Genomic DNA, 123746 nt, shown 5'->3' on the forward strand with positions numbered 1-123746 from the left:
AATAACTTTAAATGTAAATGGATTAAATGCTCCAATCAAAAGACATAGGGTAACAGATTGGAAAAGAAAACAAGACCCATATATCTGTTGTCTACAAGAAACCACCTCAGAAAAAAAGATGCACACAGACTGAAGGGATGGAAAAAGGTTTTCCAGGTGAATGGAAATGAAAAAAAAAAAAAAAAAAAAACCGGGGTAGCAATACTTATATCTGAAAAATTAGATCTCAGAGTGAAGGACATAACAAGAAATAGTGAAGGCCACTTCATAATACTAAAGGGAGCAATCCAATAAGAAGAAATAACCCTGGTAAATATATTAATATATGCACCCAATACGAGAGCACCCAAATACATAACAAAACTGCTGGAGGACATTAATGGAGAGATTAATAGCAGTACAATCATAGTAGGAGATTTTAATACCCCACTGTCACCTTTTGACAAATCATCTAAACAAAAAATCAGCAAAGAAATATCAATCTTAAATGACTCCCTAGACCAGATGGAATTAATCAACATCTTCAGAACATTCCACCCCAAAGCCACAGAATATACAATACATTCTTCTCAAGCGCACATGGGACATTCTCAAAGATAGACCACATTTTGGGACATAGGCAAAGTCTCTTCAAATTCAAGAAGATAGAAATCATATCAAGCATCTTCTCAGGTCACAGTGGCATAAAACAGGAAATTAACTACAATAAAAATAATCTAAAGAAATCAAATACATGGAGACTATACAGGATGCTATTAAACAAGGGCTGGGTTACCAGAAAAATCAAAGAAGAAATTAAAAACATCCTGGAAACAAATTACAATGAAAACACAACAATCAAAAATCTATGGGACAGAGCAAAAGCAGTTTTGAGAGGGAAGTTCATACCCCTACAAGCCTATTGCAAAAAAAACAAGAAAAAAAGGTAACAAATGATCTAACTCTACAACTCAAAGAGTAAAAAAAAAAAAAAAGAGCAACAAAAAAGCCCAGTGCAAGCAGAAGGCAGAAGGAAGGAAATAACAAAAATCAGAGTGGAGATAAAGGACATAGAGACCAAAGAAACAATACATAAGATCAACAAAACCAAGAGTTGGTTCTTTGAAAGGATAAACAAAATAGATGAACCTCTATCCAGGCTAACCAAGAAACAAAGAGAGAGGACCCAAATAAACAAAATCAAAAACAAAAGAGGCGAAATAACAGAACCCACCAAAATACAAAGGATTGTTACAAAATACTACTAACAACTCTATTCCAACAAACTGAACAACCTGGAGGAAATGGACATATTCCTAGAAAAATACAACCTTCCAAAACTCAATCTGGAAGAATCTAAATATTTCAATAGAACAGTGACTTGGGAAGAAATTGAAACAGTCATCAAAAAGCTTCCAGCAAACAAAAGCCCAGGGACAGATGACTTCACAGAGAGTTTTAACAAACATTCAAGGAAGAACTAAAATCTATCCTCCTCAGATTATTTCAAAAAATTTAAGAGGAAGGAACACTTCCAAACTTCTTCTATGAAGCCAGCATCACCCTGATACCAAAACCAGATAAAGACAACTCAGTGAAAGAGATGTACAGGCCAATATCCCTTATGAACATAGATGCCAAAATCCTCAAAAAATTCTAGCAAATCGGCTCCAGCAGAACATCACAAAGATCATACACCACGACCAAGTAGGATTTATTCCAGGAATGCAAGGATGGTACAATATCTTCAAATCAATAAATGTGATACATCACATAAATAAATTGAAAGATAAAAATCATATACCGTATTTTCTGGTGTATAAGACGACTTTTGAAAAGAAAAAAAAAAAGTCAACCGAAAATCTGGGGCAAAAGACCAAAATTGCACAAAAATTACCTGCAGATCTTGACGGCAAAGTAAGTCTTTTTTTTTTGAAGTGGGAGGTAGTCTTATACAGTGAATATAGGCCTACACCTATGTTTTAACTGTAAAATTAGGGGGTCGTCTTAAAATACGGTAGTCATATCGATTGATGCAGAAAAGGCCTTTTATAAAATCCAACACCCTTTCCTGATAAAAACTCTCAACAAGGTGAGAGTACAAGGATCATACCTCAACATAATAAAAGCTATATATGATAAACCCACAGCCAACATCATACTCAATGGGCAAAAACTAAAACCATTCCCTCTAAGAACAGGAACAAGACAGGGATGCCCACTATGGCCACTCCTCTTTGACATAATACTGGAAGTACTATCCATTGCAGTTAGACAAGAAGAGGAAATAAAAGGCATCCACATCTTATTTGCTATTGTACATTAAAAAAAAAAACCACAAAAGACTCCATTAAAAAACTAATTGACTTAATAAATGAATTTGGCAATGTAGCTGGATAAAAAATTAATGCCAAGAAATCTATGGCATTTCTATACACCAATTGTGAACTTACAGAAACAGAGAATAAAAAAGCAATTCCATTTACCATCGCACAAAAAAAATTAAGATACCTAGGTATAAACTTAACTAAGGAAATAAAGGACCTATAAATGGAAAACTACAGGACACTGAAAAAAGAGAGGAAGATGTAAACAGATGGAAGAACATACCATGTTCATGGATTGGTAGAATCAACATCATCAAAATGTCCATACTTCCTAAAGCAATCTATAGGTTCAATGCACTCCCCATTAAAATACCAACAGCATATTTCACTGACCTAGAAAAAATTCTTCAAAAGTTCATTTGGAACAATAAAAGACCCTGAATAGCCACAGCAATCCTGAGAAAGAAGAGTAAAGTAGGAGGGAATCTCAATACCAGACTTCAAGCTGTATTACAAAGCCACTGTTCTCAAAACAGCCTGGTACTTGCACAAGAATAGACACTTAGATCAATGGAATAGAATCAAGAACCCATATATCAACCCAAATCACTATGCCCAATTAATATTTGATAAAGGAGGCACGAATATACAATGGAGTCAAGACAGTCTCTTCAATAAATGGTGTTGGGAAAATTGGACAGATACATGCAAAAGAGTGAAACTAGATCACCAACTTACACCATACACAAAAATAAACTCAAAATAGATACAGGACTTAAACATAAGATGGGAAACCATAAAAATACTAGAGGCATCCAGTTGAATAGCCAACATCAACAAATCAACAAACGACAAGTGTTGGCGATGTTGCCGAGAAAAAGGAACCCTCGTGCACTGCTGGTAGGAATGCAGACTGGTGCAACCACTGTGGAGAACAGTATGGAGTTTCCTCAAAAAACTGAAAATGGAACTCCCATTTCATCCAGTAATCCCACTCCTAGTAATATATCCCAAGAAACTAGAAACACCAATCAGAAAGGATATATGCACCCCTATGTTCATAGCAGCACAATCTATAATAGCTAGAATTTAGAAACAGCCTAGGTGCCCATCAACAGATGATTGAATCCAAAAACTATGGTACATCTACACAATAGAATACTATGCTGCCATAAAAAAGAAGGAATTCTCATCATTTGCAGCAACCTGGATAAAATTGGAGAACATCATGCTTATTGAAATAAGCCAGTCAATGAAAGAGAAATACCACATGACCTCACTCATTTATGGATAATAAAGAACATTATAAACTGATGAACCAAAAGGTAGATATAAAGACAGTAAAGCAACAAACAGACTGTCATATTACAGCGGGGAGGATAGAGAGATTTGAGGGAGATAAGAGATCAACTGAAGGACTTGTATTGTATACATGCATATAACTACAACCAATGGACACAAAACTCTGGGGAGGGAGGGTATGTATGGGAGGGGGGGCAATGTTAAAATATGTACACAGATAATAATTTAATAAAAAAAATAAAAGCAACAAAATATAATACTTAAATGGACCTCACTTTAAGGAAACAAAGAATTATTATAGTTATGCCAAAAATATAATAGTATACCTTGTGCAAATCACTATTGACTTTAACTTAAAGTTAGGAACAAGATCCTAAATCTTATTCATTTTTCTCAGTTCAGACATTTGCTTATAGACAAAACTAGAGGGCCTATGCACAAAATTTGTGCAAGAGTGTTGGCCCCTGCTGCTGCAGCAGCTGCCTCTGTCTCACCCCTGCTGCTGTGGCTTTGTCCAGAAGATTATCTGGAAGAATGTCTTGTCTAATTAGCATATTACTCTTTTATTATCTCTATTATCTCATTTTGACCAAAGCTCTAACAGACCAGAAGTAAGTCCTGGGTTGTCATGGCATTATTTCCTCTGCAGGCCCAATGTCCCAGCACTGATTGCTGAGTGGGCTATGAATCAGGGCCAGAGATAGACCTGAAGAGAGAATCAAAGACTGATCCATTGCCTCTGTGGCAGTTTTTGACCAGCACTTGCCTTTCTCTTTCTCTTCCAATCTAACCAGCAGCCATACCTCCATTTCTCTCCAGGACTCCACTGGAGCTGCTAATCAGGCCCGCCTTTCTGATCAGACCCCATTGATAGGCCCAGAGACACTGACTGGCATAGAAACTGACCAACCAGAACCAAATCTGGGGCTTAGATGTGTTTCTGTCCAGGGAGAGTGGTCCATCCCAAGGCTGGCTCCAGTGGATCCCGAGGCCAGCTCCAGCAATGGCTTTTCAAATCTACAGAAAATGGTCATCAGTTACAGCCTGGACCCTTGCTGCCAGAAGATCCTGCAAGATGGAGGGCTGCAGGTGGTAAAGAAGCAGAACCTGAGCAAAGAGGAACTGATAGCCAAGCTGAAAGATTACAAAGGCCTTATCCTTTGCTCAGCCACCAAGATGACTGTGGGTGTCATCAGCGCAGCAGAAAAGCTCCAGGTGGTGGGCAGGGCTGGCACCAGCATGGACAATGTGGATCTGGAGGCTGCCACAAGGAAGGGCATCCTGGTCATTAACATTCTCAGTGGGAACAATATTAGTGCTGCAGAGCTCACCAGTGTGATGATCATGTGTCTGGCCAGATAGATTCCCCAGGAGATGGCTTTAATGAAGGATGACAAATGGGACCAAAAGAAGTTCATGGGAACTGAGTTGAATGGAAAGATCCTGGGAATTCTTGGCCTAGGGAAGATCTAGAGAGGTGGCCATCTGGATGCAGTCTTTCAGGATGAAGACTGTAAGGTATGTCCATCATCTCAAGAGAGGTCTTGGCCTTCTTCAGTATTCAGAAGCTGCCTCTCTAGGATATCTGGTCCCTCTGTGACTTCATCACTGTGCACACCCCTCTCCTGCCCTCCACGACAGGCCTGCTGAATGATAGCACTTTTGCCCTGTGCAAGAAGGGAGTGCACATGCTGAACTGCACCCACAGAGGGATCATGGATGAGGGCATCCTGCTCTGGGCCCTTCAGTCCGGGCAGTGCGCAGGCGCAGCGCTGGTCTTGTTCACACAGGAGCCTCCTTGGGACAGAGCCCTTGGTAGACCATGAGAACATAATCAGCTATTCCAACATGAGCACCAGCACCAAGGAGATCGCTGTCCAGTTTGTGGACATGGTGAAGAGGAGAGCCCTCGCTGGGGAATCATGAATGCCCAAGACCTTACCAGCACCTTCTCTCTGCACACCAAACCTTGGATCAGGCTGGCAAAAGCTCTGGGAACTCTGATGAGAGTGTGGGCAGGGTCCCCCAAAGGGACCATCCAAGTGGTGATGCAGGGCTTATCCCTGAAGAATGTCAGGAACTGTCTGAGCTCCACAGTCATTGTTGGTCTCCTCAAAGACTTTTCTAATCATGATGATGTGAATTTAGTGAATGCCAAACTGATGTTGAAGGAGGCTGGCCTCAATTTAACCACCTCCCATAACCCCACTGTGCCAGAAAAAGAAGGTTGCAGAGAAGGCTTCCTGAGCATGGCCTTGGCTGATGCCCCCTACCAAGCTGTGGGCTTTGTTCAGGACACCACACCTGTGCCACAGGCACTCAACAGTGCTGCCTTCAGAGCAGAAGTGCCTCTCTGCAGGGGTCTACCCCCGCTCCTGTTCTGGACTCAGCCTTCCAACCATGCCATGTTGCCTACCATGATTTGGCTCCTGGCAGAGGCAGACATGCAGCTGCAATCCTACCAGATCTCAGTGGTGTCTGATGAGACCTGGCATGTCATGGGCATCTCATCCCTGCTGCCCAGCCTGGATACCTGGAAGCAGTATGTGACTGAAGGTATTCAGTTTCATTACTGACCTTGGGGCTCACCAGGACCAGCCTTGAGGCATTGTATTCAACATTGACAGGTTACATTCTTGGGTCAGACACCACTTATGTGGTCTGAGACCTATAATAACCACTTAATAAACAGCTCACATTCCCCCTTCTCCAAAAAACAAAACAAAACAAAAAAACAATAAAAAACAAACAAACAAAAAAAATCTGGGTCAACTGTGAGGAGCCTATGGCTGCCTAGGAGGAGGAGCTTTTGACACTGACTGGCATAGAAACCAACCTATCAGAACCAAATTGGCCAGCAGAGGAGGGCAGTTGGGGCAGGATCAGGCCTACAGGTTCATTGTACAGCTCAGAGCATGAAAGTCCAGATAGACAAGCAGAGATGCTCCTGGATTCAACCCCATTTCCATTCTATGCTGCTACAATTACTTTTTTTTTTTAACTGGCAATTCACAATCTAAATTTACCTGCAACCCTACCTTTTAATTTGCAAAACATCCAACCTGTCAGATACAACAGAAGGAGTAACCCCAAATGGAGAAATGATCCATCCACTACTGTGATTACCCTAGCTGCACAAAAGTTTATACAAACTCTTCTCATTTAAAAGCTCACTTGAGGACTCATACTAGTGAGAAGCTGTACAATGGACCTGAGAGGTTCGCATGCTCTAATGAGCTGATGTGCCACTACCAGAAGAATACCAGGACCAAAACATTCCAGTTCGGGGTGTGCAACCGCAGCTTCTCCCACTCCAGACCGCCTGACCTTGCACCTGAAGAGGTGCCAGAACTGAGCTGCTGAAAGGACCTGCGTGTTCATGCAATCACACTGATGGTCTGTAGTTCACTTGGAAAAATTTTAATTACAAACTAAAATATATATATATATATATGAGAGAGAGAGAGCACTCAAAAAAGTGGAAATGTATAGTATATTTTGTATATTTGAGAAAACAGAGAGTAAATTGTATTAATGCCAAAGTATTTGGTCCTTTTAGGAATCTGGAATGCTTGCTATAATGTATATGACTTAGCAGATTTCATCTCATGGCAGGCAGCACATCTCAGTGTGGGTAGGAGGATGGGGATGTAATGCGTGTTTGCAGCATTTTTGCTTAAGCACCATCATTTAATGTGGCAGTGTTTAGTAAACAAGTCAGTGGGAAGGCACAGAAAGAAGGCTGGATTGAATGTCAAGATTTTACTTGACATCAAGTTGTTTTCAATAATAGAATAATTCCTTAAAGGTATGCAGTGTACCTGGCAATTCACAAATATCCATTGAACAAATAAGTGTTTGTTTTTTGTTGTTTGTTTGTTTTTATGAGTTGCCTATATTTGATATTCAAAATTTTGTAAATATGCAAGTCAGCTTTATAATTTTATTACAAATTTTCTAAGATTCTTTAGGGGAGAAATCATAAGGAATTTGAAAATTACCATGAATACATTTACAGTTAGAATTTTGTTGTAAGATACCTTTAAAAATCTTATCAAATTCATTACTTTAATAGAAAAGATAATTATCATTCAAGTGAACTTAAAAAGAAAATTTAATGCACTGATTAAACTGGGATTGTTTATTTTAAATATGAAAGAGTTTTATATGATTTTGAACTCAAGACCTTAAATATAGTTAAAATATATGAAAGTTAAACCTCTTAAACTAAACAGGCCAAAACCGGTTTGGCTCAGTGGATAGAGTGTCAGCCTGTGGACTGAAAGGTCCCGGGTTCGATTCCAGTCAAGGGCATGTACTTGGTTGCAGGACATCCCCAGTAGGGAGTGTGCAAGAGGCAGCTGATTGATGATTCTCTCTCATCGATGTTTCTGACTCTCTATCCCTCTCTCTTCCTCTCTATAAAAAATCAATAAAAAATATTAAAAAATAAAAATAAATAAATAAACTAAACAGTATCATTTTACAGGAGAAAGACTTATGTAGTTTTCACATGGCAATGTTGAATTTATGATACAGTTTTCAGGTATGAAAATATTGAATTATTTGTTCATGCAGTACTGTTGGTTAAATGCCAACTTAAGTGGATTTTGCATGTAATATACAGTGACACAGCAATTTTACCTAAATTACAGTGCAGTTTAGTTAATCTGTTGTTCATATTGACTCAGTGTCTACCTTTAATTACAAATGACATGTTGAAAACTTAAGGCAAGTGCTACATATATGCAATATAAAATAGTAATGTGATGCTGATGCTATTAAAAAAAAGGCAGAATAAATGAGCAAAATGCCAAAAAGTGGTCTTAACTGAAATGAAATTTTAATTTTGTTTTTAAAATATTGTTTATCTTTATTTGTTTTGTGATAATAGAGTAAATTTTTAGAAAAATTTCATAACTTCATAAATTTAATTTTGTTTGTTAGAAAAGTTGCTCTTAAAATATGTAAATAGATGACAAGTGGTGTAAATATTTTGTAAGAGGCTTCAAAATGTTTATACATGGAACATACCTACATAAAAAGCTAACATCTGAAAATAAAATAATGGTATAAATAGAGATTTTCAAAATGATAAAATAGTTCTTGGTGGAGAACATTGGGGTCTCTGAAGATTTTTATTGTCTTCTTAATCTTCACTCTCAATATAGCTCCAATTTCTTCTTTAGATAGATGATGATGATAGATGATAAATAGATAGATAGGTAGATAGATAGATGGATAGATATAGATATCGTATTTCCTTCTCCTTCTCTCTTCTCTCTCTTCGGATATGCAGATAATATTCTATACCCTGCCGAAGCTGGTTTGGCTCAGTGGATAGAGTGTCAGCCTGCGGACTGAAAGGTCCCAGGTTCGATTCCGGTCAAGGGCATGTACTTTGGTTGCGGGCACATCCTCCTGGGTGCAGGAGGCAGCTGGTTGATGTCTCTCTCTCATCGATGTTTCTAGCTCTCAATCTCTCTCCCTTCTTCTCTGTAAAAAATCAATAAAATATATTTAAAAATATTCTATGCACTTAGAATATCTAAATAAAGAGTTGTTGATATGTTATAGTCTGTAATGTTTTTGCAAATAATTTATGTCACTTTTTCTAGTAATATAGTTTAGAATAAGTCAGAACCTCTCAGAATATTCCCTCTTCTTTTAGACACTTTAAAGGAAAATATCATTAGGAGCCATAAAAAAAAGTTTACATTATGCATAATAAATCAGGCAAATGCCAGAAGACAGAGCACTGTAAAGACAGATTACTTCAAAGAATTTCATTAAACTTAGTGTCTTACCTAAAGAAAATGTATAAGGCTGAAAATTTAAAAAGAACTTTCATATATAAACTAAACTTTTGCTTCTGCAGTGGGCTTTACAAATATTGATTATGGGATACCATTATCCCTTGGATCTGTACAGAGGACTCTAATTAGGAGACTTTTCCATATTATCTTGGAAAATTGGAACCACTATTGATATATTTGCTCCAGAACTAGTTTGTCTTAGTTCCTCAGATTCTTTTTCTCTGTATCCAGGATTATTTTCATTTTTTTCAATTAAAAAAAATCAATATCTTGTTAAATAGGCAGAAAAAGAGGAATAAGAAATTCATCTCTTTCTAACAGCTAAGAAGCATGATCTGGTTTACTATCCTTCATTATTTAAGAAAGAATATCTTAATAATTATTTTTCTGTTTAAAGAAATAGAAGAAAGGAAATTAGACATGTATGTGTGAAACAAAATTTGCTCATTTGAAAGATGAATTACTGGTCCTAATTAGTTTTGCTTTACAAAGAGAGAATGACTTACATTATTATTGCATTCTTAAGGGATTGTAACCTAGTTTTTAAAAATAAAAATATCGCATCCCTTTATTTTGATACTCCTCTGGAGTACATGTTCCCCAAGTGTGGAGGTGGTATGCTCTATAATGCTTATAGTAAAAAGTTATTACATGCTTATTGAATGAATGAATGAAGCACTGTAGCAAAAGAATCCTATTAATAAAAGCCTAATATGCTAAGTGTCCAGTCGTCCAGTTGGCCATTCAACCAATAAAAGCATAATATGCTAATGATATGCTAACGCTGCTTAACTGCTTCCTATGATGAGCACTGACCACCAGGGGGCAGACGCTCCAATCGATAGGCTAGCTTGCTGCTGGGGTCTGGCTGATCAAAACTAAGTGAGATGGGCCAGGCACACCTTGGAGTCCTCCCACAGTCACTCCCTGGCCCTAATCATACACCAGAGGGGGCCCTTGGCCTGGCCTGTGCCCTCTTGAAATCTGGGACTCCTTCGGGAGATGATAGAGAGGTGGTTTTGGCAAATGGCAGAATGACCAGTCACTATGCTGAGCACAGACACTCAATGCAGGAGCTGCCCCCTGGTGATCAGTGTGCTCCCACAGGGGAAGTGCTGCCCTCCTGCCTCCACAGCAGCACTAAGGATGTTCGACTGCCAGCTTCAGTTGGACATCCCTGGAAGGCTCCCAGACTCCCCACTGCAAGAGGGCTCAGGCCAGGCTGAGGGAACCCCCTGCCCCCGAGTGCACAAATTTGATGCACTGGGCTTCTAATAGGTTTGAATAAAATAGTTTTAAAAAATGCATTCTGATAGGCAGTTTGCACAGTGTGATAAATGATTGCAAGAGCTGCACATTTCCAGGGAAGAAACTTCCACATCTACATTAAGGGATTGGATATTTAATATCTAATAATGTAGTTATAACCAAAGGTTATATGCATGCATATAAGCCTAACCAATGGGTATAGACACCAGGGAGGTGAGGGCATGAGTGGGGATGTAGGTGGGGGAAAATGGGAAGATAATGACACACATGTAATACTTTAATCAATAAACAACAAATAAAAACAATATTATCTCCCTAGATTTGTTTTATTTTCTTCATTAATTTCTTTATACATATCTGTGTTGTTTCATAACAAATTTAATTCAAGAAACTATAAATTCAGAGGTAATATTTATGCATACTGCATGTCTGTGGTTCACATTTTAAGAGGTCAGGCCATTAGATTCACTGAATGAAAGGAGTTATTTTATCACTAAACTAGAGGCCCGGTGCATGAAATTCATGCATGAAGGTCCCTCAGCCCAACCTGCACCCTATACAATCCAGGAGCTCTCAGAGGATGTCCTACTGATGGCTTAGGCCCACTCCCCATGGTTCTCTGCTCTCTGTGGGCCTGGAGGTTTTGCTGCAGTCCTGGAGATGAATCCCTCATGCCCTTCTCTCCACTCTCTGCCTGCCTCTATCATGCACCATGCAAAGGAAGCCCCAATGCCCTGCAGTGTGCTCTGTCTGCCAGGCTTAGGGGCTTTGCTGACATCAGCACACTAAGGAAGGCCCCATACCCTGTTGTCTGGGCTCTGTCTGCTGGGCGTGGGAGTGTTCCCACTGCCTCTCCTCTAAGGAAGCTCCCAAGCACCTGGGTTCTGTTTGGGGGGCCTGGAGCTTCCCTGCTGCCACTGTGCTAAAGAAACTCCCAATCCTTGCTCTCTGGGCTCTGACTGCTGAGCCTGGCAGTGCTCCCATCACCACCATGCTAAGGAGGTCTCCAAACCCTGCTGTCCTGACTCTGTTTGCTGGGCTGGGGCTTCCCCCACCATCACCCTCCAAACAAAGCCACCATGTCCTGCTGTTTAAGCTCTGACTGCCGAGCCTGGGGGTGCTCCCATTGCCTCCTGGCTAAGGAAGCCTCTATGCCCTGATATCCAGGCTCTATCTGCCATGTCTGGGGGTTGATCAAGCTTTACTGCTTGGTCCCCCACAACCTCGGTGGGACTGACAGGCCCAGACACTGCAGCAGTGGTAGAGCTGGGAGGCTGGATCTGCCCCCTCTGGACGCAGATCCAGCCTCACTGCTCCTGTGGACAGGCCGGACACTCCAGCAGCAAGCCTGAGGGGGCTTGACCCTGCCATTTTGTGGCTATGGGGGCTGGCATTTTTGTTGCGGAGTGATGGTTAATTTGCATATTACTTTAATATTCTATAGGATTATAGTTCATTTGTGAACCACTTCTTACCTATAGAATTACTTTTAAACCAGATATTTATAAAAATTGCTGTTAGTTATTCTGATGTGATATAGCATGATAGGAAGATAGGAAAACAAACACATATTACTCAGATGTTTACATTACTCAGATGATAACAAAATGTTTACATTACTCAGATGATAACAAAAGATACCTGGATGCTTCCTTCTCATAAATTGATATCTGGATATCGCTTGTTGATTTCTCACTCGACCAACCAAGCCTATTTTGAAAGGGAAATGTGGAAAAGAGAATGCTTATCCATTACTGTTGCTTGTAAATTAGCACAAACCCTTTGAAATTTATTTGATAATATCTGGTAAAGATAAAGAACTTCATACCTATAAGCTGGCATTTTTCTTTCCAGACATATACTTTCAAAGGACAGTTACACATGTGCATAAGACCAATATCTTACAAACAGAAACAATCCAAACGTCCATTAAAAGGGCAAGGATCAAAAATTGTATTTATTATATCCATAAAATGTAATAACATGCAGTTGCTAAAAATAAACATAATTTCATGCATTATCATAAATTTTAAAAAATTAATTTCAAGTGAATAAAATGTTCTTTTTAGGACTTTACCAAAATAATATTTATATAACTCAAGAAAAATAAATAATTCTCTCCCATTCCATGTATATTTGATTACATATGGACATATGTATATTTACTAGAGGCCCAGTGCACAAAATTCATGCACTCTGTGAGGATCCCTCAGCAGGGCCTGTGCCCTCTTGCTGTCTGGGAGCCCTCGGGGGATGTCTGGTAGTTGGACATCCTTAGCACTGCTGCAGAGGTGGGAAAGGCTCCCAACACCACCACTGGGCTCACCAGCCATGAACCCAGCTTCTGGCTGAGTGGAGCTTTCCCTGTGGGAGCGCACTTCATTGAGCATCTGCCACCTCGTGGTCAGTGTGCATCATAGTGACTGGTCATTCTGCAGTTCAGTTGATTTGCATATTAGCCTTTTATTATATAGGATATATGTATGTATATATATATATGATTTTTAGAAACACACAATTTTATAGTAAAACCATGGGCAGACTAACCATAAAACTATATAAATAGTCCTAAAACTAGTTCATCAGTCTTTGGTCCTTAGTCCTGTCCCTGACTTGTAAGCTAACATTTTACTCCATTTCACCATCCTTGCCCCAGAGGATGCAAACTGGAACACATTGCTGTTCTTGTTTTGTTTTATACAGGCATCACTCTATATTTATTTCAGACAATGTCTTCTTTATTTCTTGTTGATCCCTTATCATTTCTTATTGGTTCCTTATTAATTCTAGTTGATCCCTTTTCATATCCTCATAGGACTTATCAACCTTTTCTAGGAAATTCTTGAAAAACCTTATACACATAGATTTTAACTCTATATCCATTTGCTTTTTGTCCTCCATTTCTTTTGTTTGTGATCTATTTTCTTGGCATTTTTGCAGCTTCCAAGAGTTGGTAACCTTAAAAGTCTGTGTTCTGCTTGAATGGGGCGGGGTTTCAGGGTGGAGCCTACAGCCTTGGTTTCCATCAGCCCCTCCCTATGCAGCTCCTGTGTCTCAGTAATCCCCAGGGTCCTCCAGTACTCCTTGCAAGCACTCTGAGAAAAAGGTGCCCTCTATTTTTGCCTGCTACCAAACAGCTACCAAACTGGGGTTCAGTTCAGTTGGAAGTGGAGTTGGAGGTGGTGTTCAGAGCAGTCTGGAGCTTTTGTCTCCTTCCCACCAGGGCAATCCCACTGCACAGCCATCCGTTCCTTATCTGTGAGCAATGTGCGCGCCTCCCGCAACTCTGCCTTTTGCCGTTCCCCTGGGATCCACCTCACAGCCCCGGCTCCCTCTGTTTGAGCCTGGGTCCCTTGGGTCTGGCCTAGAACTGGGGTTCAGCACAGTCAGAGCTTTTATCTCCTTCCCACTAGGGAATGCCAGCCAGACACTCAGCCGCCCCTCCTCTCCGGCTCCATCCTCTCCGCGCATGCTGTCTTCGTACCTTAGGCTTTTACAGCTCTGCTCTTCCTTCTGTTTTTCTCCTTGCTTCTTGTTGTAGAATTTCCAGTCAGTCGACTATCCTGTAGTTCTTGGTAATGTCCATTTTATATTTTAGTTGTATTTTATTGAAATTGTTGTGTGCCAGGTGTTTACCTGTGCAGCCATCTTGGATTCTCTCAGGATATTGCTCACTCTATATTAAAATAAACCGGCAGTCTCTTCCTTTGTACTAAAAAAGACTAAATTTGTGAACCTTTCTGTCATGAAAATTTAATTCAAATATCTACAATAGCTGTTAAATAATTAAGTAATAGGGAAATTCTATTTTATGATGTAATATTGAATGAATAGACCTTCAAAAATAGTGATGGCATGCCCTGCAAAAAGGCCATGGGCAGGAATCAATGGTGGTGAGATTATGATGTGATTTTTTTTCTATTTCCTCTTGGCAAAAATGGAAAGACAGTATGAAAATACAGAGGCCCCTCTTTCAAGAGGGACAAGGACAGACAAAGCAGAACAACCTGAGGAATGAACATGCCAAGCAGCAGAGCAGAGGCTCAGGAGAAAGAGGCTCAGGAGAAAGACTTTCCTGAAACCTCTGTGTGCCTATATTCACTTGTAAGTCGTTTTTCTAGTACTGCATTCCAACTATGTTACCTTCAAGCCTTGGATTATGTATGTTAAACATATTTGCATATTTCCTGGAATCAAGGGAGCGGAACAGAAACCTGCAACCTGATGGCAGAGTGAAACTGATACTGACGCTGCTTGAAAAAGCCAGGTGCTTCATAGTGGAAGATGAGGATGCAGTGACCATTTTGAGTGCTAAATGGTGGTCCTGGATATTCTTTGGAGGTGGGAGATGTTTGGAGAGGAGGACTGAGTGTACTGTGAAGGTGAAGGGCAGCAGCAACAGCAGGAGGAAAAGAGGTGGGGCCAGCTCCTGGAGAAACATCACATAACTGCAGGAGCACACAATTACAGGACACATGAACATCTGAGAGATCCATTAAGGAAGGTTTGTGAGTATGACCTAGAGAAAGGCTGACAAACAGAAAAGAGCAGAGGAAAGAAGAAATAAAACCTCAGGTTGGTATCTGCTGGGTCTTTGGCAGAACTTAGGGAGAAAGCATGAAAAAAGAAATGGACAGTGTCTAACCTTTCCAAGTTAGATGGCCTGGGAAGTCTCTGTTGCAGGTTAAATATTCAAAGATTCCTTCAGTCAGTCATATGGTCAATACAAATACATAGATGGTTGGCTTTGTACAAGTCAAAATATATGTTTAATTCACTTAGACTTTTATTTTTTAATTTCAAATTGATGCTCTAGAAAAAGTATAAATTAACTTATCAATTATGACCATAATTTAAAATGCCAGGTTTGATAGTGTTGACAACAATTTAGGGTTTGTTTTTTTTATAATAAAGTGTTTTCAAATGCCCATAACAAACATTAAGAAATTTAGCAAACATATAATTTAATTTAAAAATACTGATCATGTTTATATAATTTTCCTACAACTCAAACAATAGCAAATTTTTAATCCTGAACATTTCAAAATAACAATAGTAAAAAGAAATTTCTCTTTGACAAATAAGAAGAAACTAAACTTTTGGATATCTATAACCTGTGAGGCTGACTTTATAATTTTTCATCATTTTTTATGCTGTCTCAGGCTGCTTTACTATTTTTAGAAGTAGAGATGGTTGCTGATAATGCAGTATGTCATGCAATTTCAACTTTTGCAAATTGTGCCATCCAGGGCAATTGACTTGGTGAGCAAAATTTCCATGTTGACCTGGTCAGCTGCATTTAGAAATGTGAGCTGCCTGGTTTCAGTGCTTTTCCCTTCTCTGTACGCAGTACAGTTAAATATCACCTATATGTTCCAATGAACTGCAAAGTTATCAAAGGTTTATATTTCCAAATGTCTCTGATTTATCAAATTCAATTACAAAATGAAAGTAAATATTTATTTATGTACACAAGTAGAAGGGAATACATGCTCTTTTTATTTGTTTTTTGGGAAAGAGTGAGTAGAAATCTCAAGAGAAAAACGAGAAAGTTCATGTTCAGACATTTTCAAAATATAAAATATTGTACGTAGAACTATCAGAAAGTTATACATGATAGAATATTTTATCATGACTCTAGCACAGGAGATTTATAGAAACAAGAAAAATAAAATATGTCTAATGTATAGTGAAAACAAAAGTATATACTTTAAGGAACACAAAAACACTACACTTTTGAAATGAGTGTTATATATTTTCTTTTCTGGTTTTCATTATTTTTAAATTGTTCCTTCAGACACCAAGTAATATGATGGTTTCTGAGTAGTGTTTACCTTTGGTGGTGGCTTCATCTTTCCTTGTTGTTCAAAGTGACGAAATACAGCTCTCTAGAGGCTGAATGAGGCATTTCTTTCCTCTGTTATTTGTAAGTTGACATGGAGCAGACAGACACCTTCTAAAGTTTTATTCATGCCATGTTTCCTCTCTTTGCTGCAACAAGAAAAGCTTTTTCTTTTCACCTGGCCGTCTTTGAAGACGTGACTCAGAAATCTTCATGGCCTCTAAAGGTAAGAGCAATATAGCCGGCTAATAAATTTTCCTTCATATTATGACTCAAAATCTAGAGATTGATACTTTAATTTTTTAAAGTTTTAACTCCAAGGAGCATATTGGATTAAATAAATAAAAAACACACTCTCTCTGATAGAATGTGAAGGTTAAGCTCTAAACAATGTGTTTGATACCATGAATATAAACAGTGAGTTAATAAGAAAAGCTTCATAGTAAAATTTAGAATGGAAATATTTAATGCCAAACACAAGAACAGGTTGATCTTCCAAGTTTAAAAGGATTTGAAGATAACTTTTCACACATAAGTTAAAAAGTGTTAAAGTACAGTTCAGTGTTTAAAATTTTTTCCATTTGTTGCTGAAAATAGATTATACAGTCATTTATTATAATGAACTCAATATATGTTATCAGTAAATTTTAAAAATCTAATGGACTAGAATTAAATATTTCTGAATTACAAATAAAAAATTATTTTCAAAATGTATTTGATAGTAAATTATATATATACAAAAATAACTAACTTAAACAAGCAGGTTAATTAGGTTCTGGATGAGGGAGCTGGTAAGTTTTTCCTCAAATCCCTGAAATTGTATGAATATCATTAGTGTTATTTAATTTTTTTTACTTTAAAGAACTTCTTAAAAAGACGAGATATCATTGTTTTTTGAGGTAATGAATTGCAACCTTACTAAAAACACTTGTGAAATTATATAAAAATGAAATTGCAATGTGCTTTCATTCCATCATCAGAACAAGCCATTAAACTCTAAGCTATAATAAAATGTTTTATCATGAAGAGCTATGATTAATAATTGGTGGAAACCTAACCTAGTTACAAGTAGGTTAAAACATCCTAAATTAAATTAATGATACATTTATAGAAATGTGCATGCTTCTTTCATCAGAATACACATCAGATGCTATTTAATATGGAACAAACAATGTAACTTTTTATTATAATGTATGCTAGTCCCTGAGTATCATTGAAAAAGCTCAAACAAATTATAAAATATAGGCTTGAGACATAAAGATCATTCATTTTAATATGTACACTTCATTTTTACACTGAACACAAACAAAAATATCTTGGCATGTCTTTTCTTTCACTTAAGATTAACACTAACAGTTCAAAACACTTCATCACTTTATAAAATAAGAATCACAAAACTATAGCCTGAAAGCTAAAGAGTTGCAGAGTAGTTGAAATATTTATGAGCTAGTTATACATTTTTAAAATAGTAGATAGAAATTCAAAGCCAGATGGAAATTCAAAGGAGTTTCTTCTTTATCAGATTGTCTGAGTCTTTGAAGAAACTTGTGACTAGAAAGCAACACTATGATCAGAATATGATTAACCTACCTGATTAACCTACCAAGAAAGCAATGAAGTTCATTAATGATAAGTGCTCAAACTAGAGGTAAAACTTCTGGTGGAAAACTAAAATTCCTGCAACCAACTCAAAATAACCTATGGAGTGGGAAAAATACCTGTTAGAACCCCTAAACTGCTTAAAGAGAATAAAAATGAAGCATTCTTTTGATCTAGAAATCATGTTTGAGGTTGCAAGTTGAATTATCATCATTATTTACTTAAACAATTTTGTGGAAAATTTTCTTCAGATATGTTTAAAGACATTATTTGTAATGTTATGAATGTTCTCTGGCTCATGAACTATATTGGCAATTATAATTTTCCCAGGGAATACAGGCTTATTGGACATTTCACACATTTTGTAGGCAGTTCAATTGGAACCACTAAATCAAAACATAGTCTGAATACTAGATGTTATTAGAACTGAAGAAGTATTTGTGTATTCTGAAGCCCCCTGTTATGGTAAGTAAACACAATTTAAAAACAGGATGGTATGAAACTTCAAGTTTGAGAAAAATGTATTTTCAAGGATGTTCAAACCTGATAAAAGATCTTTCTAAAGGGTGCTCCAATGTGAACTGCAATCCCAGAAGATGAAGTAAGTGATCTCAGAATAGGGACCCCAATAGTCTTCAGCTACTGGAGCTACTAATGAATAAAGACTTGGACGTGATCTGCTGTGGGCCCATGTGCATTAATTCCTCTGGACCTGCTGTGAGGTCTAAGAAACTATACAGATCCAGGTCAGGAATGTAGAGCCACTTGACAGACACTCACTAACCTACTACATTTTGTTACAGCAGACATAGATTACATGATAAAATTAGAGTAATTTTCTAACCCTTTTTAATAGTAACATTGACAGAGATAATCTAACAATCTTCTACTAGCTATTATTAGAAATTGATTCCTACATGTGTATCTTTTAATTAAAGGATAACATTAGAACAGTAAAGTACATAATGAGCATCCGACTTAAGCTGTATGGTTTTTAAATAAGATGCACTTGTGTAACTACCACCAAGATCAGATATAAAACATTTCTAGTTAGTACCTCATAAAGTTCCATTTCCAGTCACTAATGATGTACCTTAACTCCCAAAAAGCTCTATTCTTAATTTTATCATCATAAACTATTTGTCCCTAGATCACAATTTTGTCTGTGTTTCTCTAAAAGTCAATATGTCTGCTCATATCTGAGAGAAATTCAGTATGGAGTCCTTGTGGGAAGCAAACCGCTATGTTATGGGTATGGAGCTCTATTTTAGTAGGGCAAAAAAAAAAAAAAAAAGTTTGTTTCCACATGGTCTTAACCCTGATGCTTGTCCAAATTCTAAATGCCACAGAGCAGTACAAACAGCTGTCTTTATCTATTTTTGCTACCTTAAGGTTAAATAAATAAATAAATAAATAAAGGAATAATTTGCTATTGTTCCTCTTTAACAGCATACCTACACAGAGACTTAATAACCTCCTGTCACTAGAAACAATTTATGTCAATGTTCAAAGGACCATTTTGTTGATACCTAATTACCAGTCTTTTGTGATTTTTTAAAATATCCCTATGTGGCCAAAACCGGTTTGGCTCAGTGGTAGAGCATTGGTCTGCAGACTGAAAGGTCCCAAGTTCGATTCCGGTCAAGGGCATGTACATTGGTTGCGGGCACATCCCCAGTTGGGGTGTGCAGAAGGCAGCTGGTCCATGATTCTCTCTCATCAACGTTTCTAACTCTCTATCTCTCTCCCTTCCTCTCTGTAAAAAATCAATAAAATATATATATTTTTAAAAATATATCCCTATGTGCTCACCTGGGATAAAGTTGAATTCTCTTATAAATGAGGAACTTAGTAATTCCAAATTTATTTTTTAGAGATTTTAAGATTCAGAAAACACCCCTTCTACATACACAGATACAACTTAATATGAATTTGAATGTCACTGAAGAGAAATCATTCTAATTTATTGTGAATTATATAGATGACACACTAACTTCAGTACATGTATAAAGATACTTGCTCAAATCTGTGTGAAATTGGAACAAATTTCTTTCTTATACTAAACCAGAACCATTTTCTTTGTCCTTTCTATTTATATGTCTTTAGAATAGTCTGAAATATTTGTCTTTATAATGGCCCCTCTAGTATGTGAAAAGTCATAATCTTTTTTTTTTTGTGATACATGTATGTAATTCTTTTTTAAAACAATTTTTTATTGATTAAGGTATTACATATGTTTCCTTATCTCCTCATTAGCCCCCTTCCCCTGCATTCATGCCCTTACCCCCTTGTTGTCTGTGTCCGTTGGTTAGGCTTCTTTGCATGCTTACCAGTTCTTTGGTTGATCTTACCCCCTTACCACCACTCTCCCCTACCTTCCCTCTGAGATTTGATGGTCTGATTGATATTTCTCTGTCACTGGATCTGTTTTTGTTCATCAGTTTATGTCGTTCATTATATTCGATAAATGAGTGAGATCATTTGATATTTATCTTTCTCTGACTGGCTTATTTCACTTAGAATAATGCTCTCTAGGTCCATCCATGCTGTTGCAAATGGTAAGAACTCCTTTTTTTTTCACAGAGTAGTATTTCATTGTGTAGAAGTACCACAATTTTTCAATCCACTCATCTGATGGTGGGCAGTTAAGCTGTTTCCAAATCTTAGCTATGGTGAATTGTGCTGATATGAACATAGGGGTGCATATATCCTTTCTAATCGGTGTCTCTTGTTTCTTGAGATATATTCCTAGGAGTGGGATCACTGGGTCAAATTAGAGTTCAATTTTTAGTTTTTGAGGAAACTCCATAATATTCACAGTGGCTGCACCAATCTGCATTCCCACCAGCAGTGCACAAGGGTTCCTTATTCTCCGCATCCTCACCAGCACTTGTCCTTTATTGACTTGTTGAAGATAACAATTCTGACAGGTGTGAGATGGTACCACATTGTTGTATTGATTTGCGTCTCTCTGATGATTAGTACTTTGAGGATGTTTTCATGTCTCTTGGACCTCAAATGTCCTCTTTTGAAAAGTATCTATTTAAGTCTGTTGCCCATTTTTTGAGTGGGTTATTTACTTTCCTTTTGTTAAGTTCTATGAGTTACTGTAAATGTTAGAGATTAAAACTTTATCATTGATAACATTGGCAAACATGGGCTTTCATGTTGTTTTGTTGATGATATATTTTGTTGTGGAAAAGCTTTTTATTTTGATGTAGTCCATTTGTTTATTTTCTCTTTAGTGTCCATTGCCCTAGAAGCAGTATAGGTGAAGAAATTGCTTCGGCATGTCTGAGATTTTGCTGTCTAGTATTTTTATGGTTTCCCATCTTATGTTTAAGTCCTGTATCCATTTTGAGTTTATTTTTGAGTATGGTATAAGTTGGTGGTCTAGTTTCATTTTTTCCAATCTATCTGTCCAATTTTTCCAACACCACTTTTAAAGAGACTGTCTTGACTCCATTGTATGTTCATGCCTCCTTTGTTGAATATGAATTGAGCATAGTGTTTAGGTAGATATCTGGGTTCTCTATTCTATTTCATTTATCTATATGTCTGTTCTTGTGCCAGTGCCAGGCTGTTTTGAGAATAATGGCTTTGTAATACAGCTTGAAATCTGGTATTGAGATCCCACTTGCTTTGTTCTTCTTTCTCACGATTGCTGCAGCTATTTGGGGTCTTTTCATTTTTTATTCCAGATGAATTTTTGGAAAATTTATTCTAGATCTGTGAAATATGCCATTGGTATTTTAATGGTCCTTTTTTCATATCCTCAAGGGTCTTACTAAATTTATTGGCCTTTTCTACAAATTTTTGAAAAACCTTATAACCATGGTTTTGAACTCTATATCCAGTCATTTGCTTTATTCCATTTCTTTCATTTGTGACCTGTTTCTTTGTCTCTGCATTTTGGCTGCTTTCTTGAGTTGATAGAGTGTCTTTGTGTACTAGGTGTCCTATAGGGCCCAGTGGTTTAGCCTTCCCAGTTACCTGAGGTAGACACCCTTGGGGCACCCCTGTGTAGGCTGTGTGCACAGTCTTATTGTAGTCAGGCCTTGATTGTTGTTGGTATCATTGGGAGGAATTGACCTCCAGGCCAATTTGCTGTGAGGATCAGCTGTGTCTACACTGGGAGAACTTCTGTGCTTGACACACCTTTATGAGACAAGACTTGCAAAAGCCAATGCTCAGCTTGGATAGGGTAGAGTCTCATGGTGGAGAAGACAGCTTGGTTTCCTGTCAGCCCTGCCCTAATAGGCCCCTGTGTCTCAGTGTCCCATAGTAATAGCAGCAAGCACCTCTGAGAGAAAACCACCCTCGAATTCACCCACTGCCAGACTGTCCAGTTTCTCCCTGAATGAGTCTGGGTCCCCAGAGTTTCACCTGGAACTGGAGTTCAGTGCAGTCAGGAGCTTTTTTCTCTCTCTTTCTTGAGAAAGCCAGCCTGGTACACAGTTGCCGGCCCTCCCCACACATGTGCCTCAGTACCTCTGCCTTCAGCAGTTCCTCTGAGTCTCAGTGTGCTTTTCTCTTTCCTGACAGTTCAGTTTCACCACACATGAGTCTGGGTCTCCAGAGTCTCGCCCAGAACTGGAGTTCAGCGCAGTCGGAAGCTTTTGTATCTTTCCAGCTTGAGAAAGCCAGCCACGTACTCAGTTGCCAGTCCTATTCGCACACACACCTCAGTACCTCTGCCTCCTGCAGCTCCTCTGAGTCTCATGTGCTTTTCTCTTTCCTACTAGTTGTAGAATTTCCACTCAGCCAGCCTTCCTGTGGTGATGTCCATTTTGTCTTTTAGTTGTAGTTTTAAATTTGTTGTGTGCAGCAGCAGTTTAGGCATTTACCTATGCCACCATCTTGCTTTCTCACCTTGTCTTGCTATAAATTCATTATTGGTGTATAGAAATGTAATAGATTTCTTGACATTAATTTTGTATATCTCTGAATTTATTTATTAAGTCCAATAATTTTTTATGGAGTCTTTACAGATTTTTTTATGTATAATATCATGTCATCTGTGAATAAGGACAATTTTACTTCTTCTTTTCCAATTCAGATAGAATTTATTTCTTTATCTTTTTCTTGTCTGATCACAATGGCTAGTACTTCCAGTACTCTGTCGAACAGGAGTGGTGAAAGTGGGCATCCGTGTCTTGTTCCTGTTCTTAGGGGAAATGGTTTTAGTTTTTGCCCACTGAGTATGATGTTGGCTGTGTGTTTGCATATATGTCTTTTATTATGTTGAGGTATGATCCTTCTAATCCTACCTTGCTGGTCATGAATCTTAATCCATATCTACACTCATAATATTGATAAACAAAATAAATGCACAGGTGATAACTTGTTAATTAATGGGTTAATAAATGAGAAGTAAAAACACTGATAATTAAAAAAAAAAAAAAAGTATCTATTGAAGGAATTATCCAAGTGGCAGGCATATGATAGAAGAAGGAAAAATAATCATAGAAAGAATTATTTCTATTCTTTAACAAAGAAGAATGCTATTGCATGCATCTCTTATGAGGGCTTATGCACAATTTGGCACAGGCTCCAAATTAATACAGGGGAAATAGCAATCTTCAAATTTCAATCTAAGATATAATTGAAAAAGCAACATTTTTACCTGGTACTAATTTAAAAAACAGGTAATTCTCCAAAAAATATCCAAACATTATAGAAATCTGTAATTATTTTATATTTTGTAATATTAGGTGAGCTACAAAGTGATTCACATTGTGAAATAAAAATTTAATCCTGGCCGGATAGTTTAGTTTGCAAGTTCAATTCAAATCGAAATTGCAAGTTCAATCCCCAATCAAGGAACATACATGAATCAATCAAAGAATGCACCAATAGGTGCATTTCTCTTTAAATCAATAAACATATTTTTTAATTTTATTGCTTTTATATAAAATACTGAGAGCTAAGCTAATGTTAGATATTAGATATTGTATTGTCCTTAAGAAGCCCATAAATTAGTTATGAATATTCTCATAGTATATAGAATTAAACAATTAGTTCTCAAAGTATATCATCAGACCAGCAGCATTAGCTTATCTGGGAGCTTATTAAAAATATAAATTCTCAAGCTCTACCCCAACAACTAAATCAGAAACTCTGGAGTGGGGCCCAGATATCTTATTATCACAAGCTCTCCGGTGGTACAGGTGCTGGTTAAAGGATAAGAAGCACTGAATTAAATTTAGTCATCACAGTATGATTGATAAGGATGCAAAGTATTCTTCAAATTATGAGACACCTTCATAATATTTGGGGGAGAAAGAATGTGCCTTGAAAATCATAATATGATTCAAAACCTATATCTGAGGTTATCCTTTTACAAGTAAAAAATATCCTTTTACCATTCCCATTTTGTTTGTAGTTTATAATTTTTTAGCTCTTTGAACAGAAGTCTTTAATGCCTTCAAAAATACAATTTAAAAAATCATGTACTTTGCCCCAATTATCCATTTTCCCCATATCTATTACTAGCAATCTTCTACATTGATTTTCTCTGTTTTAGGGAGCAAGTGGTAGTGACAGTGAAAAGGAAAAAAATAAAATAAAGTAAAGCCCACTGTATGGGAGAACATATTTGCCAATGCTATTTCAAATTAGGGTTTCATCTCCAAAATGTACAGAGAACTCATACAACTTAACAAAAGAATGATAAACAATCCAATAAAAAAAAATAGGCGAAAAACTTAAATAGACACTTTTTGAAAGAGGACACTTTTCTGGCTATAAGTCATATGAAAATATGCTCAAAGACACTAGTCATCCAAGAGATGCAAATCAAAACTACCATGAAATACCATCTCACACCTGTCAGAATGGCTATCATAAACAAATCAACAAAGGACAAGTGCTGGCAAGGAAGTGGAGAAAAATGAACCCTCATGCACTGCTGGTGAGAATGCAAACTGCTCTAGCCACTGTGAAAGACAGTATGGAATATCCTCAATAAAGTTAAAAAGGGAATTCCCATTTGACCCTTAATACCACTTCTAGGATTATATCCCAAGAAACCAGAAACACCAATCAGAAAGGATATATGCACCCCTATGTTCATAGCAGCACAATTTACAATAGCTAAGATTTGGGAAAAACCTAAGTGCCCATCAGAAGATGAGTGGATTGAAAAACCGTGGTACATCTATACAGTGAAATACTATGCAGATATAAAAAGAAGTAACTTTTACCATTTGCAATAGCCTGGATGGAACTGGAGAGAATTATGCTAAGTGAAATAAGCCAGTTGGAGAAAGATAAATATCACATGGTCACTCATATGTAGGATATAATGATCAACATAAACTAATGAACAAAAATAGATCCAAAGCAAATGGCAAGGGAGGTGGGACTGGGAGAGTTAGAGATCAACCAATGGACTTATATGCATGCATATTAGCATAAACAATGGATTTAGGCACTGGGGCAGTAGGAACTTGCCTTAGGAGGGTGGGAATTGCCAGGGCAGGGTGTCAATCTGGGAAAAAGTTGACATATGTAAAACTTTAGACAATAAAAAAGCATTTTCCCAAAAACATGAAGTAAAGGGCAGCAGGAGAGAATCTACCCACTGAATTAAGAAGAAACAAATATTATGAGTAAAACTAAATGTAATGGTCTAAATTTAAATGTAAACTGAGATTTTCATTCTCTTGCAGATGTACAGAACCAAAGAAGTAGAGGCCTGCCTGGTTTTCTTCCTGGAGCTTCAGACCTAGACCACAGCCTTTATGTCTCACCTTCTAATCCAGACAACCAAGTGTGGCAGCCAGATCACCCTCCACCAGGCAGCCTCCCTCCTGGTCTAAATTATTTAAGCCAGGTGTTTGTTATTTCTCTATTTCTATATATTTCCCTTTTAAATGAATACAAATGTGATTTCTTGCTTTTCAACCAAGGTTGAAGGACTTCAACAAATAACTCACTGAATTAAAAATAGTATTATGAACCATAAAATTATAATATTTTATTTTATTTATTTCTATTTTGAGGAAAGAAATTTGTTTACATTTATAATCACTTTTAAATTCCTTATTTATTTGACAGAGTAACAAGAAAGACATTTATCCTCATTGCTCAAAGTATCAGCAAACTGATCCTCAAAGAATTGTCTATGTCTCAACACCTACAGCTATTTAATTAAAGAATATTTATTGAGTACTCACTAAAATCAAGGCACATAGAAAACATAAAACTTAGATTCTATTTGGCAAGACAAAATATTTTGACAAGGAGCACCAGGCCAAGCCAGATAAGCATACAACTGCAACATGTGCATAGAACGGGAAAAATTGTTATGCCTGAGGAGAGGCTTCTAAAGTGACATCAGAGTTCAGTGTTTTCAACTAAAAATTAAAAGGTGGATGGATATTTCTAAATCTTAGCTATTACAAATTGTGCTACTATGAACATATGGGTACATATATCTTTTCTGATTGGTGTTTTTAGTTTCTTGGGATATATTCCTAGAAGTGGGAACCCTGGGTCAAATGGGTGTTCCATTTTCAACATTTTGAGGAAACTGCATACTGTACACAATGGCTGCACCAGTATGCATTCCCACTAGCAGTGCACAAAGGTTCATTTTTCTCCACCTCCTCACCAGAACTTGTCTTTTGTTGATTTGTTGATGATAGCCATTCTGACAGGTGTGAGATGGTACCACATTGTTGTTTTGATTTGCATCTCTTGGATGATTAGTGACTTTGAATATGTTTTCATATGTATCTAGGCTTTCTGAATGTCCTCTTTCAAAAAATGTCTATTTATAATAGGTCCATTACCCATATTTTGATTGGCTTGTTTACCGTACTTTTATTAAGTTCTATGATTTCCCTGTAAATGATGAAGATTGAACCCTTACAGCAGATAACATTGGCATATATGTTCTCCCATGCTGTGGGCTTTCTTGTTGTTTTGTTAATGGTTTCTTTTGCTGTGCAGAAGCTTTTTATTTTCATGTAGTCCCATTTATTTATTTTCTCCTTAGTTTCCATTGCTCTAGGAGCTGTATCAGTGAAGATATTGCTTTGGCTTATGTCTAAGATTTTGCTGCCTATGGATTCCTCTAAGATTTTTATTGTTTCCCATCTTATGTTTAAATCCTTTATCCATTTTGAGTTTCTTTTTGTGTATGGTGTAAGTTGGTGGTCTAGTTTCATTCTTTTGCATGTATCTGTCCAATTTTCCCAACACAATTTAATGAAGAGACTGTCTTGACTCCAAGGAATGCTTTTGCCTCTTTTGTCAAATATTAATTGAGTATAGTGTTTTGGATCAATTTCTGGGTTCTTTATTCTATTCCATTGGTTTATATGTTTATTCTTGTGCCAGTACCAAGCAGATTTGAGAAGAGTGGCTTTGTAATATAGTTTGATATCTGGTCTTGATATAGCTAAGATTTGGAAACAGCCTAAGTGCCCATCGGAAGATGAGTGGATTAAAAACTTGTGGTACATCTTCACAATGCAATACTATACTGCGGTAAAAATGAAGGTAATCCTACTATTTGCAATATCATGGATGGGCCTGGAGAGCATTATGCTAAGCTAAATAAGTTAGTCAGAGAAAGATAAATATCACATGATCTCACTCATTTGTGGAATATAATGAACAACATAAACTGATTAACAAAAACAGATCCAGAGACAGAGAAAGGATTCATCAGACCATCAAACCTCAGAGGAAGGTAGGGTAAAGTGGGGTAAAGGGAAGAGATCAACCAAAAGACTTGTATGCATGCATATGAGCCTAACCAATGGACATAGACAACAGTGGGGTGAGAGCTTGAGTATGGGGAGTCAGGAGATAAAGACACATATGTAATACCTTAATCAATAAAGAAAAAAAGGATAGAAATCCAAGGGAAAACAAACACCAAGTTGATAATATTGTCTTTGACATTGTTTCATCTTCAATTTTCTTGAAAAATCATTTTAGTATAGTCATCAGTTATCATTGAAGTGTAAGCATTGATTCAAGCCTTATAGTAAATCAGTAAATAAATAGCATCAGAATTATGTGGCACATGAATAGCAATTATATATGTATAGTTGCTGTTTGGGTATTTTATCCTACAAAAGATTAGAAATACACCTACACTAATATTGGGATGTCAGCACATCTACTGCAATTTTCTGTTTGTTTGGCATTCTTTCAAAGTATAAAGTTTGTCTCCTTTAGCAAAATTAAATCTGTGTTAATTCCCTTAAGGTACAAGAGATTTCTGTTATGCCTGATAGATTTAAGTTGCATACAGCATATGTTCCTGGGAAAATGTTTATTATTGCAGATGCTTTCTCCTGAAACCCACTGGCAGGCAAATGTACTCTAGAGACTGTGGAGCTCAGAGAGATATGTAAAACATCTGGGAAAGCTAACCCACCATCTTCCATCTGCAGAAAGGATCAGCTGGAATAGCTGACTTGAGTTGATTAATTGCTGCAAGCTGTTTCGGAACATTGTCAGACAAGATTTTCACAAGGATATGAGTGATAGACCAGTAACAGAGGTCTGAGGTTTAATGATCATATACGGTCATCACATAGTCTTCTTCTATCCATTAATGATGACACACCTAGAGCAAGATACTTGACATGAATACATTTTTTCCTACATTCAATAAATATAGGTATAAGCTCATTGGCTTCAGTTCTAAAACAAAAAGTTAATTTTCCAAGAATATATCTTTGGTAATATTTTACAGAATACAAAAATATACCACAAATTGGTGAATATTTTATTTCAAAGGTAAAGATAGTTTATTAATTTTTACACTAAAAGAATACATATTTGTTTTAAAGCAGTGTATTTGTAACAGAATGAATAACCATTTTAAAAGCTTTATACCACAAGTCTATAAGAAACATGGAATGCATTAACTTTTATAGAAAAAAAGTAAGAATTAAATCAAATTATGATGTTTGAAAATAATATACTTTTTTAAAAAATAAACAGGAAAATACACAAAAATATACAAAATTCTCTAAATTAAAAAAAATCAAAGTAAATTTTTAAAAAATCTTCTATTCTCTTTTAATCAAGTTCACTCAATCACTATTGAAAATCTTTTTTTCATTTACAATTTGTAAATAAATTCTCCAGGGTGTGTGTGTGTACACATGTGTATATATGCATATTTTTAGATGCATATTTTTTCATGTAGGTTAAACCTAAGAATCATATAAAACTTCTCCTTACAGATTAGATTAACATGTTCAAAATAGTCAAAGATATTTTATTCTACAAGTGTCAAAGGATAATTATATAATTTATTTACCTAGAGGTAAGAGTAGTGAGTTATAGTCTACAAAAAAAGTAAAGATTCAGTTTATTTTGAAATAGAGTTGAATCTTGAACAATGCATAGCTTAGAGACGCTGATCCCCTGAATAGTCAAAAATCCATGTAAAACTTTAGACTTTCTCCAAACTTAACTATTATTATAGCCTATTGTTGACTGGAAGCCTCACTGATCACATACTCAACAAAAATTGTGTATGTTATATGTACTATAAACTGTATTTTACAACAAAGTAAGTTAGAGATAAAGAAATGTTATTAAGAAAATCATAAGGAAGAGAAAAATTTTTATAGTATTTACTGAAAAAAAAATGTTCACATAAGTAGATCCATACAATTCAAACTTGGTTTGTTCAAGAGTCAACTGTACATATATTAAATGCAATTGCTGAGACTTGTAAACCTGATGAATTATGGAGAAGAATTTATTATTAAGTTATATATTCAATGCTATCATTCGCTATCTATTCTACAACTTTCATACTTCAGGGGTACTTGACTTGCCCTGACACCTGAATATATGATTCAATTAAGTTTAAAGTTTACACTTTATAACAACTTCCAGTTTATATATTAATAGCAATAGGTGGAAAGGGCTCATTTGGACCATGGTTGATACTTGGCCTAAGAATAAAGGTACCTATAAGAACAACCAAAATGAGACCCTCAAATGTAGGAGATTTTCTCACAAAGATAGACCAAAGCAAGTAAAATGTTATTACAGAAGATGGGGTGAATATAAGAGTAGAGAAAATACGAAAAAAGGTATTCAAAAGTTCAATAGTATCACTAAAGAATTGCTTTTCTCAGATTCTAAAATTAGTTTAGAGATGCCAGTGTAATAGACTGGAAAGCATATCAAAACTGGCTACAGTACAGCTAGAGTTCAAGTCCTTGCTTAACAATTTGCAAACTGCAAACTACTTAATCTCTCTGGAATTGTTTCTGCATATGTAAAACATAATGATATCTACCTCTGAGTTCTTCTGAGAATTAAATCAGACACTATGTCAAAATATTTAGCACAGTGACTACTAAGAGAAATCATTAAATGAACAACTGCTATTATTAGATATTACAGAGGTACAATTTCCATTTCTATTGTAGAGCTCATCTTTTATTATTTTAATAATTATTTGTGGTTGCCAAAACCGGTTTGGCTCAGTGGATAGAGCATTGGCCTGTGGACTGAAGGGTCCCAGGTTCGATTCAGGTCAAGGGCATGCACCTAGGTTGTGGGCACATTCCCAGTAGGGGGTGTGCAAGAGGCAGCTGATTGATGTATTTCTCTCATCAATGTTTCTAACTATCCCTCTCTCTTCCACTCTGTAAAAATCAATAAAATATATTTTAAAATAATAATAATTATTATTTGTGGTTAAAAGTATTATATAATATATTTCCCCCTTTTCTCCATTATCTCCCACCAGTCCATCCTATCCCCTAACTCCAGGCCCTCACTGTCCATTGTCTGTGTCTATGAGCTATGCACAGATGCACATAAGATCCTTGGTTGATTACCCTCCCCTGCCTTCCCTCTGAGATTCTGCACTCTGTTCCATGCTTTCATGTCTTTGGATCCATTCCATTCATCAATTTATTTTGTTACTTAGAGTCCACATATAAGTGAGATCACGTGATACTTATCTTTCTCTGACTGAGTTATATAATTTAGCATGATACTCTCCAAGTCACTCTATGCTGTCTCAAAGGGTCAGATATTTTTCTTTTTTACTGCTGCAAAGTATTCCATGGTATAAATGTTACCCAGATTTTTTATCTGCTCATCTACTGATGGGAACTTGGACTGTTTCCAGATCTTAGCTATTGTAAATTATGCTGCTATGAACATAGGGATGCATACATACTTTCTGACTGGTATTTCAAGTTTTTTAGGATATATTCCTAGTAGGGAGATCACTAATTCAAAAGGCAGTTCTTTATTTAATTTTTGAGGAAACTCAATACTGTATTCTGTAATGGCTGCACCAGTCTACATTTCCACCAGCAGTGTATGAGGGTTCCCTTTTCTTCACATCCTCCCCAAACTTGCCATTTCTTAATTTGTTGATAGTAGCTGTTCTGACAGGTGTGAGGTGATAACTCATTGTTGTTTTGATTTGCATTTCTCTGACATTCAGTGACTTTGAGAAATTTTTTTCTTGACTTTTGGCCATCTGTATGTCCTCTTTGGAGAAGTGCCTATTTAGGACCCTTGCCCATTTCTTAAAATTTATTTACTGATTAATGTATCACATATTTGCCCTCAACCCCCCATTTCAATCCCCCACCCCTCCACTCATGCCCCACCCTCCTATTGTCCTTGACCACTGGTTAGACTCATATGTATGCACATAAGTCCTTGGTTGATCTCTCCCTTTTGTCCCCACCCTCCCTTCGAGGTCCAACAGTCTGAACCATGGCTCCTTATCTCTGGGTCTGTTCTTGTTCATCAGTCTATGTTGTTCACCGTTTCCCCTAGATGAGTGAGATCATATCTTACTGAAAATATACTTAAAAGAATAAAAAATGAGACAAGCAATAATTGTTATGCTGAAAGGCATATGAATCAGTCTGTAGAGAGTTTCTTTCTGGGCCACAACCACCATCTGAACTGAAATATCATTGCTGACATGTACACATAAGAAACCCTTTGCCCATTTTTAAATTAGATTTTTTGCCTTCCTTTTGTGAAATTGTATGAGTTCCTTATATATTTTGTATATTACCTAAGCCTTTAAGATGTAGCACTGACAATATGTTCTCCCATACACTGGGCTCTTTTTTCATTTTGTTGATTTTTTTTTTTTGCAAGCCAGAATATATTTATTTTGATGTAGTCCCATTTGTTTATTTTATCCTTAGTTTTCTTTGCCCTAGGACAGTGATCGGCAAACTCATTAGACAACAGAGCCAAATATCAACAGTACAATGATTGAAATTTCTTTTGAAAGCCAAATTTTTTAAACTTAAACTTCTTCTAATGCCACTTCTTCAAAATAGACTTTCCCAGGCCATGGTATTTTGTGGAAGAACCACACTTATGGGGCCAGAGAGCTGCATGTGGCTTGCGAGCCTCAGTTTGCCGCCGATGGCCCTGGATTTATCCATAAATGAACTGATGAATCTCTCATTCATCCATAAATGAGAGATGTCTGAGACTTTGCTGTCTATGGTTTATGCTGGGATTATGGTTTCCCAACTTACATTTAAGTCTTTTATTCATTTTGAGTTTATTCTTGTGTATGGTATAAGTTGGTGGTATAGTTTTAGTTTTCTGCATGTATCTAATTTTCCCAACACCATTTATTGAACAGACTGTCTTCATTCCTCTGTATACTCTTGCCACCTTTGTCAAATATTAATCGGTATAATGATTTGGGTCAATTTAAGGGGTCTCTATTCTGTTATATTGATCTCGATTGATCTTTATTGATCTCTGTGCCTATTCTTGTGCCAGTACCAGGCTGTTTTGATTATGGTGGGTTTGTAGTATAACTTGAAATCTGGTATTGTGATTTCTCCAAATTTGTTCTTTCTTAAGATTGCTGTGGCTATTTAGGGTCTTTTGGGTTCCATATAAATTTTTGGAGAATTTGTGCTATATCTATGAATATGCTATTGGTATTTTAATAGGGATTGCATTGAATCTGTAGATTGATCTGAGTAGTATGGAAATTTTAATGATGTTGATTCTACTAATCCATGATCACGGTATATTCTTCCACTTGTCTATATATTTTTTCTCTTTTTCAACATTCTGAAGTTTTCTGAATACAAACAGGTCTTTTGCCACCTTAGTTAAGTTTATTCCTAATTATGTTAACTTTTGTTACAATGATAAATTAGATTACTGTTTAATTTCTTTTTCTGATAATTCATTGTTGATGTATAAAAACCCCATCAATTTTGGGGTGTTGATTTTGTATCCTGTTGCATTGCTAAATTTATTTCATAAATCTACTACTATTTTGATGGAGTTTTTAGAAATATAAGGCATTCCCCCGAAAATAAGCACCCCCCCCCTAGGCTCTGTCTCAGAATGAAAATTAATTTACTGTAAACTGGTTGCTAGGGCTGCCCCGACTGGCATTTAGCAACCAGTGATGTTACACAGAATCCTGACTTCACTGCTGTGTGGAGGCAGAGTGGAGGTCTGAGTGAGCAGTGAGCTTGGGGCCGGAGAGAGGAGGAGACTTTCGCAGATGCATGTAGAAGAAAAGGAGGATTAGAGTGGATGGGACATGGCGAAGGTGGTGAGTGCTGGTCTGTCTCTGATGACACTACCTGATGCTCGTGGCTGCCCTCATGATGACTGAAGGTTCTCAGTCACTGGCAGACCCTGCTCCAGCCCAGATCCAAGCCCCAGCAAGCCCAGTGACAGTCCCCAGGTAGGTCCCAGGGGGTAAATGTCTAATAAAGGGGTAGGAGGGATATCTGGTGAAGGTGTTCAGTGGCACAGGGGTGGGGGGAGGGGGATCACTTAAAATGACAAAGGAGGATCAGAGGGAGCAATCAAAATGACACAGGAGGATCAAAAGGGGTTACTAAAGTGGTAATCCCCCCTCTGATTCTTCTGTGCCATTTTGATCCTCCCCTTTGATCCCCCCTGTGTCATTTTAAGTGATCTCCCTCCCCCCACCTTGATACCCCAATTCCTTTTTTTTACCCCTAGAAATAAGTGCAAAAAGAAAAAGCTACTCCGTGGAGTACAAGAAAGGAATCGAGGAAGACTCTTGGGGCCAAAATCTTACTGCCTTCTGCAAAGAGAAGATGTTGAGTATCTGATTGGTCCGAAAATGGCGAGCAGAGTATGGTAACCTCATTGAACTAGTGGACAAGGAAATGCTAAAAATCACAAGTGTGGATCAGGTCGGCAACCATTATTTTCAGAGCTGGAGACCTGATCTGTGAATGGGTTGTTGACAGGAGAGCAAAGGTTTTGGTTGTGAATAGGGCTCAGATTCAAGAATTTGCCCTTGCAATGGCAACACAGTTTGACATACACCCCGAAGACTTCAAAGCATCACAACTCTGGCTGGATAATTTCCTTCAGCAAAGTGAACTGTCTTTAAGAAGATCTACAACATCATTTAGGTTGGAAGATACTCAAGTTATTAAGCGAGCACTTCCATTCAAGTCCTTTATTGATGATGCTGACTTCTCTAAATACAATCTTTCCAACATGATTGCTATGGATGAAACTGCTGTGTTTATGGGACAATCATCTCAAACAATTGAACAACGGGATGCCTCCTTAGTGTACATTCCCTCCACTGCTTACGAAAGTGCACGTGTTTCCTGTATTTTTGCAATTCGTCTGGATGACACTAAAATCCCACCTTTAATCATTTCTAAGGGCAAGAAGAAAAAGATTGAACCTGTTTTGGGCATTTTTATTCTTGAAACTGAAAAAGTCTGGGCCACACCAGCAGTTATAAGGAAGTGGGTCAATTTAATGCTGCCGCTTGTTATGCGAGGGAGACAAAGAGGTCTGCTAGTCTGGGATGCAGCCAGCACTCACCACGCTAAAGACATGAAGACATTTCTTCATGAAAGAAAAATAGATCAGATAATGATTCCTGCAGGAATGACGGCCTATTTCCAGACTCTTGATATTGCAATAAACAAGCCATTCAAAGACAATTTGCACATGGAAATTAATGACTACATTGAAAATAGAATGGAGAGAAATCAGCATGGAAACTTTGTGAAACCTAAACTGCAAAAAGTTGTGATTTTGGTGAAGAATTCATGGGAGAAAATCACTGACAGTTGCATTGCAAATGCACTGCGAGCAGGCTACTTTGACAAGAAGTATTCATTTAAAGACAGTGCTATTGCCGAAACCTGTTTGGCTCAGTGGTAGAGCGTCGGTCTGCGGACTGAAAGGCCCCAGGTTCGATTCCGGGCAAGGGCATGTACATTGGTTGCGGGCACATATCCGGAAGGGGGTGTGCAAGAGGCAGCTGGTCAATGTTTCTCTCTCATAGACGTTTCACCAGAAAATTCAGGAATTGGATTGTTATGATGATGTTCCAGAAGATGATGACATGATTGTCATTGAATAAATGAGTAAATTCTTGATACTGTAGGATTCACAGTTTGTCTGGTTGTGTTGACAACTACCGTACTACCGTACTGTATACAGGTAATAAATTTCATTTATTTTCATTTAACAATAAATGTGTACCATATTCTTCTTCATGGAAAAATAAGACATACCCTGAAAATAAGACCTAGCACATCTTTGGGAACAAAAATTAATATAAGACACTGTCTTATTTGCGAGAATGTCTTATTTTTCTTTTTATAGCAGCCTTGTAATTCATCATGTAGATGTACCACATTTTTCTAATCCACTCATCTACTCATGGGCATTTAGGATCCTTCTAAGTCTTAGCTATTGTAAATTGTGCAGCTATGAACATAGGGCTGTATATATACTTTCTGACTGGTGTTCTTTTTTTCCTGTGATATATTCCTAGAAGTGGTATTACTGGGTCAAATGGAAGTTCCGTTTTTAATTTTTTGAGGAAATGCCATACTCTTTTCCACAATCACTGTATCAGTCTGCATTCCAGGCAGCAGTGCAAGAGGGTTCCTTTTCCTCTGCATCGTCTCCAGCACTTTTCATTTGTTGATTTGCTGATGATAGCCATTTTGACAGGTGTGAGATGGTACCTTATTGTTATTTTAATTTGCACCTTTCAGAAGATTAGTGACTTTGAGCATGTTTTCATATGTCTCTTGTCTTCTGTATGCCCTCCTTTGAAAAGTGTCTATTCAGGTCCTTTATCCATTTTTTTTAATTTAAATTTTATTTTTTTAATTTTTTTAATTTTTATTGATTATGGTATCACATAATTGTCCTCATCCCCCCATTCCCATCCCAAACCCCTCCTCATATATGCCCCCACCCCACTGTTGTCCATGGCCACTGGCTAGGCCCATATGTATGCACACAAGTTCTTTGGTTGATCTCTTCCTCTTACCCCACCCTCCCCTGCTTTCCCTCTGAGGTTTGAAAGTTTGATTACTGCTTCTCTTTCTCTGGGTCTGTTTATGTTGTTCATTATTTCCTCCATATGTGTAAGATCATGTGATTCAAGAAATACCCTTGTAAGAACTGAAACTGAGACAAGCCATAATGGTTATGCTGAGAGGCAAATGAATCAGTCTGTAGTGAATTCCTTTCTGGGCCAACTGTTCTTTTGAGTCCCAATTTCAATGTCAAATAGTTCCTTATGTGTACATGTCAGCCATGATATTTCAGATCTGGTTGTTGAACAAATGGTGGTGATGCAGGTCTGACAGTCTCTGGTTTGGTCCTGAGCTTCCTTCAGCAACACGCAGCTGCTGTCTGCTTGTATGGTGAGGCGTCATCAGCGTCTTCCTTTTCTGAACTGTTTCTCTTCTGTCTTCATGGCTGGAGCACTTCTGTCTATTCCTCTCTGTTACAGTAATCCAGATGGTCTCGGAGTTGTTTTCTGAAAATATACAAACATATTCTTGACCAAAAGTTAATAAAGGGATATTTTCTTTAAATTTGACTTGGGATTCTTTTTCATTTTTTTTTTTCCCCAAAATGATTTCCCCCTGGCTTGTTTTGACAACATATATGTATTTTAATGGGTATCTTGCTGTTAACGTTTCTAATGAAGTTTAATTTTCTAAAGTACAAATTCTTTAGATGTAATTTACTCACAGGATATTTTTCCTTACATGATATTCTTCCACTGTCACCCTCTTTTTTAATTTAAATAATAGGATATTTTTGGAAATTTTATCATGTAGCCTTGATAGCTTTTACATTTTAATTATTTGCGCTAAACTATGACTGCTTTAGGTTCATTACATGTTATGCAATTTTACCATGAGACTCTCTGCCAATAGAATTTTGTTAACACTTTAGGAACAGCTCTTTGTACAGTACAATCAGTTTTTCTAGAATATCCATTTATTTCCAGTAGCCATGTATTTATTTACCATGTGTGTATTAATGTCAATGATTATTTGCCTTCTTGAGAAGGGCCTGAACATTCCTGCTACTAGGTTGGACTTGGATATTAAAAACCCATTTGCCCACACCATAGGTACAAGACTCTCAAACAAGTCTTCAGGAGAGAACTTGGGGATCAACAGAGGTGGGGCACAGACCTTTACCACACCCCCCTGCAACTTGGCAGGCTCCTGAACCTTCTCCCCTTCTGAGGGAGTTCTCCTGCCCCCATGGCTGTTTCACTTCCCATGCACAGCTCAAATTAAGACCCAGGTATCCATTTTTTTAAATTGGATTGTTTATATTCCTTTTATTAATTTGTAAATTTTGGAGATTAAACCCTTATTGGAGATAACATTGGCAAATATATTCTTACATGCAGTGGGCTTTCTTATTGTTTTGTTAATGGTTTCTTTTGCTGTGCAGAAGCTTTTTATTTTTATGTAGTCCCATTTGTTTATTTTCTTTTTATTCAATAGTTTCCGTTGCCCTATGAGCTGTATCAGTAAAGATATTGCTACAAAAAATGTCTGATATTTTGCACTCTATGGCTTCTTCTAAGATTTTATGGTTTTCTATCTTATGTTTAAGTTCTTTATCTGTTTTGAGTTTATTTTTGTGTATGGTGTAAGTTGCTGGTCTAGTTTCGGTTTTGTTGTTGTTGTTGTTGTTGTTGTTGTTGTTTTGCATGTATCTGTCCAATGTTCCCAGTACCATTTATTGAAGAGACTGTTTTGACTCCATTGTATGCTTTTGACACTTTGTCAAATATTAATTGAGCATAATGGCTTGGGCCAATTTATGGGTTCTCTGTTCTGTTCCACTGGTCTATAAGTCTGTTCTTGTCACAGTACCAGGAAGTTTTGAGAACAGTGACTTTGTACTATTGCTTGATATCTGGTATTGTGATCCTTTCAACTTTATTCTTCTTTAGCAATATTGCTACAGCTATTTGGGGCCTTTTTTTTCCAGATGAATTTTTAGAGAGTTTGTTCTGGGTCTTTGAAGTATGTCATTGGTATTTTAATAAGGATTACCTTGATTTTATAGATTGCTTTGGGTAGTATAAACATTTCAATGCTGTTCATTTTATCAATCTATGAAAATGGTATATTCTTCCATATGTTTATGTCTTCCTCTGTATTTTTTTCTTCTTGTCTGATTGCTTTGGCTAGCACTTCCAGTATTATGTCAAACAGGACTGGTAAGAATAGCATCCCTGTCTTGTTCCTGTTTTTAAGGAAAATAGTTTTTGCCCATTCAGTATGATGATGTCTATTTGTTTATCATATGTGGCTTTTTTATGTTGAGGTATGATCCTTCTATTCCCACCTTTTTTTATCAAGAAAGGGTGAGATTTTTTTTATCAAGAAAGGGTGTTGGATTTTGTCAAATGGTTTTTCTGCATTAATGGATATGATTATATGGTTTTACCTCTCAATTTGTTTATGTGATGTATCATGTTTATGTGGGAAGGAGGGAGGGGGAAAAATCAATAAAATATGTTAAAAAAAAATAAACATCTGAACAGATCATACAAAAAAAAATTTTGGATATTGTATTATCATAATAAATCCCACCTGGCTATGGTATATGCTCTTTCTAATGTAATGCTGGATTCAGTTTGCTAGAATTTTGTTGAGAATTTTGGCATCTATGTTCATGAAAAATATTGACCTGTAATTCTCTTTCTTGTATTATCTTTATTTGGGATTAGGGTTATTCTGGCTTTTTAGAAAGAGCTTGAAAGTGTTCCCTACCCTTGAATTTTTGGAATAGTCTAAAGGAGATAGGTTTTATTTATTCTTTATTTGAATGTTTGATAAAAGTACCCTGTGAAGGCATCTGGTCCAGGGCTTTTGTTTGTTGGAAGTTTTATTATTATTATTATTGTTGTTGTTGTTGCTGCTTCAATTTCCTCCATAGTTGTTAGTCTATTCAGATTTTTTTATTCTTCCTAATTGAGTTTTGGAAGGTCATATTTTTCTAAGAATATGTCAATTTCTTCTAGGTTGACAAGTTTATTGGAATAGAGCTGCTCATAGTATTTTTTATGAGTCTTCATATTTCTGTGGAATCTGTAGTTATTTCACCTCTTTCATTTCTTATTTTGTTTATATATGTCCTCTCTCTTTGCTTCTTTGTGAGCCTGTCTAGAGGTTCACTAATCTTGTTTATCCTTTCAAAGAACTAGCTCTTGTTTTCATTGATTTTATTTTGGGGGTCTCTATGTCATTTATTTCTACTCTGATCTTTATTATTTCCTTCCTTCTGCTCATGCTGGGCTTTTTGTTGCTCTCTTTCTAATTCTTCAGGTTGCAGAGTTAGATGGTTTATTACCAACTTTTCTTGTTTGTTTCTGTATGCTTTTTAGGTAATCCTATAATGTTATAAACTTCCATCTCAGGACTGCTTTCTCTGTGTCGCATAGATTTTGTATTGTGTTTTCGTTGTGATTTGTTTTCAAGATGTTTTTTATTTCTTCTTTGATCTCATTGGTAACCCAATAATTGTTTAGTATTATGCTATTCAGCCTTCAAGTGATTGAATATTTTTTATTCTTTTTATTGTAGTTTATTTCTAATACTAGAGGCCTGGTGCACAAAATTTGTGCACTGATAGGTTCACTAGGCCTCGACAGCAATCAGGGTCAATCAGGGCCTTCCAGCTGCTGACTAGGTCCTTCTTCCCCTGGCTGCCAGCTGCCAGCTGCCAGCTGGGACCTTCCTTCATTCAATACTGTCCCCTCGTGGTAAGTGCATGTCATAGCAAGCAGTTGAACTACTGAGGGGACAATTTGCCTATTGGCCTTTTATTAGCTAGAATCAAACTTGGGACTTTTCAGTCCTCAGGACAATGCTGTATCCACTGAGATAAACCTGCTAGAACAATAGTTTGTTGTTGATTTTTCTTGTTGTGTTGTGTGTGTGTGTGTGTGTGTGTGTGTGTTGTTTGTTTTATTTGTTTGTTCTTATTTGAGGTATACCTGTGCTATGAACTTCCCTTTCAAGGCTGCTTTTGCAATTTTTGAGATTTGAGGTTATTGTGTGTACACATTCATTTGTTTCCAGGAAGATTTTTATTTCTTACTTGATCTCATTGGAAACCCATTCATTGTTTTAATAACATGCTATTTCGTCTCCATGTCTTTTAATATTTTTGTGTGTTTTTACTCTAGTTGATATCTATTGATAATTTCATTTTACTTTGATCTGAGAAGATGCTTGATATGATTCAAATTTTCTTGAACTTGTAGATTTGTTTTGTGTTCTAACATGTGGTCTACCTTTGAGAATGACCCATGTACACTTGAGAAGAATGTATATTCTAAAGCTTTGGGATAAAATATCAATGTCCATTAAATCCATCTACTCTAGTGTGTCCTTTAGAGTCACTGTTAAATGGGTTAATTTTTTATCTGGAAGATCTATCCTATGAAGTCAGCAGAGTGTTAAAGTTCCCTACTTTGACTGTATTTTTGTTGATCTCTCCATTAAACTCCTTTTGAAGGTTTTTTATTTATTTAGAAGCTTCTATATTAGGTGCATATATGTTTACCAGGGTTATATCCTCTTGTTGGATAGATTCTGTCAGTATTATGTAGTGACTTTGTTGTCTCTTGTGATGGCTTTCATTTTGAAGTCTATTTTGTCAAAAATGAATATTACTACTTCATTTTTTTTTCCTTTTCCATTTGCTTCAAAAATATTTTTTATATCCCGTCTCTCTCATCTTGTGTCTTTTATTCTGAGGTGGATCTTTTGTAGAAAGCATATAGTTGGGTTATGCTTTTGTATCCATTCAGCTACCCTATACCTTTTGATTGAATAATTTTATCCATTCACTTTTAAAATTATTAGTGATAAGTACTTATTTATTCTATTTTAATTCTGTATATCTAGGTATCTCTCCTTTTCTCTTTTCTCATCACAGCAGTTCCATTAGTATTTCTTGTAATGTTGACCTGGTGTGGATGCACTCTAGCCATTTTTTTTTTTTTTGGGGGGGTGGGGGAGGGCTCTTCATTTGACTTTCTATTTGAATAAAAGCCTTACTGCATATAGTAACCTTAGTTTCAGATCCTTGCTTTTCATTACCTTCAATATTTCATGATATTCTCTTCTGGACTGTGGAGTTTCTGATGAGAAATCAGGTATCAGCCTTATGGGAGCTCCTTTCTAGGTAACAGTTTTCTTTTCTCTTGCTGCCTTTAAGATTCGCTCTCGGTCTTTAATTTTTGGAATTTTAATTATGGTGTGTCTGGGTGTAGGCCAGTTTTCATTCTTCTACCTTGGTGTTCTCTGTGCCTCTGAATATTGTGTGAGTCTTTCCTTTACCAGTTTAGGGAAGTTTTCTGTCATTGTTTCTTCAAACACATTCTCTATCCCTTAACTCCCTTTCTGCCTCTTCTAGCATAATTATTATTTGAATATGGTTATGTTTCATGTTGTTCCACAGCTCCTTTCAACTATCCTCCTGTTTTTTAACTATTTTTTTTTCTTTTTAGTTCTCTGATTGACTGATTATTTTCAACCCTGTCTTCTATTGTAATTTACTGATTTGGTCCTCAACTTCCCCTAATATGTTGTGTATTTCTTCCAATGTGTTCTTTATTTGTGTTATGTCATTCTTTATCTCTGATTGTTCTTTTTTCATAGTTGCTGTATATTTTTTCATGCTGTTGAGTTTCATTGCCATCATTGGTCTGAACTGTTTGAGATAAATTTTCTATATCTGCTTCATTTATCTCTTCTTCTGGAGAATTCTGTTTTTCTTTCATTTGTTTTTTTGTTTGTTTGTATGTTTGTTCATTTGTTTGTCTCCTCATTTTGGTCTTGTTTGGGTTTGTGCTAGGTAGATCCTCTATGCCTCTCAATCTCTAGTTCAGTACAAGGCCAAGTGCTGTTTCTAACTAATTAGACCAGACAAAGACTCAAAGACTCCAGAGACCACCTCTGTCTACAGACTGATAGGATTCTGACTTGAATAGCCCACGACAATTGTCTTAAAATGAGGTGAGAGTTTTTTCAACAGGATGGGGTAAAACTCCTCTGCATGGAAGTTAATTGTTATTTTTAATATCTTAAGTGGCCTCAAGGCAAGGTGTTTCACAATAGGGTAAGTCAACTATTTCTCCCCCCACTCAGGCAAGGCAAATGTCTGTGTGGGGATGATGTCCTCTTCTGTGTAAGGGAATGACTCAGCACTGGAAACTGGGGGTATCTGCCTTCTATGCTCTAACCCTTATATACCCAACCCTAGCTTCTGCTTAGCTCCAGTCCACTCTGCTTACCCTCTGCTAGAACACAAGGTGGGTGGTTCTACAGGGAATTTTGTACATTGGCCCTTTAAGAAGGTGCCTGAATTTCCAGCTGTCTCTTCCTGGAAATTCAGAGCCCCTTGTTATGTGGGTACCATTCTCAGTAGTGGTGCTCTTTGCTGGGGGTCCCATCTTGAGGATTATACCCTAGAATTCTCAAGGGCAACCCTTAACAGCTGAGATATCTCTCTGGGACTCAGTTGCTATCTGTGGGAGCCCACCAGCCCTTTTGCACCTTTGCCCTTTCCTCCTGTCTCTATGCAGTCTTCACTTTTGGTCCACAGTTATCAGGGTTCTTTCCAGTGAGTCTTCTGTTGATTATTAAGGAAGTTTTTTTCTATGTTTTATTTGTAGTTTCAGTTTGTTTCTGGGAGCATGTTCATGAATCATGCATTTTCTCTGCTGCCATTTGTAGTCTCTCTTCTGTAGAGCAGATCTTAATTGATGGTCTCTCATTTTCAAGACTAAAACTTGATCCGTGACACTAATGTTCAAAACTCCTAAATTCAAAACCTTAGTCTTGCCCTCACAGTTCTTCCCTCATCCCTAAGTTACTTCTACATATATCATCTGGTAAGTTATCATGGATAGCTTTTATTAGGCATATGTCTTCTTCTCCCAAAGCCCTACTTTTTTTTTTCCCCTCAAAGAAGAGATCAGAACTAACAATAGCACACTAGAAAAAACTGATTATATTTTTTTAATAAATGTATTGAGGTGACATTTAAAATATTATATAGTTTCAACTCTATAACTCTATGATACATGATCTCTATATTACATTGTGTGCCCACTACTGAAAGTCAAATCCCTTCACTATATCGCTACTATCTGATTTATTTTGTTTAATATAATATTCTCAAGGTACATACATGTTGTCACAGATGGCAGTTTTTCATCTTTCTTTCAGCTAAGTAGTACCCCATTGTGTGTGGGAGGGGGTGTATACATACATAAATACACACATACACACATGTGGGATATATATGGATATATATGTATGTATGTATCACATCTTATTTATCTAATCATCTATCAAAGGACATTTTGTTTGTTTCCATGTCTTGGCCACTGTGAATAATATTGCAATGAACATAAGGGTACATATACACAAAAGGGAGTTTGCTGGGTTTTATGGTAATTTTACTGTTAAGTTTTTGAGGAACCTCCAAACTCTTTTCCACAGTGGCAGTATCAGTTTTCATTCCCACCAGCAATGAATGAGAAGTCCTATTTTCTACTTCTCTAACACTTACTTGTCTTCTTGATAATAGCTATTTCAACATATGTGAGGTGATACCTCATTGCAGCTTTGATTTGCATTTTCCCTAATAGCTAGTGAAGTTGAGTGTCTTTTCATATACATTGGCCATTTTTATGTCTTCTTGGGAGAAGTATCTGTTCAGATTCTCTGTCCATTTTTTAGTTTAATTGTTTGGTATCTTTTTTATTGTTGAGTTGTAAGGGTTCTTTGTATATTTTTTTATGTTAACCCCTTGCTGGAGCTGTTATTTGCAAATGCATTCTCCCATTTGGTTGGTTCTAATGTTTTAATTTGCATAATCTTTAAAATAGGTTTTAGATATGTAAAATCATAGCCAAAACTCATTTGGCTCAGTGGATAGAGCGTCGATCTGTGGACTGAAAGATCCCGGGTTCGATTCCGGTCAAGGGCATGTACTTTGGTTGCGGGCACATCCCTGGCAGGGGGTGTGCAAGAGGTAGCTGATCGATGTTTCTCTCTCATTGAAGTTTGTAACTCTCTATCTCTCTCCCTCCCTCTCTAAAAAATCAATAAAATATATATTTTTTAAAAAGAATATTTAAAATCATAAATTATTTTTGGAAAATACTTGTTATAAATCTTAAGAGGCCACATGCACACTTTCATCTATAAAAAATATTTGAATTAAATAAATATTAGCTTTACCTCCACATCAGTATATAGGAGAATAAACAAAATAAGGTAACTTCCAATTTTCTGAGTTTGTGATGCCCAATACCATATATTAGTAGTGTCTACTTCAACTTAACAGATACATATGGGTTTATTAATGTGGAAGAGAATAAAGCACATTTAAAGGCAACATATAAAATTAAACATTAGAAAAGAAATCAGCATTAGATTTTTTATTGATTTCAAGGACTGAATGTCAAATTTAAAATATATACAAAGTAATTCATTCATTCTAAAAGCACATTTTTATTATTTTCTTTAAAAACAATTTGCATTACTTTTTAACATAGTTCTCATTCATGTGGGATACTTTATCACTATAAATGGACTTCATTTCTAATTGCATAAGGATAATTTTACTATTATGCATTTAGTAACATAACTTTTATTCTGCTTAAATTGATATTTTATCAACATCAGCAGGATTTTTTTTTTTCCTAGTCCAAAGGGAGGTGTGAGTGAAAAAATGTTCCACAATAAGCTTTTTCTGCTGTAACAAGGATATATCATCACTGTGGGCAATGAGCTGCTGCATGATCCACTAGGAGTAATGTTAGGCAGGGATAGAACAAGTGGCCAGACATTCAGATCCTTGTTGTTTTATTTCATTTTCTTATAAAAAGAAGGGGAATCAACTTTTAAAACATATAGGGATTATTATACATAGAGAATAATAGTTTAATTATAATTTAATAATACCGTAATAATAATTTTAAAATCTTCTCAAGGTATTGATTCTAATTGCTACTCTTTTATCCATTACACAGAAAGAGAGCATAGTTAAGCACAGTTTCTATTTACATTCTGGGCAAATCTGCCTTGGAATTTTTAAGGTTCTTGCAATTCTTTATTTTCACTTAAATAAAAAACATTTTACATTCTTTTTTAATATAAATTGTGAGTTGTACCTGGCCAGTATGGCTTAGTGGTTGAATATTGACCTATGAACCAGGAGGTTATGGTTCGATTTCAGGCCAGGGTATATGCCCAAGTTGCAAGATTGAGGTTCAGTGGGGGGGGCAGGGGGAGAGTTTAGGAGGCAGCCAATCAATAAGTCTTAGCATTGATGCTTCTATCTCTCTCTCCCTCTCCTTTCCTCTATGAAATCAATAAAAATATATATATTTAAAAATAAATAAGTAAATAAAATAAATGTGAGTTGTATTCAACTGTTTTGATAATTGAAAACATGAAAATCATCTAATTTCATATACTTCAAAATGTTGTGATGTAATGTTTCATGGCCTTCATGTTACCTTTAACAGTTAGACCTAATTTTATGTAGTCTAGTAAACAGGTTAAGAATATTCCCACAAAATATAATGAACTATATAAACGATGAACAAAAACAGATCCAGAGACAGAGAAGCATCAATCAGACTGTCAAACTTCAGAGGAAAGATAGAGAAGGGTGAGGGTAAGGGGGAGAGATCAAGCAAATGAGTTGCATGCATGCATATAAGCCTAACCAATGGACACAAACACCAGGGGGTGAGGGAATGAGTGGGGGGTGGGGAAGGATTGGGGGATAAGGACACATATGTACTACCTTAATCAATAAAAAACAAAAAAGAAAGAAAAGATAAAAATCACAAAAGAAAAAATAGTATAGCTACTTTAGCCTATCTGAATTACAAAAGCTGTCTCTTCAGCTCTGCTAGATTATTAGACTCTGGTTTTACACAGCCTTTGCTGGGGCTGGGAAACAGACTCCTGCAGTAATATAGGACAGTTGTAAGATTTACTTCATTTCCTTTTTCCTTCTCTTAGGTATCACAGTCCTGTAAGGCCTGTTTTCAAATATCTGAAAAGAACATTTTCATATTTATTTTCTGTTTTTTAAGGTGTTTATAGCTGGATTACAATTCCTAAATCAGTTAGGCTTTTTTTGTTTATTGTTTTTTTTCACCAGTTGTATAAACTTTAAAACATATAAATTGAAATATTTTTGAGTTTTTAAACAAATAGCCAATTTTCATGTTTCTTGATCTTTGTGTGTGTGTGTGTGAAAATAAATATGCTTCTCAAATTAAAAAAAAATTTAAAAAAGAAGAAGAATATCCCCACAATTTGATGTAATGTTTCCTTGTCCTGTTGCCCTCACAGTTAGACCTGATCATTGTGCACCAGCAGGTGGAGCTTCTTGGAAGTAAGTATATCCTCTTCTATTAAAGTTGTGGAAAATATTTTAGGTTTCAGAAATTCTTACATATCTAAATATGTTATAAAGGATAGAGTTAAACGTTTAGAATAGTTAAATGTTTTAAAAATAGCACTATTTTATTTTTTTTAAATAAACATTGTAAGTAAAATTATTAGACTGATAAAAAATAAATCTAAAAGCATAAAACTATCCAAGTCTTTGGTGATATGCCATTAGAAATCTAGCATTTTAAAATCTTAAAATTATTTTTGTTAAAAGTGATCATTTCCCTGATTGCTAATAATTTTGTTTTTTCTTAATAATTCCAGAAATGCAAATCAAGTTTGAGACTAAATTTTAAAAAATTCACAAAACAAAATTCCACTGTTTTAAGATTTCATCGGTGATTAATCAAATGGGCAAATTATTTAACAATAAACAAATTTATGATTATGACTAACTTGCAAATTACTTGAATACTTTTTGTTCTTAACATATTATATTATTTCTAAAATATGTCAAAATTGAAATAGATAACAGGATAACATACAGCTGTAAATATATTGCCAGACAGATTTTAGACAAAATTCTTAGTATCATATGAGTTGTCCCAATAAATTTAATATCAATGACCGAATTATTATTTGAGTACAGCATTTGGTTCTGTTGACAACATTGCTTTCCTAGTTGAAAGTGGTATTGCATGTTTCCAAATAGAGCATTTATCTAGAATAAAAATTTATTCAGCACACAGCTCTGTTCTCAGAGTTTGTTTTAACTTCCATGGAGAATCCTCAAGTTTCAGAGCATGGATGTAGATTTGCATAAAGAAGGTACAATATTATTAATAAATAATCTGTGACTATGTTTGTTTGTTTTTTGTTTAAAGGCATGATACTAAGCACAGCATTATTTTGATGAATTTTCTGTTTTGTTCCATCAGTGATACTTGGCACTGAAACTGTGAATAAATATGAGATTAAAAACAGCTTGGGGCAAAGAATATATTTTGCCGTGGAGGAAAGTATCTGCTTCAATCGTACTTTCTGTTCCACACTTCGATCTTGCACTCTGAGGATCACGGACAACTCAGGTCTAGAGGTGATTACAGTAAACAGGCCCTTGAGGTGTGACAGCTGCTGGTGCCCTTGCTACCTACAAGAGGTCAGTCATTGGCTCTGGTCTGCTTTTTCCTTCTACTTTTAAAAAGATTAGCAAATATTTCTTTAATAAATGGCATTCATCTGGAACTATGGAGCAATTAGCCTTCCAATTGTTTGGATTAGTACATCACTCCTTTAGAATCAAAACACCTTGAAAATTTGGTAATTCACTAAGTTTTTTTTTCCTTTCCAACCAAAAATGATAGTGACTTCTGTGATCTTAATTGGTGAAGATAGCTCACACATCATGTAAATAAGACACACCTTCCTGACTCTTGTCAAAGGCATTTAATTTTATATAGTCTACTAGAGGTCTGGTGCACAAAATTAGTGCACGGGGGTAGAGTTTGTATCCCTCAGCCCAGCCTGCACCCTCTCCAATCTGAGACATCCCTCTCACAATCCAGAACTGCTGGCTCCAAACCGCTTGCCTGCCTGCCAGCCTTATCACCTCCTAACTACTCCCCTGCCAGCCTGATCGATGCCTAACTGCTCCCTTGCCAGCACGGTTGCCCCTAATTTCCCTCCCCTGATAGCCTGGTTGCCCCTAATTGTCCTCCCCTGCCAGCCTGCAGACCTTGTCCCCCTCAACAGCTCTCCACTGTGGGCCTGGTTCCCCCCAATAGCCCTCCTCTGCAGGCCTGATTCCCCCCCCACTGCTCTTCCCTGCAGGTCTAGTCCCCCCAGTTGCCCTAACTGCCCTGGTCACGCCTAACTTCCCTTCCCTACTGGCCTGATCACCCACAACTGTCCTCCCTTGCTGGCCATCTGGTGGTTGCCATCTTGTGTCCACATGGGGGTGGCCATCTTTGGCCACATGGGGGTGGCCATCTTGTGTGTTAGAGTGATGGTCAATTTGAATATTACTCTTTTATTAGACAAGAGGATGAGTTCCACCATTAAGTAAATCTACCTTTGACCCTTTGTCTCACTGTAGAAAAATTGAGGAAGTGTCAAGTGTTATTGTATTCTTCTAAGGTGGTTTCTCTTGGTTAGGTAATATTATTTAGTACAGATGTCACATTGCATTCTCTCATTTATGAAAAACATCAAGGTTTGGAAAAGACAATGTTATTGCTCTAGAAGAAATCATTCAATTATTTCATTTCAATACATGAAATTCATGCATGGAGGGAGGTTCCTCAGCCTAACCTGCATGCTTTCCAATTTGGAATCCCACTCGCAATCCAGGAAAACTTTCTTCTGGACAAAGCCATGGTGGTGGTGGTCGAGGCAGAGATAGTTAGGGGCGATTTTGCCATTTGCCTGCCTGCCTGCCTGCCTGATCGCCCCTAACCCCATTGCCTGCCTGCCTGATCACCCCTAACTGCCTCTGCCTGCTGGCCTGATTACCCCTACCTTGACTCCTGCTGTCCTGATTGCCCCTACCTTGCCCCCATGCCTGCTTGATTGCCCCTAACTCTCTGCCTGCCTGCCTGATCACCCCTAACTGCCATCTTCCAGACATCCAACTTCCTTCTGGACAAAGCCCCTAACTGCCCTTTCTTGCCAGCCTGATTGTGCCCCCAACAGCCCTCCCCTACTGGCCTGATCACCCCTAACTATCTCTGCCTCGGCTACCACCACCATGGCTTTGTCCAGAAGGAAGTTGGATGTCTGGAAGGTGGCCAGTCAATCTGGTCTAATTAGCATATCACCCTTTTATTAGTATAGATAGATTATATAGGATAGGATTGGTTAAATGGGGGGGTAGGGAAAGCCTTTTTAAGCAGGAAGAGATGCTCTTGACAGACAAAAACACATAATCCCTATATCTGGACTGATAACCAGCCATATGCACTGTTCTGCCAAACCTGTCATTAAAAACTTTAATCACTTTCTTACACCTTACACCAAAAGCTTTTGCCCTTAAAACCCTTCCTCAGCCCACACCTTAGGTTTTGCCTTCACTGTTCACTCAGAGTATGTTCTGATTGGTTGGTTTCTATGCCAGTCAGCATCAAAAGCTCTGCCTCCTAGGCAATCATTGGCTCCTCACAATTAACCCATATTTTGTTCTGATTGGTCAGTTTCTATGCCAGTCAGCATCTCTGGGCCTATCTCTGGTCCTGATCATAGAGGCGGGGCTGATCAGCAGCTTCCCCAGGCTGCTAGCAAGTAGGCTGAACTGCTGACCTTTGGGAAAGAAAGAGAAAGAGGCTTGGCTGCTGGTGAGGCCCAGAGTGAGGTGCAGGGTGTGATGGCGTTTAGTGGAGCCTTCAGTCATTTTGGATATTATGACCTTGGCTCTAAATACACAATAGATTCCATTACCCTTTAATGGACATGTAATAATAGCTTTTATTGACATAATGCAAGTGATAAAAGAACATTTACTTACTTAGATATCTTCAGTATCATGACATTTTTATGAGCTAGAAAGAATAGATTTTACTCTCCACATTTTGCAGTTGAGCAAATTGGTGCTTAGAAACTGGTGATGATTTACCTATGATCACATATCTAGAAAACATCATAAATGGGACTTGATCCAAGTTTTCTTATTCAAGCCTATATGTCTTAATAAAGTAGTATATAAATTCTCTATTTAGCACAATAGAAATAAATATTAATGAAAGAAGAATAATTTGAGAAGTTTATTCTCCAATTAATTCTCCAACTATTTATAGCTAATCACCAGGCTAAGTGATAAGATAACTAAGGTACTTACACACAAACTCAAGAATTTCTATCCTCCTAGTGAGGATATTTAAGATATAATATTCCCCAACATGGTATAGTCAGTATAATCACAGAATATTTCTAATAATTTATGTTTTATTTTATAGTAGTCATTATCACATAAATTAAACATAAGTTGTATCTTGATACCCATTAATAATTTAAAAATTTTTGTCATAAGAAAAACAATAACTTTGAAAGTGATCCCAGAACAATTGTATGTAATTCTAAGCAGTCTTGTTGAAACTACTTTTGTCTAAGCAAAAACACTATAGACATGTACATAAGACTATTAACTTATTAAATAAGAAAAGAAAGAATGAGATTTGATGATGGAGAGGTAATTTGATTTAAAAGCAAATAATTTTCATTTTTGTACCCACTTCCAGCTTATTATACAAAGGATTTTATTTGGGAAAATGCAATAATTGCTCATTTTTAACACTTGGAAAAAGTTAAACAGTGATGATATAGATGTGTAATAACTGAACTCTGTGGAAACATTTACTTTTAATAGGACACAGAGGAGCTAGAAGTTGACAATTTGAAGGGAAGAAACATGCATACTTAATAATTGATAAGATTAAAAATAGATGTGTGTTGTGGCAACAACTGAAAGGGAATATATATTAGGGCCCTCATGGGAAACAACTTGACCAGCAGCTGTAATAACAAAAATGGCAAAGAATACAGTGTTCCAGGTTCAAAAGAGTTCTGGGATAGGTTCTTTTTAGGAAATGAGATAAAAGACATGGACTTTTAGTGCATAACACCAAACATATATCTATACAATAAGTATATTTGTTTCTATAAAATATTAATAAACACTGCTTTGCTCCTTAGAACCAGATATTTAAAATAACTTGTGTAATGTGAAAATAATCTCATAAAAGTATATTGTTTAGAAGTAAATTTACATTATAATAAAACTAGAAGCCCAGAGCACAAAATTCATGCCTGGGGCTGGGAGGTGTCCCTCAGCCCACCCTGCACCCTCTCCAATCTGAGACCCACTCCAGTGATGTTCAACTGCCCATTTAGACCCAATCCTATGCAGTCGGACATCCCTCTCACAATCCAGGACTGCTTGCTCCCAACTGCTTGCCTGCCTGCCTTCCTGATTGCCCCTAACCACTTCTGCCTGCCAGCCTGATCACCCCCTAATACTCCCATGCTAGCCTGATTGATGCCTAATTGCTCCCCTGCTAGCTTGTTTGTCCCCAACTTCCCTCCTCGGCCAGCCGGTCACTCCAACTGCAGGGTTGATTGCCTCCAACTGCCCTCCCTTGCAGATCTGGTCCCTCTCAACTGTCTTCCTTTGCAGGCCTGATGCTCCCAACTGTCCTCCCCTGCTGGTCATTTTGTGGTGGCCATCTTATGTCCACATAGGGCCAGGATCTTTGATCACATGGGGACAGCCATCTTGTGTGTTGGGGTGATGGTCAATCTGCATTTTACTCTTTTATTAGATAGGATAAAGGCTTGGTATATCGGTAGGGACCAGCTGGTTTGCCCTGAGGGGTGTCCCAGATCAGGGTGGGGGTTCCCTTGGGGCATTGGTTGGTCTGTGTGAGGGGCCTGTGGTGGTTTGCAGGTCAGTCATGCCCCCTGGTGACCCAAGTGGAGGCCCTGGTATCTGGAATTTATTTATCTTCTACAATTGAAACTTTATAGCCTGGAGCAGAGTCAAGACTCCTGCTTGCTCTGTGGCTGCCACCATTTCTATTTGGATTTGTTTACCTTCTATAATTAAAACTTTGAAGCCTTGAGTGGAGGCTTAGGCCAGCCAGGACAAGTGGAAAACATGGCTTCCTCTGTTGCCGGTGGCAACCCTAGCCTGTTCTCTCTAGCTCCATGGCTGCCGCCATTTTTCTTGGGATTTATCTTCTATAATTGAAACTTTATATCTTTGAGTGGAGGCCTAGGCTGGTCAGGGTGTGTGGAAAGCTTGGCTTCATCTATTGCCAGGGAAACCCAAGCCTTTCAACTGCTCTCTGTGGCTGCAGCCATCTTGGTTGTGCTTAATTTGCATACTCACTCTAATTGGCTGGTGGGCATGGCTGGTGGGTATAGCAGAGTGATGGTTAATTTGAATATTACTCTTTTATTAGGTAGGATTAAAATACAATAACCTTAGAAAGTCTTATTTTATTATTATCTTTTCTTACAGTTAGAAATCCAAGCTCCTCCTGGTACTATAGTTGGTTATGTTGCACAGAAGTGGGACCCATTTCTGCCTAAATTCACAATACAAAATGCAAACAAAGAAGATATTTTGAAAATTGTTGGTCCTTGTGCAACATGTGGCTGTTTTGGTGATGTGGATTTTGAGGTATGATAGACAAAATGAAGGAAGTTTTTGCTTAGATCCTAACTTGTTGAAACATAATTAAATTATTTTAAATGTTCAAATCATGGGTTCCTCTCCAGATAGGAAGAAGATAGTGGCATGGAGGACAAAGGTGAGGGAGAGGGTGTGAGTGAATGAGAGAGTGAGAGTGTGTGGATGTGTGTGGTATGTGTGTGAGTGAGTGGGGTACAGTTAAATCTGGCAGGAACAGGGGGGACTTGCAGACCACACTCCCTTGGATAGGGAGAGACTACCACTGCTGTGGGCACTCCCTAGACTGTGGGACTCGGGCATGGGCACAGAGTCCATGCCATCTTGAAGGGGAGAGCTGACTCTTCTGGGAAGTCATTGGACACTGCCTGCTACCTGGCAGCCACTACAGCCAAAATACTGCTATCCCATGCTCGGACATCCCCTTCACAGACCCTAGGACCTCTACCTCCAAAAGTGCACTCTCCAACAGCAGTAAGTGAAACTTCCCCCTCCCCAGCAGCTTAACTCCTGACACCACATTCTTGCTTCTCCAGTGCCATATTCATGCTTTTCAAGTATACAGGCTGCCTGAACCCACCACTCCAGAGGCCGCTAGTGGGTGCCGCCATGGGGCACCCTCTTACCCAAACAAGTATCCACTGCCCCATCAGTAGAAACTCTGGATTCCCCCTTCCTATATACCTGCCCACAGTCATCTCAGTTGCACAGCTTCAGAGACAGGGCTCCTCTGAGTGCCTGAGTGCACAGCCCTTAGGTGTGAGCAAATCCAACCAAGGGCATAAGGCTCTTCGCAGTAGAAATTTCGACTTCCCTCACTCCCATTTGCTTATCCACAGACACTTCAGTCATATGGCTTCAGTGCAAGGGCCTCTCTGAGCTCTCCATCCTGGCAATTGGCCCCAAGATACCCCGGTGAGCCACCACTGGGTATGTGCAAATTCAACCAAGGGCAGCAAAAGCAGTTTTCCCACTTCACAACTGCAAATCTTTGAAAACCATAGTTGCACTTTGCCAGCGCACAGGCTTCCTGAGCCCAAGGCTGCAAAGGAAGCTCTTGGGTGCCTCTGTGTGCCCCTGCTGGACACACTTCTACAAACAAGGGCTCACTGCCCCAGCAACAGAAATTGTGAGTCCTCCCTTTCCAAATACCTTCCCACAGACTTCTTGATCACATGGCTTCAATGCGAGGGCTACACTGAGTGCACCTCCCTGACAAACGGCTCCTGGGTGCCTCTATGAGTTGCACTGGATGCACAAAATCCATACCAAGGGCACAAGGCCCCCAGTAGTAGAAATTTGGATTTACCTCACTCCCGGCTGCCTACCTAAACACATCTCAGTCATGCAGCTTCAGCGCAAGGGCCTCTCTGAGTGTGCTGTCCTGGAAAACAGCCCTGGGGTACCTCTATGAGCCACCACTGGGTAGATGAAAATTCAATCAAAGGCACAGCAGCAAAAACTGAGTCTACCCAATTCACAGGCACTGACATCTGGACACCACAGTTGCGTATTTTCAGTGAGCAGGCCTCCTGAGCCCACCACCCCAAAGGTAGCTCTTGGGTGCCTCAGTGAGCCCTCTCAGAGTGCACTTATATCCAAACAAGGGTGCAAGGCTCTGGCAATAGAAATTTGGACTCCCCCCCCCCCCTTCTGAATGCCTGGCATAGACACTTTGCTCATGTGGCTTCAATGCAAGGGCCACACTGAGTGTGCCACCCTGGCAAATAGCTTACAGGTGCTTTAGTAAGCTAGGTGCACACAAATCCAGCCAAAGGCACAAGGCCTTGGCTGCAAAAACTGAGCCCTCCCACCCAACAGATGCCAATCTCAGGACACTGTAGTCACACCTTTTCAGAGTGCATGCCTCCTGAGCCCCACCACACCAACAGACAGCTCCTGGGTGCCTCTGTGAGCACCCCCTCTCCCCCCGGGCATGAGTGATTTCAACGAAGGCAACAAAATTTGGGACATGCTGATCTCTGAACAATGTAGCTGTGCCTTTCCAGCACATAGGCCTACTGAGCCTGCTTCTCCTATAGGCAGCTCCTGGGTGCCTTCTTGAGCCCCAGATCAACATGCTCATAACCAAACAACATGCACAGCCCCGGAAGTAGAACTTTGGACTTCCCTCTTCCCAGCTGCCTACCCACAGACATCAGACACTGTGTCACAAGGTTTTAGCACGCAGGCCATCTGAGGACACTGCCCTTGCAGGCGACTCCTGGATGCTTCTGTGAGCTGCCTCTAGGTGCAATTGTATCCAAACAAAGGCTCAAGCCCTGTAGCAGAAACTCAGACTTCCCACTCCTCAGCTGCTAACCTCCAATCACTGCAGTCGCACTGATCCAGTGTGCAGTCCCCTGAATCCACTATCCTGGCAGGAGGCTCCCAGGTGCTTCTTGTAATGACCACAAGGCAGAAGCATGGTCGCTAGCATCCAGTATCCATGGTAGTGCTGTTCTAGCACATAAGCCCCTGAGCCCACTGCCCCAGCAGCCATTGAGTATGCATATCCAACCAAGGCTGCACATCCCTTGAAGCAGAAACTGGGAATTTTACTTCCACAGGGTGGTTGGCACACTACAACATTCCAATCTGGTGTGTGGGCCTCAGGAACTCACACTCCCAGCAGAAGGCATCTGGGCCCCACTATGTGCTGCCACTGGACATGTGCCTCTCCAACCAGGGGCGCATGACTCTCTCAGCTGCAACAATATCCCTCTCCCAGCTGCCTACCTCTGGACAGATAAGTGAGTTACTAAGGATTTGCCCCACTGGAAAATGTCACATTATTTCAGCCACAGACCCTGAGATTCCAACATCCCCAGCCACAGGATCCTAAATGCCCTTATGATTCAGAGAGGGAAACCACTTTGGCCAGAGTCCCACTGTCTCAACCAGAAACTATGAGACATCCAGCCTCCACTATTATGGACTCAGTGCCCTTAACACTGAGTTGCAGAGTGAGGCTAATCCAGCAAAAGCCACACCACACTGGCCAAAGTCACAGTACCTGAACCTCAGGCCCTGAGACCCCTTCCTTGCAGGGTGTGAACTCTGGGAACCCACAGTGGTAACATACCAGTGAGACCTCTGACAACCTTTTCCACAAAAGCCAGAACTACATCACATCCAAAATGATTGTGCACAATGAAACTGAGGGTGAGTCAAATTTCCAAGCCAAAATAAGAATTCACCATGAATAAGAAACTAATATTCAGGATCCACCTACATCAAGAGAACCCAAATAGCTCAAGTAGGGAGCTCCACTAGATCACCAAGCCCAGGAGTCCTGAGAGATCGCACCTCTAATACCACCCTCAAAAGAACGTGGGTAGTGAAGCAGTTAAACTTAAGAAACAGAAATAATTAAAATGTTACAGCAAAAAATGGGAAGACAAAAGACAATCCCAAAAGGAAAGAAAAGGAGGAATTATCAGAAAGGGAATTAAATGAAATGGAGACAAGCAACATGTTAAAGAAAGAATTCAGAGTAATGGTTATAAGGATGCTCAAAGGCTTGTTGACAAATACACACAACTCAATGTCATTTATAAGGAGCTGAATGAGAATGTCACCAACATGAAAAGGAACCAAGAGGAAATAAAGAATGACATAGTTGCAATAAAGAACACAATGGAAGACTTAACCAATAGACTAGAAGAGCCTGAGGATCGCATTAGCAACTTAGAAGACAAGGTAGGAAAAACATACAAACACAGCAAAAACTGGAAAGAGAACTTAAAAAGCAAGAGGAGAGACTAAGGGAGCTTTGGGACACTGCAAAACCAGACAACATCCGTATAATAGAGTAGCCAGAAGGAGAGGAAACTGAATAAGGAATAGAAAATCTTTTTGAGGAAATTATGACAGAAAAATTTTCTGATATGGGCAAGAAAAATACCATGCAAGTCCAAGAAGCACATAGATCCCCAATCAAGATGAACCCAAAAACACGAACACCAAGACACATAATAATTAAATTGGCAAATACCAATGACAAAGTAAGAATCTCAAAGGCTGCCAGAGAGAGACAGAAAGTTACCTACAAGGGATCTCCCGTTATAATATCAACAGATTTCTCAACAGAAACACACCAGGCCAGAAGGGAATAGAATGAAATATAAAAAGTAATGCAAAATGAGAGATTGAGGCCAAGAATACTATACCCAACTAGGCTATCATTAAAAATTTAAGGTGGAATCTGAAGCTTCACAGACAAAAAAGGACTAAGAGATTTTATTACTGACAAGCGAGCAATGCAAGAAATGCTAAAGAGACTGCTGTGAAAAGAAGAAACAGAATGGCAAGAAGAAATCAAACATTAAGAATGAAAATTATGACAATCTAGAACTTATCAATAGTAACATTAAAGGTAAATGCTCCAATCAAAAGACATAGGATAGCTTAATGGATGAGAAAACATGACCCATATATATGCTGCCTGCAAGAGATGCACTTCAAAACAAAGAATTCACACAGACTGATAATAAAGGGATGGAAAAAATTTTTTCAGGCAAATGGAAATTAAAAAACAGATGGGATTGCAATAGCTATATCTGACAAAATAGACCTCAAAGTAAAGGCCATAACAAGAGATAAGGAAGGCCACTTCATAATACTATAATAAAGGGAGCAATTCAACAAGAGGATATCACTCTGGTAAACATATATGCACCCAATACAGGAGCACCCAACCACATCAAACAACTGCTGCAAGATATCAAGGGAGAGATCTATAGCAATACAATCATAGTATGGGGGCTTTAATACCCTACTGACACCACTAGACAAATCCTGTACACAAAAATTCAGCAAAGAAACAGAAATCCTAAATGACTCAATAGATCAGATGGACTTAATTGACATCTTCAGAACATTTCACCCCAAAGGTACATAATATACGTTCTACTCCAGAGCACATGGAACATTTTCAAATATAGACCAAATATTATTAGGACACAGTCAAAGTCTCTTCAAATTCAAGAAGATAGAAATTGTAACAAGGATCTTCTCAGACCATAATGGCATAAACTACAAATGTACTAGAAATCAACTACAGTTAAGAAAATGAAAAAAAAAAAAAAAATCAAACACTTGGAGGCTGAAATAGCATGCTATTAAATAATGATTGGGTTACCAAAGAGATCAAAGAAGAAATTAAAAACATTGTGGAAAGGAATGACAATGAAAAAACAACAATCCAAAATCATAGGAACACAATGAAAGCAGTCCTGAGAAGGAAGTTCATAGCTCCACAGGCCTACTTCAAAAAATAAGAAAAAATAATAATAAGTTATCTATAGTTGTAATTTAAAGAAGTAGAAATAAAGCAACAAGAAAAGCCCACAGTCACTAGAAGGAAAAAGATAAAAAACACAGAGCAGAAATAAATGACAGAGACAAAAAAAAAAATGCTTAAGATCAATGAAACCAAGAGCTGATTCTTTTAAAGAATAAAAAAGTTGGTGAACCTCTATTCAGGCTCACCAAGAAACAAAGAGAGAGGGCCCAAATAAACAAAATCAGAAATGAAAGAGGGAATGTAATAACTGACCCCACAGATATAAAAAGGATTGGAAAAAAATACTATGAACTCTACTTCAACAAACTGTACAACCTCGATGAAATGGACACATCTTTAGAAAAATTCAAGCTTCCAAAACTCAGTCAGGAAGATACAAAAAGCCTGAATAGGCTGATAATGATTGATGAAGTTGAAACAGTAATCAAAAAGGTTCCAGCAAACAAAACTCCTGGACAAGTTGTCTTCAAAGGGGAGTTTTACCAAACATTCAAAGAAGAACTAAAACCAATCCTTCTCAGACTATTCCAAAAAATTCAATAGGAAAGCACAAGCAAGCATTACCCTAATCTCAAAACCAGATAAAGACACCACAAAGAAACAGAATTACAGGCCAATATCCCTGATGAATATAGATGCTAAAACCTTAACAAAATTCTAGCAAAGCAGATACAGCATTACATTAGAAAAATCATATACCATGACCAAGTGGGGTTTATCTCAGGGATGCAAAGATGGTACAATATCCGCAAAGAATAAATATAATACATCACATAAAAAAAGTGAGAGATAAAAATCACATAATCATATCAATTGATGCAGAAAAGGTATTTGACAAAATCCAACATCCTTTTCTGATAAAAATGCTGACCAAAGTGGGAATAGAGGGATCATACCTCAACATAAAAAAGCCTTATATGACAAACCTACAGCCAATAGGTTCTCAATGGGAAAAAATTAAAACCTTTTCCACTAAAAACAGGAACAAGACAAGGATGTTCACGTTCACCACTCCTGTTCAACATAGTACTGGAGGTGCTAGCCACAGCATTCAGACAAGAAGAAGAAATAAAGGGTATCCAAATTGGAAAAGAAGAAATAAAATTGTCTTTATTCACAGATGAATGATACTGTACATTGAAAACCCTAAAGACTCAATAAAAAAAAACTACTAGAAAAAATAAATGAATTTGGCAATGTAATAAGATACAAAATTAACTCTAAGAAATATATGGCATTTCTATACAACAACAATGAAATTACAGAAAGAGAGACTAAAAAAAAAATCCTATTTACCATTGCACCAAAACCATTAAGATACCTAGGAATAAACTTAACTAAGGAGGTAAAAGACTTCTACTCAGAAAACTATAGGACATTGAAAAAAAGAAATAGAGGAAGACATAAATGATGGAAGAGCATACCGTGTTCACGGATTGGTAGAATCATTAAAATGTCCATACTACCCAAAGCAATCTATAGTTTCAATGCACTTCCCATTAAAATACCAATGGTATATTTCACAGACTTTGAATGAACTCTCCAAAAATCCATCTGGAATAATAAAAAAAAAAGACCTTGAATAGCTGCAGCAATCCTGAGAAAGAAGAGCAACTTAGGAGGAATCTCAATACCAGATATCCTACTTTATTACAAAGCCACTATTCTCAAAACTGCCTGGTACTGGCACAAGAAAATACATATAAACCAATGGAATAGGCTAGAGAACCCAGAAATCAACCCAAACCACTGTGCTCAATTAATATTTGACAAAGGAGGCAAGATCATACAACGGAGTCAAGACAGTCTCTTTGATAAATGATGTTGGGAAAATTGGACAGATACATGCAAAAGAATGAAACTAGATCACCAACTTACACCATACACAAAAAGAAACTCAAAATGGATAAAGGACTTAAATGTAAGATGGGAAACCTTAAAAATACTAGAGGAATCCATAGGCAGCAAAATCTCAGACATATGTCAAAGCAATATCTTCACCAATACAGCTCTTAGGGCATTAGAAACTAAGAAGAAAATAAACAAATGGGACTACATGAAAATAAAAAGCTTCTGCATAACAAAAGAAACAATCAACAAAACTGCATTTGATAACACAGTTTCCAATGTTATCCCGTTAAGAGTTTAATCTTCAACATTTATAGGGAACTCATAGAATTTAACAAAAGGAAGATAAACAACCAATCAAAATTGGGCAACAGACCTAAATACTTTCCAAAACCAGACCTAGGAAGGTCCAGATATATAAAAACATACTCAAAGTCACTAATCATTCAAGAGATGCAAATCAAAATGACAATGAGGTACCATCTCAGACCTGTCAGAATGGCAATTATCAACAACTCAAAAAATGACAAATGCTGGCAAGGATGTGGAGAAAAAGGAACCCTTGTGCACTGCTGGTAGGAATGCAGACTGGTGCAGCCTCTGTGAAGAACAGTATGAAGTTTCCTCAAAAAAGTAAAAATGTAACCCCCAGTTGATTCAGTGATTCCACTTCTAAGTAAATACCCTAAGAAACTAGAAACTATCCTTTCTGATCAGAAAGAATATATGCATTCCAATGTTCATAGCTACACAATTTACAATAGGTAAGATTTGAAAACAGCAGATGAGTGTATTAGAAAACTATGGTACTATGGAATACTATGCTTCTTTAAAAAAGAAGGAACTTTTACCATTTGCAACAGCATGAATGGATCTGGAGAGCATTATGCTAAGTGCAATAATCCAGTTAATGAAATAAAAATACCACATGATCATTTATGTGTAATAAAGAACATTATAGCCTGATGATCAAAAAGATAGATACAGATGCAAAGAATCATTGAACAGACTGTCAAATTACAGCAGGAAGGCTGGAGTGGTGGGGAGGGGTGGTGGGTAAGAGATCAACCGAAGGATTTGTGTGCATATAAGCATAAGTAATGATCACAAGATGCTAGGGGATAAGGGCAGATTTGGGAGTGGGGTTGTGGGCAATAGAGGGATATGAACACATATATAATACTTTAATAAAAAAAAAATTGAAGAAAGCCAAAGCCGGTTTGGCTCAGTGGATAGAGCGTCGGCCTGCGGACTGAGAGGTCCCAGGTTCGATTCCGGTCAAGGGCATGTACATTGGTTGTGGGCACATCCCCAGTAGAGGGTGTGCAAGAGGCAGCTGGTCGATGTTTCTCATCAACGTTTCTAGCTCTCTATCTCCCTTCCTCTCGGTAAAAAATCAATAAAAATATATTTTTTTAAAAATTAAAGAAAAATGTTCAAATCATGAAATATTTCTGTAATAAACTTAGAAAATAATATATTTGTGAAATAATGTGATAAACCAATATTGTACATCCCTATAGTAACTCATAATTTCAGAAACACTAAGGAATTTTTAAACATACTACAAAAATTTTATTTATGTAGAAAAATAGCAGCCATTGTATAAAGCAAACATATATACCGTAGTTTAGAGTCCCATAAATTATACCCGATAGCACTGGTGGTAACATTCCCCAGTTCAGATCTCATCTCAGAAGCACATTACATTAAAATACCACTAATTTAAACGTTATGGTCATAAGACTTGCTATCTTTGTTTTATAGAGCAATATATTCTAACATAAATATATTTATGTAAATTGAATGTTAAAAAACAATAAGTTGTCGCATGGCAATATGTACTATCTTAGTTTATCCACCTTAGGCAGAAGATATGGTCTGATTTAAACTGTATGCTAATATTTTATTTATTCATTCATGTATACCACCTAGGACATTCAGTTTAATAGCATTCACATAAGATACAATGTAAATTTTTGCAAAAGGAGATCTCTTAACTCCACTCTATTCCAAAAGGACTTGGCATGGCTCTCCTAAGAATAAAGTATAAAGACATGCCCTATGATCAAACAAGAACTTAGACATAAGTGTTTTATTATTCTGGGTATAAGGATGTCTTAAGTAACTTTATTTTCTACATTCTACTGACATACTGAAAATGAAAGTTTATATTGAATCACTTTCAACCTTTGAATGGTAAACAAGGCAAGCAACTGAATAGCTGATAAAGTTTCATTTTGAACACTTAGCTGGAAAGGACTATATATTTTTTATGTCAAATTAGTCTGAACTTCCTCTGTGCTATATTAGGACTTTTTAATGCAAAAATAGTGCTTATGATTGGTTATTAAATAAATTAGCTAGTAAATGTCTAAGTATAATGTAAAAATGAGATTAAGCAATGGCTAATAAAATTTAAATGTGTTTGTAATTATTAAATCAGTAATAAAATTTAAAAGTTAACAAATTGCACCTAGAAATGAAGCTAATTCCTTCTAAAGCCTTTATCTGTTTTCCTTTCTCTCTCTCTCTCTCTCTCTCTCTCTCTCTCTCTCTCTCTCTCTCTCTCTCTCTCTCTCTCCCTCTCTTTATTTTATTTATTTATTTTTTTGAATTGAGGTTTAAATTTGGACCTCCAGTAAAGGAATTACCTTTTTGGTTAGACCACATAAATGAAACTATGTACCTGCTGCCATCTTGTGGTCGGCTGGCCTTAATTGTATATTGCTATTACATTCTCCATCTGTATACAAAACAAAACAAAAATTTATGATGGATTAGAAAACTGTCAGAAAAGCAAAAGTTCTGAGAGTGAAATGGAAAGTTAAATATATAAACGTGTGCTTATATAAAGGAATGAGTAACATCATATTATCATTTAGAGACGATGAATAAAATAATCTCTCATAAAATAAGCATGTGAAAAAATATAAGACCATCTATTTACCTTCCTCTTATTTTCTTTTTAAAGGTTAAAACAATTAATGAAAATCTTACAATTGGGAAGATTTCAAAGTACTGGTCCGGGTTTGTAAACAATGTTTTCACCAACGCTGACAACTTTGGGATTCATGTTCCTGTGGATTTAGATGTGAGGGTGAAAGCAGCCATGATTGGTGCCTGTTTTCTCTTTGTAAGTATGGTCTTGAAGAGTGTAACTGACTTATTTCTCTCTCTTTCAATTGTCAATTACAAGCATGGCATTTTACACTCCCCCAGGACTAAGCTTTACATTGAAAGCTAGTTTAGAACCAACTTCTTCAGGAATGAGAATGCATTTCAGGCGGGCAGACCTTGTTTTTCCTAAAAACCTAAGTTTCCCTTTTCTTTCAAATTCAATTTAGATTTTTTGGCTTATTTTCACTTTCACTAAAACCTATGTTTACAAAAGTATCCCAATTATTTACCTTGGATAAAGTTCAGCACAGCTTTATTGCTTAACAAAGAACTAGGTGATGTTCAGAAAAGAGCCCTATTTCTGCCCTTTTGATGTGTACATAGATATAGGATATGGCAGACTTTCCATGTTATAAAGATATTATGTCTTTATTCTTTCTTTCCAACTTTCAACTTAATTAGCAATCTTTTCTTTTTTGGTTTTGTATAGAAGAATTGAAATTTAATAATACTATGCCAAAAGATTGGCTTTCTCCTGTTCCCAATGTCCCTCCAATATCTTCCTCAGTTCCCAGCATTTTCAGTGCAATAACAAAAACTCATGGAATTTAAAAATAAACCTACAAAAGATTAAAAATGGTGGCAAAGTAAGTGGATGCTTCATGAATATGTTCCCAGAAACAAACTGCAGTTACAATTAAATTACAGAAAACTTCCAGAATAATCAATGGAATACTCACAGGAGAGTACCCTGATACACAAGGAACAAACATAGAGACTGCATAGAGCCTGGTAAGAGGGTCAAAGGTACAAAGGGGCTGGCCGAGCACCCACTGAAAGCAACTGAAGTTCTGGAGAGATATCTCAGCTGTTGGGGGTTGCCACTGAGAATTCTGGGGTCTAATCCCCAAGATGGGCCCCCCAGCAGGGAGCACCACTCCTGAAAGGGTACACACATAACATGTGGCTGTGAAAAGCAGCAAGGTAGATGTCTGCCAGGAAAGGACAACTAGAATTTCAGGCACCTTCTTAGAGGGTCAATGCACAAAATTCCCTGTGGAGCCACACATGTTGTGCTCCAGCAGAGGGAGAGTAGAATGGACTGGAGCTGCGTGACCAGAGTGGACTAAAATTGGGAATGTGGAGGTTGGAGCACAGAAGGCAGATACTCCCAAGTTTCCAGTGTTGAGTCATTCCCTCACACAGCAGAGGATATCTTTCCCACACAGACATTTGCTTTGCCTGGGGGAAGACAGTTGACCCACCCTATTGGAAAACACCTTGCCCTGAGGCCACTTAAGAGACTAAAAATAACAATTAGGCCAAAACCAGTTTGGCTCAATGGATAGAGCGTCCTCTTGGGGACTGAAGGGTCCCGGGCTCGATTCTGGTCAAGGGCATGTACCTTGGTTGTGGGCATATCTCCAGTGGGGGGTGTGCAAGAGGCAGCTGATCGATGACTCTCTCTCATCGATGTTTCTAACTATCTCTTTCCCTTCCTATCTGTACAAAATCAATAAAATATATTTAAAAAATAATAATAAATAAATAACAATAACAATAACAATTAGCATCCAGGCAGAAATAACCACCCCACCCTTTTGAAAAAAACCTCTCTCCTCACCTGAGGACTATTGTCCTGGGCTATTCAAGTCAGAATCCTATCAGTCTGTAGATAGACCTCTTTGCCTGGTCTAATTAGTCAGAAATAGCATTTGATACTGCCTTCACTAGAGATTGAGAGGCATAGAGGATCTACCTAACACAAACACAAACATAGGGCCAAAATGAGGAGACAAAGAAAAAATCCAAATGGAAGAAAAACAGAATTCTCCAGAAGAGATAAATGAAGCAGATATAGAAATTTATCTGAAACAGTTCAAACTAATGATGGCAAAGAAACCCAACAGCTTGAAAAAAGATACAGTAACTCTGGAAAAAAAAAAAAAAGTCAGAAATAAATACTGAAATAACACAAATAAAGAACACATGGAAGGAAAAACAACATATTAAGGAAAGTTGAGGACCAAATCAGTGAATTAGAAAACAGGGTTGAAAAAAAAATCACTTAATCAGAGAACCAAAAAACAAACAAACAAACAAAAAACAGGAGATCAGTTTAAAGGAGCTGTGGAACAACATGAAACATAAGAATATTCAAATAATAATTGTGCCAGAAGAGGCAGAAAGGGAGAAAGGGATAGAAAATGTGTTTGAAGAAACAATGACAGAAAACTTCCCTAAACTGGTAAACGAAAAACACAAGTTCAGGAGGCACAGAGAACTCTAAGCAAGAAGAACCCAAACATGTCCATGACCAGACATTTTAATCACAATTAAAATACCAAAAATTAAAAACAAATAGTGAATCTTAAAGCAGCAAGAGAAAAAAAGAACTGTTACATAGAAAGGAGCTCTCATAATTTCTCATTACAAACTCTACAGCAGTGGTTCTCAGCCTTTCTAATGCTGCGACCCTTTAAACAGTTCCTCGTGTTGTGGTGACCCCAACCATAAAATTATTTTTATTGCTATTTCATAACTGTAATCTTGCTACTGTTAATGAATTGTAATGTAAATATCTGGATTTTCTGATGGTCTTAGGTGACCCTGCTAGCAGTTCTCAACTTGTGGGTCATCAGAGTTATGAAGTAGCAACGAAAATAATTTTATGGTTTGGGGGTCACTACAACATAAGGAACTGTATTAATGGATCGTGGCATTAGAAAGGTTGAGAATCACTGCTCTACGGGCCAGAAGGGAATAGGATGAAGTACTCATAATAAAAATAATGGAAAGCAAATATGTGAAACCAAGATTACTATATCCAACAAGGCTATCTTTCAAAATATTGTAGAAGGTCAAATAAAGAGCTTCCCAGACAAAAAAAAAAAAAAAAAAGCTAATGGAGTGTATCACAACCAAGTGAGCATTTAACAAGAAATGCTAAAGGGACTGTTGTAATGATAAAAAGAAATAGAGAGAGAATCCTAGTCAGACAGAATTAAAATGGCAATAAATAAGTATCTACCAATAATAAACTTAAATGTTAATTGATTAAATGATTCAATCAAAAGGTATAGGGTAGCTGAATTGATATAAAACATGACCCAACTATATGCTGTCTACAAGTGACCCACCTCAGAACAAAAGACACACAAGATGAGAGTGATAGGATTAAAATAAAATAAAATAAAATAAATAAAATAAAATAAAATAAAATTTAATTTCAAAGCAAATGGAAAGGGGGGGGGGAATGGAAATAGCAATACTCATTTCTGACAAAATAGACTTCAAAATGAAGGCCATCACAAGAGACAACAAAGTCACTACACAATACTAAAGGGATAAATCCAACAAGAGGATATAACCCTGGTAAACATATATGTTCTCAATATATTAATAGGAGTTTCTAAATATATAAAAACCTTCTAGAGGACTTAAATGGAGAGATAAACAAAAACACAATCATAGTAGGGGACTTTAACATACTGACTTCACTGGATAGATCTTTCAGACAAAAATTTAACCTGTTAACGGTGACTCTAAAGGACACACTGGATCAGATGAATTTAATGGGCATTGATAGAACATTTCATCCAACACAGGAGAATATACATTCTTCTTTAGTGCACATGGGTCATTCACAAAGATAGACTACATGTCAGGACACAAAACAAGTTTCTATAAGTTCAAGATTATTGAAATCATATCAAGCATCTTCTTAGATCACAGTGGAATGAAATTAAAATCAACTACAGTAGAAATACCCCAAAACATAATGGCTAACTAATGAGATCAAGAAATAAATAAAAACCTTCCTGAAAACAAATGAAAATGAACACACAGCAACCCAAAATGTCTGGGTCACAGCAAAAGCAGTCCTAATAGGCAAGTTCAAAGCACTACAGGCATAACTCAAAAAAAAAAACAAACAAGAAAATCAATAACAAACTAGCCTTACAACTTAAAGAACTAGAAAGAACAAGAAAAGTGCAAAACTGAATCAGGAGTAATCAGAAAAAAAATGAATAGGTCAATAACAACTGATGAAACAGAAACAGTAATAAAACCTCCCAGGAAACAAAAAGCAAAGCTCAGATGGCTTCACCAGGGAGTTTTAACAAATATTCAAAGAATGAACACCTATGTTCCTCAACCTATTTCAGAAAATTCATGAGGAAGAAAAACTTCCAAGCTCTTTTTATGAGGTGAGCACTATCCTAATTCCAAAACCAGATAAAGACACTACAGATAAAGAGAATTACAGACCAATATTCTCGATTAACATAGATGTCAAATCCCCAACAAAATATTAGCAAATCATGTCCAGCAATATATTAAAAAGATTATACACTATAAGCAAATGGACTTATTCCAGAGATGCAAGGATGGTATAATATTTTCAAATCAATAAACATGATACATCACATAAACAAATTGAAAGACAAAAATCACATGATCATATCAAGAGAAGCAGAAAAAAGCATTTGATAAAATCCAACACACATTTCTGATTTTAAAAAAATACTCTCAGGAAAGTGGGAATAGAGGGATCAAACCTGAACATAATAAAAGTGTCATATGACAAACCTACAGCCAACATCATACTCAATGGTGAAAAACTAAAGCCATTTCCCATAAAAACCAGAACCAGACAGGGATGTCTGCTCTCACCACTCTTATGCAACATAGTGCTGGAAGTCCTAGCCACAACAATCTGTAAAGGGGAAGAAATAAAAGGCATCCAAATTGGAAAGAAGGATGTAAAACTCTCATTATTAGCAGATGGCATGATATTGTACATAGAAAATCTAAAGACTCCACAAAAAACTATTGAATTTAGTAAGTGAATTTATCAGTGTAGCAGAATACAAAATCAACACCCAAAAATCAATAGCTTGTATACATACCAATAAGGAATTCTCAGAAAGAGAAACAATCACATTTACCATTGTAACTAAACTAAACATTAGTTTAGTTAGGACTAAACTAATGAAGGAAGCCAAATACCTGTACTTGGAAAACTACAAGATACTGAAAAATGAGATAGAAGGAGATATAAATAAGTGGAAGAATATACTGTATTCATGGGTTGATAGAATCAACATCATTAGATTGTCCATATTACCCAAGGCAACCTACAGATTTAATTCAATCCTTATTAAAATACCAAAAGCATATTTCATAGACCTAGAACAAAACTCCAAAAATTAAAATGAAATGAAAAAAGACTCCAAATAGTTAAAGCAATTTTAGGGAGAAAAAAAGATGGAGGAATTACAATAGAAGATTTCAAGTTATACTATAAGATATCACTTGTTATACTACAAACTCGCCATAATGAAAAGAGCCTTCCTTCCAGCTGCTGGCAGGCATCTGGGACTCTGCTTCCCTGATAGCCCTGGTTTTATCTGGAAGGACATCCGGTCTAATTAGCATATTAGACCTTCTATTATTATAGAGTATTTTCTTCACAAATTTAAGATGAATTACTTTAACTTCACTTATTGGTTCCTTACCATTGGAAGAATGTAGAATTTTTATATGTAAACTACTATGTTTCTATATTTATTGTACTAAGTAGTCACCCTCAATTCCCATTTTTATCTAAACAAATAACAAATTCCAGCCAATCTTGCCTGATACCCAATATATCTTTCACTCCTTATTCTTCTCTTCCCACTAAACAGGGCTTTTTATTTTTTATTATTTTTTAATTTATATATTTATTGTTTAAAGTATTACATGTCTCCTTTTTCCCAATTGACCCCCCCAAACCACCTCTAAGGGCAAGCTCCCACCGCCCCAGTGTCTGCATCCATTGGTTATGCTAATATGCATGCATACAAGTTCTTTGGTTGATCTCTAACCCTCTTCCCTGCCCCTCCGTTGCCTTCTCTCTGACATTGGATGGTCTGTTTGGAGCTACCTTATCTCTGAACCTATTTTTTAAATCAGTTTATGTTGATCATTATATCCCACATATGCGTGAGATCATGTGATATTTATCTTTCTCTAACTGGCTTTTTTCACTTAGCATAATGCTCTCCAGTTCCATCCATGCTGTTGCAAATGATAAAAGTTCCTTAATTTTTATAGCAGTGTAGTATTCCATTGTGTAGATGTACCACGGTTTTTTTAATCCACTCATCTGCTGATAGCCACTAATGCAGTTTCCAGATCTTAGCTATAGTAAATTGTGCTACTATGAACATAGGGGTGCATATATCCTTTCTGATTTGTATTTCAGGTTTCTTGGGATATAGTCCTAGAAGTGGGATTACTGGGTGAAAAGGGAGTTCCTTTCTTAACTTTTTGGGGAAACTGTGTATTATTTTCCACAGTGGGTGCACCAGTCTGCATTCCCACCAGCAGTGCACTAGGGTTCCTTTTTCTCCACATCCTTGCCAGAACTTGTCATTTGTTGATTTGTTGATGATAGCCATTCTGACAGGTCTGATATACCGTGTTTCCCCGAAAATAAGACCTAGCGCATGGAAAGATAAGACATCCCCTGAAAATAAGACCTAGCGCAACTTTGGGAGAAAAAATTAATATAAGACACTGTCTTATTTTCAGGGAAACAGGGTAGTACCTCATTGTTGTTTTGATTTGCATCTCTCAAATGATTAGTTTCTTTGAGCATGTTTTCGGATGTCTCTTGGCTTTCTGTATGTCCTCTTTAAAAAAAAAAATCTATTTAGGTCCTTTGCCCATTTTTTATTGGATTTTTTTTATCATTCTTTTGTTAAGTTGTATGAGTTCCCTGTAAATGTTGGAGATTAAACTCTTATCTGAAATAGCATTGGTAAATATGTTCTCAAATGCAGTGGGCTTTTTTGTTGTTTTGTTGATGGTTTCTTTTGCTGTGCAGAAGCTTTTTATTTTGATATCCCATTTGTTTATTTTCTTTTTAGTTACCCTTGTCCTAGGAGCTGTATCAGTAAAGATATTTCTACTAAATATGTCTGATATTTTGCTGCCTATGGAGTCTTCTAAAATTTTTATGGTTTCCCAACTTACATTTAATTCCTTTCACCATTTTGAGTTTGTTTTTTTTAGATGGTGTAAGTTGGTGATCTAGTTTCATTGTCTTACATGTATTTGACCAAATATTTCAGCACTATTTATTGAAGAGGCTGTCATCAGACCATTGTATGCTCTTTCCTCCTTTGTCAAATATTATTTTAACATAATGCTTGGGTCTATTTCTGGGTTATTTGTTCTGTTCTATTGGTCTATATGTCTGTTCTTGTGCCAAGACCAGGTGTAGAGAGCACCTGGGAAGGCACATGGGCATTTCTTTAAATTGTCAGCTAAATCTAAGGCATTTGGCAAAGCCATGCCCTGAAAATACATTCTACCAAAAGGCAGAAGTGTTAGCAGCTTGACCTTCATTTCAGCCCAGGTGCTAGGGGGTAAGTTTCATTATGTAAATCCAGCCAAGCACAGGGAATTAATAGGAAAACTTCCTGGTATTTGGGGGTATAAAATAAATACACTGCATCTGCTCTGGGTCCCTGTCTCTCCATCAGAAGGGGAGAGACAGCGGTCCCACCCAGCCCCAGCTTTTTCCTTCTCTGTGTCTTGTCTCTTTCTTTCATTTTTATCAATCCCCAGCCGCCCCTACGCAGGAACTGGACTGCTCTCTAGCTGAACTAGATGCAGAAAAGAGAGACCCTGCTAAAACTAGGCAGTTTTGAGAACCACAGCTTTGTAATTAGCTTGATATCTGGTATTGTGATTCCTCCAACTTTATTCTTCTTTCTCAAGATTGCTGTGGCTATTGGGGGTCTTTTCTTATCCCAGGTGAATTTTTGGAGAGTCTGTTCTATGTCTTTGAAATATTCTGTTACTATTGTAATGGGGATTGCATTGAATCTATAAATTGCTTTGGGTACTATGAACATTTTAATGATGATTACTCTACCAATCCATGAACACAGTTTGTTCTTCCATTTGTTTATGTCTTCCTCTATTTTTTTTTCAATATCCTGTTGTTTTTCAAATATATGTCTTTTATCTCCTTATTCCTAGGTATCTTATTTATTTATTTATTTATTTATTTATTTATTTATTTATTTTTATTTTTTTGTGCAATGGTGAATGGGATTTTCTTTTAGTTTCTCTTTTTTGTGAGTGCATTATTGGTGTATAAAAAAAACATAGATTTCTGGGTGTTAATTTTGCATCCTGCTACATTGCCAAATTCATTTATTAAATCTAGTAGTTTTTGGTGGAGTCTTTGGGGGGGGTTTATGTACAATATCATGTCATCTGAAAATAATTACAGTTTTCTTCTTCTTTTCTAATTGGGATGCCTTTTATTTCTTTTTCTTGTCTGATTGCTATAGCTAGCACTATATTGAACAGGAGTGATGAGAGTGGGCATCCCTGTCTAGTTTCTGTTCTAAGGGGAAATATATTTAGTTTTTGCCCATTGAATATGATGTTGGCTAGAGGTTTTTCACATAAGGCCTTTTATATGTTGACATATTATCCCTCTATTTCCACTTTGCTGAGAGTTATTATTCAGAAAGGGTGTTGAATTTGATTCATTGTTTTTTTTTGGTTTTTTTTTAATCAATGGATATGATTATGTAATTTTTGTCTCTCAATTTTTTTTAATGTATCACATTTATTAATTTGTGGAATTTTAGCTTTCTTGCATCCCTGGAATAATTCCCACTTGGTCATGGAGTATGATCTTTCTAATATAATGCTGGATCCGCATTGCTAGAATTTTGTTGATGACTTTAACATCTATGTTCATCAAGGATAGTGGCCTGTAGTTCTCTTTCTTTGTAGTGTCATTATCTGCTTTTGGAACAAGTGTAATGCTGTCTTCATAGAAAGAGCTTGTAAGTGTGCATTCTTCTTGAATTTTTTTGGAAGAGTCTGAGGAGGATATGTTTTAGTTCTTTTTTGAATGCTTGGTAAAACTCCCCTGTAAAGCCATCCCTATCAGGGCTTTTTTTTTTTGCTGAAAGATTTTTTATTACTGCTCCAATTTCTTTGGTAGTTATCAGCCTATTCAGGTTTTTCATTCTTCCTGATTGACTTTGGGGAGCTTGTATTTTTCTAAGAGTATGCCCATATCTTCTAGGTTGTCCAGTTTGTTGGAGTAGAGTTGTTCATAAAATTTTTTCATAATCCTTTGTATTTCTGTCAGGTCAATTGTTACTTTGCCTCTTTTGTTTCTGATTTTGTTTATTTGGGTCCTCTCTCTTTGTCTCTAGGTGCCTGGATACAGATTCATTGATCTTGTTTATCCTTTCAAAGAACTAGCTTTAGGTTTTATTGATATTTTGTGTTGTGTAGTTTTGTTGTTGTTGTTGTTATTGTTTGCTTGTTTGTTTTTGTTATGTGGGTTTTTCATGATTTTTTTTTAGCGGGGGGGGGGAGTCCCTAGGTCTTTTATTTCCTCCTTGGTCTTTATTATTTTCCTTTTTCTGCTTGTTCTGTGCTTTTCTTGTTGCTGTCTTTTAACTCTTTGAATGTACAGTTAGATAATTTGTTAACCTTGCTTGAGACTGTTTTCACTGTTTCCCATAGATTTTGTATTATTGTGTTTTCATTGTCATTTCTTACCAAGATGCTTTTCATTTTTTCTTTGATGGTTTTGGTAACCTAATCATTGTGAAATAGCATGCTATTTAACCTCCAAGTGTTTAATTTTTTTATTTTAGTTGACTTCTAATTTTGTATTATTGTGGTCTGAGAAGATGATTAATATGATTTCTATTTCTTGAATTTGAAGAGATTTTGTCTGTGTCCCAATATGTGGTCTATCTTTGAAAATGGCCCATGTACATTTAAGAATGTATATTCTGTAGCTTTGAGGTGAAATGATCTGAAAATGTCAATTAAGTCCACCTGCTCTAGTGAGTCATTTAGGACTGCTATTTCTTTGTTTATTTTTTGTTTAGAGGATTTATCCAATGGTATCAATGGGTATTAAAGTCCTCTACTATGACTGTGTTTCTATTGATTTCTCCCTTGATATCTGCCAGAATTTTTTTTATGTATTTGGGTGCTCCTGTATGGGCTGCATTTATGTTTACCAGAGTTATATTTTCTTGTTGAATTGCATTTTTATGAATTATTTTTATGAATTATTTTTATTCTTTATGCCTGTGTTTCTTCTTCCCTTCTTATTTTGTTCTTTTCACTGCAGTCCCTTTAGCATTTCTTGCATCACTGGCTTTGTGGTAATAAACTACGTTAGCCCTTTTTTTTTTGCCTGTTAAGCTCCTGATTCACCCTTTAATTTTGAATGTTAGCCTTGCTAGCTATCGTATTCATGGATTCAGTCCCTTGCTTTGAATCCCTTTGTATATTTCATTCCATTGCCTCCTGGCCTGATGTGTTTCTGTTGAGAAGTCAGTTGATAAACTAAAGGGATTTCCCTTGGAGATAACTTTCTGTCTCTCTGGCAGCCTTTAAGATTCTTACTTTGTCATTGGTATTTGCCAGTTTAATTATGATGTGTCTTGGTGTTGGTCTTTTTGGGTTCATCTTGTTAGGGACTCTGTGAGCTTCCTGGACTTGTGTGGAGTTGGTTTTTTTGTGTGTGTTTTTTTCAATATCAGGGAAGTTTTCTGCCATTATTTCTTCAAACATGTTTTCTATTCCTTGTTCAGTTTCCTCTCCTTTGAGGATATTGATTCATTTCATGTTGTTCCTAAGTTTCCAAAGGCTCTTCTTCTGTTTTTTAAGTTTTTTGTCCAGTTACTGCTCTGCTTGGGTGTTTTTTCCTACCTTGTATTCTAACTCACTGATGTGGTCTTCAGCTTCTTCTAGTCTACTGTTGATGCTTACTATTGTGTTCTACATTGTAGCGATGTTATTCTTCATTTCTTCTTGATTCTTCTTCATGTCCTGATGATTCTTACACATGTTGTTGAATTTGTCTTCCATCCTTTTTAGAGTTCTTATGACCATTGCTCTGAATTCTTTCTCTGACAAATTGCTTGATCCCATTTCATTTACTTCCTTTTCTGATGATTCCTCTTTATCATTCATATGGGGCTGTTTCTTTGTCTTCCCATGTTTTCTCCTCTTTGGGTGTCTGTTTATGTTGCTCACTTTCTACCATGTTAATCAAAGGCACAAAATACAACTTGACAAGACATGACACAGATGGAACAAAACAGGAGTGTATCCATTACACCAATAACCCCAACTAAAGGTGACCACCAGAGAAAAGATAATTAGGGTAGAGAAAAACATGCAAAATTGATATTGAGAAAAAGAAAAAAGGTAAGAGAGGAAAAAAAAAGATGAAAAAAAAGGGGGAAAATATATATGCATATGAGGGGAAAGTTTCACAAAACCAACAACTAAACAAAAAAATGCAAAGAGCAAACATCCAGAAAAAAAGGGGAGCTGAATCTGAAGAGGCAGAGTTTATTTCTAGAAGGTAAGGTAAAAGAATTGAGCCGGGACCGGTTTGGCTCAGTGGATAGAGCATCGGCCTGTGGACTGAAAGGTCCCAGGTTCGATTCCGGGCAAGGGCATGTACCTTGGTTGCGGGCACATCCCCCGAGGAGGGTGTGCAAGAGGCCGCTGATCAATGATTCTCTCTCATCGATGTTTCTGACTCTCTATCCCTCTCTCTTCCTCTCTGTGAAAAATCAATAAAATATATTAAAAAAAAAAAAAAAGAATTGAGTGAATGGTGGAATGGCCACTATTCAGTTTAGAGGAGGAAAAAGTGAATGTGTGTATAAGAAGAAAAGTAAAAAAAGAAATACTCAATAAAAAAAACTTTTCTCTTTCTTTCATCTATTTATCTATATATTTCTTTATTTTTGGAAAAGGAGAATAGAGTAGGGAGCAGATAGGCCTGAGTTTGGTGAGTGAAAATAGAAGGGGCCTGGTCTTCTCTTAGCTGAAGAAGAAAACAAGCAAGGAAATGAAACAAAACAAAAACAAAAACAAAGTAGAAAACAAAAATAAACCAACAAACAATCAAACAAACAATAACAACCAGAAAATAAATTGGCTAGTGAAGAAAGAGAAAAGGGAAGGGTCCATGGACTTGGAGCAGGGGAGAGGAAATTAGATATATGAGTAAGCCAACAGATACTATAATAGTAATACATCAATAAAGCAGATAAAGAAGATAAAATTTTAAGGAGTAAAAAAAAAGGAGAGAGAAAAACTAATTCAGGAACAGAAGAGAAACAAGATGAAAAAGAGGGAACTGAGAAAGAAAGGGTTGGCATAAAGGAAAAAAATAAGATAGGGTAAAATAATGATAAAATAATAATAAAATAAAAATATACCGGTATATAAAATTTATTTTTTAATTTTATTTATTCTACTTTTTATTTTACTTAAGAAACTATTTTTTCCAGAATGGTCTCTTGCGCTCTGGGACTCCTCAGGGGATGTTGGACTGCCAGCCTGGCCTGATCCCTGCAGACCAGGCTGAAGGATTCCACTGGTGTAGGATTCCATGCACCAGGACTAGTAGTAATAATAATAATAAATAAAAATAAAGAAAATTAAAATAAAATAGTTTCTTAAGTAAAATACAAAGTAGAATAAATAAAATAGTTTTATTTTAAGTGACTAAGTGACTGTCTGACTGTTTTGACCACGCAATTGTCAGGTAACTATTATGTACACCAACCAACAGGGGGCAGATGCTCAACACAGGAGCTACCAAGTGACAGCTACTTTCCAGAGTGGTCTTTTGCACTCTGGGACCCTCAGGGGATATTGGACTGCCAGCCTGGCCTGATCCCTGCAGGCGAGGCTGAAGGACTCCACTGGTATAGGATTCCATGAACCAGACTCTAGTAGTAATAATAATAATAATAATAAACAAAAATAATTTTAAAAAGTAAAGAAAATTTAAAAAAATAGTTTCTTAAGTAAAAGATAAAAAAAAAAAAGTGAAGTAGTGATGTAGTAAAGTTCATACACTTTAGCTGAGTATTTAATGTCCCATGGGGGCTGGTCTAAGACTCCTCCCCACTGTTCTGTCTGCCATGTCTCAGCTTCCTGCTAGATAGTCAGCACCATGTTGAAGCTCCCAGTAATTTACTGCAGGCCAACACTCTATCCCCTGAGCCAAACCAGTCTACTTTTGCTCGAAAAATTAGACATGAAAATGTCATGAAGCTTACAAATTATTTTTTACTAGAGGCCTGGTGCATGAAATTCATATATGGGGATGGGGGGTGGGAGGTGTCCCTCAGCCCAGACTGCACCCTCTTCAATCTGGGACCCCTCTAGGGATATCTGACTGTCCAGTTAGGTCCGATTACAGTAGGATCGGGCCTAAATGGGCAGTTGGACATCCCTCTTACAATCCAGGGCTGCTAGCTCCCAACTGCTCACATGCTTGCCTTCCTGATTGCCCCTAACCACTTCTTCCTGCCAACCTGATTACCCCCTAACCACTCCACTGCCAGCCTGATTGACACTAACTGCCTTCCCCTAAAGGCCTTGTCATCCCTAACTGCCCTTCCCTGTAGGCCCAGTTGCCCCCAACTTCCCTCCTCTGATGGCCTGATCACCCTAACTTCCCTCCCCTGCAGGCTTGATTGACCTCAACTGTCTTCCCTTGCAGGACTGGTCCCTCCTAACTGCCCTCCCCTGCTGGCCATCTTGTGGCAGCCATCTTGTGTCTACATGGGGGCAGCCATATTTGACCATATGGGTGCAGCCATCTTGTGTATTGGAGTGATGGTCAATTTGCATATTAATGTTTTATTTGATAGGATGGAGGCCTGGTGCATGGGTGGGGACCAGCTGGTTTGCCCTGAAGAGTGATCTGGATCAGGGTGGAGGTTCTCTTGGGGCATGCTGTGGCCTGGGCAAGGGGCATGTGGTGGTTTGCAGGCCAGCCATGCCCCCCAGTGATCCAAGTGGAGGCCCTGTTATCTGGAATTTATTTATCTTCTATAATTGAAATTTTGTAACCTTCAATGGAGAACAGGGCCAGCCAGGAACTTGGCTCCCTCCATCGCCTGTGAAACTCAATCATTCTGCTTGCTCTGTCGCTGTAACTATTTTTGTTGGGATTTATTCATCTTCTATAATTGAAACTTTGTAGCCTTGAGCAAAGGCCAAGGTGGGCCGAAAGCTTGGTTTTCTCCATCACTGGGGAAACCCAAGCCCCATGCTCACTCCACAGCCACAGACATCTTGGTTGGGTTAATTTGCATACTCGCTCCTGATTGGCTGGTGGGTGTGGCTTGTGGGTTTAGCAAAGGTATAGTCAATTTGCATATTACTCTTTTATTAGGATTTTTTTCTACTGATAAATTACATGCTACTGGAGTTCCACTAAGAAAGAAATTGCTTTATGTGATCAAAGATTATATGTGAAACTCTTGGTTTAAAATTGTTGCCTTTTTGTAAGTTCACCACTCATACTCAGTATACTTATTTGTAGGATTTTATGTTCTTTGAACATTCACTGGCTGGATTATAACAATCAAAATGACAAAACAATAAAATATGCAGAAAATATTTCTGTAAGTAAAAGACAAGTTTAAATTATCTCTTTATCTTGAAGATGTTGACATTTGACCTAATTCTTTTTTATTTTATTTATTTTTTTTTAGAAACCCTGGGGCTTGGATTTCATTTCTGAATGGTTTGAGTATTTGCTCATTTGTAAAAAATGTTAATTATTATATTTAATAAAGTATAGTATATTGAAGCAATTATTTGGTTGTAAATGCATGATAGCTTAAAACAATATTACTGGCTCTAGCACAATGTTGCTTTGAGAGATTACCATCCTTTTATTTGATTCCTTTGCAGTAATTGCATGAGTAAGCATGAAAGATGAGAACTAAGGCTTGCAGCATCAGTTCAATGTTTAGAGAGCACTTTGAAGTTCTTTTGGTACCAAAGCCGGTTACTAATCAAAAGAACTAAATTTCTAAAATGTTCTTTTTGTAAGTAGTCCTTTTTGTTTTTTACTTTATTCATTAATCTTATTGTAGTAAGACTTTATTTTGGAAAAGCTAAAAGTTGTTTAAATAATATGTTTAAAGATGAGAAGGAATATAGGTGAAATCAATTTGTTCTAGTGGCCTATTGTACATAGAAAACACTAAAGAGTCCATTAAAAACCACTAGATTTAATAAGTGAATTCAGCAATCTAACAGGATAAAAATTTAACACCAAAAAATCTATGGCATTTTTATACACCAATAATGAATTCTGAGAATAAGAAATGAAAGAAACAGAGAGATCCAAGATGGCTGCGCCCAGGTGAACACATAGCCGCAGCCGCACACAACAATTTCAATAAAATACAACTAAAATATAAAACGGACATTGCCCAGAACTACAGGAAGGTTGACTGACTGGAAATTCTACAGTGAGAAGCAAGGAGAAAACCAGAAGGAGGTGTGGAGGAGCTGGAAAAGCCAAGGTACAGAGACACGGCGCGCGGAGAGGACAGAGCCGGAGAGGAGGGAGGCCGAGTGCCTGGCGGGCGTTCACTAGCGGGAAGGAGATAAAACTCCGACTGTGCTGGGCCCCCGACTGCTCTAATCCCCAGTTTTAAGCCAGACCCCAGGGACTCAGGCTCAGCCATAGGGAGCCGGGCTGTAAGGCGGAACCCCGGGGAGAGGCGAAAGGAGGGCCCGGAGGTGCACACACTGCGCGCAGAGAAGGGACGGTCGGCTGTGCCGCGGGATTGCCCTGACGGGAAGGAGACTGGGGCTCCAGACTGCTCTGAACGCCACCTCCAACTCCGCTTCCAACTGAACTGAACCCCAATACCGGACTCATTGGGGGAGAGCATAGACTGTTTGGCAGCAGGCGAAAATCGAGGGCACCTTTCTCTCAGAGGTGCTGGCAGCGAGCACTGAAGGACCCGCAGAAGGCGGGGCTGACGGAAGCCAAAGCTGCAGGCTCCACCCTGAAACCCCGTCCCATCAGTAACTGCGAAATGAGACAACAAAATAGATCACAAACGAAAGAAATGGAGGACAAAAAGCGTCTGGATATAGAGTTCAAATCTACGCTTATAAGGTTTTTCAAGAATTTCCTAGAAAAGATGGATAAGGCCTATGAGGATATGAAAAGAGATCAACTAGAATTAATAAGGAGTCATTGAGAAATGATAAGGGATCAACAAGAAATAAAGAATACATTGTCTGAAATAAAAAAATATTTTACAGAGTCCTAAAAACAGAAGGGAAGATCACAAGAATCAAGTCAAAGATTTGGAACATAAAGAGCCAGAAGACACTCCTCCACAGAAGCTAGAAGGCAAGAGAATCCAGAAAATTGAAGATAATGTAAGAAACCTCTGGGACAACTTCAAGCGAACCAACATCAGAATTATTGGGGTCCCAGAAAATGAAAGAGAGCAAGATATCAAAAACATACTGAAAGAAATAGTGACAGAAAACTTCCCCCACCTGGTGAAAGAATTAGACTTACAAGTCCAGGAAGCACACAGAACTCCAAACAAAAGGAATCCAAAGAGGACCACACCGAGACACATCATTATTAAAATTCCAAGAGCAAAAGACAAAGAGAGAATATTAAAAGAAGCAAGAGCAAAAAAGGTAGTAATCTATAAAGGAGCACCTATACGATTGTCAGCTGACTTCTCAACAGAAACCATGCAGGCCAGAAGGGAATGGCAAGAAATATTCAAGGTGATGAACAGCAAGAACCTACAGCCAAAAATAATCTACCCAGCAAAGCTATCACTCAGAATCGAAGGCCAGATAAAGAGCTTCACTAATAAAAAAAAGCTAAAGGAGTTCATAACCGCCAAACCAGAATTATATGAATTGCTGAAGGGGGTTCTTTCAGAAGAGAAAGTAAACAAAGATAAAAATTATGAACAACAAATACGTAACTATCAACAAGTGAATCTAAAAACCAAGGAAATTAAAAAAATCTGATGAACAATATTAACTATTGAATATAATAGAATCAGAGGTATGGAAGGGGAGTGAACTGACGATTCTTGGGGAAAAGGGGAGAGAGGGGAGAGAGGGGCGTGGGAAGAGACTGAACATAAACTGTGCACCTATGGATGAGGACAATGGGGAGAGGGGAAAGGGCAGAGGGTGGGGTGGGAACCTGGTGGAGGAGAGCAATGGTGGAGGGGAAATAAAGGAACATTTGTAATAATATGAACAATAAAAACTTATAAAAAAAAAAAATAAGAAATGAAAGAAACAAATCCCATTTACCATTTCAACAAAAAAATTAAGATGCTTAGGAATAAACATAAACATGTAGTTTTTCTGACCCTCCTTAGTTCTTCCATTTGCTACTTTGCAAAGCTGTGTTGATACCATGTTTCCCCGAAAATAGGACATCCTCCAAAAATAAGACCTAGCACATGGAAAGATAAGACATCCCCTGAAAATAAGACCTAGCACAACTTTGGGAGAAAAAATTAATATATCATAAGACACTGTCTTATTTTTAGATAAACAGGGTAGTTAAGAACCCAATATTTTCTACATTCCCCTTATCTATTTTAACCATAATGTGTGTGATTTATGATAATTTATAACAAGCTGAATGAAATGGCATTTTAAAAGTTGATGCATATATATTTCAAACATGAGAATTATTTAAAGGAAATAGACAAAAGGCTTAGATAGGAATATTTGACTTGGTCAGGGAATGAAATAATGATGGAGATTTAATATAAAAAGAATAAGTAGGAGCAGAAGGAAGAATGTTTCAGACTGAGGTATTAACATTTGCAAAAGTTCTTGATGGGAGAGAAGGAGACATAACAATTTCAAGTTACTTGAAGAAGGCCAGTGATTAAAGTTTAGAAAGTGAGGAAGAATGTGGTACCAGATGATAATGAATGGGGCCTGTGAAGACCATGTTAAAGATTTTAGACTGTTCTATTAGCAAATTATCTGATAAAAGTTTATTAGGAGAGACTAGACTGGTAAAAGATAAGTATGGCAAGAAGGCTGGAGAGGATGCTTATGGACCAATTAATAGGTTACTAAAGTAATTTAAGTGACAACTAATGGGTGCTTGGATTAATGCCTCCTTAGTCATGGAAAGAGAGAACTGAGAATATTTAAAATATATTTAGGAGGCAAAATTACCATTACTTGATGCTGAGTAGAAAATGGAAATTTAAGAGAGAAAGAAGATTTATGACCTATCCCTTTTTCTGACATAAAGAACATTAGGATCAGGTTCAGGAGTAAACAGAATAAAGAGCATGGGTTCAGTTTTAAACATATTAAATTTGTAATGTTTTTAACCCTCCCAAATAGGCAGGTGAGCATCTTTGTATTTCTGAAAAGAAAGATGAGTTTATGAGATCTAAATGAACACACATATATCTGAATATCTGAATAATCACTGGTTTATTTCAAGGATATCTAGCAATTATTTTAAAACATGCATGGACAATGAATTCACTCATTCATTCATTAACTAATGTTTTATGAAATTACTTATATGCACCAAGCAATGTTTCAGGCAGTGGAATGTTATGTTTAGTGGCAATTATTCCTAATTTAAAGATACATTTGATAAATATTTCTGAAGTACATATTATGTGCTATTTGCCTATATCAAGCATTAAGTTCTAGCAGTGAACAAAGCAGTAGGAGTTGACATTATCTGTGGAAATATGTGTTGCAGACTGGCTGGTTAGAACTCTGTTAGCTGGACTGAATATTTTGCTGATTTGCCGATTTTATTTCTCTTTGTTTATTTTTATTTGCATCACCACTTACCCTACCTATAACCTCTCCCACCTCTACCACCCCCTCACCCCTACAATCGCCACACTGCTGACCATGTCCATGAGTTTTCTCTTTTTTTTCCTTTTTTTTCTCAAACCCTCCCTGCCTCCTACCCCACCTCCATCCTCCAACACTGTTTGCCTGCTCTCTAGCTAAGATTCTGTTTCTATTTCCCTTATTAGTTTTGTTTGTTCATTAAATTCTACATAGAAATGAATCATATGGTATTTGACTATCTCTAACTGGTTTATTTCACTTAGCATAATGTTCTCTAATTCCATCCATGCTAACCAAAAGGGTAATCCCCCCCCACCCCCCCCCACCCCCCATTTTACAGTGGAGTAGTAAATTCACTCACCTACTGGTGGACGTTTGGGCTGCTTCCAAATCTTGACTATTATAAATTACACTGTGATGAACACAGGGGTGCAATTAGAATTGGTGTTTCAGGTTTCTTTGGTTAAATTCCCAGAAGTGGAATTGATGGGTAATTTTTTTTTTTGAAGTAACTTCATACTGCTTTCCATATGGCTTCATCAATTTGCATTCCCACAAACAGTGCACTAGGGTTTTTTCCACATTCTCACCAACACTTATTGTTTGTTGATTTATTGAGGGTAATCACTCTATTAGGTATTAGGTGATATCACATTATAGTTTTAACTTGCATTTCTCTGATGATTAGTGACATTGATCATCTTTTCTATTGGCTATCTGTATGTCCTCTTTGGAGAAATGTCTATTCAGGTCTTTTGCTCATTTTGTTAAATTGGATTGTTTATTTCTTTGGTGTTGAGTTTTATAAGTTCTTTATAAATGTTGTATAGTAACCCCTGATCTGATGCATTATTGGTGAGTATATTCTCCCATTAAATGGCTTATCTTTTTGTTTTTTTAATGGTTTTCTTTGCTGTGCAAAATTCTTTGGTTTGATGTAGTCCCATTTGTTTATACTTTCTTTTGTTTCCCTTGTCCAGGGAGATATATCAGAAAAAAATATTGTCATGAGAAATGTCAGAGATTTTACTGCCTATATTTGCTTCTAGGCTTTTTATGGTTTCAAGTCTAACATTTAAGTCTTTGATTTATGTTGAGTTTATTCTTTGTGTGGTGCAAGAAGGTGGTCTAGTTTCATTATTTTGCACATGTCTGCTTTTGCATAAAAGCAGAACCATCTATAATAGACTATCTTTATTCTATTGTATGTTTTTGTCTCTTTTGTCAAATATTAATTGACTAAAAGGCATAGATTTATTTCTGAGCTCCCTATTCTGTTCCATTGATCTGTATGTCTGTTTTTAATGCCAATATCATAATGTTTTCATTACTATAGCCAATATAGTATAGTTTGATATCAGGTATCATGATTCCTCCAACTTTGTTCTTCTTTCTTAAGATCAGTGTTGTTATTTGGGGTCTTTTGTAGTTCTATATAAATTTTTGGAAGACTTGTTCTAGTTCTCTGAAATACATAATTGGTATCTTGATAGGAATTGAGTTGAATCTGTAGATTGCCTTGGGTAGTATGGACATTTTAATGATGTTAATGCTTCTTATCTATGAACATGGGATATGCTTCAGATTAGCTATATTTTTTCATTTTCTTTCTTCAGTATCTTATAATTTTCTGAGTACAGGTCTTTTACATCCTTGGTAAATTTATTCCTAGATATTTTACTATTTTTTAAGCAATAGGATTGTTTTATTACTTTCCCAGGCAAAGCCACCTGCCCATCATTCCCTGCAGCTGCAGCTGGCCTAGGCGCCTATGGCTGACCAGAGGGAGGGTAGCCCAGATCCCAGGTGCCTGTGGTCAGATGGAGAAGGGAATTTTGGGTCCCAGGTGCAGAGCCGAGGCAGAGGTGGAGAGGGACAATAAAGCCAGCAGGGGAACCGTTAGGGACAATCAGGCTTTCAGGCAGAAGAAGTTAGGGGCAATCATGAAGGCAGGTGAGCGGTTAGGAGCCAGCAGTTCTGGATTGTGAGAGGAATGTCCAACTGCTGGTTATCCCTTAGTGGTCCCAGATTGGAGAGGGTGCAGGCTGGGCTGAGGGCACCCTCCCACCCCCGCCCTCTGGCACAAATTTTGTGCACCAGGCCACTAGTGTTGGATAAAAATGGTGAAGTGCACATCCATATCTTGTTCTTGATCTTAAGGCCCCTTGTAGTTTTTGCCCATTGAGTATGATGTTGGCCATGGTATTGTCCTATATGAATAGAGGTATGTTCCCTCTATTGTCACTTTGCTGAGAGTTTTTATCAGAAATGAGTGCTGAATTTTATCAAATACTATTTCTGCATCTATTGATGTGAGCATGTGGTCATCCTTCATTTTGTTCATTTGGTGTATCACATTTATTATCTTGTGAATATTGTACCAACCTTGCATCCCCAGATAAATTCCACTTGATCTTAGTGTATCTCTTTTTTATGTATTGCTGGATTCAGTTTGCTAATATTTTGTTGAGGATTTTAGTATCCATGTTCATCAGCATTATTAGCTTATAATTTTCTTTATAGTGTCTTTATCTGGTTTTGTAATTAAGATAATGCTAGCATTATAAAATGAGCTTGGGAGTTTTTCCTTCACTCGAATTTTTTGGAATAGTTTGAGAATGTTTGGTAAAATTCACCTCTGTTCTTTTGTTTGTTAGGGTTGTTTTATTATTGTTGTTGTTGCTTCAATTTCATTAGCTGTAATATGTCTATTCAGATTGCCTGATTCTCTTTTGGAATATTCCGTTTCTAGGAATTTACCCATTTCATCCTAATTGGCAATTGTCATATAACTGTTAAAAAAATTTTCTTACAAGCCTTGGTATTTCTTTGTGACAGTTCTTTTTCCTCTTTCATTTCTGTTTATTTATTTGGGTCTTCTCTATTTTTTTCTTGGTGAATATGGTTGAAATGTCATCAATCTTGTTTATCTTTTAAAGAACCAGCTGTAGGTTTCATTGTTATGTGAATTGTGTGTTTTTTAACTATTTTGTTTATTTCTGCTCTGATTTTTATTACTTCCTTCCTTATAACTCACTCTGGATTTTTGTTCTTTTTCAAGTTCCTTTAAGTGTAAAGTTAGATTTTTTTAATTTGAGCTTTTCCTTCTTCCTGATATAGGCCTGTAATGCTATGAATTTCCCTGTTGGGACTGCTTTCCATGTGTCCCACAGATTTGGGGTTGTTGTGTTATCATTTTCATTTATTTCAAATTATCTTTTGATTTCTTCTTTGAACTTATTGTTAACTTATTCATCGTTTAGTAACATGTTATTTAACTCCCATACATTTGCATATTTTTTCTCTTTTATTCCTATAATTGATTTTCAAGTTTCATAGCATTATAGTTGAAAAAGATGCTCTATATGATTTTAATCTTTTTCGTTTATTGAGACTTGTTTTGTGTCTTAACCTATAGTGTATCTTAGAAAATGTTTCATGTGCATTTGAAAAGAACATATATCCTACTTCTTAGTGATGAAATGCTCTGAAGATATCAATGAAATCCATTTGATCTAGTATGTCAATAAAGGCCATCATCTCCTTATTGACTTTCTGCCTGGAAGATCTATCCATTGAGGTCAACAGTGTATTAAAATCCCTGGCTATAACTATATTCAATAATCTATTTCTTTATGTCCATCAAGATTTGGTTTACAAATTTAGGTGCTCCTATGTTGGGTACATAAATGTTTATAAAGTTTATATCCTTTTGTTAAGTTGACCCCTTATTATTATGTAGTTTCCTTCTTTATTCTTATGATAGCCTTAGTTTTAAAATCTATTTTGTCAGATATAAGTATTGATACCCCAGACTTTTATCCCTTTCATTTGCATGAAATATTTTTTACATTCCTTTACTTTTAGTATATGTGTATCTTTAATTTTGAGGTTGGTCTCTTGAAAATAGCATATACATGGGTCTTGTTTTCTTATTCACCCAGCTATCTTATATCTTTTTATTGAAACATTGACACCATTTACATTTACAATTATTATTGAGAGATAGGTATTTATGACCATTGTATTTTGTTTACTATATTCTTCTATGTGTGTTTTTTTTTTCTTCTTTTTATTCTCTTTCTTCATAAAGCAAAGCTTTAACATTTCTTGTAATACTTGTTTGGTGGTAAAATACTTCTTTAGATTTTTCTTGCCTAGGAAGCTCTTTATCCCTCAATTTTAAATGATAGCCTTGCTGGGTAAAATATCCTGGGTTATTTAACCTTGATTATCATCACTTTGAACATTTCATACCAGTCTATTCAGATGTCAAGTGTTTCTGTTGAGAAATCATCTCATGATCTTATAGGAGATACCTTGTAGGTAACTGTATTTTTCTTTCAGTTTTTAAGATTTTTTTTCTTTAACTTTTTCCATTTTTTATGATGTTTCTTTATTTGGGCCTTTTAGGATCCATCTTGTTTGGGACTCTCTGCACTTCTTGGACTTGCATGCCTTTCTCCATCACCAAGTTAGAGAAGTTTTCAGTCATTATTTCTTCAAATATTTTCTTGACCCCTTGCTCTCTTCCTTCTCCTTCTGGTATTCTTATAACATAAATGTTACACTTCATGTTGTCCCAAAGGTCTCTTAAACAATCTTCATTTTTAAATATTTTTTTTTCTTTTTGCTTCTCTGTTTTTGTGGGGGGATTTTTCTACCTTGGCTTCCAAGTCACTGAGTTGATGACCTCTGCTTCATTAAGCTTATAGCTTATTCCCTCCAGTGTATTATTTATTTCAGAAAAAACATTCTTTATTTTTTACTGGTCCTTTTTTATGGTTTTTATGTTATTTTTTTTATTATGTTGAGCTTCCTTATAATCATTACTCTGAACTCTATATATGAACTCTATATATACATCCATTTCAATTAGCTCTTCTTCTGGAGAAATTCTTGTTTCTTCATTTGGGCCCTGTTTCTTTGTCATTCCATTTTGGTTGCCTCTTTGTGTTTATTTCTATGTATTAGGTAGATCTACTCTGACTCCCAGTATTGATAATATGACCTCATATAGTAGGTTTTTGGTGAGATCAGTGGTACAGTCTCCCTGATCACCTGAGCTGGTGCTCTAGAAATGTTCTTTGTACATATTATGTGCATCATCCTGTTGTAATGGGGTATTGATGTCTGTTGGCTCATTTGTGCATGGTATTGACCCTCAGGATGGCCAACCGCGAGGCTCAACCTACAACACAGTAAGTAAGCTACTATGGAGGTGTTGATCACACAAAATTCACCTCAATTGGATTTGGTGCCTGCCAATATCTCTCTGTGGATATGCTGCTTATGAAGTTTATTGGATCCTGCTTTGTTGTTGTCTGAGCACGATCCAATTTGGTGTATTGATTATGGGCCTCTTTGGAGTGACTCTAGTGCAGGCAAATGTCAGACACTGTTTGTGACTGGTTCTGGGCAACCTGCTTAGAACTATCTGAAATTCACAGCTTATGGCTTCCTCCCTTGGACCTGGATGCATATGGAAAGGCAATTTTCTGATTTTTTTAAAGTTAATTACATAGGATGTTATTAGATTTCATTCAGAAGTGTGAGCACTTTAATAATTAGTCATTGGGTGATTAAACCTGCTTAAAATATTGGTTTTGGCCAAAACTGGTTTGGCTCAGTGGATAGAGCATCAGCCTGAGGACTGAAAGGTCCCAGGTTCGATTCCAGTCAAGGGCATGTACATTGGTTGTGAGCACATCCCCGGTGGGGAGTGTGCAGGAGGCAGCTGGTCGATGATTCTCTCTCATTGTTGTTTCTGTTTCTCTATCCCTCTCCCTTTCTCTCTGTAAAAAAATCAATAAAATATATTTTAAAAGAATAAAAATTAAAAAATTAAAAAAAATAAATATTTTTTTGATTGTTACTTGTTGCTCTAATGGAAAGCAATCAATTCCTTACTAGGAGCAAAACTATAAAGAAAATGACTTCAGTATAATGAAATAGAGAGAAATATAGATGCTGTTACATTTGTCCAGAGAAAGGGGAAAAAATAGCAATTTATAACAATATTTTGGAAAGGCAGATGAAAAAGGAATTGCAAGGGTTCTAAATCAAGAGCCTGATGGGAAAGTTTGAGAAACAGAAAGGGTAAGGAACTGGAATATAGTAAGCAAAAAGAAGAGAAACATGCATTGTACCAGAAAAAGTCGTTGGGGGCTAGATCCTATATAGTGCTAACTATATATGCAAGTCAAGATAGGAAAAGGAATTTACAAAACTTGACACTTGATTGAATTTGGGATGCAAGATATATTAAGAACTTAAATCCCAGTTTCTGTTGTAGGAAACTGAAAGTTGGCTATGACACTCACCCAAACAGGTGTAATCCAGTGTTAGAGTTGCTATAATAAAAGAATGTACATCAAGGCACAAGAAGAACTAATATTCATTGCACTTAAAGTGTGAGATTAGAACCCTTAGAGAGTAGATAACATGTGATATAAGTGTGTACTTCCCAGGCCATATAAGGTCAAAGCTAGGAAATGTATGGCTGGGAGAACATTCCCAGTCAAGAATACAGCACAGAGGCAAAGAAGTGAGAATCATTATGGCTATCACCAAGATGAAGAAGCCCCAGGTATTCAGGATGTACCTAATGAGTTCAGACTCTCCTTTAGCAATTAGGCCACACTTTCTCATTCAGCCACGCCCCAGGTGTCTTCCAAGTATTAGTGCTATATCATGATTTAAACAATAGCTTCACCCTGCCTGGATGACTCAGTTGGTTGGAGCATTGTCCTGTGTATCAAAAGGTTGTGAGTTCAATTCTTGATCAGGGCACCTACTGAAGTTGTGGGTTTGATCCTCAGTCAAGGTGTGAATGGCAGGCAACTTATTGATGTTTCTCTCACATCCGTGTTTCTCTCTCACTGAGAAGACTAAAAAGGGCTAATTCCAATGTAACCCTGATATTTGGGGCTAGTGATCTGAGTCCAAGCCAACAAGTACATTCCTGATAACCTATAATTAAGTCACTACCTCCTTCCCAGATAATGGTCTTGCACAACCTGTTCCTGTGAACAATGCACTGCCCCGGAGGGAGGGTGATTAATGCTGGCACCAAGTCAGACAATCAGACATGGCCTGGAAACCCATAACACCTAGGGACCTTCTTGCAAGGCCCACAAAAAGAACCAGAAGCATAATCCATATTTACAGGAGAAAGACCACAGGGACATATAAAGGAAAGCCCCATGCATATTTCTTCACTCAGATTCGGACGACTATTCCCTAAATCCATCAGTGTATTAAACAGTGTCCCTCCTCTACTTTGAAGTGTCCTTGGTTTACTTTGATCTTTTGCAACAGCTAGTTCCCTGACCCCGGGAAACCAACTGCACTTGGCTTTTTTGGCCTCCAGTAAGAGGACAGGGCTTGAAGCCCAGGGGTGCAAGATAGACCTCCAGAAGGCTCTCCCTGCTGATTTTAGCAGAATTGAATTGGGGGACTCCTGGCACTCCTGGACCTCAGCCTCAGACCTGGCATGCATCTGGAGAAAGTGGATAGACACTTCTGGTCCTGTCAACAGAATCAGTAAGGTAGGGGCCCCAGTCAGTCATACCCACTCCAAATGGGTGTGAAGGGGACACTTGATCACCTCCCCGGAAGTCATAGGACTTCATCAGTTAAATTTGTCAGGAATAGGATGGACTGTTTTTTTAAACTCTGAGTGAATGTCTGGTGAAAGTATGTGGGTGTGGAAGGAGAGGGCCTGCCCTCTCCTATTCTTTGTGTGGCTCCACGACCTTAGTTACACAGTCCAAGCGGGCCCCAACCTGCGGTTCATCGATTTGTCATATGGCATAACGGTGACTCACCCCCACGTGGAGGTGACCAGGCCCAGGTTTTATACAGGTGCACCTTAACTAAGACAAATATAAGCTCCCAAGGGATGCAGCCAGGCAGGCATCTGAGTGAGGATCTGTGAAAACAGGTCACCTCCTCCCTTGTCTGTCTCTAGCCAATAATCATCATGGCTTCAAGACAAAGTAAACCCACTGTTCTCAATTGCATTTTGAAAAGGGTTTCAGTGGAGAGTATGGTATTAAAATGAACCCTAAAACACTGAGGAAATTCTGAGAATTAGAATGGCAAGCCTTCAGGGTTTGCTGGCCTTCAGAAGGCTCCTTAGATAAAGGACTGGTCAGGATGGTCTGGAATATAGTCCCGAAAGATCCTGGATACTCAGATCTGTTTCCCTACATAGACAGCTGGTTAGAAATTGCTCAAACCCTGACGCCTTGGGTCTAGTTTTGCCTGTATAAGAAGGGACAAAGTAAGGTTTTAGTAGCAGGAGCGAAGAGGCAGGCAGGACAAGAGCAGGCTAAGAAAAAGCCGGCAGGAGAGGAAAAAGCAGAAGAGAAGTAGGCAGGAGAAAAGAAACAGGTCCCTCAGAAGGGAACCCAAACCCCCCATTATGCCAGGACTCCCTGAGGAAGTCCCACCAGTTTTACCACCTCCATATGTGCCACAGGCAGCACCAAGTGCTCCCCTCCCTCTTCCTCTCCCCTCTACCCCTCCACGTGTGGATCTGGAGGGTTCAGAAAGTCTGAAAACACAACCCTCCTCTATTTCTCCTCAGCTGGGCTCTCCAGAGCCAGTTGGGTGGCACTTTCATTCAGCCGATCAAGGGCCTAAGCACCTCAGATGACTATCAGGGAGATTCAAGGTGCCAAGTGCTTGGTGAAGATGGGACTTTGCAGGAGGGAAGGCCAGTCTCTTATTATCAGCCCTTTACCATAAGTAACATCCTAAATTGGAAACATCACACCTCAGCTTACTCTGAAAACCCTCAGGCCATGGTAGACCTTCTAGAAATGATTTTCCAGACCCAGAAGCTTACCTCGGTGAACTGCAAGCAGCTCTTTTTCACATTCTTTAACACTGAGGAGCACATGAGAGTAGTATAAGGGGCTCAGAAGTGGCTCCAGACCCAGGCACCAGGAGGAATATTAGAGACAGATGGGCCAAGGAGGTCTTCCCAGATGAGAAACCTGATTGGAACCCGAACTCAAAAAATGGAAGGGCCAGGCTAGAAAGATATTGGCTGGCCTTCCTCCAGGGGGTCAGGGCCATAACCAAGAAGCCCACCAACATGGCTAAAATCTCTAAGGTTTTCCAGAAGCCTGACAAAAGTCCAGCATCTTTCTAAGAGAGACTATGTGAGGCATACTGAATCTATACTCGCTTTAACCCTGAGGCCCTGGAAAATCACACCATGGTAAATGCCGCTTTTGTAGGCCAAGCCCAGCCTGATGTCAGGAGAAAATTACAGAAGCTGGAAGGGTTTGTGGGGGAAAATGCCACCAAACTGCTAGAGATAGCCAACAAGGTTTTCATCAACTGAGACAGTGTGGCAAGGAGGGAGAAAGAAAAGAGAAAACAAAGAAGGGCCAGTATATCATAGTAGCAGTGGCTTTTAGAGGCTCAGGCTCCTAGACAGATCAGAAAGAGAAGCAAGAATACAGATGAGGGGGGAAAGGAAGAGCAAGTCTGTGACGAGATCAGTGTGCCTATTGTAAGGAAACAGGACACTGGAAGAATGAATGTCCCAAAAGACAATGTAAGAAAACTGGACCCCATTTTCCACCCAGTCGCTATCAACCGAGCCACTCGAAGCAGATCTCATTGGGCTAGCAATGGCTGATTCTGACTAGGACAAACTGGGCTCTTTTCAGGTAGGCCCCCATGAGCCCATAGTCAGAATGAAAATTGGGGGCCAGACTGTGGGCTTTATAGTTGATACAGGAGCTTAGCACTCAGTAGGTCATAAAGGAAAAAATAGCGCCTCTCTCCGGAAAAGAGGTCACCATTAATGGAGCTACTGGGGATCAGACTCATAGAGCATTCTGCTGCCCTCCCGATACCAACTTGGTGGTCATCAAGTAATTCATGAATTCCTGTACTTGACAGACTGCCCAGTGCCTCTAATGGGTAGAGATCTTTTAGCCAAAATGGGGGCAGAAATTACTTTTGCTCCAAATCACTCAGCACAGTTTTGCCTAAGTGAAGAGACCTCCCCAATGATCTTGTCCCTAGCAATGCAGAGGAAGAATGGAGACTTTATACCCCCCAAAGTTCTCACCATTAGAACCTGAATTAGAAAAAGAATTCCCATTGGTCTGGGCTGAAGGAAATCCTCCAGGTCTGGTTAAGGACCACACCCAGGTGCTGATTGACTTACAGCCTGGGGCACAGCCTGATAAAATATGCCAATATCCAATTCTGAGAGAACCACTCCTAGGAATCCAGGTCCACTTAGACCGGCTGCTTTAGTGGGGACTTGTTAAAAGATTCAGGTCTCCACGGAACACACCACTCTTGCCTGTCAAAAAGCCTGGGACTAATGACTACCATCCTATCCAGGATCTATGGGCTGTTAATGAGGCTGTTATAAGTCTGCGTTCAGCGTTATCAAATTTCTACACTCTTCTGGGGCTCATTTCATCAGAAGCAGAATGGTTTACATGCCTAGATATGAAAAATGCCTTTTTCTGCCTTAAATTAGCTTCTTCAAGCCAGCCTCTTTTCTCTTTTGAATGGGAAAACCCAACTACAGGGGCCAAGGAGCAGTTCACCTGGACCAGACTGCCAAAAGGGTTCAAGAACTCCCCTACTCTTTTTAGTGGAGCACTAGCATCTGATCTAAGTTCCCAGGACAGGACTTGAAGTGTGTTCAACTCCAATATGTAGATGACCTTCTATTGGCTAGCTCCACATGAGCTCAGTGCTGGGAGGGAACATGAGCCCTTCTGAGACTATTAATTGAAACAGGTTATCGGGTTTCTAAGGAAAAAAAAAAAGAACAGATTTGTCAGGGGGAAAAAATTAAAGTATCTAGGCTTTTGGATCACCCAAGGGAAATGAAGGCTAGGGACTGAAAGGAAGCAAGCAGTATGTGCCATCCCAGTCCCTAGCACCCAGAGATAGGAGGGGAATTCTTGGGAGTGGCAGGGTTCTGTAGAATTTGGATCCCAGGGTTTTCAGACCTGGCTAAACCTCTCTATGAAGCTTTAATAGGAGAAAAGAAGGCACCCATCGACAGGGATCCTGAACAGGAGAAAGCTTTCATCACTATAAAGGCAAAGCTTACTGAGACCACAGTTTTAGGGCTACAAGATGTGACAGGAGACTTTAATCTTTTTTTCACGAGAACAGTGGGGTAGCCATAGGAGTTCTAACCCAGGAGTTTGGACCCTGGCAAAGACCAGTAGCCTATCTCTCTAAGCAGATTGACTCAGTTGCCCTGTGTCTTAGGGCCTTGCAGCCACTGCATTGTTAGTCAAGGAAGAAATAAGCTTACTTTAGAGCAAAGCTTAAATGTAAAAGTACCTCATGCTGTTGTCACCATGATGGAATAAAGGGGAAAGCATTGGCTGATTCATGCTTGAATGACTCAATATCAAGACCTGTTAAGTGAGAATCCACATGTATGATTAGAAGCAGTGAAAACTCTTAATCCAGCCACCTTTATAACCATTGCTGAGGGGCCCCCTGAGCATAATTGCCTGGAAGTCCTAAAGGAGGTTTATTCCAGCCAGCCATATCTATCAGGTAGGCCCCTGCCAAAGCTGGACTTGGTATAGTTCACAGATGGCAGCAGCTTCTTAGATAAAGGAAAAAGGTGAGCCAGATATGCAGTGGTATCAAACTTTGAGACAATTAAGGCACAGGCCCTCACTAAAAGATGGCCAGCACAGAGAGCAGAATTTTGGGCCTTTGCTAAAGCTTTAGAACTCAGTAAGGATAAGTGTGCCAACATCTACACTGACTCGCGCTATACCTTTGCTACCCTGCATATCCAAGGAGCCATATACAAAGAAAGAGTGCTCTTGATGGCTGGAGGAAAAGGAATAAAAAATCAGAATGAGATTTGAAAGTTACTACCCTGTTTCCCCAAAAATAAGACAGTGTCTTATATTAATTTTTGCTCCCAAGATGCGTTGGGGGATGTCTTATTTTTCCATAAGAAGAATACAGTACACATTTATTGTTAAATGAAAATAAAGGAAATTTATTACCTGTATATGGTACGGTAGTACAGTAGTTGTCAACACAAGCCAGACAAACTGAGAATCCTACGTATCAAGAATTTACTAATTTATTCAATGACAATCATGTCATCATCTTCTGGAACATCATCCTAACAATTCAATTCCTGAATTTCCTGGTGAATTTCTTGTGATTCCATTTCTTTCAGAATCAGTGGACCAAATCTCTCATGTTTAGCCTAGTGGGGGCCTTATTTTCAGGGGGATGCCTTATATTTCACTCAGAAGGAAACCTGTAAGTAGGTCTTATTTTCAGAGGATGTCTTATTTTGGGGAAAACATGGTAGAAGCAGTATGGGAGCCCAAGGACATAGCCGTCATCCATTGCAAAGGTCACCAGAGAGAGAAAGACTCAGTATCAGAAGGAAACCAACATGTTGATGCCACAGCCAAGCTGGCTGCTAAAGAACAAATGGCATTGTCACAGATCATTGCCCCCAATTTAACTGAACCTACACAGTATACTCCTCAGAAAGAGGAATGGGCCCAGCAAGAAGGGGGCAAGAGAACAAAGGAAGGCTTGTGGATATTTCCAGATCATAGGGTCTATGTCCCAGAACATTTAGCCCATAAGGTAGTCCTCTAGGACCATGAACTTATTCATTTAGGGAAGACTTCCCTAGAAGCTTTGTTAGGCAGATACTACCTAATTGCCCATCTTCCCTCCTTATGTGCCTCAGTCTCTCAACTTTGCTTCCTCTGTGTTCAGAACAATGCCAAACAGGGTCCTCTGAGACCAATAGGAGTTCAGTGTTGTGGGCAAGCTTCTTTTGAGAACTTAAAAGTAGATTTTACAGAAATAGGGCCTAACTGAGGAAATAAATACCTGCTAGTTTTTGTTTTCACCTTTTCAGGCTCGGTCGAGGCATGTCCCACTTTCATGGAAAAGGTGAGAGAAGTCACTAAGGCATTGCTAAGGATAAAATTCCACGGTATGGAATGCCTCTGATCATAGGGTCTGATAATGGCCCAGCCTTTGTAGCAGAAATAGTACAACAGGTAGCTAAGGCTTTAGAAATTAAATTGAACCTACAAACCTCCTACAGGTCTCAGAGTTCAGGGAAAGTAGAATGCATGAATTGGACTCTAAAGCAGACTATGGAGAGAAAAAACAAGATGGCGGTATAGGTAAACAACTAATTTCCCGCCTCACACAACAATTTCAAAACTACAACTAAAAGACAAAACGTCTATCACTCAGAAGCATGGGAAAGCTGGCTGATAGAGAAAGGGGCACAAGCACTGAAAAGCTAAAAAGCCTAGGTATCGAGGCATGAGAATCGGGCTGGTGGTGGGCAACTGGGCTTTTTTTCAATGCAAAGGGAAACAAGCTCCCAATCACTTTGAAATCCAGTTTCTAGGGTGACGCAGGGGTCCCAGATGCCTATGGGGAGAAGCTGGTCTGTCCTGTTGACCATTGGGTCCAAAAGTGAGGGTGACTTCTTTTCAGAGGTGCATGCTGCAATCATTGTTTATTGCACTGGAGCATTGGGACTTGGAAACGCTGAAAGGCAGAGACAGCTGATGGCAGCCATCGCTGTTTGCCACGCCAAAGCCTAGGAATGTCCTGAGGCCCTGTCCTGCACATTCTACAAACCCACCCAGGCACCACACAGCTGCTTTTGCATATAAATGGCCTATATTGTGGCAGCTTAACAAAATAAACTCCAGCCCCAGCTCCAAAACCGCCAAATCCCAAGCAAAGAGGCGAAAACTGTAGTTTTTGCTGTAATTCCTGCTGGGTGGCCTCAGATAGTAGCTGAACTGCACCCTATTGGAGATTCAGAAACTAGTATATCTAGTGGTCAGTGTGAGATGACACCAGATTTCAACTACTCTCATAAGGGACATATTCAAGAGACAGACTCAGTGAGCATCAAAGCCCTCCTGGAACAAATCCTCCCCCATAAATGTGTCTCTAGCATAGCAATTCTTCTATTATAGACACAGTAGGTCCTCACAGCCAATTGGCCTGGAGATCAATTATTCCCAGTGACACCAAAAACAATCAAGACTTAACTACAACAAGGGTGTACACACAGTCCACAAAGAGGTGCACCAAAAGTGTCCACATCAGGCAACTGGGAGACTGACCCATTGAACCATATAGGATACCCAGGCCCACAAAGCTACCCTACCAACTCAGAGAATCAGTGAAAATGCCAAGAAAAGGAAGGAAATCTCAAACAAAAGAAATGGAGGGGAACAAAAGATTGGATATAGAGTTCAAAACCACAGTTATAAGATTTTTCAAAAATTTCTTATAAAAGGCTGATAAACTTAATGAGACCCTTGAGAATATAAAAAAGAAATTAAACCAACTAGAAATTAAACATACATGACTGAAAAAAAAATATTATACAACAACAGACTAGAACACAAAAATCAAGTAAAAAATTTGGAATACAAAGAGGCAAAGGACACTCTTCCGGAAAAACAAGAAGAGAAGAGAATCCAGAAAGTTGAAGATAGTGTAAAAAGCCTTTAGCACAATTTCAAGCGTACCAACATCAGAATTATGGGGGTGCCAGAAGAAGAGAGAGAGAGCAAGACACTGAAAACCTATTTGAAGAAATAATGACCGAAAACTTTTCCCACCTGGTGAAAGAAATAGACTTACAAGTCCAGGAAGCTCAAAGAATCCCAAACAAAAGGAATCCAAAGGGGACCATACCAAGACACATCATAATTAAAATGCCAAGAGCAAAAGACAAAGAGAGAATCTTACAAGCAGCAAGAGAAAAATAGTTACCTACAAGGGAGCACCCATACGATTATCAGCTGATTTCTCTTTTTTTTTTTTTTTTTAATATACTTTATTGAATTTTTACAGAGAGGAAAGGAGAGAGATAGAGAGCTAGAAACCTCGATGAGAAAGAAACAACAACCAGCTGCCTCTTGCACACCCCTACTGGGGATGTGCCCACAACCAATGTACATGCCCTTGACCGGAATCGAACCTGGGACCTTTCAGCCCGCAGACCGATGCTCTACAGCTGAGCCAAACCAGTTTCGGCTATCAGCTGATTTCTCAACAGAAACTATTCAGGCAAGATAGGAATGGCAAGAAATATTCAAAGTGATGAATAGCAAGAACCTACAACCAAGATTACCCAGCAAAGTTATCATTCAGAATTGAAGGGCAGATAAAAAGTTTCACAGATCAGAAAAAGCTAAAGGAGTAATCACCACCAAACCAGTATTATGTGAAATGCTAAAAGGTGTTCTTTAAAAAGAGGAAAAAGAAGAAAAAAATAAAGATAAAAATTATGAACAACAAATACATATATCTATCAACAAGTGAATCTAAAAAGCCAAGTGAATTAAAAATCTGAGGAACAGAATAAACTGGTGAATATAATAGAATCAGGGGCATAGAATGGGAGGGGATTGATAATTCTCAGGGGAAAAGGGGTGTCTGTGTGGGGGGTATGGGAAGAGACTGAAGAAAAATCATATACCTATGGATGAGGACAGTGTGTGTGGGGGGGGGGGTGGGGAGAGTAAGGGCAGAGGGTGGAGTGGGGACCAGGTGGCAGGGAGCTATGGGGTGAGGGGTGTGGGGGGAGGAGAAACAATTGTAATAATCTGAACAAAAAAAGATTTATCAAAGAAAAAAGAAAGAAATAATATATGTACCATCCAAAAATAAATAAATAAATAAATAAAGCAGATTATGGCTAAGTTATGCCAAAAGATAACCTTACCCTGGACAGATATCTTGCCTCTTGTACTCCTGTGGGTATGCTGTGCCACAAGGGCCAGGATAGATTTCTCTCCCTTTGAAATTCTATATGGTAAACCCGCTCCCTTCATTCGGCTAAAGGGAGATTTGGGGGAAATAGGGAACTTAGAAATCCAGAAACAACTACAATGACTTGGAAAAACTGGCTTAGAGGTTCACAGTTGGGTTACTGGCCAACTACACATCTCTCTAGGAACAGCTGTACATCCATATAAACCTGGAGATCAGGTTTGGGTAAAGGACTGGAAAAGGGAGCCCCTCACACCTACCTGGAAGAGATCCTATCCAGTCATATTAACCACCCCCAAAGCTTTTAAGGTTACAGAGATGAATACCTGGATCCACCACTCCCAGGTGAAGGCAGCCCACCAGCCAAGTGATGCCCAGCCTGAGTGGAAGGTAACCTCTGACCAGAAACACCCCCTGAGGATCACTTTTAAGAAGACAGTGGATCTGGCCGATCAACCTGCTCCAAGGAGTTTAGAAACACCTTGTGGAATTCTGCCTAACACTAAGCTCTCTTTCTTATCTCCTCCTGAAGGTAATATGCTCTGGTATTTCTGGATAATCATTGGTTTTATCTTCTTAATAATTTTCATTTTGTCTTTTTATGAGTGCTGCGGGAACCCAAGGCTAGTACCAGGAAGAGAACTCATCTGCTCTTGCTGGGACACAGAAGCACCACAAAATTACTGCTTCCCACACAGCAAGGAAACAAAGGCCTCACCAAGAATTGTTGGGCTACAGTTTGTCATGCCATCCTTGGCTACATCTGCCTTGCAGGAATAGTCATAATACTGCTCTTTGTCCTAGCGGTTCACTCTGGCGGATCCCCATTGAACAGAAATAGAGGGAATAACATGCTCCCACTAATAATATTAGCTAGCACATACTTGCCTTCCATAGGGACCACTACCAAATGCACTTGGTGGGGAGGGGAGATTGTATTGGGTAGAAAAATAATAGGATCTGTCCCAGCCAATGTAGAGCTAACTAATGTTGCTCCTATTTGTTTCAGAAGTACCCAGTCCCAACATCGAATAGGTTGCCTCTCAGATGAACTATGCAACTCTATCCTCAAGGCTACCTACACCTGGAGTTCCCATGCAAGAACAGTCTATGTGTGTGGGACCGCTGCTTACTTCTACCTGCCTGCAAACTGACAGGAATGCCTTTAAACTTCAGAGTTCCCTACAATCACCTCACTGAATGCTGACCCCTTTGTCACCATCCCTTTTCAGCTGGAAGCAGTTAAGAGCAACCGTCATCCATGTTCACCATAACATCCCATAATCCTTGTACCACAAGGCTAAGAGAAGCTTGTGGGATAAAACGAGGGGGGGGGGGGGTTAGAAGGCTAAAAAGGACTAATTCCAATGTTACCCTGATATCTGGGGCTATTGATCTGAATCCAAGCCAGCAAGCTCAGTGTACATTCCTGATAACCTATAATTAAGTCACTACCTCCTTCCCAGATAATGGTCTTGCACAACCTGTTCCTGTGAACAGTGCACTGCCCTGGAGGGAGGGTTATTAATGCTGGCACCAGGTCAGATAATCAGACATGCCTGGAGACCCATAACACCTAGGGACCTTCTTGCAAGGCCCGCAAAAAAGACCAGAAGCATAATCCATATTTGTGGGAGAAAGACCACAGGGACATATAAAGGAAAGCCCCATGTTTCTTCAGTCAGATTTGGATGGCTGTTCCCTGAGTCTGTGGTGTATTAAACAGTGTCCCTTCTCTTCTTTGAAGTGTCCTTGGTTTTCTTTGGTCTTTTGCAACATCACTACCTCTCAGTTTAAAATAAATAATACCAGATCCTTGGTTGAAGATTTTTAAAAAGAAAAAGAATAGCTTATTTTCCTGGATATATGTATGCTGGAGGCTAATTCCAGCAGGTCACAATTATGCAAGAAGTTCATCAGAAGACTAAGGAATCCTGGGGCTTCAGCAGGGCTGAAAATCTGCATATATTGATATTATTACCTGATGCTGGAACAGCTATAAGCATTTCCCCTAATTTGATAATCTTTTCCTGTTTACCTGCTTCTGGCAGAATATCTGAAGGAATTTACCCTAATCTGGTAATCTTTTATTATTATTTATCAAACTTTACCTGTTTGCATTCCTAAAGTGCCAATGTGTTTCCCAACAAATAAAAAGTTGTGGGTCCCAACATTCAGAAAGCCCACTTCACTAGAAAGTGGAGCCACCCCTGGCTCCCCCATGCCTCCCAAATTTATATTTCATGTCTATATTTCATTTCATTTCAATTTATACACAACCCTTCTTCAGATTCCTGAACTCTTGTAAGTGTGGAAAGACTCCAGCATTTATGGTGCCTGAACAGGACACTTAACACAGACTGATTCCTTCGATGCCTGGCAGCAATTTATAGGGACATGAAAGAATTTAATCCTTCCCATTGAATTTAAAAATCTTAAAAGACCTGAGCTCTCAAATGGCATACATATGTACTTTGTTTTTGTACTTTGAAAATTTAATTAGAAACTATATTGAAGTCAGTAACAGTCTGAGTAAACCAATAGTACTGGGGGGGAAATGCCTTGAATATCTTTCCCTATTCATAATATCCTGTTAACGGAAAAAAAAAAAAAAAAAAAAAAAAAAAAAAAAAAAAAAAAAGCATTGAAACCTGTAAAGAATTTTTGTGAATTTATTTGAGCCAAACTTTCGACATATGCTGGGAAGCAGAACCTCAAGGGATTGAGATAATGCTCCAAAGAATGGCGGGTTACATTTCTCTAATTATACACTGAAATCAAAGGAGGGACATAGGTGGGTTACTTGAAATTCATTGGTGATGGAGTAAGGAGGCGGGAGAAAGCAAAGCGGTGGGAAACTCCTGGGATTGGATAAAAAGTAAAATGATGGACATGTACTCAGGTGAATGCAGGAACAATTAACATGATAACGAAGGAATTTGAGGCATCTGTCCTGGTGCCCACCATGTTTGGTTGTGCCCCAGGGGCTCCGGAAAAAGGCAAGTTACAAGTTTGTTATCTTAGAGGCAAAAAGGCAAATGGGCTCAGTAAAAAGATCAAAGTTGATCTTTGGGAAAATATCAGCCTAGAACATGACTACCCACTATAACCTGCTTGTATCATAGTTAGATATTTAATTTTCAAGCCATCTTTTGTGGTTATTTTAGGGCTCTAAGTTTGCAAGACTGCCACACAGGCCTCCCCTGAGCTTGTCAGGTTAGCATGTGGCTCTTTTCTTTCACATCCTAGAGGAAGGAAACTAAAATTAATTTGGTAAATCATCAGTATTTTCCTCCAAAAGAGGAGCAGTAATCTGAAGTATAAGTGTATAGCCCAGGCAGCATATATGTCAGTTTACTAAAATTTGATTCATAAATGCAGTCTATATGCCACATTTATTATAGATCTGGTTTTTATCAAAATGAGAATAAACCTAAGAAATAAGATAAAAAATTAAGTGCTTCACAATTTTCGCTTATTTAATTTTTACAGTTCTGTCATAGTGTTTGCTTGTTAAAATTAGGAGGAAAATAAATTATTTATAATATTTTGAGTTCTCAAGTTTATCAAGTTTTCCTTTTAATGAACTTTAATATTTTTCTTATAACATTTTGTGTTGGAATTTGTTGATTATCTTAGAATGAAAAAAGTATTTCTAATAAAAATTAACTAAATTCAAATGGCTTAGTCTATTTCTTACACTAGGATAATTTTTGCCACTGTTATGGGATCAAACCCTGGAGTCAAAGACAAGACCACCAGAAGCTGCTAATTGATTTTTAAATAGCAGGCAAGGATTTATTGAACTGGTCAGGATGACTGCACTGTTTCAGGTGTAGGCAGTACTTGTAAAGGTCTAAACCACAAATTTTCCTTTGTTCTAAATTCTAAATTCTAAATGCTGGGAACAGCCCGAAGGGACATTCCCAGCCACATCTTGCTGGACATTGGAATGTGGCCCTATCTTGCAAAAGCAATTTTTACAGGAGCAGAATCAAGCAGAGTCAGTAATCTCTAAAGGTTATCTACAGTTTCTACTCCTGAAGCTACAGAGTCAGTGGGAATCAATCTCCTATAGTTCTGGTCCACAGGTACAGGAAAATTGCCTTAGCTTTCAGGTCTCAATCTGGAAGCTGAGGTTAACTACCCTATTCTTTAAGCAAGTGAGTGAGTGCAGCAGCCAGAATTCAGGGTTAAAATTCAAACAGCAGTTTTTACTTAAGTATGGTTGCTACCATACTTGACCACAAAATGTGAGCATTGTACTTAGTGGCATGTATTATAATTCATCCAACTGTCCCGGTGTTAAATTCAGGCATTACAGATTTCAGTAATTTAAATTAAGTAATTTATGAAATCTATGGTTTATTTTAAAAAGAAAAAAATAAAGTAATTAAAATTTTGTTAGAAAAAGGAGAAGACCATATTGGGATTTACTACCTAAGCCAGTATTTTTTTTACTGTATTCAAAAAAAATATTATCAAAATAATTGAAATGCATTTTTTGGGCATTTTCTATGTAATTATAAATATCTGGTTTTAAAGATCACTTGCAATAGAAATATAAAAAATCTGAAGTATGGAAATTGTAATTTTGCTTGAAACAAAACTAAATGTGATGAAATGATTTTTAAAATCTTATCTAATAAAAAAGTAATATGCAATTTACCATCACTCTAACACACAAGATGGCTGTCCCCATGTGGTCAAAGATGACTCCCCATGTGGACACAAGATGGTCACCACTAGATGGCCAGCAGAGGAGAGCAGTTGGGGGTGATCAGGCCAGCAGGGGAGGGCAGCTGGGAGGGACTAGGCCTGCAAGGGAGGGAACTTGTGGCCCACTGGGCCTGCAGAGAAGGGCAGTTGGGGGGGACCCAGGCCTGCAGGGGAGAGCAGTTGAGGTAACCCAGGCCTGCAGGGGACTGCAGTTTGGGACAAACAGGCTGTCAGGGAAGCAGTTAGGCATCAATCAGGCTGGCATGGGAGTAGTTAGTGGGTGATCAAGCTGGCAGGCAGAAGTGGTTAGGGACAATCAGGAAGGCAGGCAGGTGAGCAATTTGGAGCCAGCAGTCCTGGATTTTGAGAGGGATCTCCAAATGCCCATTTAGGCACGATCCTACTGGGATCAGGCATAAATGGGCAGTCAGACATCCTTTAAGGGGTCCCAGATTGGAGAGAATGCAGGCTGGGCTGAAGGACACACCCTCCTATGCATGAATTTCCTGCACCAGGCCTCTAGTAAATATATAAATGCTAACATTTATGAGCACATTTAGGCATTATGCTTGACATCTCACACACATACAATTCTCATTTAATTTTAATGCAACAAAACAAAATGATTATTGTAAGTTCAAAGGCACAGATAAGGCAATCAATTCTCAAGAATGTTAAAGTAACTTGACAAATTTTACAGAGCTATCAGGTTTTTGCCTACCTTCTATTATGAGAATATAAGTAGATAAGAAATAGCAAAATAAAAACCCCTAGAATAAATAGAATGTGGATTCAGAAAACTAGGAGAGAAATTTTATCATCCCCTTAAGACCTGAATAAGTAATATTTTCATCAATGTTATGTGCTATCTCTTTTTTGGAAAACAACACAAAAAACAACTTAAAATATTTCATCCATGACTATATCTTTGATGTCATTTTTGTGGATGTCTCTCTGGTTACTATTCTAGATTAAAGATTAAGTGGGAAATAGATAAACCCAAAAAAGATGTTTAAATTTTATTGGAGTATTTTTCTAATTTTGTCAAACAAAAAAGATTTAGAAAATAATTTCTTTTATATATATATATATATATATATATATATATTTTTATTGATTTTGTACAGAGAGGAAGGGAGAGAGATAAAGAGTTAGAAACATCGATGAGAGAGAGTCATCAATCAGCTGTATCTTGCACACCCCCTACTGGGGATATGCCCGCAACCAAGGTACATGCCCTTGACCTGAATCGAACCCGGGACCCTTCAGTTCCCAAGCCGACGCTCTATCCATTGAGCCAAACCGGTCTTGGCAGAAAATAATTTCTTATATAAGTAAATCATAAAGACTATTTTAATCTACTTTTTAATTCCCTTTTCAATTTCAGCATAATCAATTAATAAATATATCAGTATTTATTTTAGCATCTATATCATATTCACAAATGCTTTAAATGTTTTAAAATATAATATATATTTTAAGTATGTTTAAAGCTAGCTGTAGAAAATACATAGTAAAACTAATAGAAATATTAAACAGTTCTTATATTTTATTTTATTTTATTTTTTTAATAAGTTTTTATTGTTCATATTATTACAAATGTTCCTTTCCCCCCACCACCATTGCTCTCCTCCACCAGGTTCCCACCCCACCCTCTGCCCTTTCCCCTCTCCCCATTGTCCTCATCCATAGGTGCACAGTTTATGTTCAGTCTCTTCCCACGCCCCCCTCTCTCCTTTTCCCCAAGAATCATCAGTTCACTCCCCTTCCATACCTCTGATTCTATTATATTCAATAGTTAATATTGTTCATCAGATTTTTTAAATTTCCTTGGTTTTTAGATTCACTTGTTGATAGTTACGTATTTGTTGTTCATAATTTTTATCTTTGTTTACTTTCTCTTCTGAAAGAACCCTGTTCAGCAATTCATATAATTCTGGTTTGGCGGTGATGAACTCCTGTAGCTTTTTTTTATTAGTGAAGCTCTTTATCTGGCCTTCGATTCTGAGTGATAGCTTTGCTGGGTAGATTATTTTTGGCTGTAGGTTCTTGCTATTCATCACCTTGAATATTTCTTGCCATTCCCTTCTGGCCTGCATGGTTTCTGTTGAGAAGTCAGCTGACAATCGTATAGGTGCTCCTTTATAGATTACTACCTTCTTTGCTCTTGCTTCTTTTAATATTCTCTCTTTGTCTTTTGCTCTTGGAATTTTAATAATGATGTGTCTTGGTGTGGTCCTCTTTGGATTCCTTTTGTTTGGAGTTCTGTGCGCTTCCTGGACTTGTAAGTCTAATTCTTTCACCAGGTGGGGGAAGTTTTCTGTCACTATTTCTTTCAGTATGTTTTCAATATCTTGCTCTCTCTCATCTTCTGGGACCCCAATAATTCTGATGTTGGTTCGCTTGAAGTTGTCCCAGAAGTTTCTTACATTATCTTCAATTTTCTGGATTCTCTTGCCTTCTAGCTTCTGTGGAGGAGTGTCTTCTGGCTCTTTATGTTCCAAATCTTTGACTTGATTCTTGTGATCTTCCCCTCTGTTTTTAGGACTCTGTAAAATATTTTTTATTTCAGACAATGTATTCTTTATTTCTTGTTGATTCTTTATCATTTCTCGATGACTCCTTATTAATTCTAATTGATCTCTTTTCATATCCTCATAGGCCTTATCCATCTTTTCTAGGAAATTCTTGAAAAACCTTATAAGCGTAGATTTGAACTCTATATCCAGACGCTTTTTGTCCTCCATTTCTTTCGTTTGTGATCTATTTTGTTGTCGCATTTCGCAGTTACAGATGGGACGGGGTTTCAGGGTGGAGCCTGCAGCTTTGGCTTCTGTCAGCCCCGCCCTATGTGGTCCGTCAGTGCTCGCTGCTGGCGCCTCTGAGAGAAAGGTGCCCTCGGTTTTCGCCTGCTGCCAAACAGTCTATGCTCTCCCACAATGAGCCCGGTATTGGGGTTCAGTTCAGTTGGAAGTGGAGTTGGAGGTGGCGTTCAGAGCAGTCTGGAGCCCCAGTCTCCTTCCTGTCAGGGCAATCCCACCGCACAGCCGAATGTCCCTTCTCTGTGCACAGTGTGCGCACCGCCGGGACCTCCTTTCGCCACTTCCCAGGGTTCCGCCTTACAGCCTGGCTCCCTATGGCTGAGCCTGAGTCCCCAGAGTCTGGCTTAAAACTGGGGATCAGAGCAGTCGGGGGCCCAGCACAGTCGGAGTTTTATCTCCTTTCCGCTAGGGAACGCCCGCCAGGCACTCAGCCTCCCTCCTCTCTGGCTCTGTCCTCTCCGTGCGCCGAGTCTCCGTACCTTGGCTTTTCCAGCTCCTCCGCACCTCCTGGTTTTCTCCTTGCTTCTCACTGTAGAATTTCCAGTCAGTCAACCTTCCTGTAGTTCTGGGCAATGTCCATTTTATATTTTAGTTGTATTTTATTGAAATCGTTGTGTGCGGCTGCGGTTAGGTGTTCACCTGGGCGCAGCCATCTTGGATCTCCTCTAAACAGTTCTTATATTTTAAATAAGCAAGTTGTTTAAAACCCAGATATATAAGTGTAAGTAATATGCATGTAATGTATCTCATGCTGCAGATGGCAACAACACTTCACATTATCAACTCTGCTTAGCTATACCAACAGACTCATGGAAATATATATTTTTATTAAATATTCACTTTATTATTTCTGTAATCTGCAATAGCAAATGTACCAGTTTTGTATTTAGAATGGTGAGTTTGATGTTAATTTTTGTTTTGTCATACAAGAAACAGACCATTTTTATGGATAAATATGCAAAGCATAAAAAATTAGTAATTTTTATTTTTTATTATGAGACTGAATACAATTCCAATCAACTTAGTGAATGCAAACAATCCTATTTTTCCCAGGAGACTGAGTACACTCTCTTATTAATAGTTAATTAAATAAAGTCAACCCTAGAAATTGAGCATGTGATGAAAAGTAGATTCCCAAATTTGATTTGCTATTCCTCTTCAAAAAGTAAAATAGTCAATGCAAAAAAAAACAAAAAATCTAAAATTATCTAAAATCATGCAGGAAATACCTTCTTCACTGTGGTCATTTGTATGTTGCATCTTGATTATCTTCACAGGAAATGTATATGCAATGCTGTGGCACGTGTATGAAGTCAAATCTCTTCCAGATTTGGCTATTCAAGGTCATGACGGTGAGTAGGTCTGATCACAGATGGAGTGTCTCAGCATTTTAAAATAGACTTTTAAAATAGTAAAGTGATAGAAACACAATACCATAATGATGAAAGAAGGTGGAATAGAAATGAAGTGTAAAATATAGAGAAATCAACTTTATTGTGTATGGGTGATTTTCAATCCAGGATAAATGTTTAAATCAAATTTAAAAATAACAATAATAATAATAATAATGATTGTGGAGAAACTTAAAAAAAAATAACAATACCTTGGTTCATTCTAAATCAATTAAGTCAAAATCCTTATCAGTGACTCCTGGGCCACTATGTTCTTTTATTAAGCCTAAAGTAAGTCCAACTGGAGCAGAGAGACAAAAGTAAGAAACCCCAGAAGAACAGCTTCCTGATGTTTTTATGGAAAGGGACTTTCCAAACAATAACATCCTTTCATTCCTCCTCTCCATATTGTCATCAGTAGCTCTCAACATTAAAGGACCTTACATTTCACTTACCATAAAGAATGTATGGAGGTCCTACATGGCTGCCGAGTAGCTGGAACCTTCCAACACTTGCTCTCAACACCAGACAGATTTGTGGCTTAACTTCATAGCAACAGGCTTGAAAAAGCACTTGGAATGTAGCTGATCTGAAATATTGTGAATAAGGAATTCAGAGGAAAGACAGAAGATTCAGAGAGGGTGAACCAATTGACACAGGTGTGAGTCTGAGAAGCTGGAAAGATTGTGACAGTGGAGCATTTGCTGCCCTGGGAGTGTGGGGTCTCAGCCCCATCCAGGATTCCCCAATTCAAAAAAATAGAGAAAGGGAACCCATGTAGAACGAGCAGTTGAAAGCAGTGGATATATGGTCTACCTGGGAAGCTCAAACCACAACATCCCAGGCAATGAATGGGTGAATTGCTCTGATGCGAGGTTTGGGGAAGAGGCCATGCAGAAAAGCTCCAGACTTCAGTGTTTGGCCATGAAAGTGGATGATCCATATACCCAACAAGGATTCTGAGAGCTTCTCCATCCTCTGGTAGAACATTGGGCAGGGAGTTGTACAGTGGCTTCTCTGTTGCCCATGTGGAAAAAAAAAAGAGAGAGAGAGAGAGAGAGACTGGACTTTCCCACCTCACTTCCACCTCAAACACAGGGACAGTGTTCCACCCAGCCTGTGAAAATGGTAGGTCTGGCCCATTCTACTGTTATTTGAGCCAAAGGAAAATGTTCAGAGGACTAGAAATCTTCGCCCTTAGTGCTCAGTATCACAGCATGGGGAATGTGAACTTTTGGCCAGTGGGTACCTGGGTGGAGGCACTTCCAGGTGGGGCCAACTGCACAGAAAGTTTAGAGAGCCAAGTGTGTGTGTGTGTTGCGGGGGGAGAGGGGGAGTGGTAATCCCCTACTATTTTGTGTGACAGTGAGGGGGTGCCAGAAGCCACGTGGAGCTGAAGGGTTTCAAAAGTGTCTCCTACGTGGGTTTCTGTCCAGAATTCAGATGGGTGTATTCTGAGACCTTAGTCTGCATTACAGAGAAGCAGATCCAAGCTCCTCAGTGAGTATAGCCAGCAGCCAGCTAAACCTGGGTGTGAGATAAGGTGCCTGTCCCACTCCTACAAATTATAAGCAACTCCTACTCCAATGTGAGTCTGGTTAAGCCATCCCAGTAACAAGTACCCCTGCAGATGGGAGAGCAACTCAGAGCAGAGACATTCAAGGGATGAAACCTGAGACACCCAGTCTCTGGGTTTCAGAGTCCCTTCCTACTGCAAACCAGGCAGGGTCAGAAACTGGCATTGGTTGCACTAGAGAACCTATAGGGAAGCCTATGGCCATCACACCAAAGGTCCAGGCTTGGACAACATCAGAATGAAATCCAATGAGTTCTACAAATAGCAAATCCAAAGGAATACAGTAAGCTCCAAAATATATGGAGGCGAACTCCACTTTTTTTAATCTTTATTATTATTTTGTATATAATCTTTTCTTTATTTTATTTCATTTCTTTTCTTTTCTTTTTTTCTCTCATATCCCTTATTTCTCTTTTTCTTTTAATCATCTATATTCTCTCTGCTTTTTATTTTTTCTTTCACTTTTTCTTTTTCCATATATTATTTTATTCATTATTATTACCTTTTAAAATTATTATTTCATATATATCTTTTTCTTCTTTCTCTCTTTTTATTCTTTTTTTTTCCTTTTCTTCATCTTCTCTTCTTTCACATTCTCCTCTTTCATTTCTTCCTTTCTGCTCTAATCCTTTTGCTTTCTTATATTACTAGAGGCCCAGTGCAAGAAATTCATGCATGGGGGAGAGGGGTTGTCCCTCAGCCTAGCCTGCACCCTCTCCAATCTGGGACCCCTCTCACAATCCAGGACTGCTGGCTCCCAATTGCTCATCTGCCTACCTTCCTGATTGCCCCTAACCACTTCTACCTGCCAGCCTGATCAGCCCGTAACCACTCCCCTGCCAGCCTGTTTGCCCCAAACTGCTGTCCCCTACAGGCCTGGTCCCCCCCACTACTCTCCCCTGCTGGCCTGGGTCCCCCCCAACTGCCTTTCCATGCAGGCCCAATTACCACCAATTTCCCTCCTCTGATGGCCTGGTGACCCCTAACTGCCCTCCCATATAGGCCTGGTCCCCCTCAACTGCTCTCCACTGCAAGCTTGGGTTCTCCCCACATCTGCCCTTCTCTGCATGCCCAGTCACCTCCAACTTCTCTCCTCTGCCAGCCTTGTCCCTCCCAACTGCCCTCCCCTTCTGGCCATTTTGTAGTGGCCATCATATGTCCATATGGGAGCAGGATCTTTGACCACATGGGGGCAGCCATCTTGTGTGTTGGAGTGTTGGTCAATCTTCATATTACTCTTTTATTAGATAGGTTAGAGGCCTGGTGCACAGGTGGGAGGCAGCTGGTTTGCCCTGAAGGGTGTCCCAGATCAGGGTGGGGGTTCCCTTGGGGAGTGGGACGACCTGAGCAAGGAACCTGTAGTTTACAGGCCGGCCATGCCCTTTGGTGACCCAAGCAGAGGCCCTGGTATCTGTGGTTTATTTATCTTCTACAATTGAAACTTTGTAGCCTGGAGTTGAGCCAAGCCATCTGCTTGCTCCATGGCAACAGCCATTTCTGTTGGGGTTTATATATCTTCTATAATTAAAATTTTGTAGCCTTAAGTGGAGGCCTGGGCAGACCAGAATGTACAGAAAGTTTGGCTTCCTCCATTGCGGGGAAAACTCTAGACTCTCACTCTTTCTAGCTCTGTGGCTGCTGCCATTTCTGTTTGGATTTGTTTACCTTCTATAATTGAAATTTTGCAGCCTTGAGTGGAGGACTAGGCCACAAAGGCAGGCAGAAAGCTTGGCTTTCTCCATTGCCAGGGAAACCCAAGCCTCCCTCCTGCTCTCTGTGGCCATAGCCATCTTGGTTGGGTTTATTTGCATATTTGCTCCTGATTGGCTGGTGGGCATGGCAGATTGATGGTTAATTTGCATATTACTATTTTATTAGATAGGATATTATTCATTTTTTAAATCCTCACCTGAGGATATTTTTTTGCTTTGATTATTTTAGAGAGAGTAGATGGGAGAAAGGAAGGAGAGAGAGAGAGAGAGAGAGAGAGAGAGAGAGAGAGAGAGAGAAAGAGAAAGAGAGAGAGAGAGAGAGATCAATGGAAAGAGAGACACATGGATTGGTTGCATCCTTCACATACCCTGACCAAGGCCACAGATCAAACCTGCAACCTAAATAAGTGCCCTTGACTGGGAATCTTACTCATGACCCTGAAGTTCAAAAGTGGATGCTCCAACCACTGAGCACACTAGCAGGGCTTTTTTTCTTTTCTTATTGTATTTATTGGTGGTGGTGGTATTTTTGTTCTTATTATGTTTTTTCTTTTGTTTTGTGTGTATGTGTATGTGTTTGTGTATGTGCTATTTTCAGTATAGTTTTGGTTTGCCTTGTTTTATTCTGTCAGCACCTATATAACAAGCACCACAACATGGTTGGGGATAAGCCTCATAGTGAGCCAGCCCAAGGACTAAGTCTACCAACAAATGGAAGAATAGCAATTAAGAACCAATTACAATAGGAGGGACCACATAACCCACACAGGGAACATTTCTAGAACACAAAACTGAGAAAATCAAGGAGATTATACAATTGGGTCCCACAAGACACTACAGAAGATCACCTATCAGAACTGGGAATCATAGCAAATGTACCTAATAAATAGAAAGAAGCATAAAAAGGCAGCCAAAATGGGGAGACAATGAAATAGGCCTCAAATTAAAGAACAAGAGAATACTCCAGAAGAACAGCTAAATGAAATGCATATAAGCAATTTATCATATTAAAGGTTCAAATAATGATTATAAGCATTATTAACAGCATAAAAAATTACATAAAAACCATTAAAAACAACCAGATGAAAATAAGGAATGACATAACTGTAATAAAGAATTATACTGGAAGGAAAAACAGTAGATTAGAGGAAGGGGAAGAGCAAATTAAAAAATAGGTTAATTTTCTGAATACAGGTCCTTTACCCCCTTGGTTAAGTTTATTCCTAGGTATCTTAATATTTTTGTAGCAATGTAAATGGCATTGTTTATTTTAGTTTCTCTTTCTGTGAGTTCATTATTGGTGTATTAAAAAAGCGTATATTTCTGGATGTTAATTTTGTATCCTGCTACATTGCCGAATTCATTTATTAAGTCTAGTAGTTTTTTATGAAGTCTTTAGGATTGTCTATGTAGTAGAATATTATGTCATCTACAAATGATAACAACTTTACTTCTTCTTTTCCAATTTGGGTGCCTTTTATTTCTTCTTGTCTAATCACTATGGCTAGCACTTCCAGTACTATGTTGAATAAGAGAGGTGAAAGCAGACATCCCTGTCTTGTTTCTGTTCCTATGGAAAATGGTTTTAGTTTTTCCCATTGACTATGATCTTTGCTGTAGGTTTATTATATATGACTTTTATTATGTTGAAATATGATCCCTCTTATTCTCACTTTGCTGAGAGTTTTTATCAAGAAATGGTGTTGTATTTTATCAAATGCCTTTTCTGCATCAATTGATATGGTTATGTGATTTTTGTCTTTCAATTTGATTATATGATGTATCACATTTATTGATTTGAAGCTATTGTACCAGCCTTAATAAGGTAGAAAAAAGTCACTCAGAGAACCAAAAAGAAAAAATATAATTAAAAATCAGGCAGACAGTTTAAGGGAACTTTGGGACAACATGAAACATAACAACATCCTCATCATCCTCATCTTTGGAAGGAAAAGAAAAGTGATAAAGGACCTATTTTAATAAATAATTATAGAAAACTTCCCCAACCTGGTGAAGGATAAAGGTCACACATGTTCAGGAAGCACAGAGGGTACCAACAAAGATGAACCCAAAGAAACCCACACAAAGACACATAATAATTAAAATAGCAAAAATTAAAGATAAATAGATAATCTTAAAGGCAGCAAGAGAAAATCAATTAGTTACCTACAAAGGTGCTTCCATAAGGCTGTCAGATGATTCCTCAATGTATAAGCCAGAAGAGAATGGCATGAAGTATTTAAAGTGATGAAAAGCAAGGGTTTGAAACCAAGACTACTCTATTCAGCAAGGCTAACATTTAAAACTGAAAGTGAAGTGATGAGCTTCCCAGAACAAAAAATATGGGGGTAGGGAGGGAAAGGGGAAATCTAAAGGGGTTTATTATCACCAAACCAGCATTGCAAGAAATGTTAAAGGGACTGCTTTAAGAAGAAATAGAGAGAGAGAGAGAGAATCATTGGCACAAAAAATATAAATAGCAATAAATAAGTACCTATCAATAATAACCTTAAATGTACATGAAGTAAATACTCTAATAAAAAAAACATAGGGTAGCTGAATGAATAAGAAAACATTACTCATATATATGCTATCTACCAGAGACCCACCTCAGAACAAAAGATTCACACAGTTTCAAAGTACAGTGATGTCAAATATATATATATATATTCCATGCAAATTAAAGCAAAAAAAACCCTGTGGTAACAATATTTATTTCTCACAAAATAGACTTCAAAACAAAGGCCATAAAAGAGACGAAGAAGATCACTACATAATACTAAATGGATCTATCCAACAAGAGGATATAAGCCTGACAAATTACATATATATATATATATATATATATATATATATATATATATATATATATTCTTAAAGTACTTAAACTATAAAATGAGAGCAACAGTAGTGGATTTAAAAGCCCCACTGACATCACTGGATAAATTTTTCAGACAAAAAATCAACAATGAAACAGAGACCCTAAATGACACACTAGATTAGGTGGGTTTAATTATTATTTAGAAAATGTTTCATCCCAAATCTGCAGGATATACATTCTTCTCAAGTGCACATGAAACATTCTCAAAGACAGATCACAAGTTAAGACACAAAATAAGTTAAAATCATATCAAGCATCTCTTCAGATAACAATGAAATGAAATTAGAAATCAATTGCAATTTTAAAAAACTCAAAAACATTCAAACACATGAAAGCTAAATAGTATGCTATTAAACAATGACTTGGTTGCCATTACATCAAGGAAAAAATTTAAAACTTCATGGACACAAATTGAAATGAACATACACCAACCCCAGAACTATAGGACATAATGAGAGCAGTCCTAAGAGGGAAGATCTTAGGAAATTATTATATAGGCCTACCTCAAGAAACAAGAAAAATATCAAATAAACAATATAACCCTACAACTAAAAAAAGTAGCATAAAAGTAAAACAAAACAAGCCCAGAATAAAAGAAAGGAACTAATAAAGAGAGTGGTAATAAATGGCATGAAGAAAAAACAAACAAAAAACAAAAAACCACAAAACATCAATGAAATCAAAAGCTGGTCCTTTGAAAAGATAAGTGAGATTTATGAAACCTTAGACAGACTCACCAAGAAACAAAGTGAGAGGACCCAAATAAATAAAATTAGAAAGAAAAGAAAAGAAGTAACAACTGACATCACAGAAATACAAAGGATTGCAAGAAAATACTATGAATAACAATATGCAAACAAATTGTACAACCTGAGCAAAATACACAAATTCCTAGAAACATGCAATCTTCCAAAACTCAATCATAAAGAATATGAAAACCTGAATAGACTGATAACAACTAATGAAATTGCAGCAGTAATAAAATAAATAAATTAATTAATTAATTAATTAATTTTTAAAAAACCTTCCAGCAAACAAAAGTCCTGGACTAGATTGCTTCACAGGTGAATTTTAATTTTATTAAACATTCTAAGAAGAAGTAACATCAATCCTCCTCAAATTATCCCAAAAAATTTAAGATGGAGGAAGGTTTCCATGCTCTTTTTACAAGGCCAACATTATCTGAATTTTAAAATCAAAGACACTGTACAAAAAGAAAATTATAGTTTAATATCCCTGATAAACATAGATGCTAAAATCTTCAACAAAATATTAGCAAAATGATACATCACATAAACAAAATGAAGAAAACAGTCACATGATCATATCAATAGTTGCAGAAAAAGCTTTTAATAATATCCCATCTATAATAATAATGACCAGACAGACGACAAGTCCAGGCAGGAGCCCTGTGCAGGCTGACTGGGCCCACCACCAGGGACAGAAAGCAGAGTCCAGACCGGAGCTCCACTCAGGCATACTGGGCCCACTGCTTCCTGTGGGGAAAATGGAGTCCTGGGTAGAATCTGGGTAGGAGCAGCCGAAGAGCATGTGGCCAGGCGACCTCAGGGGTCATGCAGATGGGCAGACTGCACTGGACAGACCATGCTTGATGGCACTGGCAGGCTGCGTGGAGGGCCGCAGAGATACAAAGCTATTAGGGCAGTCGCCTGTGGAGTCAGCGAGTCGAGGTGCCAGGTAGGCCCCAGGTCCTTGGGTGCCACCAGGGAAGCATGGCCATCTAGAGTGGGAGAAAAATCCCTTCTTTCTGGAAGTATGCAGATGGTTTATACATGCCTGGAGAAACTACGATGGTACCAATATGGCTATGTCAGTTCCCTGAACCGCTTGTCAGTGCCCAACCACAGGTTTCACTGTGGGGCATAGGCCCAGACGAGGGATTAACCCCCCAGCATCACCTCAGTGTCACAAATTCACAACCTCACTCACAAGTGGTCATTGCTGCTGGTCTGTGGGCTCTGGTGAGCCAGCAATGTGCATGCTCAGGGCAGCGTTCTCTGTGCTTCTGTTGAAAGGGAACTATATATTTGGGTGCTGTTGATTCCTTAAGGTTGAAATGAGGCAGCCTGAATTTGCTTACAACACAATCTATTCTCCGTATTTTATAATACTACACAGTATTCTCAGACTCAGGGAACCGGCAGCCACTGGAGCACCAGCTTGGCCATCCCACACAGCCAGACGCCACCAGGAAGCACAGAATGCCAAAGCCCCAATGGAATCTGTCACTAAACAGACCCCAGTTCACATACTTGAATGGAAACAAGAAAACAGTGGGACCTGTTGGACCTCAGCTGGTCTATCTGTCTGCAGGGTTCCTGCACCCTGACCATGGCCCAGTGGCCAAGGAAGCTCTGCAAGCCTTGATTCTGGACTTACGGATCTTAGAAAGTAGGCAGGTGCACAAAGGTGGAGTCAAAAATAGCAAGGTTAGACTATGTGTGTGTGCATTTATACACATACATACCCATTTCCTCCAGTCTTTTCCTGACCTGTTTGAGAACATACTCTACACATGACAGAATGTATAGATGCTTCTCAGTGTATTTCCCAAAAGAAGACACTTCTACATAATAATTCTCCACCCAACCACATTAGGAAATATCCATTCAAATGGTATTAAGGTTCAATCCACAGATCCCATTTGAATTCTGTTCCCCACTTTCCACCCCCAGGATCCCATTCACCTAGGATGTATCCTCCGTCATTCCTGTCCCTGACACTTTTTCAGTTTTAATTAAAAATCATAGATTTTTTTCCTAAAAAAAAAATTAAAGAAAGAAAAATAAAGAAAGACATACTGGTGCTCCAAGTTAGGAGCCAGCATCAGCGGTCCTGGATTGTGAGAGGGATGTCTGACTGCTAGTTTAGGCCCAATTCCGCAGGCCTTAACCAGCAGTTGGACATCCCCTAAGGGGTTCCAGATTGGAAAGGGTGCAGTCTGGGCTGAGGGACAGCCCCCATGCATGAAATTCATGCACGGGGCCACTAGTTCATAATAAAAACTCTCAAAGTGGAAATAAAGGAGTCATAGCTCAACATTGCATGAAAAACACAGCCAACCTCATATTTAATGGGAAAAAAACTAAAAACATTTCCCTTAAGATCATCAACAAGAGAGTGATATCTGATTTCAACACTCTTATTCAACATAATCCTTGAAGTCTTAGCCACAGTGATTAGAAAAGGAGAAATAAAAGGCATTAAAATTGGAAAGGAGGAAATAAAACAGTCCTTATTCACTGATGACATGATACTGCATATAGAAAGCACTAAAGAATCCACACACAAAAACAACTACTAGATTTAATGAGGAACTTGGCAAAGTAGCAGGATACAATGTTAAGATCCATAAATTGATGGAATTTTTACACCAATGATGAACTCTCAGAAAGAGAAACCAAGAAAACAATCCCATTTACCACTGTAACAACAAATAACGTACTTAGAAATAAACTTAACCAAGGAAATAAAAGAACTATACTTGCAAAATATAGACCACTGGAAAAAGAGATAAACTAAAGAATATATATGCATATATGTTTAGACCATTGACACAGACAATAATGTGATAAAAGCCTAGGGGAATCAGGGACAGGGTAAAGAAAAGCAAAAAGGGGCAAATAGAGGACATCTATAACAGAGTCAACAATGAAAAAAATCTTCCCAGTGATAGAAATGTATAACCAATGTTGCAAACTACTTTCTACTCAATGCTGACAAAATGGTATAAACCTTACTTTTAAGTCTAAATCCAAATTGGGAATTTTTAGTAATCTGACTCTGGTTTGCTTATATAAACTTTCTGGTAATCTGACCTCTTTATAATGCAGTAATGTCCCTCCAGGATCCCTGTGCGAGTCCCTAGTTTATTGTCTTTTACTCATGTTTCCAATGGGTTAAGTAATTGCAAAATCACAATAAGAATAGTGATATCATCTATATCTATCTACACTAATAAAAGAGAAGCATATAAATTGACCGTACCTCCACTATACCCCTGAGCTATGCCCACCAGCCAATCAGAAGCAAGTATGAAAATTAACCCAACCAAGATGGCAGTGGCCACGAAACTGGAGCAAGCAGGAAATGTGGATTGTCCCGGCGATGGAGGAAGCCAAGCTTCCCACCCTCCCTGACTGGCCCTGGCCTCTGCTCAAGGCTACAAAGTTTCAACTATGGAAGATAAATAAATCCTAGATACCTGCTTCAGGTTAGCCCTGTCCTCTGCTCAAGGAGGCACTGAACAAAACAAAAAAGAAAAAAAGGAGGAACCGAGAGATTGGGTCACTTGAGGGTGATCAGGCCAGGATGGGATGGCAATATTGGGTAATCAGGCTGATGGGGGGTGGGGCCAGTTGGGGGTGAGCAGGCCATCAATGGGGCTCAGTTGGAGATGATCAGGACAGCGAGGAGGGGCAGTTTGGAGTGAGCAGGCCAGCAGGAGGGCAGCTGGAAGTGAGCAGGCCAGGGGGGAGGAAGGTAGGGACAAGCAGGCCAGCAAGAGGGCAGTTAGGGGTGAACAGGCTGGCACAGGGGGCAGTTGTGGATGATCAGGCTGGTGGGGGCAGTAGGGGGCAATCAGGCTGACAGGTAGAGTGGTTAGGGGCAATCAGGCAGGCAGGCAGATGAGCAGCTGGAGCCAGCAGTCCTGGATTGTGAGAGGGATGTCTGACTGCCAGTTTAGGCCTGATCCCTGTAAACCTGTAGTAGGACATTCTTTGAGGGGTCCCAGATTAGAAAAAATGCAGGCTGGGCTGAGGAACACTACCCCACACATGCATGAATTTCATGTACTGGGCTACTAGTCTTACCTAATAATAGACAAACATGTAAATTGACCATACTTCCGCTACACCTACAGCCAATCAGAGTGAGTATGAAAATTAACCCAACAAAGATGGTGGGTTAATTTGCATATGCAGGCATGGAGTGGCTGGGAGGGCTGGGACACCTGCTATGAGGGTGAGGGGGGCAGTGGAGGGAGCTACAGGAGTGCTGCTCTGGACAGACTCGAGGACTTACAGGTTTGCGGGTGGGCCAGGTGGGGGACATGCCAGCTCTTGGGTGGCTGGAAGTGAAGCCAGGGGAAGGAAGGCCTATTCTTGCATGAATATCATGCAATAGGCCCCTAGTTAATAATAAAAATGTAATATGCTAATTATCCTGGATGACCTTTCAGATGAAGCCAGGGCTGCGAGTGAAGCCTGGGTCTTGGGTGCTGGAAGAAAGCCCGGTTCCTAGGTGCCAGAGTGAAGCAGGTACTGGCAACCAGGGGAAGGAAGGCCTATGTATGAATTTCATGCATTGGGCCTTTATCCTATATAATAAAAGGGTAATATGCAAATTGACCCTAACGGCAGAATGACCAAAATGACTGCTCAACCACTCACTATGAGGCACACTGAGCACCTCTTGGTCCCTTTCCCTGGCCAGCAGGTTCTCATCATCTAGTGGTGAATGGGGAACTGGGGGTGAGTGGCAGGGGATTCGGGCAGTGCCAGGGCTAGGGCTTGACCCTGCCAGTTGACCCCACACAGAAGGCGACCCATGGTGGGGGCGGGACCAGTGAGTGCGCTGGAATGGCCAACCTCTCAGTCCCTCCCCTGGGCAGACAGGCTCCAATCATCCAATTGTGAGTCGAGAAACAGAGGTGGGTGGTAGTGGAGGGTGGTTTTTAGAGAGAATGGGAGGGAGGGAGGAATGAGAGAGAGAAGCATCCATGTAAGAGAGATACATAGATTGTTTGCCTCCTGCATGTGCCCTGACTGGGCCAGAAATCCAACCTGCAACCTAGGTACATGCCCTTGACCAGGAATCAAATCAGTGACTCATCAGTGCACAGGCCAAGGATCTAATCACTGGGCAGCAATGGCGAGGGCGAGCATAAAGTTTTTAATGTTGCTGGAATGGCTTCTAGTGCCAAAGAGTATAGCTCTTCCTATTTTAGCATTCAAAGAGTGGTTTCCCCATTTGTTCACCCTAAAGATGACAAACATTTTTCATACTTGTCTTAGTCCTACAGGTGGAAGAGAGTTAGCAGAGAATCAGGCATACAAGAGTAGAGAAAAATGACAAACCTCACCAGTCTTCTATTCTTAAATATAAACAAACTAAGATAACCAGATATGTAGAAAAGCCTACGACCAAGATAAAGTTTTAAAAATTAGGGATAAAAGAAAATACAAATATAATAAACTAGGGAAGCAGAAAAGAAGAACCATAAAATTAAAACTTCAAGGTGTCCTGAGAAATTTAAGTAATTAATATATGCACTAAAGAAAACCAGCAGGCTATGAAAAACAAATAAAAGTAAAACATTTTTGAAAATAATAGTTTACTACATTCCTGGGACCCCTATGATTTAGCATAATAAAATAAGTAAGATCTAAATCTCTTTGAACTAAGAGTTTTAGCTCCCTTTTCAGGAAATACTTATTAAATGTATTAATTAGTATCATATTTAGCTATTTTTAAATATTGTCTATTCATTCTCAAATGACACCATTAACCAAAATGATAAAAAGTATGCAAAGGCATGTAGATTCTACAAAAATAAAGTATATAGTCACTTGCTGCATGTTTTGTTTATGTTTAATAAATGTTCACTCATACATTAGGGCACAAGAACTAGGAGCCACATTTATATATTAAAAAGATATAATTTTTATTGTAATATTTCAGAGGATTACAAAAAATTATAAACATAGTCCACATAAATAATTCACATAAATAATTGGCAAACTGCCGGTTCTTTTGTAAAGATTTTTAATGTTATTATTTCTGAAACAAATGCAAAATTTTAACAAATCTATAAAAGAATAATATGCAAATAGACCGGAAGGTGGAACAACTGACAAGCAGTCGCTATGATGAGTGCTGACTACCAGGGGACTCACAGGAAACATGGTGGGTGTCAGTCATGGCGAGTTAGTAGAGTATGTGAGCGGGAGCAACAGACCAAAGTGTGACACCGGTCGCTGTCATAGGGGTGAGCCTCTGGTGGTTATTGAAAATTCTTTGTTCCTGTGCACTGCAGTCCTGCCTGGGGCTCGCAACTGCTGCTGGCACCAGCCCCACTTGTACTGCTGCCCATGCCAGACCTACTACTCGCACCCATTGCCAACACCTGGCACAAGCCCTGATTGATTGGTGTCCTCAGCAGGTGCGAGCAGCAGCTGCCAGACCCGATTGCCCCTCAGAGCCTCTCCAACTCCCCCTGCTCCTTAGGGGCGATTGGAGCCAGCAGCCACCTCTGGCACCCACTGACAGCACCGACCCTGCTTGCACCCATTGCTGGTGCTGGCCCCAATTGCTCTGTGCCATCAGCAGGTGTGAGCAGGGTCTGTGCCATCAGTGCATGGAAGCAGGGGTGGTGGGAGGAGGTCTGCTGGCAGAGAGGGAACTGGGGACCATGGTGGGAGGGACCAGGTGGGGGCAAAGATGATGGGCCAAGAACCACCCCTGTGCCCACCACAACCTCGTGGCCCACAGTTCCTTTCAAGGTCTACAAATTGGTAATATTATAAAAGTAATATAAAAGTTATATCACAAAAGTTTTTAGCCTACAGAATATTAACATGTTCTCCCTTTTAATAATAATTATACAATAAATGAATTATGCAATTATCACATGACACAAAAAATATTACTCTACTGCTTTACATTATAATTGAAGTCCCAGTGCATGAAATTTGTGCATGGGGGTGCCCCCCAGCCCAGCCTGCACCCTCTCCAATTTGGACACCTCAAAGGACTGCTGGCTTCCAACTGCTCGCCTGCCAGCCTGCCTGATTGTCCCTAACTGCTAATGCCTTCCAACCTGATCACTCCCTAACCACTCCCCTGCCAGTCTGATTGATACCTAACTGCTCCCCTGCCAGCCTGGTCACCCCAAACTGCCCTTCCCTGAAGGCCTGGTCACCCCTAACTTCTCTTCCCTACAGGCATGATCACCCTTAACTGCCCTTCCCTGCAGGCCTGGTCTCCCCCAACTTCCCTCCTCTGCCAGCCTGCTCACCCCTAACAGCCCTCCCTTCCAGGCTTGATTGCCCCCAACTGCCCTCCCTTGCAGGCCTGGTCTCTCCCAACTGCCCTCCCTTTCTGGCTATCTTGTGGTGGCCATCTTGTATCCACATGGGGGCAGCCATTTTGTGTTTGAGTGATGATCAATTTGCATATTACTCTTTTATTAGATAGGATAGAGGCCTGATGCATGGGTGGGGGCCAGCTGGTTTGCCCTAAAGGATGGATGTCCCAGATCAGGGTGGGGGTTCCTTTGGGACATAGGGAGACCTGGGTGAGGGGCTTGTGGTGGTTTGCAGTCTGGCCACGCCCTCCGGTGACCCAAGCAGAGGCCCTGGTATCTGGCATTTTTTATCTTCTATAATTGAAACTTTGTAGCCTTGAGCAGAGGCCAGGGCCAGCTAGGGTGGGCAGAAAGCTTGCCTTCCTACACTGCCAGAGGCAACCCAAGCCTCCAGTTGGCTCCAGCTCTGTGGCTGCTGCCATTTTGGGGGGATTTATTTATCTTCTATAATTAAAATTTTGTAACCTGAAGTGGAGGCCCAGGTAGGCCAGGGCAGGTGGAAAGCTTGGCTTCCTTCATTGCCGGGGGCAACCTAAGCCTCTTGCTCTCTCCAGCTCTGTGTCAGCCACAATATTTGTTGGGTTAATACTCACTCCTGATTGGCTGGTGGACGTGGCTTGTGCGTGTAGCAGAGGACAGTGAATTTTCATGTTTTTCTTTTATTAGATAGAACTAGGGGCCCAGTGCAAGAATTCATGCACGTTGAAAGGAACTGTGGGCCACAAGGCTATAGCGAGCACAGGGATGGGGTCTCAGCCCATTCTCTGTGCACCTGCCTGGACCTTCAACTATAGCCCCAGGTGCTATCTCCTCGGGAGCAGGGAGAGGTGGAGAAGCCCTCAGGGGCAATCAGAGCCAGAAGTCACTGCTCACACCCATTAATGGCACCAAGTGATCGGGACCAGCACCAGGCACTGACAGCAAATGTGAGCAGGGGCTCCGGTGCTGGCTGTGGGTGGGAGCAGGGCTGGCTCTGGCAGCAGGTGCAAGCACTGGTAAGACCACAACGTGCAAGAGCAAAGAATCTTCAGTAACCACTAGAGGTTTGCTGCAATGATAGTGACTGGTCCCACGCCTTGGTCTGGTGTCCCCACTCACCAGCTTCACTATCCTGCAATTGCCAATGCCCGCCATGTTCCAGACATGCCCCCTGGTGGTCAGCACACATTATAGGAACTGGTTGTTCAGTTGTTCCACTGTTCGGTCTATTTGCATATTAGCCTTTTTTATTATACTAGAGACCCGGTGCATGAAATTCGTGCATGGTGGGAGTTCTTCCAGACTAGTCTGCACCCTCTCCGATCCAGGACATCCCTCTCACAATCCTGGACTGCTGGCTCCTAATCGCTCATTTTCCTGTCTGCCTGTCTGGCTCCTAATCACTCATTTTCCTGGCCCCTAACTGCCCCCCCATTGCCAGCCTCATCACCCTTCATTCTCTTTGTATGCTGGCCTGATTGCCCCTAACTACACACCCCCACTGGCCTGGTCACTCCTAACTGCCCTCCCCACCAGCCTGGTTACCCCTTACTCCTCCCGCTGCTGGCCTGTTTGCCCCCTAACTTCCCCCCTCTACTGGCCTGGTTACCCCTAACTGCCTCCCTGCTGGCCTGGTCAACTCCAACTGCAGCCCCTGCTGGCCTAGTCACCCCCAACTGCAGTCCCTGCCAGCTTGGTTGCCCCACATGGCCTGCTTGTTCTGTCATGGTAGTCCCTTGCTAACTCCCTTGCCGACCTGCTTGTTCAGTCATTTGGTCATCCCCTCACTAATCCCTCTGCTAGCTTTGTTGAGGGTTCAAGAGTCAATTTGCGTGTTACCTCTTTATTATATAGGATTGGATTAACTAGAGGCCTAGTGCACAGATTCGTGTACATTGAAAGGAAACTAACTGAAGGTGGCTGGTAGGGCGTCCCTGGAGCCAACTTCCTGAAGTCTCTTCCCAGTCTGCTGCACCTGGCCTTGAAGGGCATCTGCAGAGTGAGCAGGGTCCCTCTGGCAAGTGGGGTCTCTCGGCCTGGCCTGTGGAGATTGAGCCAAAACCAGCAGTGCAAAATCCCCTGAGGGGTCCTGGAGTGGAAAGGACACTCTGCAAAGTTGCTGTCACTCAGCAGTTCCTGCACTGAGCATCTGTCCCCTGGTGGTCAGTGCACATTATAGCTACCAGTCAGATGGTCAAACAGTCAGATGGTCGCTTAGGCTTTTATATGTATAGATATACCTTTTACAAAAATGAATGCCAGAAATAAAGTAGAATAAATGAAAAAATAATACATATTAAAAATTGTAAAAAGTGATATGGCGATGACTCTCAAAGTAAATTCTATACCAAAAAATATTATGACTCTTTCCATTATGGGAAGTAAAAAAATATTTTAATTCTTGGTATGTACATTATAGTTCTACCCTTTTATTCTAATACAATAGGGTATGCTATGCGCATTTATGTGGGTGCATTACTCAATGATCTATGCCTGGTTATAGCTCTAGGAAATGCCAAAATGTAAATTCCTTTGCAGAATATATTTCAATTATTTAAATAGTAAGTGATCAGTGGTGAGAACCATCACATTAGCAGCAGATTTTGATCCTTCCCTTCTTTAATTTGTGCCAGTAACCCTCAATCTTGGAGTTATAAACACAACTAGAGACCCAA

The 123746-nt window shown here is 38.5% G+C and overlaps 1 protein-coding gene, 1 long non-coding RNA gene and 1 pseudogene across 2 annotated transcripts in view; all 3 read left to right on the forward strand.

Annotated features, from left to right (window-relative positions):
• Nucleotides 1–7708, forward strand: part of LOC118724171 — a 9484-nt gene extending 1776 nt beyond the window's left edge. Inside the window, exons 2-3 of the long non-coding RNA XR_004989511.1 lie at nt 4818–4823; nt 7204–7708. This is a non-coding gene — a long non-coding RNA (uncharacterized LOC118724171). The remainder of the gene's footprint in view (nt 1–4817; nt 4824–7203) is intronic.
• Nucleotides 4824–6412, forward strand: LOC118724169 (annotated as a pseudogene).
• Nucleotides 7709–16748: 9040 nt separating the features above from the next.
• Nucleotides 16749–78022, forward strand: PLSCR5 (phospholipid scramblase family member 5). Its single transcript, XM_036447474.1, has 8 exons — nt 16749–16761; nt 25808–25971; nt 46835–46877; nt 47815–48035; nt 52887–53048; nt 63188–63349; nt 77750–77835; nt 77922–78022. The coding sequence occupies exons 1-7, from the start codon at nt 16749–16751 to the stop codon at nt 77786–77788; spliced, it is 804 nt and encodes a 267-aa protein (XP_036303367.1). The 3' UTR covers nt 77789–77835; nt 77922–78022.
• The last annotated feature ends 45724 nt before the right edge of the window (nt 78023–123746 follow it).

This window comes from Pipistrellus kuhlii, unplaced genomic scaffold (genome assembly GCF_014108245.1).
Source record: "Pipistrellus kuhlii isolate mPipKuh1 unplaced genomic scaffold, mPipKuh1.p scaffold_m20_p_2, whole genome shotgun sequence".
Taxonomy (NCBI): domain Eukaryota; kingdom Metazoa; phylum Chordata; class Mammalia; order Chiroptera; family Vespertilionidae; genus Pipistrellus; species Pipistrellus kuhlii.

What these genes read in the sequence shown, in the direction of transcription:
- PLSCR5 (XM_036447474.1), top strand. An exon ending in GTCTAAATTATTTAAGCCAG is followed by an intron (nt 25,972 to 46,834) that starts GTGTTTGTTATT and finishes TTGCCCTCACAG; the next exon opens with TTAGACCTGATCATTGTGCA. An exon ending in GCCCTTGCTACCTACAAGAG is followed by an intron (nt 48,036 to 52,886) that starts GTCAGTCATTGG and finishes CTTTTCTTACAG; the next exon opens with TTAGAAATCCAAGCTCCTCC.